General features: G+C 34.7%; 6 protein-coding genes across 15 annotated transcripts; 4 read left to right on the top strand and 2 right to left on the bottom strand.

Moving 5' to 3' along the window:
* The first annotated feature begins 5,010 nt into the window (after window positions 1–5,010).
* On the top strand, window positions 5,011–5,559 carry LOC120357431 (glutamic acid-rich protein-like). The gene has a single exon (XM_039447636.1). It carries the CDS (start codon window positions 5,011–5,013, stop codon window positions 5,557–5,559), a length of 549 nt encoding a protein of 182 aa, XP_039303570.1.
* An 11,336-nt stretch (window positions 5,560–16,895) lies between these two features.
* Window positions 16,896–19,851, top strand: LOC105201041 (protein YIPF1). The gene is made up of 4 exons (XM_011168892.3): window positions 16,896–17,203; window positions 17,714–18,099; window positions 18,360–18,540; window positions 18,899–19,851. Exons 1-4 carry the CDS (start codon window positions 17,005–17,007, stop codon window positions 19,096–19,098), a joined length of 966 nt encoding a protein of 321 aa, XP_011167194.2. The 5' UTR covers window positions 16,896–17,004; the 3' UTR covers window positions 19,099–19,851.
* A 5,068-nt stretch (window positions 19,852–24,919) lies between these two features.
* Window positions 24,920–74,301, bottom strand: LOC105201039 (homeodomain-interacting protein kinase 2). 9 transcript variants are annotated; one of them, XM_011168883.3, is made up of 18 exons: window positions 74,106–74,301; window positions 53,514–53,852; window positions 45,792–46,109; window positions 45,603–45,695; window positions 45,260–45,478; window positions 44,791–45,163; window positions 44,489–44,706; window positions 43,487–43,810; window positions 42,781–42,960; window positions 42,551–42,697; window positions 42,110–42,271; window positions 41,306–41,730; window positions 40,751–40,840; window positions 39,779–40,054; window positions 39,322–39,478; window positions 38,870–39,093; window positions 38,060–38,338; window positions 24,924–36,557 (listed from the first exon to the last, which is right to left on the bottom strand). In XM_011168883.3, the coding sequence occupies exons 2-18, from the start codon at window positions 53,847–53,849 to the stop codon at window positions 36,359–36,361; spliced, it is 4,020 nt and encodes a 1,339-aa protein (XP_011167185.1). In that variant the 5' UTR covers window positions 53,850–53,852; window positions 74,106–74,301; the 3' UTR covers window positions 24,924–36,358. The 9 variants fall into 9 exon arrangements, with proteins under 9 accessions (XP_039303322.1, XP_011167189.1, XP_011167185.1 ...); XM_011168886.3 differs by having other exon boundaries at window positions 39,322–39,481; window positions 42,110–42,259; XM_011168888.3 differs by having other exon boundaries at window positions 38,870–39,057; window positions 39,322–39,481; window positions 74,106–74,300.
* A 9,338-nt stretch (window positions 74,302–83,639) lies between these two features.
* On the bottom strand, window positions 83,640–87,235 carry LOC105201038 (uridine 5'-monophosphate synthase). Of its 2 annotated transcripts, none has more exons than XM_011168879.3 (4): window positions 87,033–87,235; window positions 86,230–86,387; window positions 85,668–86,151; window positions 83,640–85,539 (listed from the first exon to the last, which is right to left on the bottom strand). In XM_011168879.3, the coding sequence occupies exons 2-4, from the start codon at window positions 86,380–86,382 to the stop codon at window positions 84,734–84,736; spliced, it is 1,443 nt and encodes a 480-aa protein (XP_011167181.1). In that variant the 5' UTR covers window positions 86,383–86,387; window positions 87,033–87,235; the 3' UTR covers window positions 83,640–84,733. The 2 variants fall into 2 exon arrangements, with proteins under 2 accessions (XP_011167181.1, XP_011167182.1); XM_011168880.3 differs by lacking the exon at window positions 87,033–87,235 and adding an exon at window positions 86,659–86,985.
* Window positions 87,236–96,295: 9,060 nt separating this feature from the next.
* Window positions 96,296–98,903, top strand: LOC113004503 (mucin-3A). Its single transcript, XM_026137994.2, has 4 exons — window positions 96,296–97,624; window positions 97,802–98,006; window positions 98,181–98,360; window positions 98,453–98,903. Exons 1-4 carry the CDS (start codon window positions 96,296–96,298, stop codon window positions 98,599–98,601), a joined length of 1,863 nt encoding a protein of 620 aa, XP_025993779.1. The 3' UTR covers window positions 98,602–98,903.
* A 12,426-nt stretch (window positions 98,904–111,329) lies between these two features.
* LOC105201036 lies at window positions 111,330–118,391 on the top strand. The gene is made up of 2 exons (XM_011168872.3): window positions 111,330–111,961; window positions 117,388–118,391. Exons 1-2 carry the CDS (start codon window positions 111,673–111,675, stop codon window positions 117,528–117,530), a joined length of 432 nt encoding a protein of 143 aa, XP_011167174.2. The 5' UTR covers window positions 111,330–111,672; the 3' UTR covers window positions 117,531–118,391.
* Window positions 118,392–144,179: the final 25,788 nt, after the last annotated feature.

Here is a 144,179-nt window from a genome sequence, read left to right as displayed (position 1 = left end):
AGAAATTCGGGAATAAACCAATTTTACTCAAAAATTTCGAACTTTGACTGATACAACTCTTTCGTCTTTCACTTTAGCGATTCGATCCATTATGATAAAAGTTAGAACTCTTCTCGGGGATATCAGAACAGAGAGATATTGGAGAAATTCGCACAAAAAATTTTACTCAAAAATTTCGAAATTTGACTGATATAAGTCTTTCCTTTTTCAGTTCAGAAATTCGATACATCATGATAAAAGGTATATATCTTCTGTGGGCTATCAGAACACAGAGATATTGAAGAAATTCGGAAAAAAACCAATTTTACTCAAAAATTTCGAACTTTGACTGATATAACTCTTTCGACTTTCACTTTAGCGATTGGATCCACTATGATAAAAGTTAGAAATCTTCTCGGGGATATCAGAACAGACAGATATTGGAGAAATTCGCACAAAAAATTTTACTCAAAAATTTCGAAATTTGACTGATATAAGTCTTTCCTTTTTCAGTTCAGAAATTCGATACATCATGATAAAAGGTATATATCTTCTGTGGGCTATCAGAACACAGAGATATTGAAGAAATTCGGAAAAAAACCAATTTTACTCAAAAATTTCGAACTTTGACTGATATAACTCTTTCGTCTTTCACTTTAGCGATTCGATCCATTATGATAAAAGTTAGAACTCTTCTCGGGGATATCAGAACACAGAGATATTGGAGAAATTCGCACAAAAAATTTTACTCAAAAATTTCGAAATTTGACTGATATAAGTCTTTCCTTTTTCAGTTCAGAAATTCGATACATCATGATAAAAGGTATATATCTTCTGTGGGCTATCAGAACACAGAGATATTGAAGAAATTCGGAAAAAAACCAATTTTACTCAAAAATTTCGAACTTTGACTGATATAACTCTTTCGTCTTTCACTTTAGCGATTCGATCCATTATGATAAAAGTTAGAACTCTTCTCGGGGCTATCAGAACACAGAGATATTGGAGAAATTCGCACAAAAAATTTTACTCAAAAATTTCGAAATTTGACTGATATAAGTCTTTCCTTTTTCAGTTCAGAAATTCGATACATCATGATAAAAGGTATATATCTTCTGTGGGCTATCAGAACACAGAGATATTGAAGAAATTCGGAAAAAAACCAATTTTACTCAAAAATTTCGATCTTTGACTGATATAATCCTTTCGTCTTTCTCTTTAGCGATTCGATCCATTATGATAAAAGATAGAACTCTTCTCGGGGTTATCAGAACACAAAGATATTGGAGAAATTCGCACAAAAAATTTTACTCAAAAATTTCGAAATTTGACTGATATAAGTCTTTCCTTTTTCAGTTCAGAAATTCGATACATCATGATAAAAGGTATATATCTTCTGTGGGCTATCAGAATACAGAGATATTGAAGAAATTCGGAAAAAAACCAATTTTACTCAAAAATTTCGAACTTTGACTGATATAACTCTTTCGTCTTTCACTTTAGCGATTCGATCCATTATGATAAAAGTTAGAACTCTTCTCGGGGCTATCAGAACACAGAGATATTGGAGAAATTCGCAAAAAAAATTTTACTCAAAAATTTCGAAATTTGACTGATATAAGTCTTTCCTTTTTCAGTTCAGAAATTCGATACATCATGATAAAAGGTATATATCTTCTGTGGGCTATCAGAACACAGAGATATTGAAGAAATTCGGAAAAAAACCAATTTTACTCAAAAATTTCGAACTTTGACTGATATAACTCTTTCGTCTTTCACTTTAGCGATTCGATCCATTATGATAAAAGTTAGAACTCTTCTCGGGGCTATCAGAACACAGAGATATTGGAGAAATTCGCAAAAAAAATTTTACTCAAAAATTTCGAAATTTGACTGATATAAGTCTTTCCTTTTTCAGTTCAGAAATTCGATACATCATGATAAAAGGTATATATCTTCTGTGGGCTATCAGAACACAGAGATATTGAAGAAATTCGGAAAAAAACCAATTTTACTCAAAAATTTCGAACTTTGACTGATATAATCCTTTCGTCTTTCTCTTTAGCGATTCGATCCATTATGATAAAGTTAGAACTCTTCTCGGGGTTATCAGAACACAAAGATATTGGAGAAATTCGCACAAAAAATTTTACTCAAAAATTTCGAAATTTGACTGATATAAGTCTTTCCTTTTTCAGTTCAGAAATTCGATACATCATGATAAACGGTATATATCTTCTGTGGGCTATCAGAACACAGAGATATTGAAGAAATTCGGAAAAAAACCAATTTTACTCAAAAATTTCGAACTTTGACTGATATAACTCTTTCGTCTTTCACTTTAGCGATTGGATCCACTATGATAAAAGTTAGAACTCTTCTCGGGGATGTCAGAACAGAGAGATATTGGAGAAATTCGCACAAAAAATTTTACTCAAAAATTTCGAAATTTGACTGATATAAGTCTTTCCTTTTTCAGTTCAGAAATTCGATACATCATGATAAAAGGTATATATCTTCTGTGGGCTATCAGAACACAGAGATATTGAAGAAATTCGGAAAAAAACCAATTTTACTCAAAAATTTCGAACTTTGACTGATATAACTCTTTCGTCTTTCACTTTAGCGATTGGATCCACTATGATAAAAGTTAGAACTCTTCTCGGGGATATCAGAACAGAGAGATATTGGAGAAATTCGCACAAAAAATTTTACTCAAAAATTTCGAAATTTGACTGATATAAGTCTTTCCTTTTTCAGTTCAGAAATTCGATACATCATGATAAAAGGTATATATCTTCTGTGGGCTATCAGAACACAGAGATATTGAAGAAATTCGGAAAAAAACCAATTTTACTGAAAAATTTCGAACTTTGACTGATATAACTCTTTCGTCTTTCACTTTAGCGATTGGATCCACTATGATAAAAGTTAGAACTCTTCTCGGGGATATCAGAACAGAGAGATATTGGAGAAATTCGCACAAAAAATTTTACTCAAAAATTTCGAAATTTGACTGATATAAGTCTTTCCTTTTTCAGTTCAGAAATTCGATACATCATGATAAAAGGTATATATCTTCTGTGGGCTATCAGAACACAGAGATATTGAAGAAATTCGGAAAAAAACCAATTTTACTCAAAAATTTCGAACTTTGACTGATATAATCCTTTCGTCTTTCTCTTTAGCGATTCGATCCATTATGATAAAGTTAGAACTCTTCTCGGGGTTATCAGAACACAAAATTTAATAGGACAATCGTAGAAAAAGCACGTTGTATGATGCATGATGCTAATTGTGATCACAAGATGTGGGCAGAAGCAGTTAATACTGCTGTCTATTTAAAAAATCGTTCTCCACATAAAATAATTAAAGGAGCAACTCCTCAAGAGATATGGACAGGTAAAAAAATAGATCTCAGTCATTTAAAAGTCTTTGGTTGTCTAGCATATGTACATGTTCCAAAGAATCTAAGAAATAAATGGGATGCAAAAGGAAAACCCTATATACCCTAGTAGCAAAATATTGTCTCAATATTGGGAAATAATGTAAACCCAATATTCTATATTGGGTGTGAATTGATTTTCAGTATTGGTCCAATATTGCAGAGTATGATATCGACTCTTATTTAACCAATCTTGAAGTTGCAATATTGGTCCAATATTGAAAAATCATGTCAACCCAATATTATCTATTGGATGTGAATTGATTTTCAATATTGGTCCAATATTGCAAAGTATGATATCGACCCTTATTTAACCAATATTAAAAAAATTAATAAATACGATATTATATATTGGTTGTGCATTGAGTTTTCAACATTGGTCCAATATTAGAAGGTTGACCACTTTAACCAATATTAGTCCAATTTTTTTTTAACCCAAGCGGTCACCCATCCAAGTCGCGACTCCGGTGAACGTTATTTAACCTGTGTGTTGCTACGAACTGATCCTTCGTGATGACCTGTGAAAGCTTTGTGCTGATACTTGTATATAACTGGTAGATCAGGTCAATATATGTTATCAAAAAAATGGAATATGTATAATTAAAGCACATTATTTACATAAACAAATATAAAATTATAGTTTTTTACTAATTTCACAAATGCGGAATAGTATCTGGAATAACCTTTCTGTTATTTGTTTGAGTAAGAATGCAATTAGAAAATATATGTTAATATAATACAAATTAAATATAAAAAATTTTTATAAAAAATTTTTATAAAAAAATTTTTATAAACAATTGAAAAATATTGTTTGCTTATTGGAATGTAGATTGAGGTTTCTTCATTTATGGACCTATTTCGTTTATTGATAATATTTACAATACAATTATTGACTCGTAACATTGGCAGCACATTAATATTTCTTTAATAACCAATATTCGCTTTAGATTTGGAAATCTTGACCAATAATGCGCTTCCAATATAAGTGCAATATTGTACCATTGTTAACTCGTAACATTGGCAGCACATTACCGTTTTTTTAAAAAACAATATTCGCTTTTGATTGGCAAATATTGGCCAATGCACTTCTAATGTAAGTGCAATATTATACAATTATTGACTCGTAATATTGGCAGTACATTACCGTTTCTTCAATAAACAATATTCGCTTTACATTGGCAAATCTTGGCAAATGCACCTCCAATGTAAGAGCAATATTATAAAATTGTTGACTTGTAATATTGGCAGTACATTACCATTTCTTTAATAAACAATATTCGCTTTACATTGTCAAATCTTGGCCAATGCACCTCCAATGTAAGAGCAATATTGTAAAATTGTTGACTCGTAATATTGGCAAAACATTGTCATTTCTTTAATAAACAATATTCGCTTTACATTGGCAAATCTTGGCCAATGCATCTCCAATGTAAATGCAATATTGTTTATGCAATATTTATTAAGTGGCGAGCAATATTACATGTGCAATTGATTCTATGACCAATATTGGCTCTTTATTAAGAAATATTGGCCAATGTACTCCCAACATAACCAATATTTCGCCAATGTTAACCAATGTAAAGCCAATGTACTGTGCTACTAGGGTATTTGTTGGCTATTGTGAAGATTCCAAAGGCTACCGATTATTTGATATAGAAGATAAAGGAAAGATTATCAAAGCAAGAGATGTTGTTTTCTTGGAAAATAAATTTTCAATAGAAGAAAGAAGCGAAGCAGATAATAATTTAAATTCTTATATTTATTTGAGTAATGAAGATAAAGAAGTTCTTTCTTCTGAAGAAGACATACAACAAAATGATATTAGATCAGAAAGAAGATCTGAAGAAGATGAAGAAGAATTTCAAAGTTTAACAGATCAAGAACAACAAGATGCTGAAGAAGACAATAGAGAAACAGAGAATAGACATCAAGATCATAAAGATCAAGATCAAGAGGATCAAGATAATGATAAAAATCAAGATCGAGAGGTTCAAGATAATGTAGGAGAAGACATTAGAGAAACAGAGAGAAGATATCCTAAAAGAAATAGAAAAGTAGCAAGAAGTTTTCCGATTATTTCCTGTTTCAAGCAACCTGTGAGCCAATTGATCCTAAGAATCTTACTGAAGTTTTGAAGCGAGATGACCATGATAAATGGAAAGAAGCAATGAGAGCAGAACTTCATTCAATGGCGAAAAATAAGGTTTGGACTTTGGTAGATCCTCCAGAGAATCAAAAAATAGTTAAAAATAAGTGGGTATTTCGTACTAAAAGAAATACAATGGGTGAAAAAGTCAAATATAAAGCTCGTTTAGTAGCTAAAGGTTTTACCCAAGAATACGGTGTAGATTACTATGAAACTTTCTCGCCAGTAGTAAGACATTCAAGTATAAGATTATTAATTGCACTTTCAGCTGAATTAAATTTAAATATAGATCATTTGGATGTCGATACTGCTTTTCTAAATGGTGAATTATCAGAAAAAATCTATATGTATCAGCCAGAAGGTTTCATAGATTCAAATAATAAAGAAAAAGTATGTTTATTGAAAAGAGCGATCTATGGTCTCAAACAATCTTCCAGAGTCTGGAACAAAAAGGTTGAAAATGTTTTTGAAAAATTAGGTTTCAAAAAATCAAATTATGAAGCCTGTATATACTTTAAAGTTTAGACAAATCTATTATAATTATTGCATTATATGTGGATGATTTTTTGATTTTCTCTAATGATGAGAAAGATTGTTTAAAACTTAAAGATCAATTAATGAAGTGTTTTAAAATTAAAGATTTAGGAAAAGCTAAACGATGTTTAGGTTTAAATATACATAAAGATAATTTCATGAATACAATTAGTATCAATCAAAAAGATTTTATTCAGGAATTACTTGTTAGATTTAATTTAACTGTAGCGAAAGATGTTGTTACTCCTATGGAAGTTGGTTCTAAGTTAAATTATAATGAAAAAGAAAATATTGATGTACCCTACCAACAATTAATTGGAGCTTTAATGTTTTTAGCAGTTAATACTAGACCTGATATTGCTTTTGTAACTAGCTATTTAAGTCAATTCAATTTAAATCATGATGCCCAGCATTGGAAAGCTGCAAAAAGAATTCTAAGATATTTAAAAGGGACAATCGATTATTCTTTAACTTATCAAAAAACTAATTCTTTGAATGTGGTTGGTTTCTGTGATGCAGACTGGGCAAATGATTTAAATGATCGAAAGTCTTATACTGGTTTTGTATTTATTCTAGGAAATGGTGCAATATCTTGGGAGGCTCGAAAACAGCGTTTAGTGGCATTATCGAGTACAGAAGCAGAATATATTGCTCTTTCCGAGTCTGCCAAGGAAGCTATACATTTAAAAGGCTTGTTAAATGAATTAATTAGTTATGATGAGAAAATTATCTTATGTAATGATAATCAGAGTGCACAAAAGTTGGCATGTAATCCTGTGTTTCATAACAAGACAAAACAAATTGAAATCAGATATCATTTTGTCAGACAAACTGTTGACAGAAATTTAATTACACTTAAAGATGTTTCAACTGACAAGATGATAGCTGATATATTTACTAAGCCTTTAAATGGTCAAAAGCATAAATTTTGTACAAAAGGACTAGGTTTAAAAAGGATTTAAACTTTAATAACTAAAATTGTTTATACTCACTAGATTAAGAGGGGGTGTTAGAATTAATAATTTAATCTAGTAAGTATAAAAGAGTGTTGGTTCTGTATGAAATAAGCTAACGATACATGTTCAATATGATTTCAATATCGTTGCTATGTATTACATATGTGTCACTTGTCTTATGTCTGTCATCAAGATCGTGCGTGTTCTGTATACGTTCTTATATATTCTCTATAGTGTAATTCGTTAATAAAATAAATCAAGAATTACAACAGTCAAAGTTCGAAATTTTTGAGAAAAAGTTTTTTTATGAATTTCTCCAATATTTCTGTGTTCTGATAGCCCCTAGAAGAGTTCTAACTTTTATCACATCGATTGAATCGGCTAAAGTAATAAATCAAGAATTATACAGTCAAAGTTCGAAATATTTGAGTAAAATTTTTTTGTGAATTTCTCCAATATTTCTGTGTTCTGATAGCCACTAGAAGATTTCTAACTTTTATCATGATTGATCGAATCGCTAAAGTGAAAAACATAAGAGTTATATCAATCAAAGTTCGTAATATTTGAGTAAAATTTTTTTTGCGAATTACACCAATATTCCTGTGTTCTGATAGCCCCTAGAAGAGTTCTAACTTTTATCATGATGAATCGAATCGCTAAAGTGAAAAACGAAAGACTTACAGCAGTCAAAGTTCGAAAACGTTGAGTAAAATTTTTTTTGGATTTTTTCCAATATCTCTGTGTTCTGATAAACCCCAGAAGAGTTCTAACTTTTATCATGATTGATCGAATCGCTAAAGTGAAAAACAAAAAAATTATATCAGTCAAAGTTCGAAAGCTTTGAGTAAAATTTTTTTTGCTAATTTCTCCAATACTTCTGTGTTCTGATAGTCCCTAGAAAAATTTTAAATTTTATCATGATGAATCGAATCGCTAAAGTGAAAAACGAAAGACTGTAACATCATGATAAAAGGTATATATCTTCTGTGGGCTATCAGAACACAGAGATATTGAAGAAATTCGGAAAAAAACCAATTTTACTGAAAAATTTCGAACTTTGACTGATATAACTCTTTCGTCTTTCACTTTAGCGATTGGATCCACTATGATAAAAGTTAGAACTCTTCTCGGGGATATCAGAACAGACAGATATTGGAGAAATTCGCAAAAAAAATTTTACTCAAAAATTTCGAAATTTGACTGATATAAGTCTTTCCTTTTTCAGTTCAGGAATTCGATACATCATGATAAAAGGTATATTTCTTCTGTGGGCTATCAGAACACAGAGATATTGAAGAAATTCGGAAAAAAACCAATTTTACTCAAAAATTTCGAACTTTGACTGATATAACTCTTTCGTCTTTCACTTTAGCGATTGGATCCACTATGATAAAAGTTAGAAATCTTCTCGGGGATATCAGAACAGACAGATATTGGAGAAATTCGCAAAAAAAATTTTACTCAAAAATTTCGAAATTTGACTGATATAAGTCTTTCCTTTTTCAGTTCAGAAATTCGATACATCATGATAAAAGGTATATTTCTTCTGTGGGCTATCAGAACACAGAGATATCGAAGAAATTCGGAAAAAAACCAATTTTACTCAAAAATTTCGAACTTTGACTGATATAATCCTATCGTCTTTCGCTTTAGCAATTCGATCCATTATGATAAAAGTTAAAACTCTTCTCGGGGCTATCAGAACAGAGAGATATTGGAGAAATTCGCAAAAAAAATTTTACTCAAAAATTTCGAAATTTGACTGATATAAGTCTTTCCTTTTTCAGTTCAGAAATTCGATACATCATGATAAAAGATATATATCTTCTTAGGGGTATCAGAACACAGAGATATTGAAGAAATTTGGAAAAAAACCAATTTTACTCAAAAATTTCGAACTTTGACTGATATAACTCTTTCGTCTTTCACTTTAGCGATTGGATCCACTATGATAAAAGTTAGAACTCTTCTCGGAGATATCAGAACAGACAGATATTGGAGAAATTCGCAAAAAAAATTTTACTCAAAAATTTCGAAATTTGACTGATATAAGTCTTTCCTTTTTCAGTTCAGGAATTCGATACATCATGATAAAAGGTATATTTCTTCTGTGGGCTATCAGAACACAGAGATATTGAAGAAATTCGGAAAAAAACCAATTTTACTCAAAAATTTCGAACTTTGACTGATATAACTCTTTCGACTTTCACTTTAGCGATTGGATCCACTATGATAAAAGTTAGAACTCTTCTCGGGGTTATCAGAACACAAAGATATTGGAGAAATTCGCACAAAAAATTTTACTCAAAAATTTCGAAATTTGACTGATATAAGTCTTTCCTTTTTCAGTTCAGAAATTCGATACATCATGATAAAAGGTATATATCTTCTGTGGGCTATCAGAACACAGAGATATTGGAGAAATTCGCAAAAAGAATTTTACTCAAATATATCGAACTTTCACTGATACAACTCTTTCGTTTTTCACTTTAGCGATTCGATCCATCATGATAAAAGTTAGAAGTCTTCTGGGGACTATCAGATCACAAAGATATTGGAGAAATACGCACAAAAAATTTTACTCAAAAATTTCGATATTTGACTGATATAAGTCTTTCCTTTTTCAGTTCAGAAATTCGATACATCATGATAAAAGGTATATATCTTCTGTGGGCTATCAGAACACAGAGATATTGGAGAAATTCGCAAAAAGAATTTTACTCAAATATTTCGAACTTTCACTGATACAACTCTTTCGTTTTTCACTTTAGCGATTCGATCCATCATGATAAAAGTTAGAAGTCTTCTGGGGGCTATCAGAACACAGAGATATTGAAGAAATTCGGAAAAAAAATCTTTCTCAAAAATTTTGGTCTGATATGTCTTTCGTTTTTCACTTTAGCGATCCGATCCATTGTGATAAAAGTTAGAAGTTTGGGGGCTATCAGAACACAGAGATATTGGAGAAATTCGCAAAAAAAGTTTTACTCAAATATTTCGAACTTTGACTGATATAACTCTTTCGTTTTTCACTTTAGCGATTCGATCCATCGTGATAAATGTTTGAACTCTAATGGGGGCTATCAGAACACAGAGATATTGGAGAAATTCGCAAAAAAAATTTTTCTCATAAATTTTGGTCTGATATACGAGGTGTGTTCAAAATGTATCGCGAATTTTGTGTTTTTTCAAAAATTATTTATTTATTCATGAATATCTATTTTGTCCCCTTCAAAGTTATCCCCATGAGATATTATACACTTGTGCCAACGGTTTTTCCAATCTTCGAAGCACTTCAAAAAATCATTTTTTTTTATCTTGTTCAGCTCCTCCTTCGATGCCGTCTTTATCTCGTCAAGCGTAGCGTAACGTCGTCCTTTCATGGGCCTCTTCAGTTTAGGGAACAAGAAAAAGTCACAGGGGGCCAGATCTGGGGAATACGGTGGCTGCGGCATCATTAGTGTGTTGTTTTTGGCCAAAAAGTCGCGCACAAGCAACGATGTGTGAGCAGGGGCGTTATCGTGGTGCAAAAGCCAATTTTTGTTCTTCCACAAATCCGGGCGTTTCTGGCGGATTGCTTCGCGCAAATTGCGCATAACTTGCTGGTAATATTCCTTATTGACCGTTCTACCCTGTGGCAAGAACTCATGATGCACCACGCCCCTGCAATCGAAGAAAACTGTCAGCAAAACTTTCACATTCGACCGAACTTGGCGCGCTTTTTTCGGTCTTGGTTCGTGCGGCAGCTTCCATTGAGATGATTGAGCTTTGGTTTCCACGTCATAACCATAAACCCACGATTCGTCACCAGTTATGACCCTCTGGAGCAAATTTGGGTCGTCGCGGACAGAGTCCAACATCTCATTAGCAATGTTCATGCGATGCTGTTTTTGGTCGCAATTGAGCAATTTTGGTACGAATTTCGCGGCGACCCGTCTCATGCCCAAATCATTGATAAAAATCGAATGGCACGAGCCAATCGATATGTTTAGGTCCTCAGCAACTTCTCTAACGGTGATTCGACGATTGGCCAATACCATTTTCTCCACTTCATTAATTTTTTCGTCTGTTGTTGAAGTGCTCGGGCGTCCGGCACGCTCTTCGTCGTTCACATCTTCTCGGCCTTCTGAGAACATTTTGTACCACCGATAAACGTTGCTTTGGTCCAAGGTAGCTTCTCCGTATGCCACAGTCAACATTCGGAATGCATCCGCGCACTTAATTTCGTTTTTCACACAAAATTTGATACAGGTTCTTTGATCCATTTTTTTGAATAGGTAAAAATCGAAGACGATCCAAAACACGTGCAAGCAAAGCAGCTGTCAACAATTAAGTGAACATTCAAAATGGCCGAGCTTGTCGGCATAAGTGAGAGACATGAGTACCAACATAACGCCACAAAAAGATCGAAATTCGAATATACGTAACCCGCGAAAATTCAAAATTCGCGATACTTTTTGAACACACCTCGTAAGTCTTTCGTTTTTCACTTTAGCGATTCGATCCATCACGAAAAAAGTTAAAACTCTTCTGGGGGCTATTAGAACACAGAGATATTGGCGAAATTCGCCAAAAAAGTTTTACTCAAATATTTCGAACTTTGACTGATACAACTCTTTCGTTTTTCACTTTAGCGATTCGATCCATCATGATAAAAGTTAGAAGTCTTCTGGGGGCTATCAGAACACAGAGATATTGGAGAAATTCGCAAAAAAAGTTTTACTCAAATATTTCGAACTTTGACTGATATAACTCTTTCGTTTTTCACTTTAGCAATTCGATCCATCGTGATAAAAGTTTGAACTCTACTGGGGGCTATCAGAACACAGAGATGTAGGAGAAATTCGCAAAAAAAGTTTTACACAAATATTTCGAACTTTGACTGATATAACTCTTTCGTTTTTCACTTTAGCGATTCGATCCATCGTGATAAAAGTTTGACCTCTACTGGGGGCTATCAGAACACAGAGATATTGGAGAAATTCGCAAAAAAAATTTTTCTCATAAATTTTGGTCTGATATAAGTCTTTCGTTTTTCACTATAGCGATTCGATCCATCATGAAAAAAGTTAAAACTCTTCTGGGGGCTATCACAACACAGAAATATTGGAGAAATTCGCAAAAAGAATTTTACTCAAATATTTCGAACTTTGACTGATACAACTCTATAGTTTTCCACTTTAGCGATTCGATCCATCATGATAAAAGTTAGAAGTCTTCTGGGGGCTATCAGAACACAGAGATATTGGAGAAATTCGGAAAAAAAATCTTTCTCAAAAATTTTGGTCTGATATATGTCTTTCGTTTTTCACTTTAGCGATTCGATCCATCATGATAAAAGTTTGAACTCTTCTGGGGGCTATCAGAACACAGAGATATTGGAGAAATTCGCAAAAAAAATTTTACTCAAATATTTCGAACTTTGACTGATATAACTCTTTCGTTTTTCACTTTAGCGATTCGATCCATCATGATAAAAGTTTGAACTCTTCTGGGGGCTATCAGAACACAGAGACATTGGAGAAATTCGCAAAAAAAATTTTACTCAAATATTTCGAACTTTCACTGATACAACTCTGTCGTTTTTCACTTTAGCGATTCGATCCATCATGATAAAAGTTAGAAGTCTTCTGGGGGCTATCAGAACACACAGATATTGGAGAACATCGCAAAAATAATTTTACTCAAATATTTCGATCTCATATAAGCCTTTCGTTTTTCACTTTACCGATTCGATCCATCATGTTAAAAGTTAGAACTCTTTTGGGGGCTATCAGAACACAGAGATATTGGAGAAATTCGATAAAAAAGTTTTACTCAAATATTTCCAACTTTGACTGATATAACTCTTTCGTTTTTCACTTTAGCGATTCGATCCATCATGTTAAATGTTAGAACTCTTCTGGGGGCTATCAGAACACAAAGATATTGGAGAAATTCGCAAAAAAAATTTTATTCAAAGATTTCGATCTTTGACTGATATAACTCTTTTGGCGGTAATGGCAATGATAGCGATGATGATGGCAATGATGGCGATGATGATAGCGATGATGGCGATGATGATGGCGATGACGGCGATGATGGCGATGTTAGCAATAATGGCGATGATGGCGATGATGGCGATGATGGCGATGATGGCGATGATGATGACGATGATGGCGATCATGGCGTTGATGGCGATGATTTCGATGATGATGGCGGTGATGGCAATGATGATGGCGATGATGGCGATGTTGGCGATGTTGGCGATGATGGTGATGATGGCGATGATGGCGATGATGATCGGGCCACCGTATTGTCACTATTACGACGGCAATGGGAATGGCAATGATAGAAATGATAACAATAGTGGGAATGATGGCAATTGTAGCGTTAGTGTTAGTCTACTGAATTTCTGCAAAATTAAAAAGATCTTGAAAAAGGATTCACTTCTGACATTTATTCTTGTCAAAAATTGACCAAAGTTGGACTATCTTTCACCGTTTTTCCGCTAAAAATTTTGCATGTCATTATAGTGGCAAAATATCGATCACGACGTATTTAAGACTTACGAGCGTTGAATGGGTATCGGTAAATCTCGAGCAAGCCTACCAAAAACAAGTTATGTATTATAATCAGCGTCGGCGTGGTACAGTTTTTGTAGTCGGAGCTCGTTTTGAAGGGATACCACGTCCTATCGTCCGCGGCTCAAAGCATTACGGCAAAATTGTTACCGAAATTTTATGGACCATTCCGCTTTTTAATAACCCTTTCGCCTGTCGTATACGAAATGTCAGAAGTTAATTTTTTCCAAATTTTTTTTAATTTTGAAAAAATTCATCATTTTTTGTCAAGTTTTTGTCAAAAAATCGACTAAATGTCTCTGGTCGATTGTCTCACTATTTGTCCGCTAAAGATTAATCCCAAGCAGAACAGTAAGTGAAAATGACATCAAATCTTAATTGATCGAAAAGTGACTTTTAATGATCATTTTGATATTATTTTGATGTAGTGGTGACTCCCTGTTCTGCTTGGAATATGTGAGATAGTCTCTCATTCACAGCATTCCCATTATTGCCATCATTACCACTATTGCCATCATTCCCATTATTGCCATCATTTTCATCATTGCCATCATAACATTCATTCCATTATTTCCATCCCATTTCCGTCATTTCTACAATTGCCATCATTCCCATTATTGCCATCATTGACATCTTTGCCATCGTCGCCATCCCATTACCATCATTGCATTCATTTCAATTTTTCAACAATGCACATGAACATCAGTGCCATTAGTCAGCCTATAGCCTGACAATCTTAGGACAATGTTCTCGATAATTTTAATGATGGCAATGAAATGGCAATATAGAAATGGAATGGCACATTATGGAATAAATGCTTGTTAACGTTATCAAAAAGATGGCAATGATACCAGTAGCAGAAATGGTGGCATTTGTGACAATGATAGCAATGATGGCAATTGTGATAATGACGGCAATCGTGGCAATGATGGCATTGATGGCAATGGCTTAGTTTACACCGGTTGTTTGATACGCGTACTAAGTACAATATACGTACTAAATTAATTTAATTCGATGGTGTAAACGATGACGTATAGTCTGGTACGATACAAATCAAACAGACGTATCGTATCAAAATAGTACCCATTTTCAGCACACTTGTAACTGTGTAAACATTTCCGTATTATGTAATAGGCGATTTAGGTTTTCTCAAGTTTTCTTCAGTTAATAGTTAATAATGTCTTCGTCTTGTGAGAATAAATCTGCGATAATTAATATAATGTGTAAAAAAAGACAAAATTGGTAAGAAGAGGAGACGCGTGTTTTTTTAGAATTATGCACGGAAAAACAAATATTATCAATAATGGATGGAAAAAGACATAAACATGTTGAAATTTTCCGGCTACTTGTTTCAGAAATGGAACAAAGAGGTTACAATAAAACTGCAGAGCAGATAAAGCTAAAATTAAAAAATTTAAAACTTGCATATTTTAAATGCTAAAGAGATAATAATGTTAGTGGAGCTGCAACTAAACGTTGTCCATTCTATGATGAAATGGAAATATTATATGGCTGCAGACCAAATACAGCAGCAAGCTCATGTCATTCAGGAATCGATAATTGCATTCCATAATTGCATTCTTTCCATCATTGCCATCCAATGGGATGGCCTACTTTTCATCTTTTTCATCATTGTCATTATTGCTATCGTTGCCATCATTGTCATCCCATTTTCATCATTGCCATTATTATTACGCCATTGCCGCCATTGCCGACATTGCCACCATTTTTATTATTGCCATCTTTTTGATAACATTTCCATCATTGCATTCATTCCATTATGCGATTCCATTTCCATATTGCCATTCCATTGCCATCATTAACTTCGAGAACATTGTCATAATTGCCATCATTTCCACCATTGTCGTCATTGCCGTCAGGCTATATATATTGTCATTGTCTTCATTTCCATTATTGCCATTCCATTAACATCATTGCATTCATTCCAATATTTCCATCCCATTGCCATCCCATTTCCATCATTTCCACAATTGCCATCGATTAATATCGAGAAGAATTTGATTAAAATCCGTTACTTTACTGATTAACACTTTAATACCTTATATCGTATATTATTATATAATTCTTTATTAATTTTTTTTGTAAAGTTTTGATTAATCTTTACGTGATATTTCGTAAAAACTGTTGAAAGGTTGTATTAAAATCAGATCAATAATCTTCACGTTTGTAAGTTAGAGAATAAAAATAATACTCAATATATTTCATTGATTTTTAGTACATTATTATTATTATTATTATTATTATTATTATTATTATTATTATTATTATTATTATTATTATTTATTGTGCCATATTAATCGCGCGTATTGTCATTTGTAAATCATGCGTATGCATGTATATGCCATTGTAACATAATAAAAAAAGAGTGGGCGCTTTCTAGTCTCTCTACGTCCCTGCGCAGAAATTGTCCGAAATCCTCTTTCTGAATTTTACGGCCTAAACGTAGCACGGAAAACGTTTGGTGTCGAGAGGGGAGTGAAGAGGAGGGTATCCATAGAGATAACATCGCCGCTTGCTCATGTCTATCACCGCGATGCTTTCTCTCTCTAACTGAAGGCCTAAACAATTAAAGGACAATCACGTTAAAAGAGAAAGAGAGAAAGAGAGAAAGAGTGAGAGAGAGAGAGTTTCGTCAAGATTTAAAAAAATTAAAAAAACTAATTTTTTCAAAAGCATAATTTGAAGACATTTAAATAATAAAGAATTATGTAAAAATAAAAGGATGGTATATTTATTCGTGGAAAGACATTTATTTCTTCTTCATTATATGATGCGATGTTAATTACAATTATTTTTTAAGTTCTGCGTAAAATGAAATGTTTCTTTATTAAAGAACCAAATTCTCTCTGTTACTATTAAACATCTTTTTTAAGTAAAATATGATTGTGCAAAATATGGGCATAAACGTATTGATATGTATTAATATCAATGTTAATGTAAATATTTCAGACTATAATAAATAAAAATTACGCGAAAGTAGACGTAATTATTCATTTGTGCACATTCTCGACCCTTGTTCTGGATGCAACATACGCGATACGCGTCAGATTTTATTTGCAGCAAAATGGATGTTAGCACGGACAACAACCTACATCCATTTCTCGAGAGATGGATGTGGGTTGTTGTCCGTGCTAACATCCACACTGTTTTTAACGGCGGGTTGCAAAATGGATGTGACACGTAGTTCCCATTCTGACCAGAATAGATGTGCGTCACTAGTGTACGAGAGTTTCGAAGCGTTATAGGAAAAAGGCCGCCGTGGCCGCTCTCAGGTTCCTCTCAGTTCCTCTCTGCTATGGTGATGTATTCATGAGATTTGTCAAACTGGAGTTAAAGAGGAAGAGAATTGCATTCTAAATCATGGACGGTGGTCAGTCAAAAGATACAGACGCGCAATTTATATCCTTCCATGATTTCCCATCAATAAGTCATGCTGATAATTCTGAGGGACAGCTGGGCACCGGGGCTTCCACTCAGCAGCCTTACAATAACCTCTCAAGTAACTCGATGGGCATCGGCATTATAGAAGATTTACAAGGAATGCCTGATAAATCCGAAGGTTGAATTATTTCTCTATATATTTTCTTATCTAGCGCTTTATTATCTTGTTATTTTCGTTTGCTCATGAATGCTGTTATTTTTATTTCTCATATATCTTATACTTAAGCTTCCGGATAGTTGATGCTCCACCTTTTGTAGTTCATTTTCTTCTACTTTTTTTATTCTGTATAGTACTGGCTAAATGTCACCTTTAGGTTTTTTTTTTTTAGAATAACTTGGTTATAATGGATCTTTATTAAATTATATGTTTTGATAGTAAAATGTTATTAAGTATCACAAAGTGTACCTACCATCATGTGTATTATAAAATTTTAAGTTCATTTTGCTTGGACGAAAATTAAGCAAAAAAACCACAGGTGATATTTTTTTACCAGTGCTGTATATTGTTATTTGCACTTTGATATTAATATTATTGTTATTATTATGGTCTTTAAAATATTTTTCTATTCTGCTTTCTATTGACAGGCAAATATCTTTGTGATTTGAACAAGAGCATGTCATTTTTCAGGTGCTGCCCAACCCAACTTCTGGACAGTTGAGTACTATCAAAAATTTTTTAATGTCAATACAAACGATGTGTTGGAGAGGCTCAAACGGTCTATGATACCACATGGTAGTGATAATTATCTCATAACACACATAAGGCCAAATCCAGATTTGTATGGGCCGTTTTGGGTATGTGTGACGCTGGTGTTTGCCATTGCAATCAGCGAAAATGTGGCAAATTATTTGCAGACTGCCAATACCACCAAGCATCATTGGAGATATGATTTTCATATTGTATCATATGCCGCCACTTTTATATTTTTATATGCGTGGCTTCTACCATTGGCCCTGTGGGGTGCATTCAAATGGACTAACAGTTCGAGAAATACTGAAGAGGAATTGATCGAGGTTTGTTGTCAAGCATTCTTTTTCCTTTTAATCCTAATAAAAGAGTCATAATAATAAAAGAATCATAATAATTTCGCTCTAATACTAATAAATAATAAGATCTAGAAGAAAAAATTACAATTTGTTCTAACATGAACAATTAATAAGGTCGAAGATAAGACGATTCTACGTGATCGTCATCAAGTTTATGACAATTTATGAATCTAGAATTAATCTTTAGTATTCAATATTATTTGCCTACATAAATATCTATTTTTCAGTCTTACGCTGTCCCAGGACTTTTAGAACTTTTGTGTCTGTATGGATATTCCCTAAGCATTTATATCCCAGTAGCTTTCCTATGGGTTATTCAAATTAGTTGGTTACAATGGAGTCTAGTCATACTAGTGACATTTTTATCTGGTGGAGTTTTACTTCGATCGTTATTGCCTGTAATCGCAGGTAACATACTGTATTCTTTTTAAAATATATAGAAAATACACTACCGTTCAAGAGTATCTGCCCATTTTATCTTTTTTTAATTAAATGATGGGAAGTTTTAAGTAAGCGAATTTTAATCTTTCTAATTTTCTAGATGTTAAATTTAATAATCTCGATAACTCAAAATTTTATATTCTACAAATATGAAAAGAATTATAATAGAATTAGAACGGAATTACATACAAAAATTTGGGGTGGGCAAATACTTATAAGTAGCAGTATACATGGAGAATAATTTAAGAGTCATAAATTAGTCCAGTAAATGGAAAACGCAGAATGTTAAATAAAATAGGTAGATTTAATAGTTGTGATTTTACAGGGAAACATAAGATTATATATATTGCTATAATCCTGGGTATGCATCTACTATTAGCGGCTGGATTTATGCTGTATTTCTTTCACGTACCATCTAAGACCGTGTCAGCCGTGACTGAATTGGTAGCATCCTCTACGCATTCCAGCGTTTTGCATAAAGTAGCACAAAGTAACAATTCTGTTGTTTTGCCAACGGCATCTTGAAACATCTATGTGGATCTGATAATGATAGAATTATTTCCCCAAGACTATCGAAAAAATTTACCTATTTACGTGTGTATATCTGTGTAGATTTTATTTATGTCTCCCCGATTTATATATCAATCAAAATATATATCGCACATGGCGCTAATCTGCGTGTAGATAATATTTATACTATAACTGTAAACTATAATAAACTATAATAAGATAAGAATAAAAAGTATTCCGATCCTTAAATGTGCATCTTTATGAAAATGAAACGGTTCAATAACTCCTCTCTGGCAGAAGCGTCCATATTTTCAGGATAGTGACAAAAAGATCCGATGAAGTGTTTGGTTGATTTATTTCACAGCCCTACTGCAATATAGGGGAGCGTTACATCAACGCAACACATACCATTTACAATCATACGAAATAATCTCCACGACGTTGTACATAATGCGTGATCGCGCGGTATTTTTTTTATATAGTACTTATAATACAATAGATTATTACATTATTAATCGCATATAATCCATTAGTATCTTGCTCGTTTACCGATGTGACAAAAGGCAACATTCATTTTGTAGTTATCATTAATGTTATTATCGTCGGTGTATCTAATAGTACATATACCATGACAATAGTAATTCATTCGCGCCGTTGCGGTGGAAAATTGCAAGACAATTTGTGTCGTCGGTATGTACCGATGAATGTACATGCGCTGCTTGAAGAAGCAACTCTGAGCCTCGAGCTACCGAGAAAAGAAATAACAAGCCTTGACGGAAGTTACAGTTGAAAAATTCCTCCCTCATCAATAATGCGCCACTTTTGACACTTTGCCAAAATAGAAAAAAATTGCTTAAAAAATCGCATTCTTCGAAGTATATATATACATATGTATATATATATATATATATCGCCTGTAAGCCTCGTCGATATGAGCGTATATATATATATATCGCCTGTAAGCCTCGTCGATATGAGCGTCATACATATAAAGTATAAGATGGTTTTCCGCGGATATAAGCCTGTAGAATTATACATGAAGTCGAGTACCTATCGCATGAGACTTATATCCTTTATTGTACAATTCTCAACCGTAGCAAAATTCTACTTTCTCCGTGATTCATGCTGCAATAGTGAGTTAGGTCTTCGAATTGCATTAAAAGAGACATCTTTTACAAAAATTTAATATTGATAGTAATTAAAGATGTTTTGGCTTTACAATACTAGTTAAAAGTTAAAGTCGAAATATAAAAACTGAAGGCTTCTCAAGTTAATTCTTTTTTATTTCTTGTCAACGACCGAAACTTGGCCGTGAATATCCGAATTTTAATTCTGAAACCAGTTACAAAGAAGACAATGAAAAATTTGATTTATATAACGATTTATGGAGCAAAAATATTTTACTATAGAAATAGAAAATAGAATTTACCTTCAAAATCGTTAATTTTGTTAATTAAAATTTTCGAAGAATTTTACTATGCTTTTAATAAAATTTAATTAAAATCTCAATTGAATTTTACTAATATTATTAAAAGTATTGTAAAATTCTTCGAAGTCCCACGATTACTATGATTTTGACGGTGAATTCTAAAAGAAAATTTTTTTATTTCTTTTTTTTCATGAAATTATAATTACGGGTGCTCGACGGTGGATGCTGTAATGATGTTACAGTTTACAGCTAGGGCTCACAACGACGTTGGTCCGACGTGTTTACGAGTATATTGCAGTCACAGATTGCGAATATAGGCAGGAACGATAATAATTAAGAAATCTACGACACGATCTAATACCGCGAGTTGCCATTTCACCTCTTTCTCCCTTTTTTTATTAAAAACGCCGTCGGCACCGCGCGCTTTCTCTCTTTCTCTTTCTTCCCACTCCTCTTTTTATGATCCCTAATAATTACATTTACAGTAGCACATGCTTGAAATGCATTAGCGAAATAACGTCGTCGTTTATTTACAATTTAATGCCAGGTCTTGCGCCAAGCGTTCTTTATAATACACAGTAATCGTTTCGTTCGCCGCATCTCCGATGATGGTGATCGCGGGCGTGTCGTATTATGAATCGTCGCGTTAACGTATTACACATACACATATTAAGACGTACCCTGATTTTTAATCAATTGTTACAATGTAAGTATAACAATGCCTGCAAACGGTGTGCTTGTTTTATACAATATCGTCCCAGCAAACTATTAACGGGCATTTATATATATACATATAATTTAAAATTTATAAATCATAAATTTTATTATCAATTTATAATTTATAAACTATATATGTATATACCGTACCAACTTCCTTTTTCTATTAATTATTATTTCATTAATTTCAAATTGATTATTCAGTCGCATGCTTAATAATTACATACTCTGATTTATATAACAACGTATTGAACTCGAGACGTGATACTTTATAGTACTGAAAAGTAAACGACGTACTGCTCTCCATCTCAGTTGACACGCAGTCTTTTGCATTGAACTTCTAGTATAAAATACAATCTAACGAAGCATAGCGAAAAATATTCTGCAAATGTTAATCGTGAAACATTTCATTATTCGATAGTTTATTCCAGATTGTAGATTATATATTACAATGTTTTATAAAAAAAATAAAGATATATAGTTTAGAATGAATGTATTGAACAGTGTAATTAAATGTATTTAAAAAAGGCAAAAAAAACAATTTTTAAAACTTTCATTTTTACCAATTGTATAATTTTGACACGCGCGTGTCCAAGGCTCGGAAAGACATTTATAAAGTAGATTTTATAAAGTTTTAAAAGTGCCATTAATTTTCTCTGCTATTGCTCTTGGCTACTACATATTATAACGTTCGATTCATTTATGTTAGTTTTACGAATACACGCTTTGATAATGTACAAGAGGTTTACAGTTAAAAATGCGAAGTCGAAAATGCAGCACATGGGAAAACGTTCAATCAAAAAGGTTGCTTTTTTTCATTCTTTACCAAAATTTTGAAAGTTTCGATGATTTTCTACATGGAAAAATCCAATACTAATTAATTAAAAACATATTACTTGTGAAAAGTATATCATAATCGCGAATCGTAACTTCACAATAAAATTGAAGTTTTGATTGAGTAAAGTTTTGATTTGGGAGACGTGAGAGGCGTTACAGGCGACAATCTCTGTCCAGTAATCTAATACAGGATTTAGCTGATGTAAGAAGAAAAGTGGATATACATTGTCACATAGATTTCGTATCTTTCAAGAATCTACTGTTTCGTAAAGTCGATATCTGTCTTTGCCAATACGTTAATGTAGAGTAGAAATCCTTACATCCTAACAATGAAAAACTATGGAGCTTATGGCGAAGAATGTATCTTACACATTTACGTCCATTCCACCAATGTAGAGAAACTTCTCCAGGATCTCAGATTTTAACCAGGATTTAACTTGTTCTTTATTTTTTTCTAATTCTTAGAAATAGAAAAAGATAAAAAGTGAGTTATCGAGTTGAATCGAGATCAAAGTTAATCTTTATTAGTAGAAATAGACAGTAACGTCCTACAGATCGGCTCCTGTACACGCGATTGTTTTTAAATGCCCTACGACTTTATCGCAGAATTCACAATCAATATCATTCCATAGCCCAATCAGCAAACAATGTTTTTTAAATATTTAAAAAATATTGTATGCTGATTGGGACCTGATGGGACAGAAGAAAGTCATTGTAGAAAAATTGCACCGCCTTGAAAACCAGCGTGGATTTAAACCTCATGCATTCTCTTTGAATCTCGGTATGGATGTACGAGGGTGCTAAGCCACAGAATCACATTGGTCGGTCTAAAGTACAAGGATATTTAACGTTATGCGACAGAGCACAGAGAAATACGGAATGAAGCCAAGTACAAACGCTGAGACACGTAAAAGGTATCAATTCCTCTAATCGCTAATCGTGTTTATCTGCAAACTACTTGATTCGATGCAATATAAAAAGGGACGATTCGAGTTGCCTGAGCAGACTCGTCTAATGTATTACAAACGCGAGGCTTCTTTTGATCGACGTTTCGATTTTTGATCAACTTTCTTTCGGTGACACGATTTACTTTGATTACGGACTTAGACGTATTACATAGAACAGGTACGTAAGAGTTAAAGAGTTATTTTTTTTCTTCCTATTCCTTATCTCCTCTCTCGAAAGCTTCCATTCCGGAATCGCTGTGCTGCGCTACACTACCCGATAACATCCGGGAAAAATGTAAGCGATCGACTTCTTAGATGCGACAAGCTGACTTAGGCGTATATTTAATAACTGCTATTTTCAGTTCTCCAAGTATCGCGAAATATTGAGATAATTGACGTTTACGTTGCAGCAGAAAATCAAAGATTTCGCAGTTTTATGCCAAACACGAACTCCAAAGTATTCCGCTCAGTACTCCTTGTTCAGAAATGAGCAAAATTGACGTTAAGAAAATCGTCCGTGAAAAAAACGACGCCCTTTCTCTTATCGGAGAAAGAGTTTCTGCATCGTGAACGCGTAGAAAAACTTCATGCAGAAAATAGAGGACATTGAGAAAAGTAATTTAACGAAAATACAGAATGTTTCGCTTATTAACTTGAATTTTACTAACATCCTGGTAAAAAAATTCTCATAATATCTTCTAATATTTTCCAGAATTTTCTATATTTCATATTTATGAGGATTTCTAAAACAACATCTAAATTTCTTAAACTTTATAAATTTCCAGAAATTATAGAATGTGACAAATTAAAAGTTTTGAATATTTCAGAATTCACATATAAAACATTCTAGAAGATAGATTCTTTCAGTATCTTTAAAGCATTCGCATTCGTATACAAAAAATGAGAAATTTTCTAAGTTAAAAAATTATATAGACACCCATATAGTACAGATCTCCTAGAGACGTCCATAGGTTCAAAGGACATCCGTATGTCTTTGGGACATCTTTTGGATAAAGTGTGCTGTCTGGGCAGTTTAGAAAATCCTAAAATATATCTAAAAATTCTGAAAAATTAAGTATATGAAGAATTATAAAAAAGCTTTCACCATGGCGGGGACAAAAATAGTTGAATGCGCGATTTAAAAAAGTGGCCTCGATTCAGCAGAAAAAAAGAGTACAGAAAGTACCCATGAATCAGCGATTACGGGATATTTTGACGCAAACTGAATATTATCAATGGAGACGGAAGCGACTTAGAAAAAAAAATTATGTTCTATTCAACCATCATTGTCATAAATAAGAGTATGAATGTAACACACAATTTTTTTTTATTAAATTTACTTTTTTAAGTATTAATTTAGCACATTAATTCTTGCACCTCAACTCTTATTTGTCTGTCATTATTTTTGTCGTTTTGATTATAGAGTCAATTTTATTATATTTAAGAATATAAAATTTTCTCCATATAAAAAAATGTAATTTTGATAAATCTTAAATCTCGGTAAAATATTTTATATTTTTATTTTAATACTGTAATAGTCATTTAACGCAATTTAATCACAATATGCTTGTTTTTACTAATAATAGTATTTAAAAATTTTAATTCTTAGTTTGCAGATATTTCCTATACGATAATCTTTTTCCTATCAATCACGCAAATTATTATTGAATAAATATATCTTTCTTAATGAAATTACACAAAATTTTTTCATGTAGCCAAGTTACGTCTATGATTATCAAATTCTATAAAGATTTTATATTTTTGCTTATATTATGAGACAATAGTTGAATAAAATATAATCTTTTTTCTGTATTTTAAATACGCGATCAAGGAGACTTTTAATTTAAAAAAATATATATATGAGAAAAAAAATAAGAGAGAGTGCATATAGCACTACACAACTCAGTTCACCGACTACCGGCGGGCATCCGCATTTATTTACGAACTAAGACACAATGACGTCTGTATCGCTGAATGTACCCGATCATTGTTAATTAGTCAAATGTATTTCTTTATTTTTTTTCTTCTCACCCTTCTGCTCTCCACTCATTCTCTCCCTCACTTTCTCACGTATTATCTACGACGCGTAATTCGAATACATTTACGCGACTCCGAGCTACAACGGAGCCTCATCGATCACCTTAAGCATTAGTCTTTAGTGTTTGATTATTATACTACAGTAATATACAGAAAACCGTGGCTCGCGCGCCAACTGATCGCTCGCAAGCCCCGTTCGCCACTCCGTGATCGCTGGTCGGCGAACCTTCCGGTGTGGGGGGACCATGCGACAAGCGAGCAAACGGCCGGGGCGATTGATCAATATATATTCGATAATTACAATACACTAAATATAATCGGCTCGTGTGTGTATTAAAATATAAATATCAAATGGACCTCTCGCGCGCATAAGATATATGCACCTTCGTGTCGATGCGCGACTTAAAAAATTCAGAAACGCTCTCTATAATCGTTAAGTAAGTCGTCACCGATTGTTCAAATCCCCTATTATCGGAAGAGTGAGGAGCACCGTGATCACCGAGGAATGCCTCAAGATTTGCGAAACAATCTTCGATCTGTCTTTTCTCTCTCTCATCTCTTTTTTATTTTTCATCCCTTATAACGCATGATTATGATTGCCGTTCCTCGACGATCATGAGCTCTGTATCGCGACGTGATTAGAATTTTTTTGGTAGCTTAGACATACGTTCGGTGTATTATTTTTTTTACTAAATGTCACGCCGCATCGATCGAGAGCCGAAATTTTCTCTTTACACAAAATTTATAAATACTATTAATCCTGGAATGCTACTCATCTTTTTCTTACATTTATACTGATTAGGTGAAAATTCGCCTGCAAAGTTAAAAATTTTTGTTACACTCTTTTGTTTTTACAGGTCTTTTATGCGAGTATTAGTTGCAAGGTGTTAAAATAAATGAACTGACACTAACTTCGTGTAAAAAGTCTTATTGTTATTTTAAGCTAACAAGATTTTAATAACAAAAATTGTAATGGACTTGAATTAGCATTTGGATAAAAATTTACCCAAATTTACGGTAACATTCTAGAATTAATGTTGTGTGTTAATCGCACAAATTCAGTCGTTATCTATCAAACGGAAATATTCAAACTCAAATTTAAAAAAAAATTTTTGCTCGTCCCGATAAGTGTATTCACCTATAACTTTCGCTTTTATTGTCAATGAAGTAGACGACAATTCGTTCTCAGTCGATGCGACGATATTAACAACGTGGCGGTCGGCGGCTCGTTCCCTATACTACGCATTTTTTTTTCTTATTAAACAATGCGTTCCAGTACAGTAACATTCATCGATGACATCGATTCCACTTCACGTGCGCAGAGTATTTCCGAGGCCAAACTAAATCTACGCTTTGTACTCTGGTCGACCTCCAGAATAATCCGTCGCACGTACACATGCTTCGTTATGTAATATATATAATATTTATAATATAGTAGATGTAGTATTTTATATGTGTGTGTGTGTGTGTGTGTGTGTGTGTGTGTGTGTGTGTGTGTGTGTGTGTGTGTGTGTGTGTGTGTGTGTGTGTGTGCTATTTATTATTTATGTATATAGATATATGTATACATAATTATATATATGTATATACATATATATGTATATACACACATAAATATATATATATATATATATATACATATATAATTATATATGTACTTTTAACGATCAATCGCACACGGTGCACACCTGTCGAGTGTCCATTACGGATTAGCACGAACATGACCTCGAAAAAATGACATTTCAGCAAGGCACGCTCTATCTAAGTCTAGTCTAAAGCCCTTAATTAGAATTTCTCTTTATTTTATAATAGTAACTATTATTAGCTGAAAACACCGCTCTATGCTTTAATCTGCGCATGTATCCTCAATCGTTTTTATAATCGGAGTGCACTTCTCATATAAATTATGAAAATATATTGCCAAACAAATAAATGTGTCAATTGTAAATTTCAGAAATTTGGTATAATCTCTGTCATTGACTGAAATATACGATAAATTGATTGTAATAACAGATCGGAAGAAAATAATTTTTTACATAGATATATCTTGTGATTAGAATTCATCGTAGAGTCACTACATCAATAAATAAAAATAGTTTAATATAAATTGTTTTTTTCAAATAAAAAATTAGATTTTAATAAAATCTATGTAAAAATTCGAATCTACAAAATACCAATTTGTAATTTATTATTTTAAAGTCTTATTATTGTATATTTTTTTTAACAATTATTTATTAATCGTTCAGCAATTGGTGCAGTGACTATCCGATGTAAGTAAACAGCTGATTGTTCAATATCAGCTTGTCCAATTTATTAGCTAACAGCGTAATTGTAAACAGCAAAGGATTACAGAGCGGGTTTGTGGTAACATAATTTCCTTCCGCTAAATTTGAAAATGACAATCATGATAGGCAAACATTTAACATCTCGTTTATATTATAGTACATCAAAAAGCCTCATGTGAAAACGTGTAAAGTGTTCGTCGGTCGTCCGTACTTATTCTCGACGTGACACTGCGACTTGTGTGCGGCTGTGTGTTAATCAACGGGCCCATAAAAGAGGGGACCACTACATACGCAAGCGGAGAGATAATTCTGAGTTCAAATTACAATACCTCAGGAGACTTGTGGAAAGCTCCTTAAAAAACGCTCTATACACTTAGTAATCGTAGTTTAGAAACTTCACTTTACTCGCCACTTCGGACGATTAATTGGGGTTATTATACTGGCGTATGTACATGTGGTCCAGAGGGAAATCCACGTCTCTAAGAGAACTAGAAACGCCGATATTTTCTGAACTTATCGCGACATCTCTAACGTAACTAAAATGATAACAAAGTTCAACAAAAAGTGACTTTCTTTTAACACTAGTATGAGAAAACTAGTTATTTTCTATAGTTTATTTTTGGATGCTGAATATAAATTTAGTTTCTAAATTGCGCTCTAGCATATCACAATTTAAAAAAATTTGAAATTAAAAATTGCAAAAAAAGGATTATTTTCATATATTTTATCATATTATGACATGCTGGAGAAGTTTTATTGCAATCAAAATTAAGGATATTGTTAGAATTTTCCAACTTTAAAAGAAATTTTTGTGCAACTTTAATTGCAAATTTATCAAAATTATGATGGAGTAACTTAAAAATCAGATTTATATTCAGTATCAAAAAAATATACAGAAAATGATTAGTCCCCTGCTCTAGTATTTTTTTGTGAACTATGTAATTTTCACAATTTCCAGAAGGCTCGCACGCTTTTAGATCTATCCACAACGTGGATTCCTCATGATGTATTTTGATGTTTGTTCGTTTGTGTGTAAGAAATTTGGCAGATACTATATTAATCGAGGATTTCAACAATAGAATTATTCGGCAATGTACTTGTGTGTATTTATGTATATATGTATGTATGTATGCATGCATGTATAAATGTCGCGTATAAAACAATTATCGTATATATCAGTAATAATTCATTAGTAAGGCAACGCTACGAAAATTCTTTCCTAAAAAGAAGTCTGATAGAGTAAATACGCGCGCGATCGTGAGAGAAATCGTGTTCGACTTCTGATAATAATCTAATCTCGCATTCGTGAATTGCGTTTAATAATAAAAAGTCGGTATATGAGAGTCGACTATTTAAAGAGGCATTACCGTTTCAAGGATAAAAAAATTATTTCTTTTGCATTTTATAAAAATACTTTTAAGAATTTATTCTTAAATTTTTATCAAAAAATTCGGAAAATTATGGAAGTTACAGCTTATTATTCAAAAAAGTGCGCGGTTCATTATTTTAACTTGAAAAAATTATTGAGTATTAATAAAATATGTATGATGTGTATAAAGTTTCATATTAATCGTCTGCATAGTTTCTGTTACAAAAAATTCATAAAAATAGCTTTCTTTTTTAATCCGTGAAACGGTAATATCTTCTTCTCATGAAAAACAGACAAAACATAAAATCGAATCAAAGAATTGAAATTTAGCATTAAATCCGCAAATACAGATCTAAATTGTTTCATAAGATCAGTCTATCTGTCGAAAAAAATGTAACATCTTATTAAGTTAATTCGAGCAAGTAGATTTAGATTTAAACATATAAAAAATTTGGATTAACATGCTGGAGATTATTGAGTATAATGTATATTGAAAACAATAGATCGATGCTTAAACTAAAGGAATTCACGGCAATCAGTAAGATATAATGTCGAAATAAACAATACATGTGATCATGATATGCCATAGAACGACACGTCAATAATAATGCAACTTGCGCGTTACTACTATCATCATAGTACAATTAAAATACACGAAAGAGACGTACATTTTTATATATGGTACAAATACGTAGCGTAGATATATGTTTTCGTCGATAAAGATCAGCAAGTTCGGCTTATAATCGTATATAGAGGTCAAAACGAGACGGACATTTACATACTTCTGTGTGCCTCTTTTATAATTTGTCCCAGCTTTATATGCTGATTATTCTTAATTTCAATGGCTAAGGAAATCGTGTGTCTAAATATAGTAAGTAATAAAGAAACGAATACTGTTCATTTCACACGAAAGCGTAGTTAAAATACGAGCTTTGCACGCCGATGGATAAAAGAGACGAAAACATTTTCGGTCCCTCAACTTGTGTGTACGTACCAAAAATGTAGAGAGACTCGAAAGAGCAAAAAATGGCCTGCGTTTGTAAAAAAAAAATCCCCTAATTACGCACGCATCTCCTTTTTTCTTTAATTCTACAAATATGAGTGTAAAGATCAACTTCTATCTGGTCCAATGCACGAACGATCCAACAATTAAGAGCTTGGGGACCGGATCATTTTCTATGTTACGAGGAAGAAGTCTAAAACATTCGATTTGTGAAACACCAAATTCGCTATCGACTCATGTGTGAGGAGAAATATTTTCTGTACTAAAAGACACGAGAACCGTGCCTACAATTGCCACAAAGATGAAACTCGTAAACGGTCGGAGAAAATCTAAACAATCATGTATCTACATACAAGAGTACTCTCTTTCTCTCTCTTCTCCTATGAAGACTAATCTATATAATACAGCATTATGCATAAATCGATAAACGTATATAATACAAGTCCCACCATTGATTATTATTTACCGTTACATTACTATAGTATAATAGTGAACATTAAGAACATCGAAGAACAGTCAGATAGTGAATCTCGTCGCTTCCTATTTTATTACCCGCGCGACAGACTACTTATTCTCGCTTCTCTAATCGGACCTCCATTTATCTCAGTAGCGACAACATTTAGAATTTTCTGGTACGATTAACTTCAATAATTCTATATTTGCGTTTCATCAAATTTTAAGCTCTCTTAAATTTCAAACATAAGTATAGGATTTTTAAAATGTTTTTTTCAACGTTGAATATTACACCTTTCTAAATGTACTAGATTTTTACTACACATAATTTCTAACAAATGCAAAATTTCAGAATATTAGTAGACAACATTTAATCAAGTACGTTCAAGACGACTCGAATGATTTACATGGTAAAATGCATCGATAAAATTTGATAATAAACTCGATTTGTCGGCGAAACTGATTGAAGTTTAGCTAACAATTGTCTATACTCGTAAATGTGGTCCGATTACGACGCAATCTAGCTAATAGAGACCGAGAACCTAAGAAAGAGAAACGTTCAATAACTTACGGAGCACGGTACAATATCAATCTTCTATTAACTCCAAAAATATGTTATTCTTTCCTATACTTTATATATAGCTACATATCTATATCTCTCATGAGAGAGTCAGTGTTACTTTGTTTACAATGATAATATAATTTTTATACGAAAAACTGTCCATATAACGCGATGAATATTATAGTCCACAAGGAAATCATAAGCCTGTCCCCGTCCTATCCTATATTCTTTTTTTCATTTTTCTTTACGTTTCATTGTATTTACACGAATATCTTTCCACGCGCTTTCCGCTAAGCACACCCAAGCGTTTCCCGATTTTGCATCATTTCATAAATAATCCCGCGACCCGTACACAAAAGAAAGAACTGAACGCGCGGCCTATCGCTCTCTTCCATGTTCCCCTCTTTATCGACGTGTTCATTAACATTGAGACTACTAATATTTTTAAACGAGTAGTTTCAACATGAATCAAACCTCAGTTCTCGAGCGATTATTCGCAATCCAGCGAATTTCTTTCTCTACCGGCGCGGAAGAGTGTGACTTGGAGATTCTACATTAAATAAATCTTATTATCGGACATACAATCTCATCACTTTTAGGCACTACACCTAAGACTAATATATCACTCCCCCACCACGGATGCAATAAGAAAAAACATATGTACATATTCCAGAAACAAAAGAACTAAATACCTATACTCTAATATGCGTTATTATACGTTATAAAAGGAGTAAACGTTACAATTGCGCGTGTGCGCAAGCGGATAAATAATTAACTTTATTCTCGTTTCTCTAGAAGATTGGTATCAATTACGCGATTAATATAAATCTAATTCACGAGAAAATTTATCGATCACACAATTTTAACATAAAACACATTCTAACGTCTTTAAATCACGGAACAGTTAAATTTTTTGTACATTTTAAGTGATATTCCGAAAACTAATTGAAGAAAATGACAAGAGAAAACATCCGTGAAAGTTCATGCGATATAGCTTAGACTTCGGAACTGAAAAAAAATCTCGCGCATTATGTTGCCATATCGATCGTCGTAAATTATTTTTACTGCAGCAACGTACAATCTCCCTTTCACGTATAATCAATGTATTAAGATTAGGATAATCCTACATACTTTATATCTCGCGATATATATGTATATATATGTATATATAAAATGGTCGGGCACGCGAGAGAACCCATTCAAAAGTTAACTGCGCACGACTATCAGCATTATAATAAAATATCACAACTATATAGAACCATTGACAGTTACGGTATCTTTTACTTAACTTTCCACACAGCGTTTTATAGCGTCTCTACTTCTTTTTACTTAGGTAATTTATTATGTGTGTGTGTGTGTGTGTGTGTGTGTGTGTGTGTGTGTGTGTGTGTGTGTGTGTAGTGTTTTTTTCTTATTTACATTGTGTAATGTATGCGTTAAAATGACCACGAATGAGTTAACATGACTCGGAGCACGCATTGACCGACGATTGACTCCCAAAAACAACATATCGATATCGATACAATACGAAAATCAGATCGACCTAAGTAAGTGGTCCGTACGTGTTTTGTACCCTTAAAACATGTCGATATGTTACCCACCTATCTGCCACCCTATTCACCTTCCACGTAAATGCTTGACAAAAATAATAACGTTAAATGACTACAAATATCAGCCGAATGTTCTCGGTCTCTCGAAATTTCTCCATCGTCAGTCAAGACCTGCTCATGAAGAAAACATGACTAAAATCATCGCTATTTAGCAATACGCGCAAACCTAAATGCGGGGATGAAAGAAGAGGGGGGGGGGGATAAAACTTATCACTACCGCGTGGTATGACTACTTGTCCTACGTGCTTGTGCACGCTCGACGTGTTGGGAGATGAAACCTAAGGATATGACTCGTGTTTATCCTCTCACGATTCTCGCGGAGGATGGTTCTTACGATAGTTTCTTTTTCCATTTTTCCATTTTTCCATGCGACGCGAGTATCTCTACTGTCATATGTGGAAGCATGTATGTATGTATTATGTATGTATTGTATATGTACAGTTGGGCGCGGATCGGTCCGCTACACCGAAACCGAGAGGTAGATACCAAACGGTTTACTACAATAATTGCGAGACTTGATACTGACGCGCCATAGCGCGCTCAGTCTATGTCTGAAAAAAAAAAGAACGGACTTCCCTCTCTACTTATCCCTCTCTTTTTTTCCCCATTACAGTTAATTACCCAATGTAAATATGATTATTCGTTAAACAGGCACATCGAGTTGGTTAAATATTTTTTTTTTTTTTTGTTTTCTCGTACAGAGAATGTACAAACGTATTGATGCGTATACGACAGGGTAAATCGCTCGATATTAAGACAAGGGAAGTGAAAACTGCGTAAACTGTATGAAACGAAGAAGAAGAAGAAGAAGAAACGAAGAAGTTTAGGGTTGCTTTTGCCGAAGCTGCGTTCGGCATCGTTAGATTACGTCGATTCATCCCATGCCTCTCGATATAAAGGCACTCGAGAGATTTGCGAGGCTATCATGGACCCGATAGCCATAACGGCCCTGCTCTATAAGTTAAATATAGTTAAATTGCAGCTGTATATTGTTTTGTCGCTTGCTTATTGTATCGCGTAAAGGGCTCTCTCCTCAATGATACCGGTAACATGTTTAAAACTCCGTTACACCTACGCTACACTTGTATATCTTCATATATCTATATATGTATTCTATAATTTCCGTCTTTCTCTCTCTCACTCTCTCTTTCTTTCTCACACGCTCTCGCTCGCTCTTTTCCACTCTTTCACTCTACGTGTAAAATATCTCTAATTAAACTCTGGACGTGAATCACTCTAAACAACATACCGCAATTGAATCCCATATACGCCGAATATTATCGTTTACAAACTTTCTATACATTTATATTAATAGAATTAGCGAAACAATGCCTATAAGCGTTATTCCATTAAATCACGAAATACATGTATTAGCAGTTGCGTATAACTAGACGTCGGTACCTGAAGAATTGTATGTGTGCGTACCGCGTCTATCGATACCGCCTGAGAATAATAAAATAGAGTGAAAAACCATTGATGTGAGATGAACTGTAGTGCAAAAAATGTTGTGTGCAACAAGGAAGAACATGATTAAACGACAGAAATGTATTTGCGAGAACTTGTTTTATGAAAACTATCTATAAATAGAATTTCTCCCGTCCTTTTCTCCCATATATCATTATTATTACATCTAAATATGCGGAAAAAGAAATATACATATGCGAGTTTGTGATATCCGCGAGAAATTCTTTATCGTAAGACTCATTATGATACTTTATTGCTGTTTGGCATACATTTCTTTCACAGAATGCTTCTCTTTCTCTCTCTCTTTCCCCTCTCAGCATTCAGGAAAAAATCTACTCTAAAAACAAAAACCATCACTTGTTCACTTTTCTCTCTGTTCTTCACTGATTCGTGCAGCGTACTTAATTCGAATATCTTCCTTTTGCCAAAATGCAAAGCGTTAATGAAAAAAATTAATGAAAGTTCATTAAACTTATGTACAATTTATGAATTCTTCAAAATTGTGGTCACACAATTTCGCGTTTCAAAACCACAAGCCTAAGGCATACTGCCTGTAATATATTATTTATACAATTCAGAACAAAATGTTAGGCATAAGAACAATGACGGTTAGTAGTGAAAATGACAACGAGCATAATGATGATAAAAATGACAAGATGTGAATGAATGAATATGATATAAAGTAATAATACATAGATAATAAATAATGAAACTGTTCCAAAAAAGGCACGTCAAAGCTTTTGTTGATTGGGGGATGTCGTGCAATCACCTTAATAAATTCGTGACTCGATTCCTAAATTCCATGCTTATCTCTGACGAGTACTTTACCTACGACAACCCGAATAATCCTACTCGAAGAAGTTCGAAATATGCGATACAACTAAATAATGTATGTGTGCGGACATGTGTACGCGTATGTATGTACGCGCGCGCGCGTGTGTTGTGTGTGAATGTGTGTTTTAACGTATACTTGAATAACAAGCTACAAACTACAAAGAATAATTGTGGCTACCTCGTTAGTCTTGAGTGCCCGTTATGAATAAAATATCGTAAAAGATTATAGAGTGCTACATCCCTTAGCGATATTTCTAATGTAATCGGAAACTTCCACGAGCAAGAACGAAAGAAACGCTACTACAACAATCAGAGAAAAACCTACCGGTCCGCTAAAATGATTTTGTTAAGGAGCATTAAAAACCAAGATACTCTTGCGCGCGATATGTCCCTACGACATATCACATAAAGAAATGCAGACTCTCCTACACATTTAAATTAAATCACTACTATTAAATCGCATATGAAGGATGTTCGTTAAGAACAGTTCCACGCAAACGTGGATCGGCACTGTCACTACGTGCATATCTCGTCTATCGTCGATATTTAACGTTCCCGATCTGTTTAAGTCACATGTCAGAGTTCCATATATATGTATATATATATATGTATATATGTATGTACAATAGAGAGAGAGAAATCATGCGTATGAGCGTTAAACAGATCAGGACAATTTGATAGAAAATTTTGGTCTGTACAATGTCCTTATAAACTCTACCGTTTTCCGTAATAAAACTTCAATGTCTCTGGAAACTTACGAAATTAAAGCATGCCGCATATGTCGAGATGCATGTTTTAGGAGAATTGAGAAAAAGGAAGAAAGAAATATGCCAGATAAGAAATTTCATGAGAAATCAATTCACGTACAATCACGTGTCAAAGTAGTAGTAGTAGTAGATAGTCTTTCTCTCTCGATTCCTTTGCCTCTAACAAAATTATCACGGTAAACGATCCTTAGACAGTCAATATTTTACAATTTGATACTGCACAAAATTATTGACCGTTTGGAGACTATATTACGGTTTATTTAGTATAATGCATCAATCAAAAGTTTTTTGAAATTTATTCTAAAATATTGATTTGTCTGGATACTGCGCAAAAAGATGCCAATTCATTTTGATGTAAGCCACAAATCGCTTTCAAAATTAACTAAATTATTGTATAAAATTTGATTGAGAGTTATATTAAATTATCTAGAAGGAAACGTCAATAACAGTGCAATATAATTTTAACAATATTATTGATCGTCTAAGGGCCGTTTAACATGATAGAATTGTTTCGGGCACATGAAAGATATAATAAACATATACAAAGAGATCTAGTTACATTGACCGTGATCTCGCGTCTCACTTCCTAGAGAGCGGTCGAAAGGAAGTAGTCGCTGCTTACATATAGGACGGATTGTCAAAATTTTTGCCTTAACGCCGTAACACTCCTGCTTTCTGCTCCTTTCGGCAAACTTACTCGATCGTGAATTCGTCTGTGTATTCATGCTTACTAATCATATTTCACATATAGCAACGAGTCGAACGCTTCCTACTCGTTTCATTTACTGGCCAGATGCATAAAAATCGAGGAAAATTTGCACTTTTCTTTCTTCCGTTATACGTTTGATTAATTATACGTTCACTTGATTAGCACGCAGGCGGTTCGTAAGTTCCCAGAAAATCGTACAATTACTCGTTATTTTGTTCGTACACAACTCTCATCCATAGCTCGACGGGAAACTTATTCGGTAAACCATAAACTGGAAGGTTGATACTGGTGTTTGGCTGGCGAAATCGGGGCCAATCCATAAACGGCGGTAGGCTGCATATGCGCAGGCATTGGATGTGCTGCGTGACTCGCCAGTAACGGTCTGGCCGAGCTGTGATGAGCTGGCGGTGGCAATGCTCGACTAGAATCATACAACGTTAATGGAGACGAGCTGTAAAAAACGGGATAACGCACATTAGAAAGTCTCCATAAAGCTCTAAAAAAGAAAATTATAAGTTTTTTCTTATAGTATACATTATCGGATCCACAAGCATATATCAGAGGGATAAACTTAGGAAATGGGGAAAATGATTAGCTTTGACAAAATTCTACATTCCAACTAACCAATTCTACATCTTTTACTGGCAGGATCTTAATGTTTGTCACCGAAAAATTCTCAACGAAAGTCGTTCAAGCATAGAAACAAATAAAACAAATTATTTGCACTTATTACAATGCAAATTCTACTTCCTTTAAATTTATTTTACGATAAAGGAAAATAGTCTTCCCCACAAGCTTAAATACACAAGTAAACAGTTAAAAATGACTTGATGTGTATCTGATGTAATTTTCGGCAATGTGAGCACCAAAAAAGCTCATATAGAAAAAAATTAGTACCAAATTAACAATAATCATCTTACACAGTCCAACAAATATGCGATGCGCAGTTTAAGTTAAAAATTATAAAAAATTAAAAATTAAAAAATTATTTGAACCAAGAACCGATTTGACTGACATAGGTCTTCTAGTCTCGTGTTCAAATTATGTCTGTTTAAGATTGTCAAATTCTTTAACAAAGTGTTTACTCAAATTTTGTAAAAAATTTCCTAAAAATTTCTCGACTTTTTAAGAATTTTATTTAAAATTCCAATAAGATTGGAGAATTTTTTAATGCAGTTTTACAATAAATTAATTTTATTATACCTTTTAATGTTTCTTAATTGTACAGTCATAAAGAAAAGTTACTTAAGTTTTGAAAATTGAGAAAGTACTAAAAAGAAATAATATAAACTAATGCAACATATAACGATCTATTACCTCAATACACGGTTCTTGTTTGGAAGTGCAGAATGTGAAAAAAGAATTAAATAAACAGCAATTTAGAATAAAATATTGTTACTAATTTTATAAAAATTCATGAATCACAGAAGAATATACATAAACATACCATACTTGTTAATTAATTTTGCACAAAAAAATAATCAAAGAAATAATTTTATCAGAAACGAAAAAGAATTTAAATATAAAAGTAAAAGTTCTTCAAAAATTTCCCCGAGTACCAATAACGTGTAAAAAAAGTCTATGATTTCTAAAAATAAAAAATAAATTACATGAAAATTCTAGATTTCCACAGTTTTCTACCTACTTATATGTAAAATAATGATTATTAAGTAAAATATTAATTTGATACTATTTTTTTTTCTGTGTTAAGTTTAAAAAATTGAGATATGTAACATATATCAGAAAATGTGAAAAATAAACATCGATTCTTATAAAAATTCGCGATTTTACTTATTAACACATGCAAAGACGTAACGTTTACAAAAGAAAAAACTCGTAATTGCAAGTTTATTTTACAGTCACACATAACACGAATTTAACGTTAACAAAGATGTATAAAGATAGATAAATAAATGCGTGTATTATTTCTCTAATAGTTCTTTAGTTACCCACCCGGGTGTAAATCCCTGATACGCGGGTACTTGTTGCTGCTGGATAGCGGTAGCAGCCTGCGACGGTGCCGCGGTAACGTATACAGGAGGCGGCACTGCATGGGCTCTCGAGCGTACGTGAGCGTATTCTTGGTAGAGAGGCTGTCCCAAATGCTGAGCACTTCCTATCACAGGCCCGCCGGCGGGACTCCTACCGCCGCCACTGCCGCCGGGACTTAGATGGGCCGGATGCCCGTGATGACTGTGGGAATGGGCTGCCGTACCTACTACCTGGCTCTGCCTATAAAGCGCAAAACAAAATTCATCTAATTGTTATGCAGTCCACATGCTTTGTTTACTTACTGCAATACATCTGTTTAAGGGTGAGGTAGAAGATTTAATGGATGTGCACATCTCGACAGATTCGCAAACTTCCCTTCTGGTTCTCTCGACGTACGATCGAAAGAGAAATTAACTAATTTATTACAAATTTTCTACAGTATCGCGGATAGAAATTTGCATACTATTTACTTGATTACAATCGTATTAGACTGCTTGTCACGTCAGCTCACTCGTTTTTCTTTAAAACGCTTAAATATACGTAACACGCCAATTATTTAATAACATACATGCTGCGCCGCTATGTATCATGTCCAGAGTTGAGTAAGTTTTTTTAAAATTAAATTAAGTTAAAGTTAATGGTTTATAAAATTAATCTAATCCTTTGTTGCATTTTTTTCTATTGAATATAATTTTAGGAAATTTGTTACTCGAAAATTTTTGGAATCGCTGAGTACGGCAAATAAAAACGCAGAAAATAATTCTCACTTACCTATATTGATGCACAGGATTGGCCACCACCCACTTCTGATGATCTCTCGAGTGAGCAGCCGGTGGTTGAACATATTCATGCTTGTACTCGGCTCGCTTCCCAGGCCACGACACTCGTTTGTCCGTACCGGTCGTGTACACGATATGCTGTTCTTGGAGATGAGGATGCGCGCTACTCGTGGTCACATACTGCAAGAAGTGGTCATGCATGTCATAGACGTCATCCTAAAAAACATCGACCAAAGAAAATTACTAAGAACATAAAAAAGAAAAGAGAAAAAACTGCCATTACACGGGGTCTTGTCTCCCTTCTTCTCATTCTCTTTGTCGAATGTTTCACACAGTAAGTACTAAAATAAGTGAATAAAATGGTTCGGCGATTCCAAAAGAATCGCAAAGAAAAATATGTAAAGAAATTAGGCGTGATACTGGTGGTTGGAAATCTTAGTTAACCTGATAGGTCGGTGGCTCCTTGCAAGCTGGCGCGTGACACGGATGTGGAGCAAGATACTCGACACCGGGTTCCGGCTTCGTCGCAACGTTCACCATGTTACATTCGGACTGCACCTTCGCCAGCAGCCGTTTCTTTTGTGACTGCGAATATCCTGAGCTACTACAACAAATAGTAATGACACAGTTAATTAAAAGATTTCGCAAATGTATATACTCTAAAAATTAAATAAGAAATCATTAATCCTGCAAAAAAAATAAGATAGTTATTAAAAGAAAAGTAACTATAATAATAATGGTGTTAAGTAACTTTCCAATCCTCATAACAGTATAGTAAATTCGAACAGAATAACAAAGTTAAGAAAAATAAAATAAAACTATTAAAAATAACTGAATATGATTTTGAGAAGTTATTAATGGACTCCTCTTATAGATATGTTAATCGATGTCGAACATTTACCTGCTAATATGATGTTGTTGCTGCGGCTCATGCTTAATTAACTGTGTGGTCTGTTGATGTTGCGGGTGTTGCGGCAAATATAAATGACCGTGCGTACGGCTGGGGCTAGCTTCGCCGTCGCTGTCACCAACAGTAACACAGCTAATGATATTCTTGCGTTGTGTTCGATGCGATGACGAGCTGCTATGAGTCGTAACGTGTCCGCTCCCATGCGGTTGGCTGCTTGTATGCGCGGACTGCTGCATCGGTTGTACAACACGCGGCGTCGACTGAGTGCTGCAAAAAAAAAAAGTTTTCTTTATTTAGTCGTCGAGGCAATCATCGTTGCGTGCTTCAACCATTGATAAATTAACGCCACATCCATGAATATTGTATACAATGTATACTAAGAATGATTTGCAATATCATTTATTAACTCTGACGTAGCTTTGTGTTAGTCGACAGTTGTTTCACATCAAGTACCGCAACCAAATCCCTAAATAGTCCGTCTCTATCTTATGATAAAATCAAGCAAATCATATTCTCGATCAAAAAATAGTAATATATTTTATAAACTATATACTTTATACTAAAAATATAAATAAGGTATCTGGGATTAATAAGGCTCACTTAATTTATTTTACTTTTCAAAAGCGCTGTTAAATACAGCATTTACGACTCTATTAGAGTTATTTAAAAATAAAATAAATTATGTAGGGCTTTTATTCAATTCAAGTATCTTATAATTTTTACAAAAAAAAATCTTTATATAAGCTACAAAAATTAAGTTATCTTTCCAAAGCTTCTGAAGCAAAACGAACGTTAAATTAATTCTCAATAACTTGGTAGTAGAATATATTGAAATAGAAGGTAAAAAAATCAATCGCATCCTTTTCATCCACTTAATCTTTTAACTGAGTATTCTCTCAACAAGATTTAATTATCATTAATCACACCGCCACCACATAACACCGCCATATTACATTAATATACCTTCGTATGACTTCTTCACGGACAGGACGTCCGTCGCCCGACAGGCGAGTTGCCAAACTTTGACAGGCGCTGCACTGACGGTCTCCACAGCTGTTAATGATATCCATGCGTGATTCTACTACCAACTAATAATGCACTAACAGATACGCGTGCTTAACCGAATTTTTTACACAATTACATTTTTTTACATAAATAATAATCTGTCAATGAAAAGATAACCAATACGTTGAACACATTTATATTTTTAATATTTTCTTAATTTGCACTTATTGAGTAGCTTGCAAATTTGGATCTCGATAAATGCGAGATTTGATGCTATAAACACGAGAGAAAAAAATAGGTTATTACGTTTTAACAAACAAACATAAAAATCATTACATGTATCTATAACAACTAAATTTGAACGAAATTATAGGGTCAATTTCTACTTGAAACTAAAGTCTAAAGTCTAAAAATTTAAAATCAAAAATATATTCTAAACTACAAAATTTTGTCGCATTATTATTAACTTGTAATAAATATAGTAGAAATGTAAACATTTGGTATAACACTCACCATTTTCCAGGTGCCTCATCTTCACTATCACTGATCGTAATAACGGAAACAGCTGGTGAAGGTGTGTCGTCAATCGTGATAGTCTGCTGTCGCACAGAAGCAACTGGCTGATGCTCCACGTTATGACTACTACTATGCTTGCTACTGTGATGATGAGACTGCACCGGCTGCTCCTGCCAATGGCTGCTCGACGGTGAATGTCGTCGCATGCTACTCGGTGGGGTGCTCTCCTTGACTCGCTTCTTCACCGGACTCAGTTGCTGCGTTTCCTTTTTATGTTCATATCTGTGCTGAGTCTGCTGAGGTACCGTCACATGATGCTGATGATGTTTGGTGACGGTACGCTTGCCCCAACTCTGCGGTGGATGCTCAACAAGTGCACTAGCGTTGTAAACTTCCGTGACAGGAAATACCGGCCGCTGATCCTTCCCCAAAACAAGGGAGATAAGTTAAAAACTGTAGAGATGTGTTGCTTCGCGCAAAAATGGCAGACAATATCTGATGATCTCAGGTTTCTTCTCATACAACTTACTTCTGGGTTTTAAAATATTAAAATAAATTGGATATAATTTTGAAACATTTCCCTATCTAGTTAAAAAGTGTCGTTAAAAATTTTCTAACTTTATGACTCGTAAAACGTTAGAAAGAATGCTTTACACAAGATTCAACGCAAGATAAATACATTATATAAGCTAAATAATATAATGTAAAATATCACAAAAGTAGAAAAGAAAGTTACACGCAAATATTGACAAGCCTTAGTTTTTCGTAAAATATTACGGACAGTTTATTGACAAGTACTACCTGTAGAATAGCTGAACTATCGACGATAAGAGGTCTTCCCCAATCTCCAGTATCGCTAAGCAGCGGCTGCTGGATGTGTTGCGGCGGTAATTGCTGCCACGACGACGGTACGAGTGCCATTTGACGACTTCCACCAGGCCAAGATGTGGCCTGCACAGCATTCTATCATGATCATAAACGTACATCAACATACCAGACCATTATACGGTCATTCAGAAGCAGAGTTTCCAAGTTAAGAAATTTTTCTCTAAATTTGGGTTTTGTTATTATCACGAGAAATTTTTTGGGAGAATAAAAATACTATACATTTTTTTTATACATTTTCTTCTAAAAATTTTGTTTATCCTCCCCAAAAATCCCTCGTAATAATAACAAAACTTCAAAGAGAGAAAATCATCCAACTTAGCAACTCTGTTCAAAAATGAATATTATTATACTTACGGTAAGCAACATTTGTCGACCAGTCTCGACCATAGACACGGGAACTGCAGCATATTGTTGTTGAGCAGCTGCAGCCGCCGCGGCTACGGCTTGCTGCGATATAATCGACGATTGTATCTGCAAAGGTGCCTGTTGCGCTTGAGGTGGCTGTTAAATAAATCATTATTAATCGTTCCAATAATAAATTCCAATAATAATTGTTTATATATAATAATTATTATATTTCTTACTTGAGCAACAACTACATGCTTCGCAGGACTTGGCATAGTCTGGTAGCCATGCGGTGGACATAATATGCTGGGTACCAGTTGATGCGGAAAATCATGCATACCACTTCGCCCACTGTTGGATCCGCTCGACGAACCGCTGTATTGTGTCGCCCGTCGACTGCTGTTGCTATATATTTGATACTGAAATCGGAAAAAATAAATTAGAAATCAACAATTATATTATATAACTTAAGATAAAAGAATAATAAAAACTTGTAATTAATATTGTCAGTAAATCTCGGGTTCGACCCCTCATTCATATTACTCATTTGCTATAATAATAACATAATTCACATAACATAAAAAACAAAGTTTACCAGATTTAAACGTTTTGTATCATTAAGATTTTACCGTCATTTTTAAATGTAGCTTTGGTATAACAATATTTTTATTTAACTTTATAGGCATTGCCATTTTATTCCTCTACTGATTGTAAAGAAATAAAAATTGTTAACTCTACTCAATGTATTGAATTTTCACAAAAATATTATTTTTTACAGATACTCGAAAATTTTATTGTTGTAACAAATAAGCAATGTGTGTCTCAGTTCATAAAAACTTGATTATAGAGTAAAATTTGATCTTATAGTACAAGATTGTAATATTTCGAAAACTATAAAATAATACATGTAGGCAATATAATAAGATAAAGAGTATATAAACATACCAGATTGTCATATCCTGTTTGCGCAGTGCGATGTTCTCTGACTAATCGCTGTACTTGATTAGACAATTGATTATTGAAGGTGAGAGTCACCGCACTGCCGTTGGTAGTCGGTACAAAATTGGCTACTAAAGACGTTGGTGGAGGTGGCTGAGGCGCCGGCGGAGCCTGATGATGCGCAGGACTCGCAGCGAAGTCTCCCGCGCGCCTGCAAACCTCCATCATCTGGACGGAAGCTTTGACGTTGTTACAATGCGCATAATCGACAAGGTGTGCCAAAGTAACAAACGCGTGGTTCAGTGCCTCGCCGGGTGTTATACGGCGCTCCTTCAACACAAATAATAGTTGTATAAGGAAAAATTCCGTTATACAAAAAATCTCATTATCTCCCTTCATTAAGAAAGTTTTCCAGTTTAAAAAAGTAAAGTATCTTTACATGTATCTTTCAACAGAAATTTTAGAGGCATTGCCATTTTTTAAATAATAAATAATGAACAAAATTTAAACAACAAAAACGATAATTTATTTTAAAATATTTTCTAATATTAATAAATATTAATATGAAAAAAATGTTATGTGGAAAATCTTATGTATATTTTTATTTATCAAAAGTCTTATGTATATAGTTTTTAAAAATTCTTATATTTTATTTGCGATTAAATTACTTAAATTACTCTTTCGCATAAGAGTTAATGCTATTTTAGAAAGTTAATTAAGAAAGCTACACCAGAGAGAATAAGTATGTGATTAATGCATATTCTTGTGTACATAATTCTGAATTTTTCAAGAAATTTGAAAAAAGATTATGTATTCAGAAATATATATATATATATATATATATATATATAATATATATATATATATATTTCTGAATACATAATCTTTTTATATATTATCTTATTATATATATATATTAATCACAAACTTATTCTCAAAATTTGATCAAGTTCTTATATGATGTGTAAAAACTGAAGAACTTTCGTAAAAGCATCAATTAGATATTACTACCTGGTCCATTGTAAGCATCCTCTTTAAAAGATCAATGAACTCTCTCCTGTCCGCTTTTTCTGGCAAGAGTTGACCGCCGTCTAAGTCAGTCGGTACATTAACCTGACCGATATCGTCAAGGCAATTAAAAATATATTTTCTCGCTTCCTTGGATTTGATACCAGTCTCTGCCTCGTGTTCTTCCGGTGTCTTTAATCGCCAAAATGGATATGTACCTAAAAATACATGCAAAATTTTGTAAGAAAAGTTTTCCTTGTTCGGTACTGTTATTTTATAGTTTACAAGTCAAGTTTACGCACTGTCCATGTCTCGATAAAAGAATTTTGTTGTTTTGCTAGCAATGGTTAGCATATTCTCCGTTGGTAGGCCCTGCGTTTGACTTATATATCGAATTTGATCGTATTCGGAACTGCCTGGATATAGAGGCCATCCCAGAAACAACTCTGCGACCACACACCCGAGCGACCACATATCTATTGCTTCACAATACGGAAGTCCCAGTATGATTTCGGGTGCGCGGTAGTATCGTGATTGCAGATAGGTGTTACAGACGGCTTTGGATACGTGAGAGGCCGATCCGAAATCAATGACTTTCACTCGATAAGGCTGACGCATCGGATCCACCAGCATAATGTTCTCCGGTTTCAAATCGGCATGTATCAATCCTAATTGCTGTAAAGATAAAGGAATTTGCTCAATTTTCAATATTGATTCAAGTACCAAGTAACACAAGCACTGACTACAATGAATACAATGTAAATACTGTACCTTCAGTTTCAATAGCGCAGTCAATACTTGCTGGAGAATGGGCCTGATGTACTTAAGAGGTAGGGGTGAAAATTTATTCTGCTTCAAGAAATCGTAGAGATTTTGCTCTAACATTTCGAATACCAAGCAGGTATGTGACTTGTGCTGGAAGCACTCGTAGGCGCGCACGAAATTGAACTCATCCGCATTTTCCTGACTAAGTCGAGACAGGATGGAGACCTGCAAAGTACGATATTTAAACATGATAAATTACCCAATGTAATACAGATTAAGTATATAAATTAGATGATGTTCGCAAATGTATTTAAATGCTCCGCGTCTTCTTTTTGCTTACGATGCGTACCTCAATCTGACCTTGGCGCGCATACGATGGATGGTTCTTTAGAATTTTGATGGCTACTATGTCGCTTGTTCCTTTTTTCCAACATTTTACGACCTTTAAGAAATCGATATGTCAATAGCTACTCATTCTCACGAAAAAAATAAACAATTAGTTTCAAATATAAAAGAATTTAAGTAACGCTGTTCTTACCTGCCCGAAAGTACCTCTGCCGAGAAACTCGAGGACCTCATACTGGTTGGTCATAGAGTAGAGAACTTCGTGCTGTACCAAGTGGTAATCCCCGTCGCCCTGGGGATTGCTGCTGCCGCCGCCATTGGCCGCGTTGGCCACTTGCTTGCTATGCGCCGTCATGCTTGTCTGCTTGCTGTGCTGTTGCTGCTGTTGTTGCTGCAGCTGTTGTTGCTGTTGGGTATGGTGCTGCGACACTACAGTACTACCCACCGCATTCGCGTTGGCGGAGTGGACTGCCAGGCCGTCACCATTACCTTCCCTCGACCAAGATTTTCTCTGTAGAAGGAATATACCTTATAAAAAATATTTGAGTGTTAAGAGATAGTAGAATACGGAAGATACAGCATCAAGTTGAGTATCTGGACGGACAGTAAAACGAGAGCAATCACAACGAGGAGCAATACATCTTTCGATATACAGTGACAGACAGTGACAGACAGAAACTTATTAACTTGACTGAATTTTTTCAGTTTAAATATTTATATATTGTATTTAATTTAAATACATAAAAAACTTGAACTTCAATTATAGTATATACATATATGTATTTAACTTGAAACGATTTGCATCAATGTACAATTTACTCTTTAACTTTCTATCCTTTTCTAGTTCAGAATTAGAAAAAGATAGAAAGTTAATCCGAGTTTAAAGTTAATCTACATTGGCAAAAATAGGTTTTAAAAACATAAATATTTCAAGTATATATATATTTAACTTATGATCAGTTGTACGAATCTAGATTAACTTTAATCTCGATTTAACTTTCTATTTTTTTTTCTAATTCAAAACTAAGAAAAAAATAGTAAGCTGAACCAAGTTTGAAGATAATCAACATTGATACAAACAAACCTTAAGTATATAAATACTTTAAATATTTACATGCTTAAATTAAATACATAAATACTCTCAAAATCTAAAGCGAAAAATCACTCGAAAATTGCACAAGCTCGAATTTCGCTCCTTTAGAGTAATGTTTCACTCTACGAAATTTAGAGCGTACTTGAAGAAATTTAATCAAGTTGAAATGTAGCCAAGTTAACAACTTTTTTCTCAATGTACAACCCTCGACGACGACATACAACTCGCATATCTTCGGAAAACCCAAAAAATGCGAGCGTACTACCTGCGACAAACGATCCCAAGAGCCAGAAATTTTTCGCGTTGGTATCGACGCGGCGAAGAGGAGCTTCGATCGCCGCCGATCGCGTGATTCACATTCGCGCTCCGTTGGAGATCAATTAACGAACGCGTGCCTGTAGAGCGAACGTTATGTATCGCGTATATCCCGCGCGTTCGTGCGTTCTATACGTGAACAACGGCGCCGTGAATCAAACGCCCGCTCATCGATCGCGAGAGGATCCAGGAAACGATCTCTCTCTCTTTCTTTCCCGGACATTAGAATAAAATGACCGATGTCCATTTCTACCAAAGGTCACTGCACCACTCAGTGAACAAATAATATAATTATCTTCAAATAAAAAATTTTAATCAAATCTGAATATTAGATTTAAAAAAATATCAATTAATTTGCAATTTATTATTTTGAAGTCTTAATTGTTAAGCGACTCATAAATATATGTATATCCAATGTAGATTAATCTCATAATTTAACTTATTCTTTATTTTTTTCTAATTTTTAAAATTAGGCAAAATAAATGAAATATATAATACAATTTCCTTTAAATAAATTTCTAAAATGGTATTAATCTTATGGAAAAAATAATTTTAATGTAATATTGCAAACAAAATATAAGAATTTTGAAAAACTATATTCATAAGAAGGAATGGAGTTTAAAGAACATTTTAGAATTAAAAAAAAAGTTTTGCTGTATCATTTTTGCATAAAAGTATGTATGAAATGTTCATGAATTATATAATTCTCTTTAAATATAACGTCACACTAGTGAAAATGTAGCAACTTTATTTATTATTACATTTAAATCATTGTTATAAACAATACTTTTTCACATCAATATTTAGCAATAATGTAACAAAAATATTTGTAAATCATTGCTTCTACTTCTTGAATTTTGTTAATTATTTATTATTTTAAAGATGGCAATGCCAAACGCTATTTATTAAAAGATATATATGCAGAAAAAAATTAATATCAAATCAACAATTCGTTGTTTCATATATAATCAAGAATATAAAAAATTTGATAATCTTAAACAGACATAATTTACTTACATGAAGAAACAAAATTTTTTTTATATTCTTGCTTGTACATGAAACAATGAATTGTTGATTCGATGCTAATTTTTTCTATGTACATATACACGAGCGAAAAGACATGTGACTTCCTTCCCGTTTTTAAAGTTGGAGAATCTCTTTAAATTTTAATCTCGATGTAACTTACTCTTAGAAGTGGAAAAAGATAAGGGGTGAATTAAATCGAGATTAAAATTAATCTAAAACGGTAGAAATGGACGCGAGTCCGCCCCGTGCGTCTGTCGCGAGTCGCCAATCCCCGGCGACGGTCGCGATTTCCACGAATCCGGCAGAATTTCGCGGACGTCACGCGGACGATACGTGTGCATCCCAGCGTTCGCGCGATATCCGCACAATGATGGTCGGTATATGAAATATGTAATGGGAGCCTTGAAAGCACAATCGATAGTTAACTACGCCATACGGAAACGTTATCTACGTCGCCTACTACGCCGCTCGTGACACCCCGCGCAACAACGGATCGCAACGATAGAGACGACCGAAACACGATCGCCGCGGCAGCGGCTCTGTAATTATCCTCACCGGTGCGCAGTTCGGATGCACGTGCACTCGGCGTATGATCGTTAATACGACCGGCCGAACGTTTCGGTGGCCGAGGAAGTGGCGCGGGGCGGGCGACCGAGCCGGAGGAGGAGGAAGGAATCTTTACGACTTCGAGGAATCGGATTATCCACGCGAAGACTCTTCCTCCATCAACGATACCGATACACCCGCTTCCGTGTAGCAACTACCGACTTTTCCGGTCCGTCGGAAAAGGAAAAATAAAAAAGAGAAAGAAAAAAATATGTATTCGTTATTTATTTATTTATTTATTTTTTAAATAAATGAAACTGCACCGCAGAGGCAGCGGGCACATACAATTCGGTCGTGGATTCTCAAATCGATCGGCTGGTCGTACGTCGGTATAGAAATATAGATGCGCAAAGCGCGGCGAGTATCGAGCTCGTTTATAGTAGTATTCATAAAGTTGGTTCCCGGTAATAGACGTCACTTTCTCACGACATTGCGCCGTACGCCCGCGAATCGGGAAATTAACGAGCATCAAGGAAATTGTGATACCTCCCTTGTCATTAGAAGCTCGTTAACTCTCGGACGTATGCGCGGCGCTTCGCTGTGAACGCTAATTCGAACGCGCGGCCGAGAGGATCAACCGAGGGACCGCCGCGCCGCGCGCTTCGTTGATCGTTGCGGAGTATCACGAGATATCGGCATGCATGCCAAATAGATTTCGTCGCTGGCTACTGTGTGCCGTTTAAACGGGCGAGAACGCCAGATTAGTCGGATGCGCATCGATTTAGAGCCAATCCGACAATCCGAAGTTCAATACGTGCCAGTCTCACACTGAGAAAAGGGTCTGATAACAGTTACCAAAAGTATTCTGTTTATCGAATTGATGCAATATTTAGTAAATATTATTAAACGTTGTAATAGATACAGAGAGAATTTGCTTTTAGAATTTATTCTCAGAACTATGATAGTTGTAGAATAACATGGACTTCGAGAATCTTACTAGAATTTTAACAAATTATTTCATGTCATAGAATAATAGTTATTAAATTTTTGTTAAATTTTATTAAAAGTATAGTCGTCGAATTGTTGTCCTTTTTGTCCCATAATTATCATGATTTTATTTTAAGGACAAATTATAAGAGAAAAATCTTATGATAGAAAGAAATGGTGGTAATTATTATATTTTAGCTATAATTCATAGTCATTTTCGGTGTCAACTATATATTTATAGTTGTTTCACACTGTGCAAATTAATTATTAGTTATTATTACTATGTAAGTAGTAAGCGAATGTTGAAAAAATCGTTATATTGATTGACTGTGATTTACTATAAAAATGTTTATTTTATTTTTACAAACGAAAAATATCTCCAGACGTTTTATATGATTGACCTTTGGAATCTTTCAACCTTTGTAATGTTTGTTTTATTATTTACAATTAATGTTAATTATTTATTATTGTATTTTGTTACGCGCTTATTTAAATTTGGACGTGACGTCTGGTCATTGTAATGTCGCCATCGTTTATTTTTAATTTTTAATTTAGATATCCGTCTTATAAGAATCTAAATAAGAATCATTTAGCATAATTTATATATTAATTAGGAATTCCAACAAAGGCTCTGTGTAACACGAAATGTATAAATTTAATTTCGCGGAATACGTCAGTTCTTTTTCTCTGTCGGTTATTAAATAGTTTTTTACACATGAAAATTTTTTAATTTTGTAATTCCACGATTCACTCTCGTTATATTGGCCGTTTTTCACATTTTAACTCATTGTCAAAGAGTACTAATACGAGCCAGTAAAAAAATTACTTTATAATTTAAAGTAGAATGTTTTCATAATTGGCTGAACTACAAAGACCAGGTTATTAGAACATCATAATAGCAGTATAATAATAAAAATAAAGCTCCTAATCAATTTCAATTTTGTGAAATTATAATCACAAATATCAAACATTTTTCTCTCAATGTAACCAACCGTTCAATAATAATTATTAAATATTTAGGAAAATAAAATTAACGTTTAGTTGATTTTAGTTGTATTAATATTAAATTAATATTGAATATTTGAATTTGTATTAACATTGAATATTTGAATAAAATTATTTCACCAAAGTTTTAGTGACAATCATCTAAGCCTGATTATTATTATCAGACTTTTTTCAGTGCAGCGTTACAACGAGGACGGTGACAGTCGTGTGACACGACGCACAGTTGATCAAAACATCAGAATCAGTAAATATTTTTCCTATGATAGCAGCTCGACATATCTTCCGTGCATTGAAATATAGCTAAATGTAAATAAATAATATTGAATAATAATTTGGATTCCCAAGCTCTGTTCTTCACAATAAAAGAATTGTAATAATTAATAATAAATTTGGAAAATTTGCAGCTATGTTAATTAAAATAATACTCAGAAATGATAAACAATAGACATTTTGTAAATCAATGCATCAAAAATACGAAGAGATATATCTCGTGAAGCACTTTCGAACGTTTAATCTTTACAGATGTTGAAATGTGTCATAGAGTAAAAAATATCTATGCTTACAATTAGATTACTCGGTTAAATGCTGTCAATTTGTTATAGAGTTCGAAAAAGTTATAAAAAATATTTCTACGTTTGAATATAACGAGTGCATAGATAATTAGAATTGCTACAGAAAATAAATTAAAAAATTGTTTAACATCTTTATTTCTTTTTAGATAACAATTGAGATTTTTATGATCAATATGTACTCTTAAAAAAATAAAAAAATAACAACCTTATGTTTTTTTCCACGTCCATTGATTTTACTGTTTCGATTCACTGTGCGATGTAACGAATGCGACGCAATAACGACATTACGAGATCGTTTTGTATATCGCGAACTGTGAAAATATTTTATATATCGCAAAGCGAAAATATTAGGAGACACTGATATCGCGAGCACAATGAATCAGCGAAAACATTAACGACGTGTGTAGCTACGAACCGTGCTATGTTACCGAATCGACATCGGGTCGCGACTACAATGCGAAACTTTGTCGGACAGGTAGAACGAGCGTGAGAGATCGTATCGAGAACGATGTCGTATCGGATGAGACATTAGTGCGATTCTTGAGCGTTAAGACGAGTTTAGACGACCTCGTTTCACGCACACCAGGAATCAGATTCACGTTCGAGCCTCGCTCCGAGGTCTCGGAATCGCGGGATTAGTCTCGTCGCGGATTAATCGCGGGGCGATCCTATTGAACGGGCGTCGTGACGCGACTGTCGAGAGAGATCGGCAAAATGCAACGGACGAGCGGTCGGGAACGACACGCGAACGATGGACGGTACAGTATCTTCTCGCTACAATCTGAGTAGACCTGAGCCTTTCCCTTTCGCCCCGGCTTGTAGCAAGAAGGCATCGGTTGCGAAGCGAGAAGTATCACGAACTCCGTTGCCAAAGCGCAGTTGTCTCGCGCTTCGGCTGAAACGACCCAACGTCTCCTACTGGCCTAGCGCCGTATGCCAATAAGCGGTTAACGAATCATTAAATTTTATTTGTCGGAGCGCTAAAGACGGCGACACGTACGCGACCGCGGAGAAAAGTTTCTCCCGCGTCTGCTCTCCATTAAGGAGAACACAGAAAACTGACGGAGGAACGTTACCGCAGTTATTCCCGTTCAAGTAACAACACACGCGTACCTACGTACGCGTGCACAACAATCGTCGGCACGAGAGGGTACGGAGCAGCGACGAAACGACAACAGGCTGCCGCGAAACACGAAACCGGCAAACAAATGACATTGAGACATTACGGATTGTTTGCTCATTGTGCAGATTACGCGCCATACTGAAAGAACGGAAATTATACAAAAAAAAGCTGCGCATTTGTAGCGAGAAATGTGGACAAACATTAAGAAAAGGTTCTCCAGTCTTTTCACGTGATATAACAACTTGATTAAATTTCAAGAATAAGTTTACGATTAATATACAGAGATGTTCCTGAATTTTTTTCAGTTTTTTTTAATCATATAATTTTCTTCAAAAGATTAAAATAACATTAAAATTTATAAGAAAAAGTTCTAAGGTATTTAATCATAAACAAAATTTAAAATTTTTTAAAAACTATAGTCATAAAAAAGAATAGATGAAATTTAAGGAACATTATGACATGAAAAAACAATAGAGGATTGTATCATTATCATGTAAGAGAGATTGTATCATTATCATAAAACATAGTTTTCCAACGAAAACGTTATCGCCGACCAATGGACGCTGAGATCTGGCAGGGGACGTTACTTGTTCTAGGAACAGTAGAGAGAAATTGAGGAGCAAGTGGTCAATAAGAACGCGCTAGTGAAAATAGAACTAAATATAGACAAATTGCTAGAGTCACATCAGGTCCAGACTCATTAATAACGACTTGTTAATATTTTTTATTTGATTCCGTGTAATTCCATCTTCTATAAAGAAAACATTTTAAAATAAATTATCGCTTTTAATGCCTAAATTTTATTCATTATTTATTATTTTAAAGGTGGTAATATCAAAAGCTTCTGCGTTAAAAGATATATGTGAAAATGTGACTTCTCTTCTCACTTTTTAAAAATAAACTGGAGAACCTCTTAATAACGAACACAGTTGAAGAACAGAAAGAGAGAGAGAGAGAGAGAGAGAGAACAGGAAAAGAGAATCGATCAACGTTATTAAATCAAACTCCAGAAGAAACCTAGTAATCAAACTTGAAATGCGAGTCTCTAATTTCAATTCTCTAATTCTGATCTTTAGCTCACGATTCAACGTGATCTTTACAGTGGACGAATACAGAGTAGAAGTCGACGGGCTAGATTTAGCGCGTCGAACGCGTAGACACGCGGGGACACGCGGATTGTTCGTCGAACAATTACAAGCGCGGCGACAAAAGAAAAAAAAAACTATAGGAAGCGTAGCATCAACTAACCTTCGTGCCACAGCGCTGGTACGGGTCTAAGAGCTTGATCGTCGAGGCTCGTACCAGGGTCTGCTGGTTCGGGCTACTCTTCTGCAGCGCATTATTGTTGTGCAGCGAACTAAACGTGGTATTAGCACCATTTACGGAGTACCGGAGACCATCCAATTGGTAGTCGCTGGTCGATTGGACCAATGCGTGCTGGATCACCGGCTGAGCCACGTTGTAATCCAACTTGCGCTTCTTACTGTGGTGGTGACCGGTGTTGTTACTGCTGCTGCTGCTGCTGCTGCTGCTGCTGCCGTTGACGCTACTCGTCTGCTGTGTTTGGATGAACATGTCACACATTCCCTGCAATCAGAAAGTAACGACCTCATTAATATCGAACGCGACGGCGGTCCATTAATTTCTTTACGACGTGAATTTTTATCCACTATTATATTCATTGATTACTTCTACTGAAAAAAAATCTGGTTGCATAAATTAGAAATCTGGTAGATCCAATCAACATGTGTATTGGGAAATGGACAAATCAAAATTTTTCTAAAAATATTGTTAGATGATTAATTCTTCCGTCAAATTAAACATTTTCCTTAATGATATTAAATTTCTATTGAATTAACTTAACTTTTCAGTGAAAGAAAGACGTTTAGTGAATATAACTAGAAGTTATATAAATCTAATCGAGATCCAATCACATCAGTTTTATTAATCCAATCAGAAAATGCTAACTAAATCTTTATAGTTTATATTGAACGTTCTATCTCAGCAGAGAGAATTTTCTTTTAGAAACCAACTGATTTCAGATTTCCATATAATACGAATTTTATATTACAATTTATCATACAATAGTTACATTCTAACCAATGTAATACAAAATAGTTTGACTTAATTTTACTAAAATTAATAAAATTTTTCGTCCATGTTGTTATGATTTTAACGGTTATTATGATTTTAAGAAGGTAAACTCTAACAAAAAATTCTCCCCGCACATAAAATATCAAATACAATTGTGAACTGGAAATTATTTGGGATCATCAAAATGTATTCTAATATGTATAGTCACGCAACTAATTATCCGGACACAGGACATTGATAGATTATTTTATGCTTAAATTCACCAAATATTATAATCTTATTATAGGGAAAAATCGATTAGAAGTGAAAACTCTTGCCAGAGATATATTTTCATCAGAAACAAACTTGTGTTAAAAAAACTGAAGAAATTCACTGTTCTGTTATTAACGAAATCAAATTAAAAGATGTAATTAAATAAAATTGTGACAAAGCACCGGTTTTGCTTTGTCTACCTTTATCTTCAGTCTAAAAACGTGTGTAAAAAAAAATAGTAAAATTGTGGCAAAGTAATATTAAATAAACAAAATAATTTTATACACAGTCACAAAATTAATTGTCCGGATATAAGATATAGAGAATTTATGCTATGAATCAAAAGCAAATTTTCGATAGAAATGCATCACTAGTAAGAGTTTTCACTTTCAATCGTGTTTTCTCTAAAAAAGTATTTGATAAATTTCTAGTACAAGATTAACTTCCACATCTTGGCTGAATGTCTTGCTAATATAATTAAAACATTTTTCTCGATGTCGAAATTGGTTTCTAAGGTAGAAATGTAATTGTTAGAAAAATAGCGCGTAAATGTTCTCTCGTGTCGCAGAAAAATAAAAAAACCGTAAATATTTGAGTAACTATTTCCCCTTGGACGTTTGAAAGATATCTCGGCATAAAAATGCGAGTCGTCATGGAGAAAAAAATACCGTGGAGAAAACAAAAAATAAGGCTAACAACCATGAATATTTTACAGCCTTCTTCGCCGACATGTGTGTCCATGACGTCGGTTTGGGTCAGTGATTCTCAAAGAGTTTTGTCGCCAGATATCATACTTCTACGCGTGAACCCGTCGTGGAGTGGCCGCGCTTCCATTTCGTCCCTCTGTCCTTTCAATAAATATGACTGGTCGTTTGCGAAGAGCAAACAGTTTCCACGGGGCTTACTGGTTGAACCGACTTGAGAACACTCTTTCGTCCTCACCTGCTTCGTCGCCGTCATAGCTGAGAATTCCTACCGCCCATTTCTAGACTATTAACCACTCTTATCGTGCGGATATATTAAAGTTTTATGTCTCGAAACAACCTGTCAGTTTCGGGACTCTATTTTAAGAACTTCTAAGCTCTTCAGCCCATCACGAAAAAAACCGTAAAACTCGAAACGCGCGCTACCATGTCCTACATTGAAAATTGCTTCGTACGCAAAAAAAAACGAGGTCCGTATCACGCAAGATGACCCACTATGAATGGAGAGCTCCACCCAAAACGTTATCGCGCTTCCAGCGCCTGGTTCTCGACATTAATCAGCTTGACGTCAAATCGAAAACGTAATTCAGATTAAACGTGTTCAATTAAATTAATGATTTAACGTCGCGTCCTTAATTGCGACGCGACGCGTCGCGACGGTGCAGCGCGTAGCGTGTGGTTGTACCATTTTCTCATTTACTATCAAGTCACCGTAATTCCGTCTGATCGTGCTCAGATACGTAGTATTGCACAATGCGTCTGTGTGACTCATAGTCGGAGTTGCCGCCCGAATAATACCGGGCGTACAAAAACATCCGATCGATCGCAATCCCGCAATGTCTCGGAAACACGACGCGATTTCAATTCTACCTTCTCTCGCGGGTCCTCCCTCCTCCCCTTCATCAATCTATCTATCATATCGGCACGCATCTCGTACTCTCTCTCTCTCTCTCTCTCTCTCTCTCTCTCTCTCCCTTCCACTCTCCTTATCGTTCTCGCCGTCATTTACCCGCGTGTGCGACGTGCTCTAATTATAGTGCTGACTGTCAGAAATGCTGCTCGGCATTATGAACGATCTACGGTACCACAAGGTACAGTTACGTTTAAGTTAACCGGCTCGACACCCGTCGGATCCTAACGAAGTGGTGCGAACAAGTAGTACGACCGTGCCGGTCGCCTGGCGAACTGTAAAAAAAGCTCCGCATCTTGGCACAGGGTTGCAGCGAGGCATGGCTCTTCGCGTTATCCAGTTTTAACCGAGGTACCGAGCATGATATATTGAAACACTAGTTGAAGAGACTATTATTAATAACGATATCACATTCAACGTTTCTTGGAACTTTGTTTAATTACATAGTAGTCACTGATTTACGAAAAAATTTAGTTTACGTGAACTTTCGGAGAATCGATTCTCAAGTACAAAATATAGAAGACTTTTGCGAAATAAAAAAGCAAGACTTACACACGTGACATACACGTAACGATATATTACCCGTATATTTTGCTCAGCGTCACTTAAAGCGGGCAAAATATACGGGACGCGGAGAACGTACGAAGGCAAATGGAAATCGCGGTAATCCGTTTCAGCGAAATAATAAGCAGCGCTCCGTGAAACTTGCCGGGAATGTGTTCGGGGTAATTCATCAGGTCGCGTCACGGTGACTCAGCCCCGAGTAAAAGTAACGAAACTTTGCGTCACCCTGTAGGCGGCCCCCGCGCCCGTAACCCGTGTGCATGTGTGTCCGCGCGCGTTCGTGTACGAGCGGGTACGTAGGTATGCATCACGCGCGCTTATATTCCGCGCGATGAGTCAAGCCGATCGATTGATGAACGGAGAAATCCAAGCTTACTCACTGAACGAAATTTTTGTTGCGAAATTGCGAAGTAGCCAAGTAACAGTGTAATTCGAGTGACCGCGGTCTTGACAGACCTTGCGACCGCGCCTACAAGGTGACGCAAAAATACGCAACGAGAGGGGAAGAGTTGATCACGAATACCGCTTTTCTAGCAATCTTTTATTACGCCGCGGAAAAAAGCTTCGTTAACTCGACTAAATTTTTCAACTTGATTAAATTCCTTCAGTTCAAGTGCTTTTGTATTTATTTGCTAAATATCGTAAAGTCAGTTAAACGTCAGTTTAAAAGAGTAAAAATAGAACTTGTAAAGTTATTCGAATAATTTGCCAGTCTAATAGCTACAAAAATAACTACAGTACTATTCAGTTCTACAGGAGTAAACCTTGACTCTTATAGACTAGCAAATCACTTAAAAAGCTCAATTTTCACTTTAGGAAGTAAGTTAAATATATAAATATTTGAATCAAAAAAATTGACCAAAGCTGTAAAATTTTGTAAAGATAACAAGGTAACTTTTTTCCTCCAGTGTAGGAAATACAATTTTCGTTATCGTTCTCTTTTTCTTGCTCATAAAACAAAAAGTGCGCAAAAAGTACGTATATTGTAAAGGAATGAAAATGTATAATGTTTTGCCAGCAGAGATAAGGTGAAAGAATTGAGCTGTTTAAAAGAATGATGAAAGAGTATAGTTTGAATAGTAAATAGATTATAAGTTATTATCTGTATCAGAAATACCAGAGAAAGCTAATGCAGACCATCAATCAATTAATCAATCAATCTCATTCTCAAGACTTCAAATTATCGAAAAGTGAAGGCAGCTATGTGCATAAAAATGTGTTTAATTTTTTATAAGAAATAACTTGAATTATAATTTACTCTCCAAATTTTCGAAACTAAATTTACCTTTACATTTAGACACTGAGAGAAAAATTGGTATTTGCAACTACAACTGCATAGTAAAATAATTGAAAATTCCATTTTTATAATTATTGCTATAATGTTAGTAATAATAACTTTGTATTCCTACCATAAAAAAATTTTACTATAAATTATGATAATATCTAATATTAATTTAGTAAAATATCAAATTATAGATAACAATAAAATAATACATTTCTATATAAAAAATTCAATCACAATTATAGTGAATATAACTATTTCTTTAACATTTGTTTGCTTTATTTAACTAATAATAGTAACTAATAACTATAATTTGGTTAAAATAAATATAAATCTAAGTATATACTTGGCATCAAAAATGACTGTAAATTAAGAAAGACCGAGGCCATTTGGAACACTCACTTTTTCGAAGAAACGCTAACTGTCAGGAATTATTCGACTATCGTAAAACTGCCACGACTTCAATATGACGCTGTTGGCAACGAAACTTTGTGCGTAACGTCATTACATTAGGGCGCGCGTTTACAGTATTTAAAGTAAAAGTTATTAACATGTATTCATACAAAGATAATTCCATTGTTTCGAATTGCCCCGTGTTCTAAAATAATCCCGGTCTCTGTAGTTAAATTACAGTAAGTGCAACCTTTTGTTTTCTCTCAATGTGAAAAGCTTATACGTTACTTTCTGTAGAATTTTTAAAACATACTGTAGATTGTACAGGTGTTTGCGTTTTATGGCGAATTAACGTACACAAAAGGGACACAAATAATGCGTTAATCTCTCACTGGGCATGACGACAGATTTACAATGTATGCGGTAATATTTTTGAAAAATCGTTACGGGAGCAATATTTAGCAATACCAAATGCGTTCCGTCGCGTCATCGCGCTCGCTCGTCGTGGCTTCGGATTCCCCGGCAGTGCACTCCGATGAATATTGCAAAAGGAAGACGCCGCGTCGAGGGGAAAACTGAAAGAGCACCCAAGTTTATCTTTAGAAAAACACCCGCGGTGTCGCTAGGAAAAACCGCCGCCTACGACATATGATAAAAAGGTTATACATTTTTAAGGGTGTCACTTCTCTAGGTTGCTACCAGGTAAATGCGTAGGAAGGGCTTAATATAGGACGCCGCAAAATCAGCGGGAGAGCACGCTTCATACGGTATTCGTATCGTGCGCGTAATAACGCGTGCGTGCGTGTACGTTTATTTACGTATTTCCGAGAAGCGCACGCGGAATTTCTATGCCACTCGCGAAAAGCACGTAAGAAAAAAAAAGGAAGGTTCAGCCTACGCTTTTCGTTCATTCATAAAAAGAAAAAAAGTTCGCTTTCTTCCCGGTCGTATAAAGGTTTTGTCCGCACTCCCATACGGCAGGTAACAATACTACTGGAAGCGATCGTATATACGTAGTGTAACTCCGCTCCGGTTTTTACACCGCGCAGGGATTTACGCCGCAGAAAGTCGGAAAAAAGTCAGAAAGAGTGGGAATATATAATTAATTTTTCTTAAACATAATAAATAATACTTGGTAAATTAAGATTTTCGTCAAATGCGTCGCACATACCGGAGTTACCCTACATCTTGAAGAGACGGAATCGCGTTATCTCACGTGACTGAAGAAAGTAAAGCGTAAAGATTCAGCGGTCGCGCAACCGGTGACCGGTCATTCACTGATGCGTCCACCCCGCGTACATTGACAGCACGTAATCAATATGTACACCGCGCGACACATCTGTGAGAAGTCGCCTTTAAAAGTGAGCGGAGCGTGTATCGATGCAAGAGCGTGGCAAAAACATCGATATTCGCGCGTATCACCGCGACGCGACGCGACGCGACGCGACGGGACGCATCGAGAAGCGACTAAAATCCAGACACGTAACTTCCGCGCCGCGGCGGCGGCTCTCCCGTAATCTCGCGATATTGCATTAATTCCTCGCGCTACGCGCCAAAAGCGAGTCTTAAGCCGTCGTAAATTAGCGTCTAGTATCGCGACCATAAACGTCCGACGTTACGCACCGTATTTATAACTGGCAATCCTCCGCGCGGCAAAAGTTTGCCGCCGACAAATTGGAGTCCAATTGCAGGCTACATATGTATACGCGAGCGTGTATGCGTTTGCGCATACGTGTAACCTTTAAATGGATAGGTATGGTGGCCACCAACCACAGCACCATCAGGCATGATTTTCTTGAATATTTTATACATCCTTAGGTTGGCAACAGAGCTCATCAAATTCTACTTTCTCATTGAAGTATTAAAGTTCATTATTTTTACGTATACCTCCTCATAAGGTATAACTAACGTAAATTTAATTATAACGTGATATACTAGTGGATTACCTGTCTGCTTAAAGGTTAACTCACTTTATAATAGGAAATTATGTAATAAGCGAGAAATTTGAAGATACAAGTAACGAAGTTCGGAAGAGTGTAAAAATGTAACTCAGGATTTTCGTTTATAAAATGTAACACTCTTCCGGTTGCAAAAATAAAACATTCTCCCAGAAATAATGTAACACTGCCAATTCCAATGATTAATCCTATTTGGAGGGCATTTTTTACGAGTATTGTAAAGGCCTTAAAGAAAATATAAATTTACAAATATAAAAACATAAATGTATTACTCTACTAATATAACATATCCACATATTATTCTATAATGCTGAATAATCGTCTAATTATTGTTTGTGTGTTAGGCTTTATTACTACAATGCGTTCGCGAAATGGTGTTGGCCAACAATCGAGAGAGCGGAGTATAATCCTTCTGCGAACTAGTGCGCCGTAAATACTCGTGCCTAAATGCAAATGTGACCGCGCAACGTAAGTTCCGTGGTTCTACCGAGCCTTTTGATAAAGACCGCGTATCGGCGACGCGCGCGATGTGCATCCCAAATAGTCTTGAGAACCTACACTCTACACTTTTAAGAAATAGAAATTATATATGGAAAGCTGTGGACTTTGCGATATGTAATCTGCGTTAAAAAAAAATAGACTTAAAACCCGGTTTAGAGATAAAATTTTAATTATATCGTTAAAGGACTTTGCGCGCTCGGTTCTTCCTCGTGAATACTCCAGATTCGTTCTGGTTTCTTCTTAATTTTCCAGAAAAATAAAACTGAGGAAAAAAACAACTCTTTTTCGTATTTTTCCGAAAAATAAAAAATGACTGTGTTAATGAGATACTATACGCACAGAAAAATAACATCCATTTTATTGCTAAGAAAAGCAATTACTCAACTTATTTTTCTTCGTTTAAACAATAGTTATCTTAAACTTATTTGAGTTATTTATTAAATTAAATTAAATGTATTATAATTATTTAAAAAATAATTATCTTTAAACAAAAACTTTTCTTTTGATAATAGTTTTAAAATATACACAAACTTAAAAAATTCATTATCAAGTACTTAAAAAAATTTAGTCTTTCAAAGACCATTATAAAATTTTATTGAAGAAAAACATATATAATAAGCAAATCAAATTCATATTTTAACTTGACATTCTTAATTAAAACTAAATTACTTACAATAAGATTCAAAATATAATTTGAATAAATCATATTTTAGAAAATATTTTGACGCGCGCGCTTATGATTAATTTATGATAAATCTGCGGGTATGTAACTTATGAAATATTTGAAATAAGTAATATTTATTTCATGAAAGTAATTAATCAAAGTATGTATTGTTCTGTGTACACGCATAAGTATTGTCCAAAATAAATGCTGAATGCGTTTTAAAGTAATTTGAACCACTTATAATTTGCGACAAAATTTTATTGAAATGTCAAACTTTTTAATAACCTAAATATGTTAAAGAAATAAACGATCGAATATTCTATGCATAATTTTAAATCAAATTATCGTTCGTATAATTAACAACTTTATCTCATTTATAATTATATTCATAATTTGATATTTAAAGTTATAAATAGAATTCTATCTTGAATTCTACCGCAAATTATATATAGATCGTGTAAAATAGATTTAAGACTATTATTAAGAAAATACTCTTAAAAAAAAACTTAAAAGTTACTTAAAAGAAGAAAAGTAAATTGAATGATCGCTTTTCTCAGCACTAAAATAATATTTTTCTGTATAATGTTCTTAATTGCTCAAAAAATAAAATTGAGAAAAAATACCTGAGTTTTCCATTTTTCTCAAAAAATATGATAAAATACTAATAATAATGGCATTATTGATAAGTTACTTACTTATTAGAGTTCTTAATAGAAAAATATGAAAACCATTGACGTAAAGAATAATAATGAAGGTGAATCATCAAAAAAGAAAAGAGCCTGGAAAAAACCGAACAAAAATATCTTTTTTCCACAATTTTCGAGTTTTCCGGGTTGAGAACACTAATCATTAAACATCTCAAGAGCTAACGTTCGACTTTTAACTGGAGAACGTAGAAACAGGTAACTTTCGAATGTTCTATTTTTGGAAAGCGGCCGACGTTCATTAAAGCTCAATCAATGCCGTCTCACGTGAACGAGCAAGTATCGTTATATCGCTGCGCGTCAAGGTAGCTAACTTTTGTGTCCCGTGTTCACGCGTGTACACATACAAGCCGATTAAAGTCTCGCATTCGTCGATGCATCGTCTACGCGGAGTCTAATTATAATTTTTACGTAAACCCACCCTTGCGCAAATAAGCGTACGGCCGCGCGGAATAAAATCGTCGGCTCGATATTATTACGCAAGGTGCGCGCCGAGCAGCACAAATGTGCAGCTTTTCGTGGAAGACGAGAAGCGCCAACAAGTCGAAGACGATTAAGCAATTGTTACACGGATTAACACACAATGGGGAAGGTCGCGCACGCGTCCTTATGACGTCAATCCTGTCGAAAAAAATACACGCTTCCTATCCGCGTGACAAACACTAGAGAATTTGCACGTCTTGAATATGAATTTTTTTTCCTTTAACGCGAAAGACCGCGCGTTCGCTTCGCCGTTACTTCCGATTTTCAATCTCGTCCCGATCGAACGTTACGTCGCGCGATCTTGTGACGAGGACCCCGCCCGCGAACGAATGCTATTTATATATCGATCAAACTCCTTCGGACGATGGAAGAACAGCCGCCTCCTCGTAACAGGAGAGGACACTTTCGTCGACGTATATTTGATAATTTCAAATGAAGGCGACGCCGCGACGCTGGCAAGGGCGGAGACGAGGGAAGCTAAGAAAACCCTTCGTCCGGTAATAACGACTGCCTGCGGAGCCGGGCATGGAGTTAACGTAGAACATTACACGAGAGAGAAAACATTATGTCGGCACGTCATTACGGTCCGAAAAGGATATCCTTCCTTCCGGTGGGCTTCTAGGGCGTATCAAGAATACGAGAATATAATTTACTACCACCAGCACGTTCCGACGCAATTTCGGCATCTCGCCTCAAGTTATACGCTTTTTCGCAAATCAAAACTTGGGACGATACACATCGGAATCTGCGCTTCCGTGTAACAGTAAACCGATAGTAAACAGACATTTAGTCTGATATTTTAAGTGTGTAAAATATAAAATCTAGGAGTTTCCAGAAAAAAAGAAACATTCTTCTTTTCAAAAGATTAAATATTGAAATGAGATAATATAGCGTTAAACAGAAAATTTTCTTACACGAAGAAATTTTATCTGAAACAATCTTTTTATAAAATTATATTTGAAAATTAAAAAACAACTTCAAACATTTTACTTTTTGTTCACCGATTATTTTTCCGAACTAATGTGTCTGTATCACACAAAATAAATTCTAAAGAAATATGATAAAATTATATACACTAAGAGAAAAAATATCTTAAAACAAAAAATTATTTAGTCAGTGTGTCCTGATAGCTTATTTACTTGCAACCATGTTAAAAAATTTCTTAATTGAAAATATTTATGTAAATAAATAAAGAAATAATTATTAATCAAGAATTTCTTTTCTTTTAGTTCTAAAAAGTATTTATTACAAGATTATTTTTACATTTAAGATAATCATATTATTTAATCTAAGAAAACTATTTCATTAAATTTAATAATATTATTAGCTTATTTGTAAAATTATTTAAATGTAAAACATACAAAAATAAAAAATTATACACTTAAGGCAAGTATGTATATTTACTTAAAAGTAAATATTTCTACTTAAACAGAGTAAATAAATGCTTACATCAAAATATATAACTTTAAGAATTTTTTTCATTAAAAAAAATTTCTCTCACAATCAGTGTATAACATAAGTAATCTCAACTAGGTTTTCTTTTTTTCAATTCAATTTGCTTTTTTGCTCTCTCTTTCTTCACCTTTCTTCCCCTTCTCACTTTCTTTTTTGCTCTCTTTCAATCTTTTTCGAACCAACTTTACTATGCACTTGAAAGTATTTCAAAATGCACGTTACCATAATACAAATAATTTCATTATTCGATAATAATTTTAATAAATTTAAAAAAAAATAATTGAATAAATTAATAAAATAAATTAGAAAATAAAAATATCTTCAAATAAAAAATTATAATGTTTTAATACTATCATTATAAGAAAACAATCATATATTGTGCTTTTTAGATGATTATTATAATATTGAAATAAAAATATAAAATATTTTGCTAAAATTTAAGATTAGTAAATTCTTTAAAGGTTAAATTATATATAAGCAAGATTATGATTGTTTAATATACAATAAACAAGAATATAATTTCGTGTTTAAATATAAAACAAAATAATTATTAAATAGAATATATTAAATTCAATTTGATAATAATGTTCTTTTGCGCAGTAATTTACAAAGATAATTTATAAAACAATTCGTAAACTTAATAATTAGTATCATCGGTAATTTCATCACATGTTAAATGATATAATCTAATCTAATTAAACTAGCGCGGAATTAAAAATCTAGCATCAGTCTTTCATGAGAACGTGCATTTTTCAAAACGCGTTGAAGCAAAATTGGTGCGATTAACGTTTGGACAGTCGCCAATCTTGGCGGATAGACTTATGCAGCTAAAATTCGTGGTAAAATGCATTCCCTCGGCGACGTGACGTGTCACCGCTTAGCAGCCGGTGCAATGTTACTCCGACACAAGTGTATGCGTGCGTTCGACGCACTCACACGCGCATCTCCGTGAAGGAGAACAGCTTGCACAAAAATGCCCTAACGGACAGGCAACGTGCGTCCTGAAATGCCCGCACGTGTACCTATAGTAAGGTTGGATCGAAAAAAGGTCGAAAGAAAGAAAGAAAATGAGAAAGGGAGGACAGATGGAGAGAAAGAGAAAAAGAGAGACACAGATAGAGAGAGAGAGATAGAAAGAGAGAGAAAAAGCTATGTAGAAAAAAGAAACTTAGTGGAGGCTATACAAAACGTCATATATATCATTCCATCATATTTCTTTAGGATTCATTTTTTTTGTGACATAAGCATAGTTCAGAAAAGTAATGTTGACTCTCCACAATCGTTGAAACGAAAAACAAATGTTTAAAGTAAAAATTTTCTTTTTTCAAATGCTTCTCAAACATCTATACACAGAAAAATATTGTAAATTGCTTAGAATAAAGTAAATATTACTTTCATTAAGTAAATACCTTAAATAAACAATTCTTTTTCTATTTATTATTTAAATGTTACTTTTTTAAGGCATTTCGTAAGTCTTCATATCCAAAGTATCATAAGTTTATCATCAAATTTAATGAAAATATATTCTGAATTCTAAAAATTTAATACTTTAATCAAGAATATAAAATTGAAACAAAAATTTGATTTATAATTATTATTTAGACTTTTCTTCGGTCAAATTTCATAATTATTCTTATATTTATTCTTCGAAAGAATATAAATTCCTTTTTTTTAGTACACGAGATTATGAGATTCTAAAATTTATGATGAGTATTTTTAGATTATTATCAAAAAATATTCTCTTTGTCAAAGATAAAGTGGAGACTTAAGAAAAGAAAATAAATTGAATCATCGCTTCTTTTAGCAACAGAATATTTTTCTGTATATAAGTAGATGATATATATATCTGAAGTATTTATATTCAGATACAAAAGAAACGTAAAATAATACATTGTGTGTGGTTTCACGTAGAACGATCGCAAGATGCATTACTATCGTTCGAAGCACTTTCCCCATGTGTGTAGCAAACTAATGGGCATTGAAAATAGTCCATGTATAGGAATTGAATACTCTTTGTTATTACCTGTTATTTCAGATAACAGCCATCGAAGTCAAAGCTGGCTATAATTTTGTGTATCTGCCCTCTGTCAGGCAAAAACAAAAAAAAATGACGTATCATGCAGTTCGGGATTAGGAGTACTTATTTTTATATATGTTCTTTATACTCTTTAGACCCCTTTAATCATTTTTGTACCTTTGTAATCTTTCTTTCTAGGATAAAGTAGAATCGAAAATTCTAGGATTAAAACTAAAAGATCTCCAATGAGTCGCGGAATTATTGTCGCCAGTCGCCATGTCGCCAGAGGAATTAACACGGATATGCAAAGTAGATGAAGAGATATCAATCTCTCTAGCGATCCTAAGTAGAATATCATACGTAGCAAAGACAATTTAATTCAGAAACGACCGCAAACGAATGAATTTTTCAGACACAAAAAATATTATTCTTCTGCTAAAAAAAAGCGATTACTCAATTTTTAGTTTTTTGTCTTTTAAGTAACAGTTATCTTTGCAAAGAATACTTTTTTCACAATAATCTTAAAATACACTTATCTTTTACTTGAAACAAATAATATTTACTTAAAAGAAACTTGTGTGCACACGCACAAAAATATTTGAATTAAATATATAAATAAGTATTACTCCTTTCAAGTTATTTCATAAGTTCATACATCCGCAACCTATGTAAGTTGATTATAAGCTTTAAATTTGTTCTTCAAAATATATTTTGAATTTTAGCAATTTAATACTTCAATCGTGAATATTAATTTAAAATAAAAATTCGGTTTGCTTATTTTTCTGACTTTTTTCGATACAATTTTATGAAATTCTTCGAAAGTTTGTAAAATCTTTTTGTTTCAATATTCTTCAGTTCATGATAATAGTTTTCTAAAATTTGTGATGAGTATATTTTGAAGACAATTATCAAGAAAATATTCTTTATTAAAGATAACTGTTACTTACTAAAAAAAAAAAAGTAAATTGAGTAAATTTTTCTTAGCAGTATTTTTTGTGAGCACGGGAAGCCACGCATATACTCGTATTTCCCAAATGGCGGTGCTTCACGCACCGCATTCGAGCGAATCGCGCGTTTACGAAACACGCACGTTCGCAGCGAACCGTTCTGGACATCGCTTGGGAGTTTTGCAATGTGGCACACGCACGCCGAAAGTTCCACGCTCTAGCTGGTCGTATCTCGCGCACAACTCCGTGGAATCGTTATATTATTACGCCGTATCTCGTGTTCGTCTCGGGGATCGCGACAAAACGTGCCGTTAAATGCATAAATAAGAGTATAATAAAAAGCGTTTCAGCAATCATCTGCTTGACAAGCAAATACGTTCGTCACTTTGTGCAGTTTTGCCGCTTTACTCGACGATATTCGTTCGGGCAAAAAAATTAGTATCAAATTAAAACTAACACATTCTATCTAACCAAATTATTGCTTCATGTATAAGCAATAACGTAAAATCTTTAAATAATTTGATAATCTTAAATTTCAGCAATGTTGTATTTTTATTTTAATATTACAACAATCTAAAGAACAAAATACAATTGTTGAAAATACAATATCTTCGAACCAAGAATTAGGATTTTTTAATGCTAATAATATAGTACTAAACAATTCTAATTCTTGGTTTGAAAATATTATATTTTCTGTATATCCCATAGTTCTCTTTTCATAAAAGTTAGTATTGAATAATAAAAATATATTTTTCCTGAATTATAAAATTTTTTATTTTAGCAAATTATATCTGTTCAACGCTACACTGAGAGAATTTAAAATTTAGTAAAATTTTAGTTTAGAATTTGGTTAGAAGAATAGAGGTATGTACAATATACCGATTTTGGCCCGCGGAATGATAAATAAGTAAAGATAATGTTTTCTTTTTTTGTAATTTTCGAGCTGCTAAATTTGATTCTAACCATTATAAATTTTCAATACGTTGGAAAAGTATTAAAATCAGCATATGAAACTATAAAACATAAAAAGCTATCATGCGAATGACAATGAAAATATAAAGTTATAGCGAAATAAATGTCAAGTGAAAATTGATCATTAATAAATGAAAAAGCCTTATCTTCTGGTCAAAGCGGCTCTTGGTAGTTAAAAATAATTTTAATATAGATCTTAGTTTCCAATAATAAAATACCATACACTATTGTAGTAAAATAAGTAGTAGTATTATAATAGTAAAGCATTTTTAATAAACGAAAATCTATATATTATACACAGAAAACAATAAATGGAACAATTACTATTACTCAGAATCATTAGCAGCATCATTCTGAAAAAGTTCTGAAATGTTTATATATAAATAGATAGAACGTTTAAATAGATATTGGATAAAAATCGAGCATAAGCAAAATATTAAATTATCATGGCAACATGGAAGCGCAAGGCGTAATAAACAACAATACTTTCAGATATTGTAATTGTAATAAAGATTTAAAACAGTCCCCCTCGATAATACCTCTGTTTTTTAAATGTTAATTTTTTTCCTTTTTTTTATCAAGCAGAACATATTAGCAGACTGTTGGAGAACTATTAGAGATGAAAGTGTTTTCATGTATTTTACTAGCAGGAAAACGCGAATTAATACGTTCGTGAAAAAGCTCAATAATAATCATTTATGATACTATAATAGATATTCAATAGTTTCATATGCTGATTTTATTACTTTTCCATTAAATATTTCTAAAGGTCAGAATCGGATTGAACAACTCAAAAACTGTAAAAAAAAAAATATCGTTTTTACTTCTTGCTCCGGGAGCCAAAATCAGCTCACTTTATTCATTCTTCTTTATTAAAATTTAATCAAATTATTCAATAATACAAAATAGCTCGGTTAAATTTTACTAGAATTATAATAAAATTCTTCAAAGATCATTCTATGGTTACAATTTTAATAAAGGAAAAATTCTCTCGATAATATGTGATATAATCTCATTTCAACATTTGTATATTTGGAAAACAAATGTATTTCTTAAAGTTAAAACAAGGATATTCTTTCTTCCATGCGATTTTGCCCGACTCGAAAAGACGGCAAATAGCGATTCGTATCACAAGCAATAATAAAAAATCTTTGCTGATTTTCTCCGATGTTTTCTTTGCCGCGTAGTCGCGTCAGGTCAACATTTGGCGAGAGACGTCTCTCTCGTTCGAGTGCGAAACAACTTTGCCCCTCCTCCTCCTCCTCCTCTTTTCCTCCCCTCGCACTTTTGACGCGGGGGAGACAGCAGAGCGATCAGGACGAGCTGCCGAAACCCGAGGCGAATTACGCCCGAAACGTAAGCCGTCGGCCGAGCGAATCGATAAGCCCTTACCAAATTCAGGCCTGCCTCTTCACAAAATTGCTAATTACGGCTGGGGCACTCCCCGGTGCGTTACCGCGCGCACCGACGGAACGGGACTGAAACCCCGGGTCTCTACGTCCGGGACAATGGCCAACGTCGAAAACGAAGGGCGACGGGCTCTCTCCATGCTAATGGCCAGGTATAGGGAGATATACCCGCATCGCGGAACGGTCGGAGCACTGTGGATGCCCGCGCTCGATGGAAACTACCCAGCCGCGCGCATATACGGGGTGTGCCCAAAAATCAACACACACGCGTTATACTGTGTATACGCCAGGGATATATCGGAGCCCGGTTCCTCGTCGTCGATACGCCGCCGGACGAGGTTCGATCGCGGAGTTGTTCGACTATACACCGGTGACGCTGACGAAACCATCGAGCGTAGGTACACACAGCCACACGTGTACACATGCATATAGAAGAATAAATATTGCACGAGTATCTCCCGCCTGAGTTTCGATATATTTAATTTCGCCAGGACTACAAGACTCTACGCACAATGGAGGAATGTTAGAAATTACAGCGAGAGAAAAAATATCTCAAGACAAAAAATTGTACTTAACATAAAAAAAAAAAAATTATTTACTCCGTGGATTTTAATAACGTACAGTCAAGTTAAAGAAATTTCTTAATTAAAATATTTATGAAAATAAAGGAATTTTTAATCAAATAGTCTTTTTCTTTCAGTTTTAGAAAATATTTCCTGTTAGATTATTCTTATATTTAAGATAATCAGATTTTTTTAATCTTAAATTTCAGCAAAATATATTTTTATTTTAATAGCATTACTTTAATATCCTTTTCCCTTTTAATTCCTAAAAATTAATATTGAATAATGAGAATTTTTTCATGTAGGCAAGTAATGTTTAAGTCTATAAAATATCATTTCAATATTTAACATTTTGAAAATGAAGATGTTCTCAAAACAAGAATGTTCCTTTTTTTCTGTGCACATTAATTTCTAATTGTTGATATTGTTTTGTTCTTCTGAGTGCGCAGGGCCTAACTTGGGAGCTAATACGCAGACCTGCCTATTTAATGCTCGTGCGTGCGTTTGCGCGCGAGTGTCGTGCGTACGTGCGCGTACTCGATTTAACAATCACCGTCGACGGACGTCGGGCCCGACGAGGACAACGTTCGCGAGCGATAGCGTGACGCGAGGAAATCGCGATCCGGAAAGATGTCCGCGACGCGGCTGGTTACGTCGAGCTGGCGTGCGACAGATGGTTTCGAGGAGCTAGCCCGCACGTAAAAACGCGAACGTAAAACGATGAAATACAGCGCGCGTCACGGTAATCGGATTTTCCCCGCGAGGACCGAGGCAACGACCGACGTATTCTAGATAGCCGAAATCCGTTTCGCTCGCCGATACATTCGCGATTTTATTCGCGACGATCCGGTTTCGCGCGCGATCCAAGTGCAGCGGTCCGTAATTGAATAAGACGAGAGCAAATGGGAACGTGTCGGTCGGCGGTTTGCGTTTTGAGGTGGAGCTGACAGGCAGAACCGGGCTGCTCTAATCGTCCGTGTCCGCGTGCAGGAAAAGTCTAAATAAGTTCCGACGGGCGGCGGCATCCTCGCTGGCACTTACGACTAGGGTTAATTCATGCTTGCCACATCGATATCCATGGTTAATATTTATGTAAGTAACTGCGATGCGACGCGCGAGGAACGGATGCGACTCCGACGATCGTGGAAAACGGCGTCGCGCTGCTGACGATTTGAAAGTCGATGTTGCGCCGCGAGAAGGGTTTTGTATTCGAAATCACTTCCGTCGTGCCTCGGTAAATAATATTTCCACACGGGGAAGACTGTATAACATATAACTCGCATTTATCTATAATAATTATCTCTGCGTGAGTGTCGAGAGGAAAGAACATTCTTGTTTCAAAATATTTTTATTTCCGAAATGTTGAATATTGAAACGATTACATACCCGCAGATATAACATGCTTACGTAAGGAATTTTATGAAAAAAAAACAATATATTTTCATTATTTAATAACAATAATTTTCATAAGTTAAGAGGATAGTTAACAATAGCTTCGAAATTTGAATTTTTTTAATGTTATTATTATCAAAACGATTATATTATACTCTTTATGTCCTTTAATACTATTAGAATATTGAAATAAAGATATATTTTGCTGGGTTTTAAGATTATCGAATTCTTTGAAGAAGATTAGATTATGTATAAACAAGATTATCACCGTTTCATACATGTATAAGAATATAATCTCTTGTTTACTGTACATAAAACAATGACTGTTAAATAGAATAAATATAATAAATTTAATTTGACACTATCCTGTTAAAAAAAAACGAGAGCAAACAATAGGAAATATTGTTTGTAATCGTATTTATGAATTAACAGTGTAAATACACAATTGGTTACGATGCAATTTTAATCATTCTTCCATAATAAAGTTTTCCATCAAAACGATAAAAACGATAAGTAAATATAAGAATTCCATCGTATTTCCAACGATTCTCACAGTTTTTATCGTTTGATTGAATCCGCTTTCATCAGATAATGACGGAAAACGGTAATATTTTTTCGGAGTATGAAAAGTTGAGTAATAGTGGTATGATAGTTGCAATAGGAAACGATAAGTTTTTCAACAGAGCGTATCTAGATGGAAAATGATATGGTTCTTATCGCTTTCCATGCATTTTTTTCAATATGGATAACGTTCGCTGCTGTTTTTTTCCGTGTGAGAAGTGAGAGAAAGGAGGAAAGGGGGGGGGGAGGAGGAAAGAGAAAGGAAGAAAAGGCGGGATCAGCGACCAAAACTGTGAATAATTCATGATGGCGATGACAAAAGTTTCTTGAACGCAGTTACGCCCATTTCGGAGCTGCGACGCGCGCGGCTTAGGAATGCCCTCGCGATTTCTAGGTTACGTCGGACGGATAGACTCGCACGGGAGAGTCCGAGTCGACGTTTCTCCACCGGTCAGTCCGCGGAAGCCGCAACACCGTTTTTTTTTTTATATATATTTTTTCGCGACACGGCTCTCCGCGTTTGTCGCGTTCGTGCTCGCACGCGAGCGGCGCGAGAAAGCGCGCATCGAGAGAGAGACAGAGAGAGAGAGAGAGAGAGAGAGAGAGAGAGAGAGAGAGAGAGAGAGAGAGAGAGAGAGCGAGAGCGAGGGGACTCGGGGAGATGAACCGAGATCACAAGATCCTGCCTTGTACGCTTTCAAACTTTGGAAAGAACTTCGTTTCGTACAATTAAAGGATGCGTGTCTCGAAAGGTCGAAACGGTTCCGGGTGAGGTGATTCAAAGCGGACTCTAGGCGCTCGCGATATTGTTGCACAATATTTCACTATTGCACATTGCTATTGATTGTCTGGAGGATGTATCGAGTTTGTATACTGCATTGTCCGGAGGAATATAGCGCAAGGTTGTACAACATTGTTGTCGGACGTCCGATGGCTGTTTAACGCAACCGGCGCTTTTTCAGATTAGATTGCCCGCCGACGGCATTTGAAAAATAAGACGCGCGTCGAGAAAACGCCACCTCCGAGGCGCGTCGCTCACGTCGTCGTCGACGTCGACGACGATGATAATGCGGTCTCCCGCAGTTTTGGAGGTTAAGTCGGCCTCCGGTCGGCCGCGCGACAGATGTTTCCAGGGCCTCGGTTTCCCATTCCGCGATTGTATAGCTCGCATGTATAGAAGAGGAGCCATGCTAGGAGCTATTCAATCCACAGAGAACGGAGCCTGGTACGGGGGAAAGTGCGGACCGACAAAGTGCAGGCACTGATAGACTGCCAGCCACGCAGACGTAAGCCGGGAGGGGGAGGGGGGACAGAGAGAGAAAGAGAGAGGGCGAGTGTATTTGCGAATGCGAGAGGGAATAGTAACGGAGATAAAGGAAAAAAAAAAAGGAGAGACAGCCATCGGGTCGTTATCGATGCGCGAAACCTCGCAGTACGATTCCATGTCGTCGTGGAAGAAACCCAATGATGCGGGAATTTTTGGCTAGAAAGAGAGAGGCGGAGAAAAGGAGACGGGAGCACGGACAGCATCGCGCGAGGAAGGGAGAGGAAAGAAAGCGAAAGATAGGTTGTTATCGCGTGAAGTTGTGAAGATCAGCAGCGCGCGGCCCGACGTCATCGAAGAGAGGAGATACCCAGGACGAGGAGGAGACCTCCTAACTTGTTTACACTTTTCGTACGCGAGGACGTGTGTGCGTGCAATTAATTGGGCTCATTCACCGCGGTAGAGTCCACGTATGGCTCGCAGTTTCCTACGTCGTCGTCGTCACATCGACAACGCGTCTTCGTGGAAAACTCACCGACTCGCGAGTCGCGGCAAGGCTCATTTTTCGGAACAGCATAAGCGAACGACCATGGAAAGTCGTCCGCTGATGGAGACGGACAGTCTCCGAAAGAATTAGAGAGAGAGAGAGAGAAAGATGGAAAACGACAACCGAGAAACTCAGTCGGGCACACGTATTCACGTAGGCACACGCACACATACATACACACGTATCCTCCACTCCCTCACTCACCTCTCGCTTCTTGGCCAGTGTCTCTCTCTTCAGGGACGGGCCCGACGGTCACGTAGCCGCATGTTCCGCTTATCCGCGAGCTGTCTGTACCCCTGTCCGGTTTGTCGGCCTCCCGTCAGCGACACACAGCCATCTTGCGTAGCGGCTGGTCTGGCTCGTCGCGCGGACGCCTTCGGTGCGGTGGCCCCCGGCGAGAGCGACTGAGAGAGGAGCGCGACGACGGCGACGGCGGCGACGGCGGCGGCGCGCCGCAGTGGGGAGCAGCAGGGGCCGCTGCTGCTGCTGCTGCTGCTGCCGCTGCCGCCGGGTGGCTCGTCGCGGCAGCCGGACGAGCGAGCGTGGAGCGACGACAACGACGACCACCACCGTGCCGTCTGATGACAACGCGTGACTCGTAGGACGGAGCAAGACGACGACGACGACGTGGACGGACGACGACGACGACGACGCGGCCCCGCCGAGCGAGTGTGTGTCGCGCTAACACACGCGCGCACCACCACCACCACCACCAGCAGCACTGCCGGGCCGGCGTGCACGCAACACGCAGCAGCGGCACGTTTCTCTTCCTCTCCCCCTTCACTGCACAGCCGCTCACCGAAGTACCATCGGAGCGTCTCCGCACCGTCACCGCACCGCTATCACCGTTTATTATCACCGCTATTGTTGTTATTGTTGTTGTTGTTGTTGTTATTGTTGTCGTCGTCGCCGCCGCCGTCGTCGCCGTCGCCGTCGCTTTTGCCTCCTCCTTCTCTTTCTTCCTCGCCGCCGCCGCCGCTGCTACGGGCTACTATCGCCACCGACGTGCACGGCACTGCGTCACCACCTTTACGACTTTCGCCACTTTTCCGCACGTTCCATCCCCGTCACGTACATTGTGATTTTCCACGCAGCGAGCGTGGTACACCGTCGACGTTGTCCGTATTGCGACGCGCACGCGTGTCGTCAGCGTTCGTCGTGCGTTTTGTTGCGCGGCGAGGAGGTGGCTGCCTCGCGATGCGGCGACACGACGTCCTATTTTCGAGCGAGCTGTCTCTCGTACGTAGCACTACTCCCTTTCTCTCCTTGCCTCTCCCTTTACACACCCGCGCACACACATACACACACACACGCGCGCACACGCTCCCTTGTTTCTCGCGTTTTTCTCTCGCTCTTTACTCGTCCCTCTTCCGCCTATTATGCGAGTATGTGTCGCGCGACGCGGTCGTCACTACGTTCAATCCGTTACGAACCGCGCTCCACCACGCACTACCGCGACGACCGCGATCAAGCTGGCTGGAGTCAACGGAGTCAACCGCCGCGTGACGGGAGGCGGTCGGCAGTTTCCGCCGGTATACACGAATTCTACGGCAGTGCCGGCTGACTCGCGGGCGTCCGCGGCGCCCCCGACCTCCTCTCTCGCCACCAACGAAGCCGCGCGACGGATCACGGTCGTCTTCGAGGTTGAAAAACGATCGCGTTTCGCAACCATGCGTTCTATTTCGCGACCATTGCATTTCCTCGATTCGAAAGCGCGTGTGGAAACTCGCGACTTTTCCTCCGCCGCAATTTTTTTTTTCTTTTGTTTTAGCTCTCTCTCTCTCTCTCTTTCTCTCTCTCTCGCGGAACATGCCGATATTCGAGACCGACGATTTCCGCCCGAAATTTTCCTCGCGCGAACAAGATGTTTTACAACTGAGGGTCGTATTTATGTACATACGTATGTAGGTCCGCGCGATTAGACATTCTTAATTGCACAGTTCGTTTATTTGAATAGAAATCCGGAAATTTGGAATTTCTCGCACGTATATCATACGAACATCCAATCGTAAAAATTTTTCAGATGTTTCATCCCTGGCGGAAAACAAATATACAAAATTTTACGCCAAAATGTTAGATTAGGAACACTTTTGTTAACTTTAGTAGTTGAATACATGTGTATCGAAGAAAAAATAAATATTTCTGCAAAGAAGCAATGTTTCTATAAAGAAAACTAATAATTTCTACAAATTTCTGTTAATTTATTTTGAACAATAATCCGTTATATTGGACTGGCGAAATTAAAACACAAGACTAGAAGAAGGCCAGTGTCAGTCATAGCGGTTGTTGATGCGAAATAATAATTTTTTCAGGAGGAAGGGAAATATTATATGCTTCTTATAGCATTAATATTACTATTTCGGTTTTATGATTGTGTCTCGAGTTCGACGAATATGCGGTGCGCACTTTGAGTTGAAAATGGTAAAAATTAAAAATTAAAAAATTATTATTCGGAACCGCTATGATTGACACATGCCTTCTAGTCTCGTATTTTAATATATTCTGTTTAACACGTCATACATTAGTAATAATATAATATCTTTAAAAAATTTGATAAACTGACATTTCAATAATATTATATTTTTATTTTAATATTATAGCTGTTATCTAAAGAGCACAAGTACAATCGTTTTTTAATACTAATAGTATGAAAAAATTCTAATTCTTGATTTTCTATTTGATATTTCTTGCAAATTTACGAAAATTGTTATTGAATAATAAGAATACATTTTTCTTGATAAAAATTTTATTACTATATTAAATCTCTTTACATAACCAAAGTATGTCTGTGTGTTATATAATTTCATTCTTTTATATTTGTATATTTCAAAAATAAAGATATTCTCAAGAGACGAATATTTTTTCTCTCATGCTTCTCTATTTTCGCTACATTAAAAAAAGCTGAAAAAATTCACAAAACATTCGTTTACATTGTAACATACGATTTCATAGTTATTTTAATACACATTGTTTATTAAATATTTTACTTTTATTGAACTTTGAATACTGATTCTACAATTACGAACTTTGTTTCGGACTTCGTAGATCCACTTTCATCGGAAGGATTAAAATCTTTAAGTTTCGCGAGAGGAAAACGTTAATTTAAAGTTTACGGCGTTGCTCGTCTTAGAAAATATCGGATATTTTAAATGTGTTTTCGCGGTTTGCGCTCATCAACGTTGTCGAGTTCTCGCGATGTTTAGCTTCGACGTTGCTACTATATAGAGCACGAGCGTAACAGTTTCCATCGTCGGTGGTTTCCATTCTCCTTTCGCATCGCGCTGCGCCGTGTTATACCGTGACGAGCCGAGCTGATTCTTGTACGAAAAAGTACGAAAACAATAGGTCTATGCGCCGGGACCAAACCGGCAATTTATAATCGCGCCTATGAGATCGGAGCGAGGACGAGGAAAATTTCAAACGTCCTAGGCACTTTCACGCGATTGCGTCAGGCTCGCGATTTAAAAACTCGATTTTCTTTAACAATGTAAAACATCGACGAGCCGACGAGCAATTGCGTCCCGTCAGGTCACGCTGTAAATACGTTTGGCTAAATATAACGGACATATGGTTTTTATCCCCGCTCTGTGGCGACGTGATTTACAATAATGTACATGATGACGTTATGTTATTCTCTCCGAGTTCTTTCGTGAAGAACTCTTTTCTTGTTGCGCGACGTACAGAGTATATTTAAAAACAGGCCTCGCGATTTAGCGTATAATATTAAACTGAACAGAAGCAATCGATCAGCACGAGTCAGAAAAATTCCACTCACCTTGATGCTCGTGAAAAAAAAGAGACCAACGATATGACAATAAATAAATAATACTTGAACTTTATAAAAATATATTCTTTATAATTTTCACGAGTTCAAAAGAAACAATATTAGAAATAACAACATCAAGAATTTAACTTCAAAGAATTAAAATTTTTTAATGTTGTTATTGTCGTAACAATTACATTGTGCTTTTTAGTGGACTATTATAATATATAATAATAAAGTAAAAAAATAAATCTAAAATGTCGAGGTTAGCGACAAAAAAGATTTCAACAAAAGAGCCCATTTTTCTACCAGAAATCAAAATTACAAAAGAACAGTGGAGATACGGGCTCTTTTGTTGAAATCTTTTTCGTCGCTAATATTGACAGTTCCTTGCTTTTCGAAAAAAGAAATAAATGCTGAGGAAGAGAGACAGAGATTCAAGGAATTCAAAGAAATCCACGGAAAGAATTTAAGGAAGAGAGTCAAGAATTTTAGAGAAAAAAAAATACTGGCAAGGGTCTAGTATCTAAAAGTATTGATAAACTGATAAATCGTGGTCTCATGTCGAAATTTAGAAAAAGTGTGATTGATCTTATTGGACTGATCTTATTTGACCTTTGAGTGACTCGGGAACTATATTTCGGTTTATCCGAGATTGTCTTTTCGGTACTGACGTAATTTCGCGTCTCCAACCCGCGTTACGCGCCATGAGAAGTGACAATATAATAAGAAATCTCGAATCAGCTCGCGCTCTCGCGGAATATCTTCCCGTCTGCGAGCCAAGTGAAACCGGATCTTCGAGAAAACGCGACGTGTTAGTGCCAATATAAAGACAGTCGGCGCGAAATACTTCTAATTCGGTGCACGAGGGAACCGTGCGAGTCGCGGGACTCTCTGACCCCGCCTGCGAATAATTTTAGGCAATAAACTACGACTCATTTGTGACAATCCGCAAAACCCCGACCACTGGCGATAATTTCTGAATCAAATTTACTATCAGTAGATGGTGTCGTCATCGTTATATTAATATATTGCACAGATGATATCTGCTAAATGCGCATTATCTAAATCATATGTCATCGATATTTTAAAGTTTTACTTGATATAAGTAATTTTTTAAATATGATAAAAATGTGAAATAAATGAAGAAATATGAATAAATGACTAATTATAAATAAACAAAAATTTAACAGATTTTATTTTGTTTGTGCGTGCTAACAATACAAAAGATCAGGCACAACTCATGTGAATTTGTGATCAATTTATGTAATTGATAATAATGTAACCATGTAATTTTATTCTGAATTCTTTTACGTTTTCATAAAGAAAGGAGAGTTTGTCATAAATTATTTTACATTTATTATATAGAGAATGAATTTTAATTATTGAACCAAGGTATTTACCCTACGAGAGAAATTACCAACCGCACGTTTAATAATCAATGTTATTTTGACTTTAAGTAGGACTTAATTATGTGTCTGTTTTTATTTATTAAAAAAAAAATAAAGACAGATACATATGTTTAAGTCTCGTTTTAAGCCAAAATAACATTGGTGCAGTCGGTAATTCCTCTCAAATGGTAAATCTGATTCAACTATTAAAATTCACCGTGTTTATACATAGTTGCTACTATTATAAATAAAATTAAATCAATATTTTTATAAATATTTCCATTTTTATCAAATTTTCTAAGCACCATAAGTTTTATTACAATAAATAATATTAATGTAAAACTGATATGTGATAATAGTAAAATCAGGGTTGTGCGTTTATGCGTAAAATATAAACAGTCTACGTTACGCATAAACAACGGATATTATGTATAAAATATTATCAGTATCTCATTTTTTATCATATTATTATTACTTTTAGTAAAATTAAAGTAAAAACGTAAAAATACAAAAGTCGGAAAATGTACGGATGTCAGAGCTGATATTTTCATTTTATTTTCAACTATTCGTTTCCTTTTATTTGATTTTTATTTTGCGTTACAATCTATTGTCGATTTCTGAAACTTGTAACGGACTTCCTCAGGAATTTACAACTTTCATTATGAAATTTTACTTCCCAAGATTTGTCGGCACATAAAAATCTCTTATGTGCGAAGAGGAAATTACATTTCGGGTGCTATTTGCATCGAACGATGTATTTGATCGCACTCCGAGATATTGCTAGCTCGCGTTTGTATTTTATCGCGTGAGAATTCTGTCGCGCAAGAAGCTTCACCAAGTTGATATGTTTATAAAAGCGATACATTTAACTTTCAAATACACGTCCGGTACAACATCGGTACGGGCACTTTTGTCTGTGCGTATGCGCGCAAAGTTAAGATTTATTGACATCAAGAATAATCGTTTGCGCGGCTGTTGCGATATTCGTTAAGATGTAACATGAGTTTCTTCCAGTAGGAAAAAAAAACTTATACTAAAGCACTCTCTCTCTTTCTCGATCGTCGTTGAAGTTAGCCCACAAACTCATCGGCGCGCATCCGCCTTACAACTTTCAATCACAAGACAATTCTGTTTGGTCGGAGGTAATTATGCGGTGTGGTGCGACGCCGAGATATACGCTAAGATTTTCCACTAGGTCCCCGTACCCGGTGTTCTACGTAAGGATGTAGCGTGAATACAGATTACTTTTTGAATATTGAAGTGTTGGCAGTCGCGTTTTCAAAGTATGACCAGGAACGTAACACTGTTGTCAGAGGAAGCTAGATATGCCTCTCGATTTTGTTTATAAATTCGGCAAATTCTCGGATTCGGTATGAAGCGACAATCTTCTTCTTTTAATTGGTACCTGTCCCGAAATATCGAAACGTTTCGACCATTTCAATAATTTATAACTTTTAAATAACAAAGGAATTAACCTGGCAATACCAAAGTCGGTATTACGAACACAAAACCGTTCACGGAATATGTTGCGTTGTCCCTTGCGGAAATGAAACAACAAATCATTTGTCGTTTAAAGACTGAGTTGGTCTATACTATTCATACTTAAGTAAGAATAGAGTGAGCGGGTCTAACATCAGGTATTGAAGATCAGATAAGAAAAACAGAAAGCATTCTGACATGCAATTGTTTCTTTTTCTCTTTTATTATATTAATTACTGTCAACACTAAAGATTCGAGGAGAATTTTGAGAGAACTGGAAAAGATTTAGTCTATTGAAATTTATTAGGATAAATAGTGCGTCACTCTTGTACTATAAGACGTTCCTGATTGTTGTTGCATTTTGAATTAAATAAAAAGTTATAAAAAAAATATTAACTACAATAAATAAATAAATAATATATAAATATATATATCTTTGCTAAAAGCAACTGTAATGTTATAGAAAATCATAAACATTTGTATTCTAAGAAATGTGAACATTCAAAATGAATTCTAATATATAATATATATATATATATATATATATATATATATATATATATATATATATATGTTAGGATTCATTGAATGTTCAAATTTCTTAGAATACAAATGTTTATGATTTCCTATAACATTATAGTTGCTTTTAGCAAAGGTATACAGTAAACAATACAAGTAGCCGGATGTCATAAATCTGAACCGATTCTCTGGTTTTCTACGTGATCTTTAGTTTTGTTCAATCTTTTCAATGTCTATAGACTCGTCGCTATTTCGCTATGCTCAGCACGAATAATTTAGGCAAATTTTGTTTTTGATGATATATTTCCGCACAAAAAAAAACATTAATATCAATTAAAAAATAATATTTTGTGTTTAACAATCATCATTTTACATGTAAGTAAGAAATTATATTTTTGCTTATGAAACAATGATAATCTTGTTTATATACAATTTAATGTTTGTAAAAAAATTTGATAATCTTAAATTTCAGCAAAATGTATATATTCTTTATTTTAATTAGGCATAACAGTGCGCGCCATTAATATTTATATATTATAACAATAAGTTTGTATTCTGAGAAAAAGTATATCATTTTACAAATATTATTCAAAATGTTCAATCAAAGTTGACACATAGAAAAATTTTTATTGCAGATTTGTCATTGGCAACTTTAAAAACTTAAAAAAAACTCTGGTAACTTTCGTTCATGTTCAACAAAATTTTAGTCCGCTACATTGGATCAGTATTTTTATTATTAAAATTTTAGATTCATCACTAACAACCTCGAAAATCTATGTATACTAATTTACGTGTGAATACAATAAAATTTACATCACAATAATCTGCTATATCGGACTGACGAAATTAAAACACGAGACTAGCAGAGCCTGTATCATAGCGGTTCTTGGTGCCGAATAATAATTTTTTATCCTCACAAAAAAGAGGCTTTAACGAAGATAACATGCCAATTTAAAAATAGAATATTATTTTAATATTAAAAAGTTTTAATTTTTAGCTTAATGATATTGCTATTTTCTATCTGATATTTTTTCCTCTTAACCGATGAAAATTATTATTGAACAATGAGAATACATTTTTCTCTTGGAGGAACATTGTACAAAAATTCTATGTAAACGTGTTATATTTGTTTATTGCTATATATAATTTTTTAAATATTTAATATTTAAAAAATAAAGATATACTCAAAACAGGAAGGTTCTTTTTTTGTGAAAAATTTACTAATCGTTGATACACATGGCCAACCAAGTCTTCCTCTCCCTCTATTTTCACTTTCTCATTCTTTCTCTCGGTCTTTATCTCATTTGTTCTTCATTTTTCCTTTCTTTACGCTTCTCTCTTCTCCTCTTTCTTCTCCACTTCTTTCCTTTCTCATAATACGGAATGAGTTTCCAACGATTCAATGCCTTGGTCTCACAAATGTGAAAGTACATTATTGCGGGATCTGAAAGTTGTTTTGCTCGAAGGTTTACTTCTCGAAAGGCCCTGAACCGTTCATTGAAAAAAAAGTTTTGCAAAAAAATATAGCGTACATTGTAAAATCAATAAAAAGAAAGAATTGGACAGATAGCTACCGTTTAGCTATCATTTATTAAGCGCTCTATATAAATTACACTTTCTCATGCGTTGAAAATATATATGTATATATATTTGATAAACAAAAAGTATGAAAGTAGGAATCAAATTCATATAATGAATAATGAAAAACTAAAAATAAAAATAGAAAAAAAAATTAAGAAAAACAATGGCTGATATTAAGATACAAACACAAGACACAAATTAACTAAATTTAATAAGAATGCAAATTATAGTATAAAAAATTATGCACTTAAAAAGTGATCGCTTTTCGCATGTAATAAATGAGAAAAATACTGTAGATTACATTAATTAAATAAATATTATTTGTTTCAAGTATATTTGAGTTCATCTGTAAACCCTTCCCCCCCTATTGTAAGTTTATCAAATATCAAATTTATTCAAAATATTCAAAATACTAATAAATTTAATATTTCAATTAATAAGTTAAATAAATGTTTTTATTCTGATTTTTCTTTCAATCTTAATCTAAAAAATATTATAAATTTTTTTTATAATATTCTTTAAAAAAATATAAATTCTAAGTGACACTACAAATATTGAGAATTACAATGAGAAAAAAATATACTAAAAATCGAAATTTTTCTTAATTTTAGTAAACCATGTGTTTGTATATAACGTTACAAACATATTTTCTTAAAATAAAGATTTGTATTTATTTAACATTATAACCAAGGTTGTGATTTATATAAAACAATTTAAATCAAGAAAAGGCCATAGCAAGAGCTTTAATTTGAAATAATGTTTCTTGTGTAATTTTACATACAATTTCTAATTATTTCGAACTCTACGCCATTACTTTCGGTTTCAAACACAGCTCTTATTAGGGTCATTATTAAATTAATTATCAATTTAATAGCGATATTGTTATTCTTGTTCAAATTGTTATGTTTCAAGATCGGAATTTTTTGGTACATAGTTTGAAAATATATGCATAATTACAAGAAATATTAACACAAAGATCCAGCTACGACAAAATCTCACGGGGGCTTATGCAATAATATATTTATTTCTGCTGGCACATCTTTCAAATGAACATAAGGTTTCGTTAGATATGTGTAGACCTAATCGGCTTACACACAGAGCATATAATTTTATTACTGGTAGACGTGGCCGAACACCACAGTGTCCACCACATCGTTCTCGTATTTTTAACATCTCACAGCACAATTACATTTTGCATTCACGATTGTCGCGGTTTCCGCACATTTAATAAGGCAGGAAGTCATTTATCTGTTTCCTTGTGAGCAAATTATTTCAAATCTTTTTTTTTCTTTTTTATAAAGGCTTACTCCACAACAGTTGCAAATAAAGAATACGCGTAATTGTCAATTTACATAGACAAAAACGCAATAAATATTGAAATATTAAAGAAAAATTGATATTTACAATATATTAAAATATAAAATAGGTGTCATATTACCCTCTTTTCCTCTATTATTCGAAATTCACATTTAAGGCCTTCAAGTTAGACTAAAATTAAAAAATTAATATGTACCATACTTCTCAAATTATGTAAATATAGTATACACATGTAAAAATTTCTGTTACCAGTAACTAAAATTCAGCTTTTATAAAAACACAGCAAATACTGTAATGACCAAAATTTCTTCCGTAACGGTATTATAAGTGCTGGAAATATTTAATTGTTATTTTCTCGAAAATGTCAAAATATCGCAACTTCCGATTTTATTGTAGTAAATGTTTGAGTGAATACTACATACCCATAAAATTTTATTAAAATCAGATAATTAGAAATTGGAATCTGAATTTTTGGCACAGAGGGCAGTTACACAACTCCTATGATCACCACACTTTAATACATTGTATTTTTAAAAAAATTTGAAAACATAATATAATTTTATGTGTCTAATATATAATTTATATTTTTACTCTGTCAACAAAATTGTGAAAACTGAATTAAAAATCTGTTATCTAAAGTATTATAGCAATATTAGTAACGGAATGTAACATTTACAAAAAAAAAAAGAAAAACAACTGTACAGCTCTAACTGGAACAGGAGATAAAATCGTATAAAAATAATTTGTAAAGTATATATCACTTAAATTATCACTTAATAGTATCACGTTTTGAATGTGTCTATTCGTTCTTCGTACGCTTTCCAAAGTTCTCTTTTATATTCTAAAGTGGCCTTTAGATAACCGTGAGGCGATTCCGTGATACCTCTACCAACGACTGCTAAATCGGCACCTGCATTAATAACCGATTGCGGATTGTTGTATTGCTGACCTAGACCGTCATCACTTTTAGATAGTTTGACACCGGGTGTTAATTGCAGCAGTCCGGGTTGCGCCAAGAGATTGGATTGGCACACTAGACCTACCACCAGATCGGAAGCTTCCTCTGCTATCGAGACTGTTCTCTTGACATAGTCACCGGTGGTTAATGCATCTTTGCACGACATCTCGGCAACCAGAAAAATACCGCGGGGTTCAGTGATGTTCTCCAAAGCTTTCTTCAACGCGTCAATGGTAGATGCACCCGGTACCGAATGAGCTGTGATTAAATCAGCCCATTCGGCGATCCTGTACAAGCCATGCCTGTACTGCAAGGATACCGTGTTGCCAATGTCGCCAAACTTACGGTCCTCCATCAATAAAAATTTGTGCTGCTTCGCTAGTTCTTTAAGCCGAAGAATGAAGGTTTCGTTAAAATTGTCTATAATATCTACATGAGTCTTCAAGACTGCGATATGAGGCCCCGCCACGTCCGCTAATTCCAAAATCGCATCCATTTCCTTCAAATCGGCTGCCAAACAGAGATTTGTTCGCTTTGATTCCATTAGTTTCAGTAGCTTCGAAGTCAACGGATTTGTTGTTAACTTGGCGCGTTTACCATATGACAACTTCAATCTGTCGTCTGGCACGCCTACAAATAAAAGCAATAGATATAGTGATGCTAAAATGAAAATATAGTTTATAGCTTATAAAGTCATAAATTAGAATGTATATACACTTTGCATATAAGTCAATATCTATTAAAAATATCTATATTACCTTGCATGGAAATGCTTGGTGCTTGATTCATTGCCAAGTAATTGTTAACATTCTTGACTAATTCAGGCGTAACCTTGCCAGCTTTGAGGAGGTATTTCATAAATTCCGTTATCACAAACAGACTTTTGACTTTGATTCCATGATTCTCGAGATTCTTTCTGCCACCCTGCTCCCTATCGATGATCACATAAGCCTCTGTCACGTTCAGATTTTCCTTCTTCAACACATCGACAGTCTCTAGGACACTGCTACCACTTGTGATAATATCCTCAATGATCACGCAGGTGTCGCCAGGCAAGAAGGCACCCTCAATTAATTTCTTTGTACCATATGACTTTGCCTCTTTTCTCTTCATTAACATGGGGACTCCCTCCAGCGCCGATATCAAGGTGGCTAATGGCAGTGCAGTGTATGGAATGCCACAGATTCGGGATACTTTTGTAGGATCGTCCAGTAGTGTCCACAGAGCTTTCGCTAACTTTAACTATGATAAAAAAAATGAAATGATAATTTCATAATTATTTAATCCTCTTAATTCCGTTCAATGCTTACATATACTTACCATCAATTTAGGATAAGAAATTATCATCCGCAAGTCAAAATATATTGGTGTTGTTAGGCCAATTTTTGTCTTAAATTCTCCGAATTTCACGGCCTGAATATCATACAATTCCACTGCTAATTCTTTTAAATCGACTATTTCTTTCGTCTCCATTTCGTCTGTAATTATAGTAACGTATTAAAAAAGATTTCTTTCAAAAAGTTAAACATTTAAAAGTGATTGTAAAAACAATAACTCCGAAATATTCGATGAGCAAATTTAATTTTCAAATTTTGCTATAATCTTTAGGTATTATTATAAATATTAGGTATTACTATAAATATTTTTTAGAGATTTTATAGTAAAAACTGTAAGTTACAGTGTTACGGGCAAAGATAGAATTTTAGAGAAAAAGAAAAATAAACTGTTAAATATATCTAACGTATATACTTCTTATAATCACTTGAGGGAATCACGTGCACGTGTTGCTTTAACGGTCACGGCTGCGACTAATGACAAAATAGAATTGGCGGGAAAATCGTTACGTTTATAAAGAAATGTTACTCAAGAAACTCTAATATCATAAGACGATTTATTGCAAAATTCTAACAAACGTTAGGAACTTATAGATTGAGAGACCAGAAACGTGATCACGTGCGCAAGATGGTTTAGATATCAGATAACGCAAAGTCTCGGTTAGTTCACAAGAATTTCGAATAACTGTGATACGAGCATGGAATTGACGACGCAAACATTAATATAACGATCTAAGCATAATTCAATGATGATCTCGCAGTAAAACTTAAAATTCAAACTAATCTTACCGAGCAACTTGGGATTTATCGCTAAAACTTATGGAGCGTCCGCACATGGCACGTCATGCCATCAGGAAGAGTAAAGAGAAATCGGAAAAAGAACTAACTCGGGCATCACAGCTACCGCTTGCAACGCCACACGCGGCTATCCTGGCCTTTTTCGTGGGATCATTACACAAGCCTCACCAACATCTAAAAATAAAAAAATAAAAAGAAAAAACAAAACTCCTTTTTCAACTTATACCTATTTTTGTCGCGGTGAGAAAGCTTTTAACAAAAAGGTGTATAAAGTTGTAATCATATAATATACAGGGTATTCTTTAATGGTTGTCCTCACGTTTTACCATAAGAGATAACTTACCTTACTGAACTTGTAATTTACTAAATGCTCCTTAGATGACAGCTGCTCTGGTTGACCGCGCGTACATACGCTTCAACCAATTTGCGTATACAACTTTCAAAAAAGTGTAAAAATAATCGTAATAAAACTTCCGAAAAAAAAACAAATCATTCAAAAACAGCAAATACGAGTCAGGCGCAGGTATCAATTCGCAAATTATATTCCAAGTATTATAATTGCATTTTAAATTTTAATACCTTTTAAATAGTATATTTTTAAAAATAGATAATTTCTCTTTATTATTAAATTAGATAAAACGTCAATAAGTTTAAATCTGTTTCTATCATTTTCTATCGGTTTTTTTTTATAAATAGAAATAAAAATTACAAAATGTTATATAATCTTATATTGATAAAACGTACATTGAGATTTATCGAAAACAAATTCTGTAATTAATTTTATAATAATTCATGATATTGTCACACATTCCAAGAATCTTACATTTTAAATACATCTACATAAAAAAATTTCTGACAGAAAGTTTTTTCAATTATATATCAAATTAAATTTATTCAAATATCTAATTAAAACAAATTTAAAATAACATTAAAATTAATTATAATTTATTTTTAAGACGTAATTGTGATTTCTATGCCGCTATCCATCATGAAACACGAGTTAAATAATAATAAAGATCACTTAATTGACACGTTATAAACTGCATAAAATACTTTTAAACGAGTCTACATTCACGCGCCGATCTTTATGCAGATAAATGTCGTTTCTGACATACATTCATTGTCCTTTTATCGCGCTTTGTGCACGTTTGAGAGCAGAAAGCACAGGTGAAGCATGCACGTGGGGGAGTTCTTCCGCTTTTATAATCGTAAAACCGCAGGTGCAGTTTGTCATACAATGAACAATGCTCGAACACCTCGGATGAATTCGCAAATTATGCAACTAAAGTTTAATTTTTCGCAAAGTGGTCTTTCCAGAGAAAACTGCCTCGTCAAAATGACGTCAAAATATCAATATGCGAAATTGATCATGAATATGATGTCAAAATGAGTCGTCAAAATGACGGCAAAATGTCAGCATGATAGCAAAACGTTTTATATTTTATATCATAGACTGTCATGTCAACGTCATTTCAACAGTAGTTTGATGTCATATTAAATAATTATTCTGTGTGGAATGTAACTAATTTAATGTAACTAATTTAATGTAATTAACATTAATGTTGATTTAATTACTCTTTTTTTTAATTCTTAGAAATAGAAAAAGTTTAGAAGTAAATTAAACTGATATTAAAATTATAACCCTAATCGAGGTAATATTTATGGCAATAAATTCTTTACAGTTTCACGCAAAATTAGGGGAAAGGCTTAAAAATGTAAGCGTAAAAAATAATTAAAATAATTAGCAATTTAATTACGTGATATCCAAGGTACTCTTTAAAAAGTTGTGTTTTAAGGAGTAGTCCGGCAAATATTCGACGCGCAGTTTTAAGGAATCGTATAAATGTTTATAAATTTACCTTGAAAATTATTGAGCACTAAGAACTGCTGCCGACCGGTAGTACTATTGATTTTAATTTGTAATAAAATAAATTTATTTTAAAACTGCATTAAAAGAATTCTCTAACCTTGAGCTTTTATTAAAATTCCTGGAAATTCCGGGAATTTTTAAAACATATTTTTCAAATATCCTCAAATACCTCGGTCTACAATTTTATTATAAAAATATTCCTATTATGCAAATATTTTCATAAAACTCATTTTAATTAAACCAAATAAAGCTAAAACACGTTACGAAGATGATGAAGGCGTAACGTATAATTCGTTTCCCACGAAGCCATTCAAGTATGGAAAGGAATTGCTCGCGCGTGCAAAGTTTAAGTTTCGCGAATTTGATAGCTTGATCGTCAACGCGTGCATCGATCATACGAACCATATGGTTCACGTGCCCCCAGCATGGAAGTAATGGGTCATGGTTACATAAAGAAGACCTTAAACGGTGATCACGCTCCGTTCTTACGTTTCGAAAGCCGATATACAGCGCAGATGTTAGAGAAAATACAATCCCATTAAATAGAAATAATTTTAACAAGCGTTCGCTCAAAACAAAAGCTTAATTTAATATGAAAATTAAATAATCTTAATTCTTTCATAGAGGCATGTTAAAATAAAATTATAAAAATCTTTTTTCTTACACATTCACTACAACAACGACATGTAAAAAACCAAAGATTTTGCAGTGTAAATGAATCTTTGAAATTTTGTAATATTTTGTATCTATTCCTTTTGTGTAAGAAGTGAGAATAAAGAAATAAAAGAATCATTTACTATATAATTTTTCATTCAGTATGTTGAATTCTTATCAGAATTTTTATTTTCTGTAAACGCAAAAGTAACAATTTTTTAATTATTGTTGTAGCAAATGAATGATGTCATAACAAATTAAACGTAATTATTCAGGATAATCAATGAATTATTTATCATAATTAAATAACAAAATTTAATTAAAATGTTAAGTCCGTTTAACGGATTAAGATGTGTATTTTTTACACGTTGCAAACAAAACGAGGCCCAGTGTAACTTGTACAATCAATCGGCGTATTTGCATTTGATAAAATTTACTATCCTCTTTATTTTATTGCAAAGATCAATTGATACGTTATCATGGTCATTGTCATTTCTGTGAATGCGATAAATTGAATCGATTTTTCACCGAAAGCAAGATAAAATCGTGAGAAAAATGAGCATAAGAAAAACGTACTGTATTTCAAATTATTATATATTAGGCAAATTAAAGAATAGTGAATCGCAATTGATGAATGATAATAATCGTAATAATCGTACAATGACAAGAACTATCTATCATAATTAAATCGCGAGATTTAATTAGGATGTTAGATCTACTTGATGTTGCCATATGTATAATTTTCTACGCATTGCAAACGAAACAAGGTTGAAAAATATGTGTTCTTTACTAATTAGTTACAATCTTAAAATATGGACTATCTCAAAATTTTCATTTTTTTAAATACTTTTACGATTTTCTTTTCTATCAATATCAACTGCTCAATAACGTAAACAGTATTTTAATCAATTTTAATGACTGTGCATTTATGAGAAGCCATACCGACACAGGAAATGTGTGTTCCCCCTTTCGTTCACGGTTTCCCCATCCTCCCGATTCCGATTTCGCCGTAAAGGGCTCTCAATCCGGAAGTCGGTGCTTTCGGAAGGAAATATCTTCAAAGGATTCTGTCGGTCGACTATTTCCTGCAAACGTGCCAACGGAAATTTTGACGTTTATGAAACTCATAATGAGCGTCGGCTGCAGCTTGTCTTGAGATGAATTATGAAGCTGCGTATGCACTTTTATGGAATGGTAAAAAATATCCGAAAGCGATGAGTGACGTCACATGTATATGATTATGAAATGTTTAATGATCATAAGTTACAGCTACTCGGTGATACGTATAAAATTATATAAATAGTGAATTGCGTTTATAAATAATATTAAAGTGTACAGCAAAAAAAAAACCGATAAAAAAACAATATAAATTTTTTTTCATGTCGCAACTATAACAAGATTGTTAAACAAATAGCAACTGAAAAATATTAAAAATTTTTAAACGGATTACTTTAAATTTGTGAAAAATTTGTTATATGCTATACAAGGCCCAGATTTATATCTAAACCAATTAATCGTGCCTTTGTTAGAACCCAATCAAGAAACAATACTTTTTAAATGTTTTTTAAATATTTAAATATTTAAAACACGTTATAATAAAGAATAAATATTTAAAAAACATTTAAAAAACTTTGTCTGCTGATGGAGAACTATACCGACTAGAACTATTTCTACACGGGATTAATATCTCTCGCACATATAGATTTATGTAGAATATCTTTGAGATAAGTATTGTAATATCCCAATAGAATATCTTCCACAGAGTTTTCACAGATTTCTTTCGCTGTGAGTCGCTGCGCCAAGTTGCGGGTAAAGGGTTAATTTTTAGCAATAGACGTGCCCGTTTCTTTAAGTTCGTTGCTAGCGCATTTGTCGGCATATCTTCGCATGTTATTTAAGGATATTACAATTATCTCGTAAAACTTTTTACGCTTCGACGTGTTACGGACGATCGCCGTAGCAGCCGTTTCTCACGAGGAAAAAGACGCCTCTGCGGACGGTTACTTCACGCAACATAAATTTTACGCGTGGAACCGTGGACTCTCCGTCCGCGGGTAGATCCGTCTTTGCAGGTGTCCCTCGCGAAACTTTCGCACAATTCGCACGCCGCGCCGCTCTCTCGTACATCGGCTCCTGGGCCGTATGTTAATCTGCGAAGGGTGGCAAATTTAAGTTAACGTGCGAGTTAATGCCTTCGCAATTATGTCGAGTCGAACAAAAATTGACCACTCCGCGATGCGTGTCGAACGAGCACGCACTCCTGTGCGTTGTGCGAGAAAGTAATTCCTTAAATGGTCGAGAAAAGTGCGTTTTGGAGGCCAATTCACATATAAAGTTCCTTATTAGCGATTTTACAATTAAAGAACTTAAGATATATAAGGGTCAGTCGAATGAAAACGAGACAGACTGTATATAGTGTGTTATACAGTCTGTCTCGTTTTCGTTTGACTGCCCCTCATAGATTGCATCAAAAAAGAAAATTTCGGGAGTAACTTTTTTTTAAATAACAAAATAAAAAATAAAAATATATAATTTTGTAACGAAATACGGTGTGTTTTTTAAACTATATTTTTTTAAATTTATTTTTAGACTAACGGCCTTATTCCCACTTTCTTTTCCACCGATTATGCAGTGCGTCACATTTTTGTAAATCACGTCCTAATAAGTTAAGTTATAAAAAATTAACATCGTAAATAACATATGAATATCGTAAATCGCAACAAATAATCGTGACACATGTTTAATAATCTCACATAGTCTTTGGACGAATAAATGACGTAACTAAACGTTGAAAAAGTTCCGAAAAACGAAGAAGGTACGACGTTTCGAGTTTCGGAGCATCTGCTCACGAAACCCTTCGGTCTTTATCGAGCAATCTTTGCTTAACGAAATCATTGGGCAATTCTCTTTTTTCTCTGGTTAGACTGCGCTCAGCCGACGTGCTATCGTGATTAAGCTTTAAGGATCTATTCAAGCCGTCTAATTTATCAAAAATATACACCGAGGCAGTGCAAACTTCGAAGCGCAATATCACGACGCGTTAGACGAGAACATCTGCTATGTTACGGAACCCTTGGACGTTTATCAGTCGATCGTCACGTGGAAATTGTTAAAAATAACATCGGGAGATTCGGGAGGCGGCCGAGCGGCCGGGCGCCCCCGCGGTGACACAACGTTGAGATTTCGATAGATCAAGTCGGAGATCGATTTTGTTCAATCGACCATCTGCCGCGTCGAAGGGTTGTTTGTGCCAACCCCTTTCTTGAACCTTTAGACCTTTACGTGCGAGTGGTTACCCACAATACACGGCGAAAGGTGCACCGACAATACAAACAATTGGTTATTTCGATTGCTTTATTCGTGTCACGAATATTCTGCGAATAATGCCGGCTGCAACACTTAATTAAAGTAATTATTTTTAAAAATAATAATTTAACAAAAACTCGACAATATCAAAAAAAATAAAAAATAATCAAAGCTAAAGAAAATATGAGGAGGTAAATAATAATTAGTGCTTAAACAATAAACCATATAGCAATTTAATAAATGCTTCTACACATAGTAATTAAACTTTAGCTATTTTTATAGTGTCTATCCACGTATTTATGATCTCTTTGCGATTTGCTCGCGGAATCATTGTATTCCGTGTCTTGACTTTTTTGTCAAAGATCCGTTAAATAAATTTATTTTTTTCTTGTTTTCTTTAAAACAGTTTTTTATAATATCATCATAGTTAATATTTTTGCTCTCCATGTATAACAAAGAAAAAGAATCCAGTCTTCAATTTTATTTTTTTCAGAAAATTAAAAACTCTGCTTTGAATCTTTTAACAATAATATATACGTTATTGTAAAACATTGTAGCAAGTCAATCTTTATATGAAAGCACGTTTAAATTAATTACTGTACATACATATAGCGAAAGACTTTAGCTGTGGTTGATTTTTATGAGAACCAAGACCGGAAATGGCTTAACTAATGGCTGATCATTGATTTTATAATGGTATGTGAGTACAAATAGGTTATAGAAATTCCCACAAAAACTTATATCAGCGTTTTCACCCCCAACAGAAAATTTCCCATACAGGCACCCCCAACGATAAATAATGCATGCTGATTTGCTCCGCTTCATGGCGATTTTACGCGGAGCGTGACAACGAGACGAGACGACGGATAAAAGAGAAATTTACATAAACTCCGCTCTCATGTTTCTCGTACTAATTCAGCATTTTCCGAAATTGACGCTGTTAATGAATAAATTTGTTGAAATATTTTACGAGGTGACTAACGAGAAAATTAAATGTCAAGGGAAACTGAAAGATTGGATCGTGAATATCGCACGCGATTATCTTAGCGCGATAATTCATTAGTATTATATATTCGTATTCGCATTTTTAAATAAAACAAAATCTCAAAATTAAGTATCTCCTAATAATTAATTATAATTTATAATGGAGAAAAGAATAATATGTGACACCTATTTTCATTTTATTAAATAACTTTGTTAATAATCAGTATTATTTTATATTGAAACTGGAACCGTTATATTTGTCAAAGTGTTATTTAACGGATTCTAGACTCAAAATAATAAAATATTTGTTATTTATTGATCCAAAGGCTACGTAAGATTATTAAACATGTATCACGATTATTTGTTACAATTTACGATATTCATATGTTATTTACGATGTTAATTTTTTATAACTTGACTCTATATCATAACAAAATTATTGTACATAAAAAAAGTAAGTTTGCTTAATCGCTTAATGTCCTTGTTTATACCGAATAAATTAAGTGATTTGATACGGATGTAAGTACTTAGTACGCATATCAAAATAATCGGCAAAAACTAAATATAATACATATATGTTATAATTAAAATAGCTTCTTACCTCAACTGGCATCTTTCCGCGAACTTACCTTGTCTAATATTTCAATATCTCATCATCTGCGTAGGAAAATCTGCGATCGATCCAAATCCACTTCAGTTTCGGCAACGCACACAGGAAATAAGGAAATTGACGGATGAAAAAGCCAGACGAAACCGCAAATTAGACAGCTGAAACAATAATAGTGCTACATTAGACAGATCAATGATCGGGGCGGGCTTAATGCGCGATTAATGACCGCCGGGTGTGTCGCCGACTACGTTGAACGCGATTTTTCATAACAATACTCGTTGCCTTTTTCTATCTTTTCATACACTGAACATGTCGAGATTAATAAAAAGTTGAAACCGCAATCGCTCGCGTGTCAACGAAATTGGTAAAGGGGTGGCTCGCGCGGAAGGGTGGAAGGAGACCGGGTTTGTTTCACTCGTCTCTATTGCAGCGGCACAAATCGCCAACAAAGAAGATAATAATATGGCGGAAACGGAAAACATTGGACAATAATGTCCGGTGGCGCAAGCGATATATGACGGAGAGGGATGCATTCGTGCATTATCCGTTAATTGTTACAACGCGTTTGTCATGCTATGAAAAATACTGCAAAATGTTTTGATATTTTGACAACTAATTAAAGCGTTCTATAAAATTATTTTCAAATTTATATCTAGCTAAACTTTTAAATACTTTAACTAAATTATTCTTTCCGTGTAGAAAGGGCAGAGGTTTAATGGACTTATTGTTAAAGAAGAACAGAAATTTTTTGAAATTATCATTCAGGAGCTAATGACGATACTCAGGATACGACACGACGTATCGATTAGTTAGGGAAAAAAAAATACGATTAAAGATATCTTTATCACACCGTCTGGCCAAAAAATGAATTGATAAGATTGACAGATATGCTAGTATTGTCAATGGTAGGGATTCATTGTCTATATTAACCCTTGTCGCGTGGATCGACCAGATAATTCTGTCCTTCTAGGAAACAGGATAGACTGAGTTTCTCTTTTGTGACCGTTGCATATGTGTTGTATATAGTTGTCTTTTGTAACAATTTTCTTTCATATGCTTTTGTTATTAAATGCAGTTAATTTACATTAATAGATACGGTAAAATAGCGGTGCGTGTATCCTAATGTGAATTCTAAAATTGAACTATTGAAAATAAACTACTGGAAATAAAATATGAAGCGAGCATATGTGGCAATATTGATCGGAATAGTGATTTGGTTAGTCGGAATTGAAATTGTATTGATCTACAGTTAGGTAACTCCATTTTATCTTTCGAAGAATGACAATTTTCATTTGATAATCAATTTATGATAATTTAATAAAAAAATCAGTTTTTTTTATAAAATGTACTAAGAGATAATCAAATTGCAAGGCCTTTTAATTTTTCTCTCAGAAACGGGAATGCACATATATATTTGTATATATTCGTTGATTTAGTAAGCGATAGATTATTATTATTATTATTATTATTACATTTTATTACTATTAATAATTACTAAATTTTTTATTATATTAATCAAACATTTAATTGAAATTATTTCTTCGAAACTTAATTATTATTACTAAATTCTTTTAATGTAATGTAATCAAACAAGAAAAGAATTTTTTATATAAAACAAAAATATCAAATAAATTATTTTCTATTTGTTGCATAGTCTTCAAAGAAATAATTTTATGTATCGAAGTAATGTGATTCAACTTAATCATTAAAATTTTTTCTTTATTTTACATTTCTCTTTTTCACTTGTTTTGATATCATTTCTGTATTAGTTAGATATTTCATTTTAACAAATATCGATAAAATGTCTGTTCTAATTTAACAGTTGCGTGCATGACTCAAGCAAATGAAAATATCACATTTAACTATGAAGATGTGAATAAGACGGAAACCAGATTTCCTACAAATCCAACGACAGTAACAACTACAACGCCGGGAAATCTTACGGGAAAAACAACAATAAAATATACAACTCTTACAGAAATCACGAGTGTAACAACAGAATTGAGCGCAACAACAACGTCTACGAAATTGTCGAATATCACGTTAACAATACCATCGAGCATCCTGCCAATAACTACAACAGAGACGACAAACACAACGACAACTGCATCTGAAACAAGTGTGACGGAAACATCATCAACGTTTGTTACAACAACGATGATAACACCGTTACCTTTTTCGACAGAAACTTTTTTACCAAGTACTGAAACAGCGATTACAACAGACGGAAGTATTACAATGCCTTCAATGACATCGATAAACTCTACGCAATGTGAAACGCAATGTTTAACACCATACACGACGTCTTCGATTACAACAGATATTACAGAAACAACGAATACATCGGAAACTACGCTGACCATTACAACACTTCCAACTGTTCCAACAACACTCGCAACCGATCCAATAACAACGATGACAACTACATTCAAGATACCGAATATCACATCAACATTTTCATCGAATTTCCCGCCAATAGTTACAACAAAGACGACAAACACAACGACAACTGCATCTGAAACAAGTGTGACGGAAACATCATCAACGTTTGTTACAACAACGATGACAACACTGTTACCTTTTTCGACGGAGACAACTCTTTTACCAAGTACCAAAACCGCGATTACAACAGACGAAAGTATTACAATGCCTTCAACGACATCGATAAACTCTACGCAATGTGAAACGCAATGCTTAACGCCGTACACGACATCTTCGACAAATATTACAGAAACGAATACGTCAGAAACTACGCTGACCATTACAACACTTCCGACTGTTCCAACAACACTTGCAACCGATCCAATAACAACGATGACAACTACATTCAAGATACCGAATATCACATCAACATTTTCATCGAATTTCCCGCCAATAGTTACGACAAAGACGACAAACACAATGACAACTGCATCTGAAACAAGTGTAACAGAAGAATCATCGACATTTGCTGTGACGACGACGACGACGACACTAACAACTCGTTCGACGCTATCAACGGAGGCTAAAGAAAATATGCATCTTACGAGAATAACCATTCCCAAATTTAATTATATTGTTAATAATACTGAGAAAGGAGTGGCGTGTGTTTTAGCTAACATGACGATTAGTATAAATTTACGCTGTTTACAACAAGAAAACGCGATAAAAAATTATAAGGTAAATAAGTAATTTATAAAAAAAAAAATATTAAGCGTATTTATGAAGAAACACTCTCTTCAAAAATGCTCGTGAAAACCATTAATATTTTTTAAATTAATCGCTTAATCAACAATGACTATGTATATGTGTTTTATTATTATCTTACTTTGTAACGGAATGCAATTATGTTTTTAGATTTCAACACCTACGTTGATGGTTCCGACGAACGCAAGGATAACAGGTAGTTGCGATGAAAAAACAGCCAATATGATTTTAAGTTGGGAGGAACCAGCCAAAAATCAAGTGGACAGCAATAAGGAGAATAAAATTACTTTCAATTACACCCATAATAATATGGAATTTTTTCTTGATTTCATTTCTGTCGACGTCTATTTGAATGGTAATAATTTCTAGTCATATATCGAATTCTGGTTTAAAATTGTGCAAAAATGTAAATATGAAGATCGTACAATACTTTTTTATTACTTTATTTTCATTCTTTTCATTTAGAAATATGATAAGAGAACTTTTTTGTTAGCGTATTTAAATATATTATTTTCTCAATATTTGACAGAGAATAGGATAAAAAATACGACAGACAAAGGTGTAAAATTATTCTCCGCTACGTTAAAATATGGAATATTTATATGCGAAAGAAACATTACAATAAATATCAAGAACTTGGTAGACGTTGTTATCTCCAAAATCCATTTAATTGTATTTAATGAATGTTTCGGTAATTGCACAAAAAAAGGTATGATATAAACTTTACAATTTTGACGATATTGTACTTTTTTATCTATTGTTTTTATATATCTCAAATATGATAAATGAATATTATTTCAGCAACTGTTTGCGATATTAATACAGGCATTAAAATCCTAGTGCTCATTGGTATAATAATTGTTGGTATTCTCCTCTTAATGATACTTGTTATCTTTTATCTAACATCGCGTATGCAAAGAGGACCAATTTCGAAAGAAATCGTTTTGTAAGGTATTATTTTTAAGACAATAATTTTTAAAGAGTTTTCAAAGAGATGACACAAATTGCTTTTAAATATGTCAATGAAATTGTAAAATGTAAGTACATCGATAACTATGTATCGCGTAGATCTCTTACAAGTGAATATGTCATTTGAGAAATAACATAAATCTCTTTTAAAGAATCTAAAAAAAATTTTTTAGCAAAGATGTACGAATCAAGAATTTGCAAGATTAAATCGAATTCGAACTAAATTTTTCTGAATTTATATTATGTGTTGATTTAAATGTAATAAAATTTTCAAAATTTTATAAGCATGCAATATATTTCAAACAAATTACAATGTTACTTACGGTAATGGTATTTAAATGCATTTCATTACAAGATATAATGGAGCGATTTCAAGTTTTAAATTCTTTTAATTTCAGATAATACATCGAGGCTGAATAATGGTTACCATGCAGGCACGCGTATTTATTTAAGAAAGCTATTATTATTTATTTATGTTCATATTTATTCTAACTTAACACGCCTTACTTTTTAAATAAAAATATATATTTTCAAAGCAGAAATACATTATTTATCTATCTTTTTAAATAAAAATTTTATATGGCGTTGAAAAATACATATTTCATTTGTTAAAGTCTTAACTCCTTAATTTCAACAAAAAGTAACTTATAGGATTTCTCAAATAACCGATTCAAACAGAGATTGTTAGAAAAAAATATTTACTGTTTTTATTTAAAAATAAATATTTCTGTTAGACTTTTATTAATATTTTAGTGTCGTTATTTGTACGCTACATGTTCATCTTTGTTTTTTTTCTTTCGTCTTTGCGTGTTTGATATCCTTTGTATGTTTTCAGTAGTAATTACCCGATAGCTACGGATTCAACTGATAATCGTAGATTTATGAGAGATGTTGCCAATACAGATTACGAAGCAGCGTTCTTTAATTAGCTAGGCTTAACAAATAGTTTGGGGTTTCGATCGCCCCTAGGTTATCCGTCACGGTTACGCCCACCCCAATTACCTCGTTACTTGATAAACTGTAACATTTACGGCGCCATCTGCGCAATCGTGTGAACGTTGATCAGCCGCAGGATGTATTCTGCGAGGCATACATCCCTTGTAACATACTGATTTCGGTTCAAGCTCGAAGCGAAATCGAGATGCGATGTCATCTACATAAAATGTGTTGCCTGTTACGAATTTATACATAGCGAGCCTCTGAGGTATTCGTGTCGACTAGAATTATTGTCACCCACGATGTACTCAGTCGGCGATGTATACCGGAAAAAGATCGTATTTCATACCGATTCCGGCAGAAAAAGTATCAAACACTACAGACACACCCTTCGTTTAGCACCTGGATATCATATCGCTCGCACCAGATGCCACAGCGAAATTTACGATTATCCGTTAATTGGTTGGCAGGAATGTCCACTATCATGTGAAACATGCGGGAGGCGCATTGTTTCTGTTACCGTGAGAACTGTGGAAAATATTAGACGCAAACCGTTCCGAATCGGCCTGATAATATAATAACTTATGAAAAAATAATATATTAGAGTATTAAATAATATGTGTAAATACAATTATTATAGTATACCAGAATAATAGAGTCATAGAAAGAACAAAAAAATTAATTATTTATATAATAGCATATAGAACATTTTCCATGATATTTTCAAATTTTTAAATTTGTACCCGATACTTTCTAATATCAATTGATTTGCTCTTTTCAAAATGTCCCGAATTTGTTGGTAGGGATACCTGGGTGGCTTAGGAAACGTCAGCTGTTCGGGTACCGTCCCTTTAAAATTTAAAGATCCTATAAAGCCTATTATTCCTCGCTCCTCGTTTGAACTGAACCTCTTTGACGACGTCGTCGTCGCCGCGAAGGGTAAGCTGCGGAAAGTGTCCTGGTGTCGCTCGTTTCGCAGAGATTTATGAGAAAATGAAATATTCGAGGACTTTTTATGGGAACAACAAGACGCGGTCTTTTTATCGCAACAATTGCGCATTGTGTAAAATATTCTGTTACCTATCAACAAATCGCTATATCGTATAAAAGTATTACGTTTCACGGAATGAAACAATATTGACGCAGTCTAAAAATTTCTAGTAAATATTTGTATACAGATGTACTTAAATATATGAAAAAATGTTCATGTTTTCGTTATTTTGTATAATTTCCATTCAAATATACTGGTATAAGAAAAATAATAAAAAAATTTTTTTAATGATTAAAATGATAAAATTGAAAATGAACAAAAAATGTCCAGATATGTACTCATGTATACAAATGTAATTAAATAAAATCGTATAAATAATTATACATATATAGAACATTGCAAACTAATCACACATTTTACTTTTTGTAAGAAAAAACAATAAAAAAAAGTTACTTTTATAATTATTTTTCAAATATTCTTCCAATTATTTTACTTCTATATTAACACAGATTACACAAAAGAAAAAAAAACATATATAGATGTACATTTCTAAAAATTTTTTAGTTTGACTACTGTTGTGTAAAAAATAATAAATTTTTTATATGATAGCAAACCTGGATGAACGAACGTTTGTAGAATTGTCGATTTAATTATTAAATGACGAATTATATATATGATATTCAAGTTTTCACTTTGCTTCAATATTTTCACAATAATTTACATGTTATCGCCCAATTAATGAATTAATGACTATTACACGCGCCATTAATCCTCAATCGATGCGAGAACAATGCGGGTACGTGATAAACGTTTGCTCCCGATCTCCAATTCGATTTTATCCCTTCGCAGGCCGACTAGACATTCTAAAATCAATAAATTTCAAGGGTCTAAAGGACCAGGCACGCGTGCCAGAAGGAATTGCCACGCGCGCTCGTGGCTTCTCTTCTTTCCGAGAAATAATTTGTGTTCAACCGACGGAGCGACCCGACTCGCTTCGCAGTCTTCCGAAACCCCGACAATTTTTATTAATACAGAAAGCGCACACGCTCGTCACCTTCGAAATTGGTTCAAAGTGAAAAAATCACGAAATTGCTGTATGCAAAATTACCACGTGCCTCTCTTTTTTTATTTTAATGTAATACTTAAGTAAGGAAGAAAGAAAAGTGCGTTAGGCAATTCGTGTCCCACTTCGCAATAAACAAATTTCCATCGATCTCTCGACAGTGTAAAAATATTGTTTTTGACAAAGGGCAGAGAGGGCATTAAGAATTCTTGTGCTCTGCGACACATGTAAATTTTAAACACGATCTAGTGTTTGCACAAATGTATTTTCTTTTCCTTTCATTCGTTGCGCGAGAGCACCTGTCACGGTTCAGTTGTTGTCACGCAGAGCGTGTAGCTTTCAAGCAATTGCGTCGGACAAGTCAATCTGCTTGTCTCGCGAGCAAAGATAGAAGAAGAAGAAGAAGAAAAAGGAACGAAGAACAGATACACCAACCGGAGGTTCCGGAGTTGCTAAGGCTCCTTTCTTCTCTCTCTTTCTCACGTCCTCAAAAAGTTACGGAGGCCACGAGACGTCTTGAAAGTATGAGGGCGCAGATGGGATTGTGTTTAATGAAGTTTGGCCCGAGTTGCACCTGCCACTTTCGAGGCATCTCGGACCAACGGCCGTTACACCGCCTCGAGCACCCGTCAAGAAATTGGCGGGAATCGCGTTCCCAAGAGTGTTTAGACTCCTATCAGACAACAGCTATTTTGAGTTTCCCTTTTTTCCGTTCGAGACCTATCGTTAGAGCGCATCCGCGTTGCAATTGCGCGTTGCTGTAATCCGACACGGGCTGAAAGATTCGTACGTAGTAACGATGCCGTTTTCTCAGTTTCACAGTCAAGAAACCTCGTGTGAGGACGAGCAATATTACAGGCTACGTTTCATAACGAGTGCAAAGAACTTTGTTGATTTCTTGGAAAGCTGTTATCTTATCCGAAATCTAAGAGTGTTAATGTCCATTTAATTTCGTTCGGTTTCCTATTACGGTACATGTATAATATTTATTTAAAATATTAAAATAAATTAAATCCTGCTTCACCATCCAGTTGATTTGATTTCTGATCCGTCTTGGATTCTATACGTCTTTTTAACATACACCAGTTTTATAATTAATGTCGATAGAAGCTGTAAAACTGCCCAGAAGATCAAATTACTTTGTGCCCACACGACAAGATGGTTCCTCGTTGGATCAGCCCCCACAATTTTTTCTCTCACTCGAGGGAACATGTCCTTCCTGTTCCTGCTTCGACTATAGAAATATGAGAACTTGGTTACGCCAAAATGATGGAAAGAACAGCGATCTTTTATGACAGCAAATTAATTATTTCTAATATCTGGTATATATTCAAACATCATGCTTCGTTAAATTTTTTGGTTCTTCAAATTCATTATCTTCTCTAAAAATAAATAATTAGTTCAGAGAAACTTTATTATATTCTCTTTAAAAAAATCTCTTTAAACATTCACGGTCCATCCAGGCTCTCCTCTTACTGAAACAGCTGTTCCACCCCCACCAACGGGGGGCAACTCGTCGGCCGTCTTTTACCGGCATTCAGGCTATCTGAACGAACTATCGTGTGGAGGTGGAGGCTTCGAAAGGTCGACGGTAAATGTACAATATGTAGGTACGAGCAGCTGGATCGGTAGAGATTCGTAAAGCTCACCGTCACACGCCTTCCTCTCGCATTGTTCGGATCTCGATGTACGTTTTGCTTTCTTTCTATATGTGCTCCACCACAAACGGATAACTTCCCGAAGCTCCCTACGATATCTTTTCGAATTAAATGAGCTTCATAAAAACCGCGCAATTATCATAACATCTATTAAGAAGCGGGATGAAAAACACTTGCAACGGAACCTCAGATTTTATCGCTAGTATTTTTAAAGTTCGTTACTTATTGCATACGAAAGAAATCAGTGTTGAATTAATAATCATTGTCTTATATACGAGGAAAAATATAAAGCTTCTTTAAAAAATTTGATAAATTTCAACATAATATTTTTTATATTTTTATTTTAATGTAATAATTATTATTATTTTATAATAATAATAATTTTATAATAATAATTGTAATATAATAATAATTAACCATGTAAAGGTGAGTTTGATAGTAATAGTATTAAAAAGATTCTATTGTTCGGTTTAAGAATATTATTATTTACTATCTTATAATTGTTTCCTCCCAAGACATTTAATTATTATTGCATAAAAATGAATATATAATTTAACCTTTCAACCGAATTCAGATTTTTTTCCACCCAAACATTTTTGAAGAATTCTCGTGATATTAAAGTATTACGTTAAGTATTAAGTTACATTCTTGCATATTGTGATAAGTACTCTATTAACTAAAATGTGTCAAAATATATTGTAGATATTCAGAAAAATCGCAAAGCTTAAACCTTTTGTTAATAATACTCTTATACTCTACCACGAGAATTTTTTTAAAAGCGTTTGGGTAAAAAAAACCCGAACACACGGTTAAAAGGTTAAGACACAGCCCTGGAAAGTAGGGAGGTCCCAAGTTCCAGGTTTAAACTCTGGCTGAGGTGTTATTTTTCTCAATAAATTCTTTACAGTTCTTTTTTTAGGAGAGAAAGGGTTCTGGCATTATTGCCACATTTTAAATGCTTGTTAGCATCAGGTATTATTAAATTGACTTTCAATTTAATAACATAATATTACTAATTCTTGTTCAATTTCTATATTTCAGCTGTATTTCTGTATTTCAAGACTGAAAAAGTAAATTCGGCGCGCAGTTTCGCAAACTTGAAAAGCTGTAAAGTCCCACAATAAATATTACCAATAAGATCTAGCTATAACTACTGCGAGGCTTCTCGATTGTTTATTTCGCGTTTGAATATCTTTTTCTTAATGAAACAATACAAAATTTCTTCACATAAGTATAAATAAAATTATGTGACCGTTCAAGATTATCTATCAAATTCTTTAAAGAAGATTTTATATTCTTGATTACATGTGACACAATTATTGTTGAATAAAATATATTATAGTTTTAATTAAATATTAATTTTTTCTGTGCCTTTAACTGGACTATAATATAACAAGATTTTATAATAGTAAAATTTTTACTTTTACTTTTTCGTTACACTGAATGATCAGGAATTGATTCTCTAATTATTTTTAGTAATTTAATTTGTGCAACTCAAATAAAACTTTGATGTAATGTTCTACACGGTTAAAAAACTGAGACGTTAGCCTCAGCCGCCCTTTCGGGTGCAAAAAACAGAAGAATGTTCGCATCATTCGTCCAAGAAAAACATCAGTTATTATCAATCTGGCATCCATAAAAATCTTGTGAATTACAGTTTGTAGCGCGCAGGAGATCTAAATTGACTGAAATTGCAGTGCCGGCCTTGAGCGTCGTCGTTCTCTCGAAGAACGGTGTCACTGCATTCTCGCTCGCCCTGAAAAGCGGCTAACTTCCAACCGGCAATTTTTCCTCCTTTTCTGCGTCGTGCCAAGGGCTCGTATCGACGAGAAGAGAAATAAACAAGCGCGAGCTGCACGCACAAAATGCATACCAACATCCTGCGTTAAATGTTTTCTCCGCTCCGGTGAACGCACGATTTTTGCGTCGCGTAGGTAAACTGGCTCAATTATTCGCGATTAGTTGAGTTTTATACGGAGGCATCGGTTAGATGCAACAAAAGAGAGAAAAAACAGGTTTTTATAAGATATAAATCTGAATGATGATTGGTAAGTTAATTAGTTGTTAAGACTTGTTAAGACACGAAATAAAGCGACTTGATTTCATTAATTTCTTAACATAGAAATAACGTAGCTTTTATAGACCATGTATTAACGTGATCTGAGTAAAACTGATAATAGGTGAGAGATAAGCAAACCAGAACTAAATTTTATGAGGTAAAAGCATCTTGAATAAAAGCATGAACATCCGCGAGAGCTATTTTAATACTCGGCTGTCTAAAGTATTATTAATTGAGGAATTATTAACTAAGGAATTATTATTGCATTCAATTACATAATTCTTTTTTTTATCAGAGCTTTTTATCAAGCTTTGCAATCGAATTTCGAAGCGTTTGAAAACAGCAACGTTTGCGCATGAAGGTTACAGTCCCGAAGGTATGCATCCAGTCGTAGCGTTTCAGTCTTTACGACGTGGCTGGAATTTCAAAATTTTCAGAGCATCTGCAACCCAACGGCAGCTGTTTGCGTACATCCCATTCCGCCACTTATCCCCGGTACAATATGACAAGCGCGATGGTGCACAGGCGCCATCTCATTTTCATCAAGAATGTTAAAACTTTGTTATTGCATTTTCTCAGACGAGATTTTTAAGGACGTTTAGACTAATTTTTCAGTTGAAATAAAAATACCGTTGAGGAATACAAAAATTTATTTCTCGGTTCTAAGTAAATAACTTTTAAACGAGCAAGTAGATGCAAATAAATAGTTGCACAAATATTTATTAAAATTTGATTAATATATGTAAAAAATTTGATGTAACGCGTAATGCTACTTTATTATCAAATTTGCAAATAAGTACTACAAATATTACGCGATTTTATATAAGAATCAAGAACAAACAAAAAATTGAATAGTTTTTAAATCAATAAGAAAATAGTTTTTAAATTTTGTTAGAGACTTAATATTAGAGAAATCTATGGCCATCTTAAGATGTCATACACTAATCGGAAAGCCGTATTAGCATCTTAAGACGTTTCAAGACGGTCTTCAAATAAGAATCGACTATGAATACCAGTCTACGAAATTTTTATATTTTTGATAATGCTTTGAGATGTGACGCATATACATCCTTGAAAAGAAAATTCTAAACAATGTTATCTCGTTTTCATCGAGGCACACGACTCCATAGCGTGAGAAAGATCGAGAGGTAACTGACTCCGACGCGCGCACGGAGCATCTTGCGGCGAGCAGATGATGAAACACTGACCGAACATATCAAATTTCCTATGCAAAAGCAACCACGCGACTGCTACTGTTTATTTTCACCGTCTAATATAGACGCACGCGTAAAAAAGGCGGCGCTATTTCCAAAAGTAGACGCTTTCGTGTACCTGCGACTCTGCGAGTACAGGTAGTTGCTCAACATGAGCTCCATTGTCCAGCTTCTTTTCCTCGTCTTGTTACTTTCTACACAAAAATTTAAATAGTCAAAACATTCTTAATAAAATTTTATATTACAATAGTGTCAATTCAGTTATTTTAACCCTTTGCAAACTAAAAGTAGAAAAAAAGTGTGAAAAAAATGGTTAAAAATGTAAAAAAATAAATTCGTAATTTTGTGAATTTTCATCTATAGAATATTGTTAAAGAAAAAACACGAGTAGAATTCCAGGGTTATAATGCATAAACCTCGATGTGTGTACATTAATCCTCCGGAGCGTAAATCGTTTCTCCTACTCTCGTTTCGGCACAGCCGTTGGATCTCTGAGGAAATGCTGACTTCCTCCTCCTCGTTTAAACGCGGGAACGTCAATATCCGTGGGGGATTTCGAGTTTCGAGCTCCCCATCGGGCTCCCACTTCCGGTCCTGGTCAAGCAGACCGGAACACGCGGGGTTCGCGGGTACACCGTGACGTCGGAGCATCGTCAAAAATTAGGGAGAAACCGATCTGCAGGGGTTCTATGCCAGGATGTAGCTAATACCACAACCTTAATTTGTATCGAAGACAATTACTGGCTCGATCATTTTTCACGGTTTTATGATCGGCTTGATGGACGGCGTGTTCACGATTTTTAGAAGTTCCACGGTTGCATGTTTTACTGTCGTGTCCGTCGGTTTCCTATTTCATTTTTAATATCTCCCCCTTCTCTGCCATACGCAAAAATATGTGTGGCAAAAGTATTAAAAAAAGAAAGAAAGTTCGAATATCATTTTCTTTTAATTGATATAATAATTCGATAGCATTCAGAAGATTTAGAAATAAATGATTTAATTTAATACTTTTTTATAATTAGAAGATTAAAGTTTCACTTTGATAAAATGTTGTAACAATAAGAAGACTTTCAAGAAGAATTCAAAAAATTAAATAAAATCGTGTAATAATATAATTTATATGTTTGAAGAAGTATTATAGATTGAATTTCCAACATTTGAGACACTGTTACTAGCTGGCCCACATTTACCCTATGGCGTTTTTAAGATAGCAAAATAAGCTTTGTTTTTAAAATACATGAATAGAGCGTTTCTTCTTCTTGCGTTTTTTGTCACGATACTATACCTGCTATCTTCATTCACAGGCACGATCGTTATCTCGCAACGGAAGAAAGTGTTAGAATGAAAAGATGATCGACAGCTGACGTTGCGACGAGAAAAGAAGAAAAAGAGTGAGAAACATCGAGCGAAACGGGTGAAATGAAGCCGCGAGGAATAAGGTAAGAAAACTCGAAACTCTACCCTTTGGCCATCGGCGCGAGCACCTGGCAACATATGTGCCAAATATAAAAGGACGAACGTCTCCGCTGGTCTCTGTCTCCCTCGCTCTTTTGCAAATTCTCACACCGTGCCTCCGCTTGGGAGGCCCCGAAAATTCTGCGGAATCACCGATGCGTCTCACGCGGCTTTCGTTCAGCGTCGAAATTAACGGGAGCGCGCCGCGTGTCGGTCGATGGTCGGTCAGCTGTTGGCCGTGATTGTTGCCAGCCGCGCATTAACTCTCATACGTCAGACAACGTGTACTGCCGTCCAAAAATTCCCGGATACTTGCCTCATCTAGCAACGTTGCGCGTACAAAATGCTTGTAAACGTTGTTTCTTCTGTCATACAACCACCGCGCGTTGCATAAATTTCGAACCGCACGCCCTTTCGTCCACGTCAAACGTTCTGGATTTCGCGACGAACATTTTTAAGTATTTCGAAGGATCGCAACGTTTTCCTCTTATTGCTCTGATCTCCAAGGACTTTCTTCCCGAACACTTTCGGCAATGGCACGCTCAGACCGCGGTTTTCCTTTCCATAATTCTTGCCCATGTATCTTTGGGTCTATTATTTATTGGCTGTGTTCTGAGTTTGCTCGTAAACGCTCGCTGTGTCCGAGTTCGATCATTTCTTACAATTATGAGTCATTACATCGACGGATAATGCGTCAACGATCTCGCAAGCGTTGCGTCCGTTACAATATCACGTTGGAAAGTAATCAGGGGAGTAATCGGGGAGCAAAATGCGTAATAATCAGTAATAATAGCCAAACGACCGCCTCCCGTGGATATTATGAGGGAAAAATCTCAAGAAGCAATCACAAACCGTAATGATCGTTACGGGCGCGCTGGCCCATGGTGGTCACGGCGTTCACCTGTCCATAATGGAGCATACATGAGAGGAGCATGCGACGCCGCGTGTGCACGCACACGCATCGACCACAGTCGCTGCATTGCGCCGCAATGTTCCCCGTACTTTTCCGTAACGGCCGAATTTACCCTCGTCGGTCGGCCGTGATATGGCAAACCGTGACTTGCTCGAGCTGCATTGCTCGAGCTGTCCACTCGATATCATGCGGAACATTTATAATTGAGCTTCTTGAATCTTGTGGCGGCGACAACATGCGACACGCTTCATTTCATATACTTGAACACAGTGCCACAATTTTTTTGAAATGTTTGTATAGCGCTAATTTAACCGTGAATTGCTGCGAATGACTTTTCAGCCAAGTCTTTGAAAATTAAAAAAAAAGTTTCTTTTATTAAAATTTTTATAACTGGAACATTTCACATTTCGTTTACATTAAAGTAGTATTAGTAGTTATTATAATATCTGGCAACTTATAAAGTAGAAAAAAGACATAAAAATATTTTTAACTGTAAAAAAAAATTCTTAATTTTCTGAGTGAATTTTTACGCTAAATAATGTTATAAATGTAAAAAAATATGAATACCACACACATACTTCAGGATTCATAAATTTTATATACAAAGTAAGTTAATTTATATATTTTTTTACTAGATTAAGTCAAAAACAGTTAACGGCAAATAATAAATTTTGAAATAAAAGATATTTTAAGTAAAAACTATTTTAAGACAATATGAATACTCTTTCTCCTTGAAACTTCTTAGCATCTTCAAAGAACTTAAGAAGGCGCGGTAACAAAAACAAATCTTATCGCGATAAAAAATGTGAAAGCAATCTATGACTTATGATATTTGCGTTTTTTTTTTGTCACGAATGAGCTAAATCATAATCAAATCGATATTTGTTGGAAAAAATTTTCAAAGGAACCGCGATGCTTGAAGGGTCAGAAGTGAGACCTTAATATATTCTTTACATTTGAATACCCTGTACCAATGGAGAGAGTATGGCCCTACCGTATCGAGTCGCGTTAACTTGCCACACAATACCCGGTATTCATGTATAAAAGAAAATACGTAAAAAGATAATGTAAAAACATTGAAGATTTTGATTAACTGCCAACGTCAATTCAAAGGCGAGATAACGAGGAGACTTATTATATCAAAATGGAAAGCGACCGGATATCGATCTCACGCAAAGATACTAAATAGGCGTATAATGCATCTTTCACGTCACAGAGCTAATCATATGAAAACCGCATAATTATAGCGGCTCGTTCATAAGTTACGTCTATCGAAAATTCTATGCGCCGGAGAAAGCGATTGCTGTAACTCGAAGGGCGATTCTCTGCCTGCGACTTGCTTCCACTTGGTCTCTCCCTCTCGTTCTCCGGCTGCTCCACCTGCTCGGACGACCGTTTTTTTTTTCTTCTTGCTGCAGAACGCCTGACTTCCCGCAAAAATGCTCGGGGCAATCAGGCCCACGACAATTGGACGAACTGTCCCGCAGTCTCATTGGTGCGCGCGCTTACAGGATCAAAACCACCTATTCTTCCATAAACTTTTCTGAGGAAATATTATTCAATTTCTAAAACGCAATAGGAAGAAAACTGAATAGGAAGAGACAGACTTTATATGTGTTGGTCTAATACATAACGTCAAGTTCGATCTAACAAGACATTAAATAAAGTAACAATTCTTTAACAAAAAGTCTAATGCATGTACTTTTATGAAAATTATTTTGTGTAAGGCTTCCATCTATTGTAAAGCTCCTATTTAAAATTGATTTCTTATTAGATAGTAGATAGTTTTCTTAAAATCTATTTTTCACAGATGGACACTTAAAATTCTATTTGTTAACGATTAATTTTGAAAAATAATTGACTCAAGAAATACATTTTAAATATCTGATTTGAATAAAAATGAAGATAGAAGACAATTTGCGAGACAAAGAGATTCTTTGCGCGTGCTCCTGAGATCGGTAAGACGCACTAGGACAATTCGGAAAAGAGCTCAACGGAAGGAAGATCATTTTGAATCCGATCGCGACACGTTTGGATTGCGATCGTGATCATTCTATGCATCGCGCTACTTAAAAAGAAAGAAAGACAAAAACCATGCGTCATAGTGCGCGCGCAATTCTCCCTACCACGAGTTCGCTTAACATAATCCGTTGGACGATTTTGAATGAGAGAACGGTGGCGGCGAGGATACACGTGGAATACGCGCGCATTAAAAGAGGTACGCGCGAGCGGATGTCGCCGTGCGCGCGACGAGGACGTCGCTACGTGAAACTCGCGCCAATTCTACTGCGCAGCTCGCGCGGCGCGCCAATCAGATTTGAATTCAAACCGTCTGATGGGAGGAGAACACCGGACCTCGTGGCTTCGTTCAAACGGATACGAGCTGACTGGCTCCCACCGCCCAGAACGATCCCACCAGAACCAGTCTGACCGTCGAACAGTGAGGACCAAAGGTCGATTGGACTTGGACGGAGTTGCTCGACATTGCGCGGGCCCGCGAGGAGCCGGACGACCGTTCGAGGAATCGGGAAGGAAACTTCACAGAAAAGTCAAGCGGATCAACGGAAATTACGAAACGGAGGATTCGCCCGTTCTTCCGGAACAAGTTGAAGCGGAAGAACCGGAGGAGTCTCGACGCTCGTAGCATTCTCCGCCGAAACGGAGAAGCGTGCGGATACGTACTTCGAACTGGAAAACGGAAGTCCCCGGGGAACTGCTCGCTCGACTACTAAGTGTACGGTGGAAACACAACAAGTTCCCGAAATGCTGGCAGCCTCGATTTGTCACGAAATCTACTATACAGTATTGCCCAGTACGACCATGACCTCGCGAGTACCACGCTGTCTCTTTGGCCGGCCGAACTCGCGGGAGACCATTGAGATGCTCCAGGAGGCGCTAGACGCGGAGAGGAGCAAATTCGCCAGGAGATGGGGAGTGGACCCGTGCTCCGAGGATAAGGAGAATAACTACCAGAGGCGGAATAACGAGAGGAGTGACCGGTCGCCCAATAAAAAGCGGAGTAATCCGTATTCAAGGCAGACCAGCATTCACGGTGAGCAACATTTCACTCACGAAATATCAACGCGCGAACTTAATCGATGAGCTCGACGGCGCGCGAACGCGCTGCACCCGCGGAATATGCATGAGGGAACGTGAGTCATGCGGAGTTCGAGAAGTCTCCCTGGCCGGGCGACGCGCGAAAACTTGGTGGAACGCATGTACCACGAAGCGCGAAAGTAGGTCGGCTTCGACAATATCGTCTTCTTGGATTTGATGTGCGCGGACCGTCGAGTCTAAAAATATCGCTCGCTCATAATTCAATATAGCATGCCGTTGTAAATTTCTTTACGGTGAGAACGAAATTATGTAATGATATGTCGCGCGTCGCGCGATACGATAATGAACAATCGGATACTTGCGTGTTATAGCTAACATCGTTGACAAAGCTAACACTAACGTTTAAATCAACTTGAATTAATATACTGCTATTAACGTCCATTTTCACCAATGCAAATTAACTTTAATCTTCATCTTCTTCTAAGAATTGGAAAAAGATAAAGAATAAGTTAAATCGTGATTAATGGGCCTGCTGGATGCCCGCTGAAACGAGATTGAATCTTTCATTCGTGGCGTCGTAGAAACGGAGCTCGTGGCTTTTTGGCGGGAAAGCCGTGAAGAAGAAAGGGAAGCCGGACGCGCAGACGCGACCTGGTCGCGTGGCTCCGACCTGTTTTCTTATTCTAAGCCCGCCGCCTTCTCTTCCGCCTTCTCTCCTCCTCTCTTCTCAATAGCCGTCCTTCACCAGAATACTCCCGGCTACCCGTCTTACGCTCTCCTTTGACCAACCTTCCACCCGTCGCGTCGGGCCGTCGTTTCTTGCCAGAAGCACGCGTCACAAACGGGTCGCAGACCCGTTGCAGCGATAATCCAAGTGGTCTAAATCCCGAATTAAGAATTTTCTCTTCTAAAAGCGACTTATATACAAGGCATATGTAATTTTATATATTTTTATTTTTATTTTTCTTTCATTTTTATTAATTCTTTAATCAGTTTGGAATTTTATTGTAAATAGAATTCAATGTGTAAGATTGGATCAGAAATATTTTGTTGCCCTTTTTTAATTATTTACCAAATGCATAAATGGATAACTTTTAGAATTTTCGTCGATAATTCTTTTATTTGGAACTACTCAATTTATATATTTGAAAAAAAATTTTACCCAAATATTTTAAATATAAAACATAATATAAAAATATTTTGAAATATTAGAATATTAAATAAGCTAATAAGTAATTAACAATTATATCTCTATTTGAAAAAAATTAGAGTTGCGATAATAAGGCTCTACTTTTTTAGCGCAACTTTGTCGCATTCGAGAAAGTATTCTGCTCGTTTCTACCAGGCAACTACCAAATATATCTAGGAAGAAATATTCGTGTTATCGCGAGAAGATAAGTGCATACATGTGTTGGGCGATCGTGAGAAACGATCGGTCACCGGTCTTTCGAGTAGGGTGCAGTTAGAGAAGAAACGTCTCGATCGGGAATGAGATCACGCCTATGAGTCACGCGGCATGCTAAGGCGCGCGACACAACCTGTACCTGTAGGACACCATGAGTCATCGAAGGGCCCCAATTTCCAAGGAATACAATAAAATCGTGATAGCATTCCTTGGATTCCTCGATCATGACGCAATCATGCTCGCCTCTCTCGCTTTACCGCATGAATTCTTGTGCACAATGGACATTTTATATCATCGACCAAGTGCAAAATTATTGCATGTGTCTGTATTGGGAGATCGATAATACCGGGCAAATTGCATGTCCTGGATCGAATGTATCCTGTTTGTTCCCATATAGTACTGAAGCTTCCAGTAATATTTCAGAAATATTTCAACATTGCAAGTTGTATTGTAATATTGCAGAGACGTTTCAGAGATATACATTATCAATATTTTTTTCTGAAATGTTCCAATGTTGTAGAAATATTATAAAAATCTCAAAATATACATTTGATATGCGAGAAACTTTATATAAGAGGGCGTTTGTATGTACACCATATACACCCGATATTTCAGATTTTAAAGGATAAACTTTGAGAATATGTAAAGATATTTAAGAAAAATGAAAAAAAAAATTTTTCACAGTTGCATAAATTCATAATCTTTTTCATCATTCATGAATTTCGGATGCAAAATGATTGTGAACTCATATAATTACAAAGAATTTTTTATTTCTCTTGGATCTCTCTTTACATATTATTTAAGATTATCTATTAAATTTGAAGCTTACTGCATATCAACGCTCTAACAAATACATAGCACTATAACGTTTTTGTAATCTTACATCATATATTTTTAAGACCAGACATTTCAATGTTGCTGCAAGCTCGCAGTAACATTACAAAAACATTTCGTAATTTCTATGCAATATTACAATGTTTCAATGCAAGGATTACGCAATATTTCTGCAATCTTTCGGTACTATAGCTGGGAGATAAGGTCAAATAATATTTATTTCTCGATCAGCGTGATAAAAGCAGCGTCTAATACGCTTTTTGCAATTGTATAGGAATTCATAGTGGTTCGCAGATTAAAGAAATTATCGTCCGTACGTTGTTTCAACACGTGTACGCGATAATCTTACCAAGGTGGAGAAATTTACGATTTCTCAACCTCGAACCGAGATCCTGTGCTTATTTGCACTGATAATCCCCCATACGACTTCTTGGACTGGAACACAACGAGACCCTCGAAAATCCAACAGAGCGGCACGGCGCAACCAGCTCTTTTTCCACCGACACCTGTTGGCCCTTGCTAAGGGCCCATGACGACTGGAACGTCTTTTCCCACGATTAAATCAGACCCGCGAACACGCGATACCATACCGCGCGGGACCTTACGAAGGTCGCGCACCACCTGCTGGGACAAGTTGCACTCGATGCAAATACAAGGACTAAGTACACTAATTCGCACGTTTCACCTTTACATATCTAACATTGCACCTTTGAGAATTCTGACAGAATTCATTAAATAAACATTGTTAAACTCTCGAAATTGTCAAGGATAAATAATCAAAGGGCTAGTGGGAGTGTTCGCGCGGTAATCAATGCGTAAGATTATTTATCCTTGAGAATTTATTAATTTAAGGTTCAGTACATACATACACAAGCATGCGTGCGCATACACACATATATACACACACACACACACACACACACAAACACACATACATTTAATTCTTCTAATGATTTACTTATCACTTATTGTCGTAATAACTTTACATCACATATTTGCGTTTGTGTTTCCCCAAGATTAAAAGGAGCGATTAAAATCGTAGATTAAAATCGTAGATTAAGATCTACACAGAATAAACAAATTTGTCAAATAAAGAAATATTCGAATCTTCATCTTTTATACCTATCTGGCCTAAATTACATAAATAAAAATTAAAGAGCTTTTATCAATGATTAATTCTGGGGGAAAATAAGCGCGGATTAAATTATAAAAACGCAGGATAAGCGCAGCACTATTTTCAATGTCATGAAAAAGAAAACTCTCGACATTCTCAATCCTGAGACATTGACAAAGAGCGCTTCGATCGCGACTTATAAAGCAGACTGCGTGATCCATTCGTGTGGTTTCCCCGTAAAATCGAAGACGCCTTATAGAGAACGCAGGATTCAAACGAAATCCTTCGCTCGGGTAAAGAACGCATCAGGAGGATCGCGTAGGGATCCGCGAACAAAAGAAAATTTTCGGGAAGGAATCACGTTTGAGACATATGGACAGGTAGGCGTCGAGCTTTCTTCAGCGCATCTAGGATCTACTTCGCGGCACGGTGAGGCGTGGAAACAGATGTTGACAAGCGAAATCGTAAACGCGACTGGAAAAGAAAGGGGGAGGAGAGAGAGAGAGAAATAAAAAAGAAAGAGAAAACAGAGGGAAAAAGAGAGAGAGAGAAAAAGAAGACGTTGAGGAAGAGCTTGGTTTCGCGCACCATATGGTGGACCGTTGCCAAAAAGAGAGAAGCGCGGAGAAAGGATCATGTCCTCGACATATGGCCGTTGTGTGGATTTTTTTCAAGTCCTTTTCATGTCGATTTATCGGCTCAGACTGCATTTATTACGTTGATTTGCGAATGCTAATATTCCTCAGTACTTTAAATGCCACATCACGGAGGCAATTCATTCGCATTTGAACATTAAGGAAAAGATCAATCAAGATCTTTCAAGAACTTGGCCAAAGAGTACCCAGGTAGAAACAAAAAGATATCTTTCAGATATCTTATACAACAAATATCTTAAAGATATCTTGTGAGATGTTTTTAAATGTCTATAGATATTTCTTAGTAATTGTACAAAAATATTTCTAAATCTTTAGAAATCTTTTAAACAATTTCTAGTTATTTTTTTTGAAAATATCTTGAAAATATCTTTAATGAGATAATTTTTAGATATCTACACGACCTTGATATTTCTTGGATAGCTCGTTTATTACGTTAGAGGGAAGAAAATATCATTAATTTCTTTGTTCATTGTACATATTAAATTTTCACGAAAATCTCTTTTCTTTACAACTAATTTAAAAATGATTTTTAAATTGTGTCATTATTTATGTCGTATAATAGTAACTGAGCGACATGATATTATGGTCTTAGCTGTATTTAACTAATCAAAATTAATGCAAAGCTGTACTAAAAAGAAGTTTATGAATAATCAAGCCTGATAGTTACTAAGCGTTGCTGAAATCATTTCAATTAAATTATTTGATTAATATAATCAAATATTTAGTAATATTTAACTTTGATTACTATTAATGTAATTATTAAATATTGGTAAATATTTGGTTGTATTTTAATCAAACATTTAATTTCACCAAAATTTAATTAACATTGCCAAACTCTTTTTTCAGCGCACGTGATGCGAGTGTTTTGCTTTGTTTCATATATTAGATTTTCTCTGGATTTTCATGACAAAACAAAAGGTACAAATGCGATTTTTATATCGCATTTTTGTCAGAGTATCGGAGAAAAGAGCAGATTTCCAAACCGGTGTGCTATTAACATTAGTCGCACCTGTCAGTGAGAAAAAGAGAGAAAAGCAGAAAGAAACGAGGGTAGGGAGTTCAGGTGGCTACCTGATCGAACTTAGGGTGTCCATAAGACGCAGTCTTTGTTGTGGAAATTTCGTACCTTTCTCGTACGGTGTTCCTATACAGGTTACGCTACGTCGTCATGACATAGATGACCTCTAGTCGATCCATGAAACTTCTACCGTTCATAGAAACTGCTACCGTATAGACGAATCTTGAGAATATACATACTTGTTACGAGAAACTTTATGTGCTCCTTTTCGAAGATGCATATCACTTGGAACGGAACAAAAAGCTTTTTTTATTAATTTTGATAGCATTGTAAAACTTTTATGGTGCTTAAACAATACGTTTTTAATAATAATTGTTCAATATTTTTGTTACAGATTATTGGCGAGCTCGAAAAGTGTGCGACGTGAACAAGAAACCGCTGATGCCTGCAGTAGACATATCAAAGCAAAATGTGGAATCGAAAACAACTAAAGCGACCGCTACGACAACGACAACGACGATAACGAAGACCACGTAGAAGACGATGTTGAAATGATTGCGTATTCCTAGACCCCGTGTACACGTGCGGTTTTCTCTTGTTTTGCAACGGTGGTGAAAAAAACCGCCATATTAATTTAATTTTATCGGATAACAAGAAAATCAACTCGGAAGCAGTTAGTTAAAAATTGTTTTAAAAAAATTAATATATTTTGCATTTATCGGACTAATCAAATATTATTTAAATATTATTTAAATAACACTGTTAAATATTATTTAAATACTATTTTGTTTTAATTTTGAAGGACGCACTGCATAAAGTAATGACCGTCAAGTAACAAAATAAGTATAAATAAACTGTTAGGCGCGGGGTTTTAATGATCGTTTGCGTAAGCCGGATTTCGTTTACGCTACCGAAATTTGTATATTTGTTCTTTGGTCTTTCGAATATTATATATTATTATGGATGAATTATTAAAATAATCATCTTTAGAGTTAATCGCCACAGATGTATTAACTAATTTTTGTAAATAATTTGTCAAGTGATTTATGGAGGTTTAAGTGGACTCACCGTTGTAATTGTCAACTAAAGTGCCCAAATGATCGATTATCAATTTAAAGTGGCTTACTAACATGATTTTTAGCTCTGTATATTATATCTTTTCACGGCGGCGACGATCCATCGAAAGCCTAAAACGGTTGATTCTACGACGAAACCGACGATGCAGCGCCTCCAAAGACTAATTGATTACAAATGTCAATTTTCGCACCTCCGCAACTCTCGTCACGCGAGAGACAGGAGAATGTCCTATGTACATGTTGTTTTAGACTTAAAGGAGAAAGTTCTCTAGTCATTTAATCATTTAAGCTAGTAATAAACTATTGTGCTTTCATTCCTACATATGGTGCTTTTATTTTTTGCCCTTGTTATATTAAGAATACTGTATATCAAAAAGTACTTTATAATCATGCTATTAAATATATTAAAAACGTTAAAGTGGCTTTATTTTGGATTATTTCTTATCGTATTTTAAACACTAAATAAGAATCTTATTTTTAACTATCTTATTTTTAACTACTCCATCATGTCACAGTTTTGAGAAATTTGTATTTAAAGTTGATAAAGAAATTGTGATTCACTGCGAGTGGCTTCGAATACGTTCATCGAATCTCGAGTTTTCGATACACGGGTTTTCGATACACGGGTTAATAAAAATTCAGCATTGACACAAGCAATTCCTTGCGAGATCCACGGACCGTTACCGTTCGTAACGCTCACGTAATTATTTCATCCTTGTTGTTCACCTAAAGTTAAACAAGAATAAATAATGCTTGTAAATGTTAAGATCAATTTGGCCGTAAAAGAAATTGCGTTTTGGCTTTCGGCCAACTACAAAGCTTGATTCTTCTTATGCGTCAATAACGATAGGGACATTTTGTAAGCACTTAGAAAAACTATTTATCCATTTTACAGTTAAATGTAAAGATATTTTAATTTTAAATGTAAAGTAGAAGTAGTTTTTCAAAATGCATTTAAAATGGACAATGCAAAATGTCATTTCCATTTCAAATACATATTTAAAATGTAACTATTTCAAGTGTTACCCAGCCTTGTTAATAAATTATATATCAAAAAGATACGATTAAATATGGAATCTAGAGAAAAGTTGTGAATTAGATCATTGATGATCACAGTTGCCAAATAGTTCTCAATTATGTTTATTTAAACTGTATTTACCAGTGTAGTGTATACTTCAACATATGTCAGCTCCAACACACGGAAACCTTTTCTTAACCCTTTCATATCTCCGGATATGTCTCATCTATGAAAAAAAATCATCAAGTTATTTTTAATCAAGTAATCCCGTCGACTTTTACCTTGACTTATTTTACAGAAGAAGATTTAAATTACATGTAAGTTTGATAAACTTAAAAAAGATATCTATACAATATAGCACAAGAAATATCAGTATGACAATCTAGCTATGATCAAATAAAACTCATTTTAATTATCAGTTGTATTTTACATATTCTCTCAAATATTTTTCGATCTACGTTCTTCTATTACCATTTATTTCTATTTATATTGATATCGAATATTTAAAACTATATTTATAATAATGAAACAACTGTTATAATTCATTTATACGGCGAATGGCTCGCTCCGTTTGGAAATCAAAGTATTCAACAGATCTCCGAAATGTTATATTCTAGAAATTTCACAGGTTAGTAAAACAAGCACAGACGTATCAGAAACAGATAAAAGAGATAACATGTTTTGGACCACTATTTTGTCTTTATCTCTTTTATTTTTTTTCTGTTTTCTTTTTTTTCTCCAAAGCATACTGTCTTTTATTAGCTTCTAGCACCCCCCACTCCTCGAATGCTCGGTCTATATGTCCTATGTCTATGAGTACAAGTAACTTCAGTCTTTCATTATTCTTTCGCTTTCCCCCCTCCAGTCCTTTACCGATGCTACAAAGGCATAATAGAAACTACGGAAAAAAAACATTTTCTTTACCTATAGGAAAGAATTTAAAAAAAAATGTTCAGATGTCTTAGCTTAACGACAGTCTACGTTTGACCAGCAAACCTTCTACTAAAACTATATTCTTCGTGCTTTTCAATCAAACACCACGTTTAACAGAAAATTAGTTAGTGAACAGTGCATTTGAAACAGTGCATTTCGGTTTGGTGATACCAAAGAATTAAGAGTTAAGGACGTTTGTTAAAATTAATAAACAAATCCATACTAAAAAGTCGACAAATTTAAGAAATAGGTTTTTAATTCTAAGACCACGCGCTTTGAACTCTATACTCATGGAACCGTGGAATCAAAAACAGAATTGTAAGATACTTGAATATAACTCGGAATAATAATGCCTAAGTAGGTCTGTTGATGTACAAGAATGATACATCAAGATGCCAGTAGAACCTTAATCTGGCAGTGAGAGTCGAAATGAGGGATCCCGAGTTCAAATCCATCCAAGCTCCTTTATTCTTCCAATATCTTGCAAAAATATCTACATCGACAGTCAAAGAATATGAAACCGCAATAGTCGTATCTGACAGATTTTCAGACATTATCTTATGGAATAAATATTCAATACTAGGACCACGTGCGTTGCACCTCATGTTCATGGATTCATTGTATGAAGAAAATAAACGAAGAAAATTTTCAATATTAGGACAACGCGCTTTGCACTTCATGTTCATGGATCCATCGTATGAAGAAAATAAACAAAGAGAGTTTTCAATATTAAGACGACGCGCTTTGCATCTCATGTTCATGAATTCATCGTATGAGAAAAATAAACGAAGAGAATTTTCAATATTAGGACGACGCGCTTTGCATCTTATGTTCATGGATCCATCTTATGAGGAAAATAAACGAAGAGAATTTTCGATGTTCGGACGACGCGCTTTGCACCTCATGTCGTCATGTACATAGCAGTAAAACAAGAGAGTCGAGAAAGCGTCATGAGTGGCGAACCAGCATCAGCACCGCTTGCCTCGAAATACTCGCCCAAAAAAGAAACGGAAACTATTCCGACAAACTTTGAAATTAAAATCGAATCTATCGAAAGCTGTACACTTTTAAAAACCCCAAATATTTTTACTTACAAAGAAGATTACGGGTTCAATTATCCAGAACTTACTTTGAATAACGATTATAGATTTGATATAAACGCGAAGCGATATAGTTTGTATGAAAAAGCGATCACTTAGAGTTCAATCACAGACACGGATAGTTTAAGTGAAAGTACTTTCAGTGTTTTAATAATCACAGACACGGACCAAAATAATTCGATTGAAGATACATCCGTACTCGTAAGACATGGACATCGATTGATAAAGAGAAGTTCCAAATGATTGTATTTACTATTGAAAGTGTATACGGCCAACCATGAAGTGCTGATTTAAAACTTATTCGGATTCAAAAGACCTATAAATATAGTTAACAATTAACAAATTTTATATAGAAATACTACTAAGATGAAAAAGATGCTGGTCCGTTTTTTTTTTTTTTTATCATTAAGTGCACATACATTTTCAATGTCTTTTTTAGGCATTTACATTTACATACGTGGTAAAGTAACAATTATAAATCTTTAATATATAATTTCACATTAATGACAGTACGTATTATAGCAGTATTCTTAGTGGCAGCCTGAGATAGGTGGGTAGTTTACTTATCTGTACGAGCATGGGGATGACTCGGCATGGTCGCTATAAGGTTAATTGTGATGCATGATGCATTGCGGGGTCTTCCACCTGGGGGGAGTTCAGCAAAGGGAAGCAGCTGGTTCATAGTTTTAATGGCTGTCATCCTAACTGGTCATTTCGATAATGGTACCTAATACGCTGCTCCTCGAATATGGAATCATACCTGATGCGTTAAATTGAATATCGACGAAACGTTCTTTTATGAATGCATTTTCGACCGTTACACAGTGCAAAGAATGATTAGCGTCTATCAAATGATTGACGACGAATAATAGAAACGTATAAATATATACAAAGCACATAATTTATACGTTTCGATTATTAAAATTAATATTTTCTTATCTGTTAATTTAGGTATATTTGTAAAAATCATTTGTGTTTTTAATACTGCATTAGTGAATAACAATATTAAAATAGCATTGATGTTATCATATAATTAAATTAAACATGTAGATATTAATATATTATCTCGAATTTTATATTAAATGATATACATTGACTAAAGTTTAATCCATTCATGACTTTGAAATTCAAAGCTTCCCTTAGTTCCCCCTCATAAAAGGATATGTCCAGGTGTGCACATGAATGTATACTTAATGGCTATCGTTGATACACGTGTAATGCCCCACCGTACGTTTAATTGATTGAATTAGCTATAGAACCAGTTTAGATCGAGACAGCACCTGATCGCAACAAAGTCTCGACTGATCGATTTTGATGAATCGCTTGCAATCGCGACTGTACGATCCATCAAATCATTTTTTTATAAAGTTATCAATCATTTCTTTTTTTTTTAATAACTTCATTATTTAGTCTAATAATAGAATGTTTCGTTACTGGTAAAGCAAGAAAAAACGATTTTGATTCAAATTATGTAGAAAAACTATCTTTTTATTTGTTCTTGTAATGTTTTGAATGTGAAAACCAATATTCCGTACATATAGTCTCAATTTAAAATAAAAATATTCTAAAAAAAAAAGAAAAAGAATTATATCTTCTCATTCATCTTGAAAATGTCACATGCGAAAATGTCACATGCGTGACATTTTCATCTCAATAATAGCATATGAACACAATCGTGATAAATTGCCAATGATCCCTCGTGTATTGCTTTGATCTTGTGCAAACTATATCTATCGCAGCAGATCAATGCCGAAAACTTTAACGGTTCGTTCACTCCCGTGAAAAACTTCAACTGCCGTCGAGACGAACGGTGGCAAGAAAACGCGTGTCAGAAACGGCGATAAATTGTGATCTCTACGGTAGGTCGGGACGGACCTAAATGAGAGGGGTGAACGTCCGATCGGGGATCATCAAATGATCTCCACAATGGCCAAAATGAACTCGCCCAGTAGCATTTCACTTTCTAACGGCAGCACGCGCATCCATCTACGTCTCCCCCCCGCGTGTGTCCACCATATATTAACTAATACCCAGTAAACACGTGGCTGAAAGAAGGTCCAGCAGGCCACTCTAATTAAAGGACATTCATATCGAGAGACCCGCTTCGCTGACCCCTTTACTGTTGGCTTTCGCGAAAACTGGTTCGAGTGTCCGTTTGGTTTGGCCCGCCACGCGAGTATCATTCGTCCGTTTCTTTTTGCATATGATTTGGCGCTTTCGAATTCTTAATATTTCGCACTTATGTCTGCCAACAGTTATATCGACATTTTCAAATAGTACTTTTTGCTTATTTTTAGATTTAAATTCTTTCAAATGCTGAGAAAATAATTATTAATTTGATTAAATTTGCAAAAATTTACTGAGAAAAATTTAGTCAAGTTAACGACTTTTTTTCAATTTACGGATAAAAAGATTCAAAATAATACTTTTAAAATTCGCTCTGTCACTGTACTATTAATTAATTTTATTTAAATACGTTTAAGTTGATACAAATTTTTTTTTAATTAAATATAAAAAAACAATCTGAAATTAATTAGTTGTTATTAATCAAAATAGTTATTATACGTTAAAACATCATATATCATAAAGTAAATACTTTAATAAATCATATAAATTTCCTTCGTTGAAAAATAGCAGGAATTTTAAAATAAAGTTCGATCGATCAATCGTTCGATGGATTATAGTTACACAAAGTAATGCATTTGCAACATGCGGTTCCCCCGGGAATGTCTCACGGGGAGAGATCTTTCCTGTGATTCTCTTGATCGGTGGACCAAGACACGCCGCAAAAACTAACCGTATCGAGTCGCCCAGGGTTACGAATCAACGTTCTTCGTCCTATCTCTCACGGCTCCTTGTGAGAATCGTCGCAAATTTGATCACGATCACGGCCTGTTGGATCACAACAGAAAAGAACGACTGCGGGGCTATTTCCAGAATCCTTCCAACAAGCGAGCCAACGTGAATTATTGTCCCTCTACCACTGTCAAGGTTCTTGAACTATCATTAAACATATCTAATTTTATACTCACTTGAATTTTCTTATATATTTTTAACTTTATTCTGAACATAATAAATTATATTTTTGTTGTTCATTAAATTTGCAATTTTTTGTATTTACATTTAGAGAATTATCAAAAACATATTGTTTAAATTATTAATTATTTTACTATACTAATTTATTTTAATTTATTAAATTATATGCAAAAAAACGTTAGAAATTGTAACTTGATGTTTCAAGTATTTATTATTATAATATTTAATCTTTAATCAGTAATGAATTAATTTATATATAAACCTTTTTGCAAACATACTACAAAAGGTTGCCTAAATCGTCTTATAAGTCTCGTATCGGTTTTCAAAACTATCATATTTATAAATTAAAATAATTTAATACTTATTAAATATTTCACACTGAATAAATAATAATGAAAAGCAAAGGATGTCGAACTAAACTGACTTGAGATAGTGTAATTAACATTATTGTGTAAGTAACATATTTATATTCGTATTAATTATTATAAGTATTATTAATCAGTCTTATATTAACATAATTTACTTTAATAAAATTTGTGGTGAATTTTGGAAATTTGATAAACCTTATAAAAATATCGATTTAATCCTTGTAACAATAGCGAATATGTATAACAAATGTAAAATATTCTACAATAAAAAAAATGTATTATAAAAATTCAGTGCAAAATTTCTTTTTTTCTTAATTAACAACAAGAAATTTTAAATACCCAAATACCCTAACATCAGCTGCAAAGAAAAAGACAATAAAAAATTTGGTTTACGCAGCAAAAATAAACCTACTTTGTTGTAGCTTTAGGTAAATAATTTTTAACAAATAAGTGAATCTGAATGAACATTTGCACTATAGACTTTATTAAAGTTTTATTAGTACACGTAAAAAATTTGATTTAGTTCGTAATGCTACTTTCTTTGAAATTTGGAAATAAATATTATGAAACGCGATATTACATAAGAATTAAGAGCAAACAAAAAATTAAATAAACCAGTTAAAGAATGACGTTTCAATTTTACACAGATACTCAAATGGAATAATATAGAACAATCAATAAAATTTTTAATTTTTAATACTATAATATACTATGAAATGTGTGACACATTCCTTCTTAATTATTTTCTATCAAATGATGTATTCCGACAAGAAATGACTTTAAAATGTAAATAGAATTAAATCCAACATACTTAAAAAGATAAGTAGCGATAAGTATAATAGTGGGTGATAATGACTATCATCTAAATAATTGTAAATCTGAATTACGTGAAAATCAAGAGGAAAAACTAATAAGTAAATAATAGATAGCTAAACGGATGCTTGTACGGAAAGAGGAACATTGGCAGGATGCCTCGCCTAGATCCTGTCTGGAGGTCCTTCAGAGCGTGAAATAACTTCCAGCCTGAATATAAAGAGCGAAAAAACGAGTGTCCGTTTGTGTTTCGGTCGTTCCGTACCACCGCCTCTTGACCGTAACTATGCTCAAGATGATCACGCGCCTGCTAAGCTTCTTCCCTTCGTGCGTCGTGGATTTTGATTACTTTCTTCGGCACTCGAAGGGATCGCCATTAGCAGCACTTAATATCACGAGCCTGAAGATTACGGCTGAGACGAAGTCATTAGTCGAGCGATGTGGTTAGAAAGCTATCTTTTTATCAGCTTCAGTTCGTCCAGTTAAAGCTTTAAAAATGCCAAGGTTTACAATTACAACTGATTTACAATTTAATATTTCAAAGTTTGCTATAAAAAATATTGGCAGCGGAAGTTATACGAAGAAATTGCTAACTAAAGTTTAAAGTTCCAAAGTTTTACAGCAAGATAGCTTAATGAAAATTGTACCCAACCATTACGCTTTCATTTTTTCCGAATTCGTCGGGAACATTTTTTTTATTATCCGCTGAAAGTGCGACACATCGAGATAACGGACGAAGAGATGAAACGAGAGGGAGAGGGCGATGCATTTTAAAGTTATCACGAAAGAAAAAATAGTTGCAGCGCCGCTCGAACAAAAAAGAAACGGTTAAAAATTTGTTGCCAAACAGGTTAATGTACTTTTATGACTCGTGACGCGCGGTAATGTCGTATCCGGTTTACTGGTGACTGGAAGAAAAAAAAACATTACGAGAGTGCTCTTTGTAACGCATGCCAGACGGCCGCTCTTGAAACTTGAAGTTGACACAATCCTTTAAATTTCAAGAGCGCGGAAGTTTATGAAATATATATATTTCCAGAACTTCAGTATACAATCCTAATATTTTAGTGATTTATCAATTGTACTTTGCAAATAGCCGGAAGATTATTTTGTTTTCCTTTCTTTATTTAGTTGTTTATTGCATCATTGGAGAGCACTAGAATTTCCATTCTCGCTTTTGATAAATTTCAAATTTCTATAAAAGACTAAGCTTACTCGTATATAACGTGCCCGTTTTAATGAAGTTGAGTAAATAAAAAAGTCCATGTAAACATGTTTTTAAAAATGTTTTATTAAAAAGTTATAGACATTCAAGAATTTTTCTTATAATTGTTAAAATAATTATAATAAATGTTCAAAAATTCTTTCTTTTGCAAGAATGCTGGCCTCTATTAAATTAACAATTAGTGAACATGAATATTTCTTGAACTTTTGAATATTTCTTGAACATTTATTATAATTGTTGTAACAATTAATAAAAAATCTTTGAATGTTTATATCTTTCCAATAAAGCATTTTGAGTCTCCAAAGAGTCTAAATGTATGAACTTTCTTCACCTATGAGTCATTAATACATTATGTAAGTGTGATCCCGAACACATTATCAAGAAGCGCAATCGCGTCTCGTGCCAATTCAAAAAAAAGAAAGCGAAAAAGATCGAGCGCCTCTTTTGCGCGAGTCAGCGAGTTTAAGCATAACGAGATTAACAGATCTCAGTAACGGCTGAACCGATCAAGTTCTGAGTAGTCTCAATCGATACCTCCGTGAAGTTGGCACCCGACTTTTACGAAATCAGATTTCAAAGTGTGTTTCTTGTAGGATTTTATCTGTAGATGATTGTAGCAAACATTATTTTGTTTGTAGTTAGAAAATAAATATGTTATCGGTTTTTAAAAAACAGTAAGAAATTATTTAATAGCTACAGCTCAAATGGCATCAGATTTCAATCTGAAATCGTTTGTAGTTGTTTGTAGTTCAAGAATTTTTGTTTATAGTTTAAAAATAAGAACGTTATCAATTTTTAAAAAACAGTTGAGAATTATTTTATAACTGCAGCACAAATGGCATCACATTTCTACATAAAATTGTTTGTAGTTGTTTGTAGTATCAAAATTTTTGTTTGTAGTTAAAAAATATGTTTATAATTAACTTTTAAATAACAACTGAGTATTAAATTACAATAAAAAAAATTACATCATATTGTCATTAAAAATCGTTTGTAGTTGTTTGTAGTGTAAAAGTTTTGTTCGTAGTTGATTGTAGTTTAAGAATTTTTGTTTGCAGTTGAAAAATAAATGTTATCGGTTTTTAAAAAACAATAAAAAATTATTTAATAGCTACAGCTTAAATGGCATCAGACTTCAATCTAATATTGTTTGTAGTTATTTGTAATTCGAAAATTTTTTTATAATTTAAAAATAAGTATATTATTGATTTTTAAAAAACATTTAAGGATTAATTTTTAACTGCAGCACAAATGTCATCACAATTTCTGTTTTTAAGCATGCTTACTTTTAACCTACAAAAAAATTCTTGAATTGCAAACAATTTCTACAATTTTATATAAAAGTATAATACCATTTGAGCTATTGTTATATAATAATTTATAACTTAAAAAAATTGAAAACATACTTCTTTTTAAACTATAAACAAAAATTCTTAAACTACAAACAACTACAAACAATTTCAGATTGAAATTTGATGCCATTTGAGCTGTAGCAATTAAATAATTTCTTACTTTTTTTTAAAAACCGATAACATATTTATTTTTTAACTACAAACAAAATAATGTTTACTACAATCATCTATAGACAAAATTATACAAGAAACACACTTTGAAATCTGATTTCGTAAAAGTCGGGTGTCAACTTCACGGAGGTTTAATCGATAGCTTGGGAACAAATTACATAATAAAAGTATTTTTATTTTTTCTCTCCGTGCCCTACGAGCGGAGATATCGCGATGCAATTCTAAATTTTCGACATTTTTGTTTTAAGAAACGTCATTGTTTTCATCATCGTTATCGCCCTCAAAAATTCTCCCTTTTTAACATTTTCGGCACAGAGTGTCGCTGGCATACATTAGTTGTATGCGATCGTGGTGTAGTACTTGTGGTGTAGTACTTCTTGACATTATGGCCACCGTGACAGGTTTTTTAACCTAATTATGCCTCAATCGTCAACAATAATAAGCAGTCCGATACTTTTTTAATCAATTCGTCCGTTTCGTCGTGTAAAACCGCGTCGATTTGATCGATCGAGTCTATTCATCAATCAATAGAAGGTCGCAGGTAAGTTATTATCGAGGACAGCACGTAGTGTATTAGTGGTGGTCGATGACGGGGAACGACGACGGCGATAACGACGACGATGACGGGGAACAACGCGCGGTGACGGCGACAGCAACGGCGGCAACGGCGGCAACGGCGGCGACGGCGGCGACGGCGGCGGTGGCGATCTAAGTGTTGACGACGAGGTGATCCCCGAGATCTCGAAAAGGCGTCTAGTATTCTATTCTAATTACGAGTAACAAAAATTTAATTTTCAAACCTAGCAAACACATAGCGTATGTGTTTAATTTAATATAACGTAATTATCTTGAACTATGTTATATATGTTAAATACATACATTACATCTTATTGTTAGCATTATATTTAGTGCTTGTTGGAAATATTTAATTTTATCATAATACTTTACAATTTCTATTGTTTTTTTTTATTATTGTTATTCTTTTGATGTTTCGTATAAAAACAGAAGATTAAAATTAAAAATTATAAAAATTGGATATTTACAGTTGTTATTCAAAGGTAGGAATAGAGAACTGTAGATTAAATTGTGGGATCGATTCTTTTAAAATTTGGTGATCCTAAAGATGTGCTACCTAACGATAATGTTGAATTTTTAATAATAAGATTTATTAATGGTTTTCGTTATAAATAATAACATAAGTATATATATATTGTGACGTGACATCCCGTTTGGCTGTCCGTCACAGGGATCGTAAGATCCGAACGAGGAGCGCACGCTGCGGCTTTACGTCCTCGGCTCGGAGATGGACGTATCGGCGCGTGCGCTTATAATTTTAATCGCAAGGACAGCGGCGTTATAAGGCGGAACCAATAAGCGCGAACCCCCGTGCGTGGGGCGAGAGATCCTACGTGCCGAATTTCCTCGCGCTATCGATCGCTTCACTGTGGATCGTCGCCCGTATCTGACACCCAGCCGAGACGACGGGAGACGACGTCACCCAGGGTCGAGCCATACCCTTGCTAGAGGACGAGCTCAGGGGAGCAGCCAGCGTCGTGGTGAGATGAACAAAATTGTTGTAAAGCCGCCGATTTCGCTGATCGGATGAGTCGCGCACGTGGTCATCGCAATTAGCGTTCATGTCCGTCGTAAGATCTTTCGCCGGAAGTGGAACACGCCTGTGATCGCGTGCTGTCCGCGTGCTCAGCCGCCGTACGCCTCATCCGATCAAGTCGCGTCTTGATTCCTTCGGTTCCGTTTATTGAGAGCGTCGCCGACACCACAGCTAAGTCGCGCTAATTGTGTAATATTTTTGTGTGTCGTCTGTAGTAGCGTTTGTATGTTTTTGCTTGGCAATCACGTATTTCCGATCGCATATTTCGTATCGAATCGCCACCCAATGTTGCGTGAACTGAGAATGCGTGTGTAGAGTTTCGAGTGTGCACGGCGTGTTGTCCGCCGCTAATTAGAATAGAATTTTGACTCTCTCCGTTCGGTGAGCTCGTACCGACGATCGCGTGGTATTTTCCGACCGCGCCCGGGTCGCGAGACCTCGTCGCAGGACCTTGTGAGTAGTGTTAGATCGCGGCCGAAATACATTGTTACTTTCTCTATTAAATTGATGTGTTAAGCTCCCTTGCTTTCCTCCCCCATCCCGCCCGCGGCGAACCACCCCCTCTGCCAATTCTGTGGCCCAGCTACCGGTTAAGAGAGCCCGTTATTGCCTGTGACGAAGTAGAGTATTTTCGCGTTTCTTTTTCCGGCATGAATCGGGAGATCGGTAACGTTTTGATCTAAGAGTGGCACACTCGCTCGTGCCTGGCGCCCAATCGTACCGTCTAATTTCGCGCATTTGATGTGAGCGACTTTGTGAACATTTTTGTTATCTAACTAGCATCGCGAGCAATTATCGTAGTTGCACCACGCTCGTGAGTGCGGTCGCAATATATATTTTAAAAGAAAGGTAAAAAAAGAGATGCCAATTTATGCGTGTACACGCACCTTATCTTTAATTTTTTTTATTTAACAGAAAAATTTTTTCATGCTAACCCATGTGGTAATTTTATTTTTAACTTTAATTTTACAAAACAAAAGTAGTACTACATTATACTTTGTATTCTCATTGAAAAATTTTTTTATTCCAACCCAAGTGGTATATATTTTCACAATCTTGCAAAGTTAAAATCATGTATTTCATTACAAACAAAATAAATATTGCTTCACACAAAACGCGTGATATCAGTACAAAATTACCTTTTCAAACAAAGGTAAAAAAAAGGTGCCAATTTATGTGTGTGCTCGCGTACCTTATCTTTAATTTTTCTTAAAAACCCAAGTGGTACTATTTTTGTATTTTAACAAAAATTTTTCCATGCTAACCTATGTGGTAATTTTACCTTTAACTTTAATTCTACAAAACAATATTAATTCTACAAAACAAACTTTCAAACTTTGGAACAATTTTTATAATAAACCGCAAAAGAGATCACAAAATAATTTATATTTTTTAATTCTACATTTTTTAATTATCTTAAATCAATTATGTTTCAAATTTTTAACACCTTTTAAATAATGATTTACAAGGATTTTCTTTCTTAAAAAAATTTTCGCACGATGGCTGAAAATACATATTCGCGTCTATTCTGTGAATAATATAACAGAGAACTATCAAACTGCTGTCACATGTTCGATGTCTTATAAGGACTTTACATTATAAATGGCAAGCAAATCGGCTTAACCTTATTCATTTAAATTAAAAAGGTCCGATTTGGAACACGGTCCGATTTACCCCACTCTCCCCTACATACCACTTGGATTGGAACAGGAAAATTTTTCAATGAGAATACAAAGTACAAAGTAGTACTATTATTGTTTTGTAGAATTAAAGTTAAAGGTAAAATTACCACATGGGTTAGCATGGAAAAATTTTTGTTAAAATACAAAAATAGTACCACTTGGGTTTTTAAGAAAAATTAAAGATAAGGTGCGCGAGCACACACATAAATTGACACCTTCTTTTTACCTTTTCTTGTTGTACATACATCTATTTCATTTGAAGGGATTACATATACCTAGACATAACAAAAATAGTATCATATTCAGGAATTTTTTCTCTGAAAGTAATAATACTATCGAAGTGGAGTTTGTTTCAATTTTTTTGTATAAAATTTTCTTAAGTGAATAATAAATTTTATTTATAAATATTTAAAATTGTAGCAGATATCGCTATTGACATTAAGTATGTTAACTACTGTCCAAGTTTGCGATACTCATTGTATCTGAAATATAAAAAAGCAATACATTCTTAAACTAGATAGATGAATCTAGTTTTTATCATGTCAATTTTTTAAAATTTACATTTGTCGCAAAATGGCGCTTATTTGAAAATAAAGCTGTGCAAATTACCTAAAAATTGATCAATTTCATGACTATAAAAGCAAAATTAAGATTTAAAAAAAAATCTATATGATTAAGACTCCATTTTTTCATGCTGAATAAATGGAAAAAGATCCGAGTCCGATCCGTTCGTTTACGAGATATTATTTTAGGTACCGATTTGAGAAACACTGTTTTGAAAAAAAAAACACGTCTAAAATCGACCGACGCTTATCGCATCCAGCGACCGTAAAAGTGCTATTTCACGTAGATATAATATCCAGATATTTACCCCTACTCTACCGAAATTATGGAGATTTATGAAAAATTATGGGAAATTATGATAAATTTCGGTAGAGTAGGGGTAAATATCTGGATATTATAGTTACGTGAAATCGCCCCTTAACATTTCTTTAAAACTTCTGTTGGTTTTTATTCCATTCCATCTATCAACTCTAAGAAAATATTCTTAAAATCTATTACAAAAAAATTCAAAAATTTAAAAATTGATTCTTTGATCCACCATAACGTATATTCATTATTTATGAAACAATAAATTGTTGATTTGATACTAATTTTTTTTTCTGTACATAACAGATTAAAATTGAAGACAAAATGTATATACAAGTCTGATCATTGTAGTTACGTGTCGTTAGCGGACTCAATGTGCATCCGGGAAGTTGAAACATGTAGTTAAAGAGTAAAAGATGTTGCGTATTGATCCCCTGAATCAAATTGCTCGGTATGTACATACATGTAACCTCTTAAGTACTAAGAGTGTACACTACGATCGCGTTCTGCATGATTTGACGTGTCAATGCACATCAGCGTACTTGATCTTTTTAAATCAAACAACGTGCGCGTTTTCAAGTGCCATGTACACACTCGGCGAATTAGAGTTTTCCTCTTTTTCCGGAAATAGACTTCCTTTCTTGGCCGATACCCCCTCGCCGCTCGGCACCCCAATGTTGCTTTCGAGTCGATGCCCTCCTGCAGCCATGCACTCTCAACTAGCGTTATTCTATAAATAAAATCGACGGCCGTTTGCCGCGACGATGTGCACCAGCCGTGTGCATACGGCGACTAAGGTCAAAATCCACAAGGTGGCGTGTCCCATTTATAAATAGATGTACGTAAATGAATAACGGCGGAATGCCCTTTCGGTGCCCTTTAAAACGCGAAAGAACAAGCGTGCGCTAACGGAGCGCCACGCGCTTCTCCCCACCTCATTGACGAGAAGCACGAAGCATCCATTCATCAGTCGCTTCGATAAGCTTGCGAAGACCGGTTCGATTGCAAATTATAATTACGCGATTAAATAATCGATATTCATACAACAATACACAATTTTCAATGATCGACCGTACAACTGTGATTCTTACGTTTCTTAATTTGTGATAGAATTTGGTTAACAGGTGAGTCAAAATTGTTTACATAACATAACAAAAGAAATGGTAGAATAATTTTAAATGCAAAGTTGTTTTGAATAATAGTTAATTCCATTTTTAGTTAAGAATTGTTGTTCTTCAGATAAAAGTACAATATTCGTTACAAAATTAATCATAAAAATCTGACCTCCCAGATAAAAAAATTCTTTTGTTTCTCGTTCTACTAATTGAAGAATAAAATAAATTTAATTAAATACAGAACATCGATCTGTACGTGAAAACACAACATTAAACGAAACGCCTTATACGTCACAGTTAGATCTTAATGTGGATATTTATTTTGTGATTTTATATACATTTTCAAGTTCACAAAACTGTGCGCCGAATAACTTTTCGGCCTTAAAACACAATTTTAAAGTAAAGTATAGCTCAAAAGAATTTAAAAATTATATGTAAAATTACACAAGAAACACTATTTCAGCAATAAAATCTAGCAATGACCGTTTAGGCTTGTCAATTACTTGTGTTTTCATGTAATAACCAAGCATTCTTATTTTAAACATTAAAAACAAAATTTTTTTGTCACTATTAAAAATGCATTTCAATAATCACTGTTAGCATTGCAAATCTGTAGTATATGTGAATGTAAATTACTCAATACATTGGCTGTTGAAATGCAACCCGAGTACTGCATTGGAATATTTCTATCTAATCACACAATTAACATACAATCAGCGTGCAATCCATAATAGCTGTAGAATAATAGAAAGCTAAAGTAACGATAAAAGTAACGATTAAATTCGTTACTGTTATAGAAAGAAAACAATAACGGCCGTTACCTCCCAAAAAAGAAACAAAGACGACGTGACAAATAACACGTTATTTTCCAACCTTGATTTAATGATGACAATTGTTTCGAATTTTATTAGCTAAAGGTTTTGTGAATCGAAACTGTCCTAACTAAATGTTACTATTGATTACTATTGATATTTTTAAATAAATTATTTTAATTATTTTTTAATTGCATTCTTTTTGCTAGTCTCGGCTTTGTAATCTTGGATAATTGTAAAGTGAATCTTGAATTTATATTTATTAATCATAGTATAATTTTTTGTTTAAAAAATGTGAAGATTTTTTGTTCTAAATTTACATTAAGATAACATCATTTAAAATTGTCTTATATTTATATTTATCCCGTTTATCAATTTCTCTCTAAAATCAAATACATTGTAAAATGGAATTCTTACACTAAAAATGCATTCTTGTAGTATTAATTAAAAATCTGGAAAATTCAACTATTACGTTCGTTTAAAAACGGATGAATCAGAAATCTTGTAAAATTATCAGATTATAGTAAAGTCTATCGAATGTTCTTATTATAAGCTCTCGAATCCTATTATAATAACCAGAAATTTTTTTTTGATTCCAATAAAACACTCAACCATATATTATAATGTTGATATAATAAAATTATTTTCAGTATATTTTAAATCCGAGTTTGTTCGTTATAGTAATCTACAAAAGAAAGTTTATTTGAATAATTAATATTAACTAATACGTTAAATGATTAATATTAACCAACACGAGTGTCGGCAGTCATTTTATGTTTTAATATCTTAACAATGTATTCGTATTGCATCCTAAAATGCGACATATATATGCCTGTTCAGTCATGTAATATCTAGAGCAGATATATATGTAACGTATTAATCGTATGAGATTATAGTTTCCGGTATATGCGTGCGACAATGAGCTTGACGTTGCGACATATGTATACCCACGCAAAACGGACTCGTGGAAACATACCGCATAAAACGGTGCGATCTTGTGATCGCTCTCACGTCCGGTGATTCGTAATAACAGGAACGCAAATCGAGACAGATCGAGAAGTGAGTGAACGAACGTGAGTGAGTCTGAGAAGGCAGAGTGAAGGGGGTTGCACGTGACTAGTGTTACATATGAGATTTAACAGTGTAACTTTACGCTGTTGGTCAGGCCTTTCCTGCCGGTCCTCGGATTTGCGGCGCGGGTCTTGGATTTCTCGCGGCAGGGAAAGGTGATTACGCTGGAGGTTTTAAATTCCGGACCAGATTGAATGCGCCCACAGACTTTCCTCTTTACGCTGTCTCAAGGACGGAATTCACGACGGTAGAACAATACTCGTCGTCGCGTCTGTGGTCGCGTGACGCCATTATATAATCGCACTCACACTCGCGACCGGAAATCGCGTCAATGTAAGATAAAGCAAAACTGATATTTCCAGGCTGGACGACATTCTTAATCCGTAATGACTCACTTAGTGATGGAGATAACGGAATAATTTCTTTTTAATTGCGTATGTAAATTTATAAACAATAATAAGTGAAATTAGATCGATAATGTGAATTACACATAATTCAAGTGAAAAAAAAGCCATCTTCCTGTCAAGGCAGATCTTTAATAACATTTTCTTAATAAATATTTGTGTAAATTTTTTTTTATTCAGTTCAGTACAGTTAATTTAATGGTACTCGTCCTCTTGGTAAATTCCGGGGATTTTTTTTTTTATTATTTCGCTCATTTACTTATTGTTAGTACTTTCGGTTATTAACATCGAGTAAAGCTTAGCCTAAAAATACGTTTTTTTTTTCTTGCAAACTGCGACAATTATTTAGCAAAGCAAAATAACGATTGCTATGGTAATTTAATAAGGATGCGAAAAAGAAAGAGAAGCAACTCGTATCATGTTATCTTGACCTAGGATCGGATCAGATATATCCCTTCCGTATAAATGCGAATTCTCTTAACATGTGTACTTGAGCAATTACGAGCAATTAAATTTTATATGCGTTGGTATACTGCGCGGTACTCTCCGTGAATATTCCCGGGTGGGAACGGGAATGATAATTATCCTCCTATCTTGTTCGGTAACGTTTTATGCGTACAAAAATACGAATAAATCAAGAAGTACGTGAAAAACTGACAAGCGAGATTTTTTTTTATATTCGAGTAGTTCAAGAAGAGAGAAATTGATCTTTTTTTTCCACGTTTAAAAATTTGTATTGCCTTTTATTTTGAATTATAATACTGATAATTCTGCTATGTATCGTACCATAGTGACGGAATTCACGAAAAAAAAAAATCACCAAGACATCCGTACGGGCCTTTCGAGTTCTTCAGACAGTACGAGAGCAAATATTTGGGAATCTGAACGAGGATGTGCCGAAAGTGCTAAGTGCTGCGCGCTCGTGCCTCATGCGTCTGTAAAATTCATTGAATGCACGCGACGCCTTCGCTGCCAGCGTTAACTTCTTCTTAAATATTCTATCACAAATTCCATTTGTCATACTGTTATTAAATATCATAGAAGCTTTATATTTAGTTGTATTATTAACAAAAAATATACGAATATATAAATAACATAAAGCAATTATTTCTAAATCTCTAAACTCGAAGAGTATTGTACTTTATGGACAAGAAATTATAATTTTAAAAGATAAATTCGATAGTCGCGTGCCGAAAAGATAACAATCGATAAAAAGAGACAAATTCAACAAGACAAAAAGCGCGGTTTGACTCCGTTCTCGACCTTGTTAAAGACACAAAGGAATTGTCGTCTGATGATCTGTTTAAAGCGTGGGACGCATACGCGTCACTGACCTACCGCACATGAACGTACGTTAAGTGAACGCGAAATAAACTCTACCAAACGATATTTCGCCTCCGCGAACTACGTAAATCTGTTTTCGTTTAATGGCACGAGATCCAAGGAGGTGGACAGAATTATGGATCGTTGACGTGATTCCAAGAAAAAAATCGATTCCGAGATTTTGAAGAAAAATGCAAGTGAATGTCGAACAAGTTGTCATAAATTAAAATTAAATGTTTAAATGGTGCAGAACGTATCTTTTCAAACAAAGTAACGAACCGTGAATTCTAAAGATAAATTTAAAAACTGCATAATCGAATGAGTGAGTGAGTGAGTGAGTGAGAGAGAGAGAGAGAGAGAGAGAGAGAGAGAGAGAGTGTGTGTGTGTGTGTGTGTGTGTGTGTGTGTGTGTGCGTGCGTGTGTGTGCGTGCGTGTGCGTGCGTGCGTGCGTACGTGCGTGCGTGTGCGTGTGTGTGCGTGTGTGTGTGTGTGTGTGTGTGTGTGTGTGTGTGCGCGCGCGCGCGCGCGCAGAAAAGTAATCAAATAAAGAAGAATATATTTAGAAAGACGTTTCTCGCGATATAGAGATTACGTCGCTCAATAGAATGCAAATTGCAGTTGTATTGCGTGCCGTAACATTAATTATTAAAGGGGCTTCTCGAAATAATTAACCGCCGATAGCGATCATTGAAACGAGAGAGCGAAATCTTCACGACCCTACGGTAATTTCTAGTTCGCATTCTTATACGGGATACAGATGCCACGAGGTGAAGAACTCTTTAATAACTTGCTTAAAATCCTGTTTACGGAACACACAGTTTTAACAATCCACGCTCTCTCTCTCTCTCTCTCTCTCTCTCTCTCTCTCTCTATATATATATATATATATATATATATATATATATATATATTATATAACAGTACGCATCAAATGTATTGTCAATACCGATCAATTAAATGCATTGTAAGCCAAGAGATGGCACAACGTTAAGTGTAACAGCAGAGTCTCGGAGCACATCGAACCTCTGCTCTCATTCTTCGGTCATCTGTTAAAGGAGCAGCACGATTGTAAGCATACTAGTAATTACAAAAGCAAAGGTACTTCCTCAGAATACCTCACACTTTTTATCAATGTAAATTAATTTCAATTTCGATTTAACTCATTTTCTATCTTTTTCTAAAATTTTCTAAAACTCTAAAAATTGGAAAACTTTTCTAATTTCAAGGAAAAGACAAAAAGTAAGTTAAGTAAAAAACAGGTTAAAGTTAACCTACACTAGAAATGAAGAAAAAATATTTTTCTAATTTCTTTCTCGTTTCATTTTTCTCTTCGTCATTTCTTCTCACACAAAGAAACGGAACTTCCGTTAATACGTGGTAGTGATTCATCTTTTCCGAATATCTCGTGATTTCTTCGTCTATCCTGCGATCTCCCTTCGCACACTTATTAACGGCTGTAGCTTGTGATGGAAACAGATTGGACGCATATGAGGCCACTCACTTTGACTTTCCTCGTGTAGCTTTCTACCCCTGGAAACGTAGCGACTGCCAGATGAAAATATCCGACAGGAAATATTCCCTCCGAATCGGGGAGAGGGTTGTTTTTTTATACTGATTGAAACCACAGTTACACAGCGGAAAACATGGAGGAACGACACCGCAGGCTAACTTTAAATCTCAGACATTAACGGAGGGGGATTCGTTAAACGCATGCACCCTTCGGTTAAAAGGACCGAATGAAAATAATTCCTCGAGGTCTTTCTTCGGACACGCCGTATACACTTCTTAATAGTAGGATAACTTCTTAATAGTAGTTTTATTTGTTCACGTTTTTATCTATTTTTCACGTTACACACAAAAAAATATCATTCACGCGATAAGAAAAGCGATTATTCAATTTTTAGTTTTTTTCTTTTAAATAACGATCACCTTTGCAAAAAACATTTTCTCAATAATAGTACTAAAATACACACACCATTTGTTTGAAAAAATTAATATTTACTTAAAATCAATCTCTGTACTTTTGTGTTCAGAAAAATAGATACTTGAATTAACATTTCTTATTTTAAATATTTCACAAGTTTATACAATATCCAAAAATTCATCAGAAGTTTATTATAAGCATCAAATTTATTCAAAATATATCTTAAATTCTAATAATTCAATATGTCAATTAAAAACATTAAAATTCGTGATTAATATATTTTAAGGCAATTATCAAGAGAATATTCTTTGTTAAAGATAACCGCTACTTACTAGAAAAAAAGGTGAGTCGAGTAATTTTTCTTGGCAGTAGTTTTCTGTGTGTGCGCAAGTATCTCCTGCTAAGAAAAGTAATTACTCGATTTATTTTTCTTCTTTTAAGTAACGACTATTTCTAATAAAATATTCTTTGATGTATCTTAAATAGTTTGTATTCACGTTTTCACAGTTTTATTTTTAATTTGTGTTTAAAGAATAGAATTCAAAAACAAAATAATATGTCGGTATGGGACCTCTTCCTCTAATTTAATTTAAATAATTTACATTGAGTTTTCTACGTGTAGGAAAAAATATTTGATATCGCAAATTTCTTAGAATATATATGAAAAAGAATACAAGTCGTTGGCACGATCTCCAACGTGCTGCATTCTACAACGATTTTCCGGAATGGTATCAAACGCTTGACTCACTTCCTACACCCAGTGGCAACCTGTCCCCTTTTTCGCGCGAGTCTCTTCCTCGTCGAACGGAGCGTGACCGGGAAGATTTCTTTTCGCGAAAAGAATACATTTCAAGGTCCGTGGATTCATGCAGGAAGCGACAGTTGGCGCGAAAGATTTTAGCATATGTCAGATCCGTGGAAGGCAACACGTGCAGCACCGCGCAGAATTGAATGAATATGCATTCCATTCATAGGAATCGCTCGAGATTCGCTGCCTGTCGAAGGAGGAAGGCACAGCTGACTCCCCCGACATTGAAATCAAGGCGCGTGATTTAGGATGTAAATGACTCCGGATGCGTATGTCCGAAAAAAACGCGATTAGAGATCATTCGAAAGATTTAAGAGAAAGGGTCTGAAAATCTTTACGAAAGAAAGTCCGTTTACCAATGTCTCATTCGCCAGACAAAAAATTTTACCTATTTGTCCGCACTCTTATATTTATTCTGCCTTCATAGAAAAAAATCTTGAATATCTCGATAAACTTCTTAGAATATATAAAAAAAGAACAGATCGTTGGCATAATCTTCAATGTGTTACAGTCTGCAATAATTTTCAGGCAAGAAATATATCGAATCATATCGAATCCTCAATCTTCTTTCTACACCCAATGAATAATTTGATATTAACAATTATCATTAGCTAGAATGTAAAACAAATGTAAGTCGCGTGCTATCGAGCAAATTTGAAACGCATTAGTGACGTGTTAATAACGCCGATACTCGAGTGCCGGGAATAATTTTTATGACTCGCGATAAGAAACGAAGTCAAGAACGCGTGCAAGGTAAAATAGTTGTTGATAACATTATTAGATAAACTTTATTAGCTAACCTTTAATTTCAACACACATTTTTCATCTTGCTCGCAAGCTAAAACAAAATCTTCCAGCGTACGAGAAGTGAAATAAAACGTTATATTAAAATTAAATCTTTTTTCAACAATTATTGTTAATTCGTTGGGAACGTGAAGAAAACAGTAATAAAGTAGTTGTAAAGAAGCTTACTGATGTGTTATTCTCAGTCGCGGTGTACTGTTTGAACATTAATATTGATTAGGCATATGCCAAGTTAGAAATTGTCGTCCTAGTCACGCACGACACCAAGCTAAATAAGTCACAGTCAATAAGTCTTACGGTTATCTAAAGAAAACAAACAAAACTTCTTAGGTATAATACGTCAAAGCATTCTAAGCGAAAGCTATTGTCTTCTAGTAGAAAGATGTAAAAAATGTAAAAACACAATATAATTTTTGTAAAAAAATGCGTTAAAATTTGTTTGAATTGTATGGTTTGCGTAGAGCAAAGCACACAATACGACTATAGGTTTTGTGGAGAAATAAACCCCCCCCCCCCCACTTAGCTCGCGAAACGAGCGAGATATAAGTTGCCAGGCGGTGTTTCGAATCACGCAAAGTTTCGCCACGCTAGCTTAGCTCTATCTCAAATGGCATCGGAAATCTTTTCTCGTGGTAAAAGATGCAAATGACTTTTTCGCCACAAGGGGACCCCGGGGTCCGGTAGAAGTTTCTTCGGGGCGCTAAGGGTCCGTCCGTTTGCCCGGTAACTCAAGCGGAATAATTACTGGGCATAGGCACACCAGTCGAGCCCTCGCCACTTTTTCATACGACTCCTTAGTGAGCAGGGATGAGCGAATTTACTCAGGGGGGAATCTTCTTTCACACAGGTGTCGGGGCGCAGAACGAAGGAACCGCATTATACGCGCGGTTGCACAAGTCGGATTTTTCGAATCTTGCTCACATTAATGATTCCTTTTCCTAGTTAATTCTTTTTTTTTTCCTGATCTTATCTATTACTTTAACTTGGTTTAAGGCAAACCTTAAGGGAAAGGCAAGTCGTCCTCGCGCTAATCTAACGTGATCGCGATTTTATCTTTTCATAAAATACTCGGAATTGTCCATTTAAAAATGTGTGTGTTACATCTCGAAGTATTACTCAAAATTTTTTAATTTTAAAATTATATATTATTTTATTATTACGTTTGAATGTCCGTGTAAAGTTCAAACATAGTTCTCATATCAGTTTAAAAGTTATTCAATCTTTCGTTTGCTATCTTGATTCTTATATAACATCACGTTTTTTAGTTGCATTATTTATTTGAAAATTTAATGAGACAGTAGCATCACGACTTAAATCAAATTTTTCACGTATATTAATAAAACTTTTAATAAATGTTTGTGCAAAAGTTTATTTTGATCTACTTGCTCGTTTGAAAGATATTTATCTAAAACTGCAGCAAAATAGGATCCTTTCGCCGCAAAAATCATTATAAACTAAGTTTTTCATTATTTTCTTCTTTACAATTTGTTTCAGGATTAAAATTCGAACATTTGCGATAAAAATTTTTTGTCTTTAATTAAAAAAAAAATAAACTTAAGAAGCCTTCAGTTTTTAAATTTCGATAACTTTTAGCACACATTGTATAGCCAAAACATTTGCGGAAGGCGATCCGTAGAAATGGTCAGATTTGTGGAAAAACAATTCATGAATTTGCACCATCTCACATATCGATACTGGCATGCAACTTTTTGGCCGAAGTTCAACAAATATTCCTTGTTTATTCGTCAGACTTGATCCCCTATAACTTTTTCAGTCATTATGTATCAACAGAGGTTGTAAAAAAAAAATTGTCACGAATACCAAAGGTCTATTAACATAAATAGTAGCCATAAATAGACTAATTAATACATCACATTTAAACTTCACGCATAAAAGTACAGTTATGCCAAACGGAAAAAAGATATTTCGATTTCTCTTCGTTTAAATGGACAATTCCGATTATTTTTTGAGCAGAAGGTACAAAATTTTATGTAAAAAAAGTAGATTATGTTTAATGTTAAAAGAGACATTTATCGCATCCTATCTATTTTCCAAGACAATATCATGTCCAAAATCGAGTCTCATTAGACATTGAGGAAGAGGTCAGTACAACACGTGCATTTCATTTGCGTAATCGAAGGCATGTTTGTAAAGTTATAACGCGAGAATTCAAGGAAAAGAGAAACAATAAGCTCATTGTCATGCGCAACAGACAGATGGTTCAATATATCCATATCTCTCAGTTGATTAAAACTCGTTAAAATTGCGCATAAAGTCAAATAATAACGGATCAATCGCATCGATTTAGATTGATTTCTTTGTATTTTTTATTTGTCCCTAGAGGGTTACATCATTTTTTTATACGTGACTTTCTTTCGAACATATCGAGAGGAGGAAAAAGAATGAATCTGATATCGTCCCTCATCTCAGCACGAGGAAAAACTCTCATTAACGGGGATAGAGTCAAGGAGCGTTGAACACGGAGACGAGTGTCGGGCATGAAAAAGTTCGATGTTCAGGTGCGGGCTCACTCGAGAGAAAAACTTATGTGCGATTTAGTTGCTCGTGTTTCCTCGGCAATCACGATGCGGAACACCGCCTTCGAAACGGTATGAAACGGCGGTTGCCTACGAGCCGTTAAAGAGGTCGTCGCCGGTCGTAGGAAGTGCCGTGCCCAAGGAAGGAGAACGTTTTTGAAGCTATGTCTCTTTCTCTGTCTTTGTACGCCGCTCACTCAGCTGTTACTTGTTTTTTTTTTTGCGTGTGAAAATTCTTTACTTGAGAATTCGCACTGTTATTATTTATTTAAAAATATTTATTTAAAAAATATTTTAGCGGTAAAAAATATCTTTTCCAACATTTCTGATCTATTAAAAACATTTGTTCAATTCGAAGAGTTCATCGAAGTGTCAATAAAAAAAATAGAAATTTAGTTGGCCGCGTATTGGCCTAAATATTTTAGTTTTTTAACCAATTTTTTTTCTCAGTATGCAAATCTATCTCTCCTTAAATTAAAAAAATTAATGCATTGCGTAGTCATAGATGATAACAATTCTCATAATTTGAGAACAAATGAAAGTAAACAGTAAAAGTAAAACATTTCGTGAATTTTGAAATATCTATAATTAATTTAATACGTAAATACATATGCGTGGTACACCAGCTTAATTGGTAATTATCTCATTTTGTTTTGATGAAAAGGTTAAAACTGCGGAAAGATCAACTGTCACGAAGCAACGCAAATTTCTCCCAGTTCCGCGTCTTATCGTGACAAGCAGCGTTTCAATAAGATACAATGAGTCAGAGAATAATCTTCGCGTTACGCTCAATCGACGTACGCTTATCGAATTCCACGAGCAGCACGTTACTCTTCTTGATTGTAAATGCGATCCGTCTGGTGCTCCTCGGAAAATCGTAACCTTGGGCCCCAAGCGCACGATAACGGCGCAACGCTGTTAATTAAAGCGCTATCATTATGGCATCGCGCGAAGTATCGGACGTGCATCAATTAAGTTCCATTCCCGCCCGGACGGTTCCACGAAAGAAGACATTAATCTAGAACGGAAATGCGCGCCCCAGGGTGACGCAATAATTCTCATAGAGCTTCTTAAAGGTAGTCCTAACGTGATCTACTTGCTAATCATATTCCTCTCCCACCTTTATCTTGC

Source organism: Solenopsis invicta, chromosome 3 (assembly GCF_016802725.1).
Source record: "Solenopsis invicta isolate M01_SB chromosome 3, UNIL_Sinv_3.0, whole genome shotgun sequence".
Lineage (NCBI taxonomy): Eukaryota > Metazoa > Arthropoda > Insecta > Hymenoptera > Formicidae > Solenopsis > Solenopsis invicta.
This window is presented reverse-complemented; position numbering and strand designations above follow the sequence as displayed.

What these genes read in the sequence shown, in the direction of transcription:
- LOC105201041 (XM_011168892.3), top strand. Translation starts at nt 17,005, where the DNA reads ATGGACGGTGGTCAGTCAAAAGATACAGACGCGCAATTTATATCCTTC. An exon ending in AATGCCTGATAAATCCGAAG is followed by an intron (nt 17,204 to 17,713) that starts GTTGAATTATTT and finishes GTCATTTTTCAG; the next exon opens with GTGCTGCCCAACCCAACTTC. An exon ending in GTTATTGCCTGTAATCGCAG is followed by an intron (nt 18,541 to 18,898) that starts GTAACATACTGT and finishes GTGATTTTACAG; the next exon opens with GGAAACATAAGATTATATAT.
- LOC113004503 (XM_026137994.2), top strand. Translation starts at nt 96,296, where the DNA reads ATGACTCAAGCAAATGAAAATATCACATTTAACTATGAAGATGTGAAT. An exon ending in ACGCGATAAAAAATTATAAG is followed by an intron (nt 97,625 to 97,801) that starts GTAAATAAGTAA and finishes TTATGTTTTTAG; the next exon opens with ATTTCAACACCTACGTTGAT. An exon ending in TGTCGACGTCTATTTGAATG is followed by an intron (nt 98,007 to 98,180) that starts GTAATAATTTCT and finishes AATATTTGACAG; the next exon opens with AGAATAGGATAAAAAATACG.
- LOC105201036 (XM_011168872.3), top strand. Translation starts at nt 111,673, where the DNA reads ATGCTGGCAGCCTCGATTTGTCACGAAATCTACTATACAGTATTGCCC. An exon ending in AAGGCAGACCAGCATTCACG is followed by an intron (nt 111,962 to 117,387) that starts GTGAGCAACATT and finishes TTTTTGTTACAG; the next exon opens with ATTATTGGCGAGCTCGAAAA.
- LOC120357431 (XM_039447636.1), top strand. Translation starts at nt 5,011, where the DNA reads ATGTACTGTGCTACTAGGGTATTTGTTGGCTATTGTGAAGATTCCAAA.
- LOC105201039 (XM_011168881.3), bottom strand. Translation starts at nt 53,849, where the DNA reads ATGTGTGACATGTTCATCCAAACACAGCAGACGAGTAGCGTCAACGGC. An exon ending in CGCGCCAAGGTCAGATTGAG is followed by an intron (nt 45,479 to 45,602) that starts GTACGCATCGTA and finishes CGTACTTTGCAG; the next exon opens with GTCTCCATCCTGTCTCGACT. An exon ending in CTTTTATCGAGACATGGACA is followed by an intron (nt 44,707 to 44,790) that starts GTGCGTAAACTT and finishes ATGTATTTTTAG; the next exon opens with GTACATATCCATTTTGGCGA.
- LOC105201038 (XM_011168879.3), bottom strand. Translation starts at nt 86,382, where the DNA reads ATGGAGACGAAAGAAATAGTCGATTTAAAAGAATTAGCAGTGGAATTG. An exon ending in TTTCTTATCCTAAATTGATG is followed by an intron (nt 86,152 to 86,229) that starts GTAAGTATATGT and finishes TTTTTATCATAG; the next exon opens with TTAAAGTTAGCGAAAGCTCT. An exon ending in ACCAAGCATTTCCATGCAAG is followed by an intron (nt 85,540 to 85,667) that starts GTAATATAGATA and finishes TTTTATTTGTAG; the next exon opens with GCGTGCCAGACGACAGATTG.